Source organism: Xenia sp. Carnegie-2017, unplaced genomic scaffold (assembly GCF_021976095.1).
Source record: "Xenia sp. Carnegie-2017 unplaced genomic scaffold, XeniaSp_v1 HiC_scaffold_23, whole genome shotgun sequence".
Lineage (NCBI taxonomy): Eukaryota > Metazoa > Cnidaria > Anthozoa > Malacalcyonacea > Xeniidae > Xenia > Xenia sp. Carnegie-2017.
Window position 1 is genome coordinate 17934665 of NW_025813486.1, and position 104030 is coordinate 18038694.

A 104030-nucleotide genomic window follows, 5' to 3' on the forward strand; every position below is an offset into this window, starting at 1 on the left:
TATTTATCTTGCTTTTTCATGATTATGCAGCATAATGACGAAATATTATTAAAGCGAGGTTATTAAAAGGTTTATTATAAGGCATTATTTGACCCTAAACGAAGCTTGCTTTCTTTCTTGTCCTTGCTGTTTTTTACTGGTTGGCTTACACTTTTCTAGTTTTCGTCGATAAAAAATAAATGGTTTCAAATTGTATCATCTGGATAGTTAAACTGTTTTCCAAGTGTTTTTCCTTCGAATCACATTAATTTGTAAATTTGACTTTAGAATCACGTCTTTTGGACATAGGTTGATTACGGGAAAATAATGGACAGGCAGGAATTTTTCTAAGCCAATCAAACCGTACCATTTAGCCGGAAGGACGCTTGCCATATAATAATTACTGAATCAACGTCTATTGTTTAAGGTGTATATCGAATTATTCAGTGTTGTGTAAAGGAATGTACTGGAAGATCGAAGGAAACTCCCGCCCTGAATACCCCCTTTGGTGCGGTCCTGTCCTATGTCTTTTGCGAATTCAGATGTATCCGATTCTGGTGTTTATAAAAGCCTCATTAATTTAACAGCAACATGGCGGAAGCTAGCAACATAGCGCATGATACACAGCTGGAAATTTATTGCGACGTGATCGATTTTAAAATCATTTCAATCAATAAATCAACATCATAAGTCCATACATTCAGGAAGGTAAGTACGGTTAGGCTGAGCTTGTTAAATAAGCTTTAACATAGCATTAAATAAACAAGTTGGAGACCAGCTCTATTGCGCCATGACCACTGAATTGTTCACTGCGAAATACGCGTCTTTCAATTTGCAAAATAAGTATCGAGTAACCTAAATTTAATGTTTAAATACTCGGACTACAGAAAGTAAGATGGAGTTTAAAAAGTTCGGATTACTTTATGTGCGAGTGCTGATGCGTCGCATCGCAAGTGTACTGTATGAAAATGAAGTCCTCGCCACAATCATCACCGCGTTCAACTAAATGCTATCGCTCAAAATGACAATTAGGGGTATTTTGTTTCTATTTATTAAAGCCTGTAGTAAACTCATTGAAACCAACTGCTGACAATTGTACAATAAAGTCTAATATTTTTTAGCACTGCGTATAAAATTTGCTGTAGCATCAGCAAATACAAAAATTTAAGCAGTTTATACTTCCCTCACCAATTTGTTCACAAATTTTCAACTATTCTTTAAATTATTTCAAACTTTACTATTGTCTTCTATATATATGCTCTACAATATATCAAATAAGACCAAGGTGGCGCAATTATATGAATTACAAAAAAATGACTTTAAAGACCTGTGACACTAGCTATATGTACATCATACAGGGTGTATAAAAAAACTGAACAGTTTCGAAAACGTCGCTAAAGCCATCAACGCGCAATATTTGCTAAAACCTTTTGCGGGAAATAGGTTGTTAGACTTCCAATGCTTTATGTGACGGTGAAATCGTGGCAAAAAATCCCAATTTTTAGAATGAGAATTGTGTTAGCAAGAAGCACTTTTGAAATAGCTTGCGCATTTAAATGATGCAGGTAAAAAGAAATTTGGAAGACATAGGGTTAAAATATGACACATGCTTTTTAAGGTAACAAAGTTTTAGGAACTTTCACTGATGCGTAAGCGAACGCATGGCTTTAAATGGCGAATTATTTTAAATTTGTCGTTATTAAGGGGCCGATTACATGAGGCGAGTTGTCTCGCTTAAACGGGTCAACTCGCTTAGCCGAGACGAGTTAAAAATTGCAATTACATGAAAGGCTTTGACCCGCACGGGAGAGCAATTTTTGGCATGAATAAATTAGTTGCGTAGTCTTTTTGTTTATGAATTTTAAAGATGCATGGATTCATGTCGGTTTCGTCGACTTTTCTGTACCAAATGTATTATTTTGATACTTGTGAGCTCACAGTCGATATAATGCTTCACAGCAATTGTTTATCCTTAAACTTAGTTATTAAACTCGATAAAAGTTTTATATTTTAATAACGCGCCCAGTAAATCTTTTATTATTTTGCTATCTCAATCAAACTTCTGGGTGACAATTTTGCCTGTGAATATTGGGAGCTTGTGGCTGCTATTTGAATAAACAAACAAGTACACATCGCTCTAACGTCTATTTCAATTTAAACTAACCAATAAACGCACGCGCGAGTCAAATTTCTTGGCCCGCTTTGCCGAGCCAAATCGGCACATTGCGATTACATTGGAATTTTCATCCTTCCTAAGCGAGTATCTCGGCAAGCAGCAACTGGGATCCCGGCAAGGCGGGACAACTCGCTTGCCATGTAATCACACTGTCAAAATAATATATAACAATTATACAAAGCGAATCGACTCGGCCATGTAATCGGCCCCTAAATGCCGTTTTGTTATAATCTTCGATTCTTCATCAAATATGCGTAAAATTGAGCTTAAATTAATCCAAATATGAATGACTGGCGAGGCTTTACGAAAATGCCATTTTGAAAGAAAAAACGCAAATCAATTCGTAATTTGGATGCCTAGCACGGCTTAGCTACATTTTCCAGAAGTTGGTAAGTTTGAACAACATGTGCCATACTTTAACCATGTGTGCTCCAATTGCTTTTTAGCTTTGCCATTTTCGTGCGCAAGTTTTTCAAAAGTGCTTCTCGGTAACACAATTCTCGCTCAGAATATGGCTACTACTTACAAAAATTTTACTTTCTCGTGATCCATTATAAGTCCAACATCCTATTCCATCAAAGGTTTTTGCAGATGTAGTTCGCTGATAACTTTAGCGACGTTTTGCTGTTTGTTCAGTTTTTTTATACCCTCTCTATAAATAAATAGCTCAAGAGGAAACAATAAATGTGGAAAATCTGTCATAACTCTTAAACTATTCTATCGGATTTTTAAATTTCGCTATTTGCAGTCATTTGAAGATGTTGACAATTATTGTTTTCAGTTGGCAAAATGTTTGTACGAGTATAATGTTTTAGTTTTCGGTCAAAATACTGATTTTTTGGCAACATGTTGTGCGCGTTAACGAAATATTATAATTTGAATGAGATTTCCCGACCAGGTAATGAGTAAACAGGTCAGACAAGTCTGGTGAATTTATGAACTATAAATTTAACTGGAAGGCTACGTCTTCGCTCGGAAATTTGAAGCTGAAGTCGGCAGTATTGATTGTTCGCAGTCTTTCCACGCTTGTGATAAACACAGCCAAAACAAAATATTTTAGTGTTTTTTAAGAAACCGTGAAAAAAAGAGAACTAAATCGTAAAAAATAGTTTCAGAAAGATGTAAATTTTTCCAGCTCGTTTATAGCAATATTTTACGCTAAGACGTCATGAAAACAATCGTTTTTATGGAAAAAAACGAACTTAACAAACTACGACAAATGCGGACGTTTTTGACATTTTGCAAAGCTGCACCATTAATAAGTCTTGATGTAAAAACACTATCGAAGAGCACCTGAACGTAAACAAATGTATGTTTTAAAGTATTATTTACGAAAAAAATCGTAGTTTCTTGTCACTCGGGCAAAAACGAATCTGAGCACAAACCTTTGCCATTTGTAAGATTCCTGTGTAAAAAAACATTTTTTCTGCAGGAAACTTAAATCTCCTTTATGAATAACACAAAAAAAAGGCTATGAAACAAAAAAATCTAATGATTTTCCTTTCAGTAGCTTTACGAAATTTCCGTTATGAACATTTTGTTTATTAACTTCATTACTTTGTTAACAATCACACGTCTCGAAGCTAAACTCGTGTATTTTGACTCTGGAAGTGAGATCACGCAAAATTTGGCTTCATTTTGTGTGTTACCGAATTATCAGAAGGTAGCCTTCCAGTTATATTTCGTTCAATGCAGAGTGAATTTGATACGTCATGATTGCATGATATTTTTTGCGTCATCGCCCCAGTCCACTTAGCCGCTCCTGTTATTTTAGAACTCGATGATTGGCACCTAGGCTTCACGCGTCCAATTTAATATGGCGAGTAATTAGTATCATAGAAGTAAAATACATGGAACGCTTTCTATGAAACAAATAATTTAAGCTAAATCTTACACCCAGACAGGCGAGATTTTACCCATCAGTTTTCTCTCCGCGAGAGAATCTCGAAACACTACACACGCGTGTTTGGGGGTAAAATCCCGCGTGTCTGGGTGTAAGATTGCCTCAATTATTTGTTTCAAACATAGCGTTCGATGTATTTTAGTTTAATAATTAGTATACATTGGATGCAAGTCTGGATTTAGCTGCTTCAAAATGCAATTCTAGAGAAGGCTAAAGTAGCCACTAAATACAAAGTTAAGGTACTTAACGGTGAAGAGAAGGCTAAAGTAGCCACTAAATACAAAGTTAAGGTACTTAACGGTGAAGAGAAAGCTAAAGTAGCCACTAAATACAAAGTTAAGGTACTTAACGGTGAAGAGAAGGCTAAAGTAGCCACTAAATACAAAGTTTAGGTACTTAATGGCGAAGAGAAGGCTAAAGTAGCCACTAAATGCAAAGTTAAGGTACTTAACGGTGAAGAGAAGGCTAAAGTAGCCACTAAATACAAAGTTAAGGTACTTAACGGTGAAGAGAAGGCTAAAGTAGCCGCTAAATACAAAGTTAAGGTACTTAACGTTGAAGAGAAGGCTAAAGTAGCCACTAAATACAAAGTTAAGGTACTTAACGGTGAAATAAAAAAAATTCAATTAAAATAACGAAACATGCATTGAGCAAGACTCGTTCGCTCTTTAGAATAAATATATATCAACAACAACAACAAACGCATAAAACAACAAATTAAGAAAAAATCGCCCTCGATTTCTATTCGGGCTTCGCTGTCATCTACTTTCGAGCTCGCAAACTTATTGTTAAATATTATTTGATTGTATATAGAGTGATATTGACGTCTGCCCTCGGCAGACTTCATATGAAAAAATTTTCATCTTGTTTTAGAATTGTATTCATTTCAGTTTCTCGTAGCTGATGCAAAGATAGTTATTGAGTGTCTGTTTTCTTGTATTGTTTGTTCAGTTTGTGATATTATTATGGTGTCGAGGAGGCGTTTACTTCTGTTTCTTCTTTTTGTATCAAGTTTTCTAAAAAGTAAGTCAATAGACAATCTACATAAATTGTTATAAATGAAATTTGATTTCTTACTGATCGTTCTTATATCTCAGTTGAGAGAGAGTCTCGGGGGATTGACGCTCTTTGCGGGGAAAATATACCTGAAAAACGAAAAAATTGACCCAAAATATTGAAATGTGGATTCTCGACAAATTTTTTAGGGGGTCTAGACCCTCGGCTTGTAGCTACGTCTATGTCAATCTCATGATGTCTTTTTTAAACATTTTTCTCCGATTCATAGGTTTTGGCATTAACATTTGTCCAACAAGAGATACAACTCTATCCAGTGGCTACATTACATCACCTAACTTTCCCAGTAAATATGATGATAACACAAATTGTACCTTGACGATACGAGCACCATCTGGTTTTACCATTCACTTCACATTTACCAAACTTGCTCTTGAAGGTGAATATACATTCCATGCACGTCTGTCATGTTAATGTCTTTGTCAAATTAAGGTATTTTTCATTTAAAAATTTTAAAAACATTCACAAATAATGACGCACAAAAATGAAAATAATCTTTTAATTTATAAAGAAAATCAAGCGTGATCATTAGTTGTAGGATTTTCTCGATTGTTCCAGCACTTTTCGTAGCATAATTTGGGAAAACGAACATAATCTTCACAGTTTCCTATAAAAAATTTCTGCGAGTATAATCTGCATGTATCTCTAATTTTTGTAACAAATTATTGAACCACTTTAAATCCTGTTCTACTACTTGTGCTTTAAAACTTAATCCAAACATTGGCTCGGTTTTATAACACTACGTTGTCATGGTGATTCCATGTACATCCCTCACTCCACGAGTTACCTAATGACAATCTTATTCAAAATTCCAAATGGCTGCAGCCTTTCAGGAAATGTAACCTGAAAAGTGGAAAAGTGAAGTATCACGTAGAATGCTGTTGCGAATGTCCTTCTGCTTCAAGACCGACATCGTTGCTGTTGAGAAAGTTTTCCTATACTGAAAACCTCGTTTAATGATCAATAGCATCATACACTTTCAAATTATTTACAATGCAATGTAATGCTTCGATGTAACAAACGTTCGTTTCTTAAACAAACAGGAGAAATTTAGGAACAGACAGACAGAGCCATAAAAATATATGTTACGTTAAATTAGAAGAATTTAGGTGAAAAGACATGTTTGTTCGAATATTAAAAAATTTCTTTTGACCAAAGACGTTGATATTTTACTTTTCAGCGCATTTTCCTCTAGCATTATTTTCAAAAAAAAAATAGCATAAACTCTGAAAACAGACGTAATTCAAGCATAATTTATTCAAAAAGCGAGTGGTAGCTATAAATAGCATACTGTGCTAATTTTATTTAGCGCAATCGAGAAAAGTCTACACACGAAAACCAGTTCTAATTTATCTATGCTTACTTAGAAAACTGCCTTGATTATGTGAATATATCTGGAATTTCATCAAAACGTTTCTGTAATGAAAATACACCTCTCGTATTCAACCCGGGTGGCAATGTTGTTACAGTTCAAATGCATTCGGATTCCAGTATTACACGTGATGGCTTTCGTCTCCAATTTGTGAGGAAGAGAAATCTTGCAGGTACTACACACATAACTACACTCACATATAAAGGTATATGATTGCATTATTCACTTCTAAGAACAAACAAACTTTAAAATTATATTTGATAATATAATTTTAAAGGAAAATGTACAGGGAGAGATTAATTTTGACTTTTTTTACAATATTCTTGCTCACCCGAAGGTTTTATGTTCCGTATGGCTCATGTGCAGTCAGATCACCGTTATAAACTTTCTTATGAAATTAAAATATAAATTAACGAGCATCAAAGTCAATGGACAATGTATATAGATTGTTATGAATGAAGTTTGATTTCTTATTGATCATTTTTATGTTAAAATTTGTGTTGTCTTTTTTAAACATTTTTCTCCAATTCATAGATTTTGGCATTAACATTTGTCCAACAAGAGAAATAACTCTATCCAGTGGTTACATTACTTCACCTAATTATCCCAATGATTATGATAATAACATAAATTGTACCTTAACGATACGAGCACCATCTGGTATTTCCTTTCGTTTCACGTTTACCAAACTTGATCTGGAAAGAGGAATTTATGGAATCGGTAAGGATTGAACGATACAGAAACTTTCATATGTTTTTAAACTTGAGAGATTATGTTGAAAATTACTTGAATTCGAAAACAACCTCAGATATAATTCTATTTTTGTTTTGAAGGATAGATTCTAATTCCTTCATATATTAACTAATGTCTTCGTCAAAGGTATTTTTCGTTTGAAAATTTTGAACATTTTACAAGTGAAAGTTTATCGAAGCTTTATATAGTAAATTATTTAAAACTCGTGATGACAGACAAAAATGAAAATAATCTTTTTTTCAATTTATGAAGTAACTCAAGCGTGATTTTAAGACAAGAAAACCAGATATTATTTATCTATTCTTATTTAGATGAATGCCACGATTATGTAAAAATATCAGGAATTTCATCAAAGCGTTTTTGTTATGAAAATACACCTTCTGTCTTCAACCCTGGGGGCAATGTCGTTACTGTTCAAATGTATTCGAATTCCTTTTTATCACGTAATGGATTTCGTCTCCAATTAATGGGAAATTTTTCAGGTACAACATCCACATCTGTACACTTTAGTAGAACAAACAATGAGTTGTCCAACACTAAATATTGTTTGATAAAATAATTTGATAGAAAAATGTACAGGGAGATTAATTTTGATTTTTTTACGATTTTGAAGCATATGCGTGAAGGATTTAAGTTCCATATAGCTCATGAGCATTCTGATCACCGTAATTTACTTATAAACTTTCACATAAAATTATAATAATAGATTTACGAGCATCAAAACACAACAACAAAACAAGACCATTGTCATTGTATCAGATGTTACAACTTCCACCTGATGTAAGCTTACTGCGTGGACAGTTTTTTTTGTAAACTTTTGGGGAATGTATTTATAAAATAGAAAGTATTTTGTATGTTTCTAACGAGTTATAGAAATACTGGCTTTTTGGACATTCAGCCAATCAAAAGCGGAGTAAAAAGCGGGATTCTGCTCAGAGTTTCTTGATTCATGTAGGATTGTTTTGTTTCAAATTTTAGATGCACAAGGATGCAGCTTTGAAGATGGACTGGGGACAAAAAAGTGTCCTTGGAGGAATATCAATTATGGTGGCCACGCTTATGATGATTTTGACTGGACTGTGGGGTTCGGTTCGACTAATTCTTACCAGGGTTCGTAACTTGACATTTTACAACCAAAATACTCGATTTTCGCGTATACTTTTTTGTTTGGCTTTGAGCATGTGAAAAACTCTAACAACCCAGTTCCTAACTACACAGGACCAGCGTTTTGATAAATATTACTCTGCAATCATCGTTTCCATATAACTCTATTTTACATTATGCCACTTCTGATTTCATCTCTTTCGTCTCACCTTAAGAGATATGAGTACTATTTTAAATGGTTGATTAGTTTAATAATGACTTGGTGTTTTTAATACTTGGGCTTTGCGGTGAATTCTGACAACGTAAAAGACAAAGTTTACCAAATTATAGTTACTATACAGAAAAAACTTAACAGTATAGAAAACTCATTTGACTCTGAAGATGACTACCGCTAAGGTTGTCGAAACGTCAGTCAACAACAACAAAAACAGTCCTTCTCAGGACTATACCAACCCGGACGATCTACATTTACAAACAAGTATAGAAAACGTCGCTTAAGTGATCAGTGCGCAAGATTTGCAAAAACTTTTGATGGACTTCCAATGTGTTATGAGACAGTAAAATTGTCGCAAATGATAAACATTTTCAATGTAGAAATTGTGTTTCAGAGAATCACTTTTGAAATAGCTTGCGCACGTTAATGACACCGCTGAAAAGCAACTGGAATACACAGAGTTAATATATGGCACGCTTAGTTTACGCTAAATATAAAATTGTAGAAAATTTGCATTATGCGTACGAGAACGCTCAGAAATTGCAGTTAAATAGGAAAAACAATACGCGATTTGGATACGTAGTGTTCGTGCACGGTTTTACCAAATTTCCTAAAACTTTGTCAGATGAACCATTGGAAGTCTAACTATCTTACTTTACCACAAAGACGTTTACAGATCTTGCGTACTGATGACATTAGCAACGGTTTCCTAACTGTTCAGTTTTTTTATTACATATTGTATAACAAAACATACCTTTGTTAAACCTCCTTATTAGTTTTAAAATCAAACTGCTAAAACAATATTTTAGTTGTGAAATATTTTTTTCCTTTATTTCTTAATTTTGGATCTTATTTCATTTGTACTCTCTTTCTTTAGGGAAATACGCTTACTTGGAGACATCCTCACTAAGAAGAGGGGAAAGGGCCTGGCTAGTCAGTGATTATTTCAAGAATTCGTTTACTTGTTTTCGATTTTCATACTATGTAGACGACACATCAGGAGGTTTGTTGAAAGTTTATCAGCAGACTTATGGAAGTGAAAAAAGATTAAAATGGACAGCGCTCCCAAAAAGTAGAGTGTTTAAATGGTTTGAAGTTAGTATAACCCTTCCACCTACTGGAGGTAATTCAGGATACAGGGTAAGCTTTGTAACGATTATTGTTGTAGCCATAGGCCAACTAGCCAATTATTTTTGGAGGGAGACATGGACAAATGTACGTCCAAAGGTTACCGGTGGGTGCAAGTCTGCAGTGGGGTTCGGGCTTTTACCATGCTCTCCCGGAAATATTTTGAAATTTAGACTTCTTCCATTTTGTGCACTTCCAACAAATGTTTTTTGTGTAGAGCGAAGGAAAAACAAACAATAATTAGTAGAAATATTCTTTAAGTGACAACACTAATTCAAGGCTTTCATGATAAGTTGAACTTCTTTGATAAAATAATCTGACCTTTCGGCTCATGCCATTCACTATAGTCAATCTATTCCATAATGATTTTTTTTAATAAATCGGAAATTACCTGTAAATCAAAGTCTTCCGAAGGTGACGTCACCGAGCTGTCACGAAAATTTTCAATACTAAACAACAATAACCAGCACTGTTAATTGTAGGAACTTAAATGAATGGATGAGTACATGCAAATCTACTATGTTTTTCGATTAAAATTGATTTTAGTTGGTACCAGTTGTTCTTGGTACCATTAATCAGTTAGCTATACTACTTTCAAAAGTGCGATTATCAGACGTTACTGTGGATAAGTCGATATTAAAAAAAATTAGATGCACTGTGACTTATTGCCCCAAAAATGTGTAAAATAATGTATGTAGTGCGTTTTTAGGTTTTATGTGTTTTTATGTAAATTCTATGTAAAACAGCTTCAGGGGCACAAAGATCAAACTTTTTGGTCGAGTAAAACTCGTCTGCTATTGGGTGCAGGCCTGAAGCTCGCACTCTCTGGGTCCTCCGGTTTCCTCCTCAGGGAGAAAAGCTATCAGTTGTTAAGGTTACCCTGCGCAAACAAAAATAAAGAAAACATAGTTTTATTGTGGTTTTTAGAACAATTTACCCGACTTCACAGAATTCCAAATCTTGTAGTTATTAGCTTACTACCCTTAAATTATACCAAATGACCATAATTTTATTACAGATAATTGTTGAAGGTATCAAAGGATCGGGTTATAATATTGCTGTTGATGAATTTACATTCGTGTGTTCCTCAACAGGTAAATATATTTGGTAATTGTGGCAATGTACATTAAACATGCATTTGTTGTACCGTTGGTGAAAACAAGGAAATTTAGCTAAGCGGAAGTTAGGCTCATGCAGCTAAGTTGGCCGCCATGTTGGCAGTAAGGAAAGAGGAGTGAGATTGCTAAGATTTGTATTACAGAAATGTGGTTTTTACAATTAAATGGAGATATTTTTGCGTTTTTGTCCACCGATTGGCTTTAGCTGAATAAAATAGCTGCTTTGAGGATATATATTGCTTTGTTCTATTCTTAGTTCTTCATTTTTTTCCAAGCATTTATGAAACTACGCATTATAATCCTCAAAGCGGTTCTTGTACAAAGATAAAGCCGATCGATGCGTGAAAATCGAGAAATATTGCCAATTAGTTGGTAAACTTTACGTTTCCGTAATACAATTCTTAATATTCTCACTCCTCTTTCCTTACTGACAACATGGCGGCCAACATGCGCGAGCTCACATGCGCGATGATAAGTTCTTGCGAGAGTGAGCATACTGTATAATACCTATACTGTGCTTTTGACACAGCTTGTGTTTAATGTTTACATTAAAGCGCGATTGGTTTTGTTCCAGTTTGCCGTTCCGGCTCGTTAATGACGTCATGGCCATGCATGCGTAATGAAGAAACGAGAGATGATTTTGACTGGTCAATTGGCAGTGGCATTTCACGAAACTTGAGTAGTGGTCTAAGCACAGACTCAAAAGGATCAATTTACGGTAAATTTTGATTAATTATTAGTCATTATTTTAAGCGAAAATTTGGTTAATTTAAACATCTATAGTAACTTTTGTCAATGAATAAATTAGCCATAAAGCCATTTATTATCTGTTACAATAAGAACAAAGTTCCGAGAGAGTTAATTAAAGTCTGTATATGAGATATAAAAAGCTTCCGTTGACTTATAGTGGGTAATGGGATCATAATTGTGTACTGCCAACCAAGTCGTTTTGATATGAGGTGCCAAATGCGTCAATGTTTCATATCGCACGAAATATCATTATGAAAATGAAAACTTTGTCATAAGAACAAAAGTTACCATAATTGAGGAGATTATTTAAATCTTGATGAAATTTTCACTTGAGAACTTGATGAAGTTTTTTTTTCATCCAATTTGATGAAATTATTACTATTAAACTTAATGAAATTTTTAACAACAAACTTGATGAAATTTTTTGAACTTGATGAAGTTTGTTCCTTTCTCATTATCAACTTTTGTCTTCCCACTTCCCCACTGACAACCGTCGGAATGAGACTTAATTGTTTTTGCCATGGTTTTTTATTTTTGGGCTGGGTTCTTATATATTTCAAAAAATAAGTCGTATCTTGTTTTCGATAAAAAGAATCAGATCTGGTGTCAAATCATCTGGGGCTGGAATGATAGATAGTAGTCAAAGCGTTTGGTTTATAGAATGCTTTACATACAGTGTATATCAGGCACCTATTATTTTGCTATGACTATTATAACTATTGAAAACAACAAAAAAAATTAGCTGAATGCGTTTGTCATGTTTATTTAATGTTAAATTTACAACATTAGTTTATGTAAATTCGACTTTATGTTAAGTATACATGGAGGACAACTTTTACAAAATAGTAAGTTATAAACAATGGGTTGTTAAGCCGTGGGTGTCTGGGTGGCCAAACACCCATAATAATAGTGTGGGAGTATCTTATGGGAAGGACACTCATGAATTTAGCTTCTTTCTTGAATGTTTTTGATAGGTGTAAAAATTTTCAAATTATTTTACGAGCACCGAGAACCTGGAAATTTTAATGATTTGAACATTGACGAAATGTAAATGTCATTTGTATGTAATGAAACACAACATTTTTGTAATTTTTGCTCGAAAGAGAAGAAAAGCCAATTGAAAATAATTAACTCATATGAAACAATTTCCTTATTATTCTTGCGTTATGAGTTAGCGAGTATGTAGCATCCACATTTCTTCAAAGCTTCTAAAGCCTCTGATTATAAAACTACTCAATTAGAAATAATTGCCTAAATCTAAACCTAACCTTATCCCTTACCTTAACCCTAACATAAACCTAAACCTAAACTCTAACCTAAACCTAAACTTAAACCTAACCCTAACCCTAAAACAACAGCGTTAAATTTGTAAATTTAGGGATGTCCAAGTGCAGACAGGTTAGATTTCCATCATTACCTATGGTTGTCCTTTCTATATCAGGAAACTATTTTTTCATTGAAACATCCCCTCTCCGAAAGCAAGGAGACAAAGCATGGTTGGTCAGTCGAAGTTTTTTCAACTCAAGAAAATGTCTCACATTTCATTATTATATGTATGGCAACAATATTGGATCCTTGAATGTGTACAGACAAACTGATGGACTTTTTCGAAAGTCAGTTTGGAGCAAAAGTGGTAATCATGGCAATTCGTGGTTTAAAACACAAGTATATGTGGACGGCTTCTATGATAACACTAGGGTACGTGATTTTATAGCAAAATAAAGATATTTCATTATGAAGTATACTAGATTAACAAACGACTAGTTTTGACAGAACTTTACCGAAGTTTTTAATTATTCAATGTTGATCTTTTTTCATAAAGACACAGGTTAGGATTAACCACTCAGGAGGCTTGGGCCCAGCTCATGTTGGGTTGCCTTTTTTACATAAATTTCTATTGTGATCATTTCACGTATGATAAAATTGGTTATTTGGAAGCGCGCCTAACTGCAAGTGCATCAAACAGTATTAGAAACAAAAGATACCACCTTTGTCATTCAATTAGCAAAACCAGTCCCTAAACACCAAATTTCCACAATGTTTGGATAGAAAAGAGCTGTGGGGCATTTTAGTTGGGCTGTCCTATATGACTCCTGTCATTTCTAGGTAGTTGAGCCAAGTGTTCTGACAACATTTTTTTACCTTATGGTTACACATCCTTTGCTCCTTTCAAAAGCCATTAGTATTATATTTTACTTTGAGTTATGGCTGACTACAGTACAATGCCATTGAGATCTGGAACTGGTTGTTTTTTTACACCATTACTCCATTATTGTTTTTGGCCTTGGTTCTGTAGATGTTGCATGTATCATCAATTTAGCAATTAGACGGATCTGGTGGTGGGTAGAGCGGGGCCCTAGCCTCTTGGGCCCATCCCATAATCTGGCTTTGTGCAGACACCAAACAAGGACTAAAGATCAGAGTCTTGCTTATAAAGAAGGCTATACTTAACATAATATATAGTCAGGATAACGCATCTCCTGATAAGAATACTGGAGGATACATGGAAACATACGTTTATTTGATTGTTATTATGAATCGGAGCACATTCATTTTATATAGATTATTATTGAAGGAGTCGGAGGATCTGGTTTAACAGGAGTTATAGCTGTGGATAATATTGAACTTAATGATGGATTTTGTAATGTCCAGTTGATAACTCGCTTGGACAGTCCTACAACAGTACCAACCCGGCAACGAACAAGTAAGTATCAAACATTTTTATTTTAGTTTTTCTTGATGGCTGACGTTTTTGTTGCAAAAGTCATGTCAACAGAAAATTGTTAAAAACTTACAGTAACTGACAAATAATTACAACCAAAGAATTTCTTTATTTCTGGGTATTGTTTTGTGTCAATTTTAGATGCACGAGGATGTATTTTTCAAATATAGAGTAGGCTCAACAATTGCACATTTGTTTGAATGGATTATTTTTATATAGATAATATATTAGCGTTGCTATTTTTCCGAAGTGGCGATACATCATAATAATCGATCCAAAATCTTATTAAACCTGGTTATTTAGTCTTTAGACATAAAGTTTTATCTTCAATACATCTGCTTACTTTAACTTTAAATAATTAAGACAAAATAGGCCATGAATAAAATCGAGAATTTTTAATTGTTTAATTTTAGTGTGTTTAAATAAAATTTCAATTTTAAAAAAAAATTCCATTTTCATTTAGCTTCAAACAAATCACATTCGACAGGAAACACTGCAATTATATTGGGAGTAGTTGGTGCTGTTGTTTTTCTGCTTGTTATTAGTATGCTTATCATTCATTACACACGACAGAAGAACAGACAAAGAAACTCATCCAATACAACCTCTCAACCCAGGAGAATTCGGAATCCTTTATATTCAACCACTCAACGCGAGAGTGTTCAAATTACGACTTATTCAACCACTCAACCCAGTCGTATTCGGAATCCTACTTATTTAACAACTCAACCCAGCAGTATTCGGAATCCTACTTATTCAACCACTCAACCCGAGAGTGTTCAAATTACGACTTATTCAACCACTCAACCCGAGAGTGTTCAAATTACGACTTATTCAACCACTCAACCCGAGAGTGTACAGAATAAAAATTATTCAACCAATCAACAAAGTACTTTGACAAGTTTACCGCCACCCAGTTATGAAAGCGTGTGCGACTTACCACCATCCTACTCACATGCAGCTGGTGTTGCCAGTGTTGGTGACTATGAAAACATTGTACCAACTACAAATTCAGGACAAAACGGACATACGGTTCCGATGAGCAATAATATCTCCGGTGATAATCCCAATCCAAATTCAAATCCTGAAGAGATTGTAGGAGATATTAACGCAGAAGAAAATGTTTACGAAACCCTACTACAATAAGTGGTCTACTATTGCCCACTACTATCGCAGAAGTTGAAAATGTTAACCCAGGAGAAAACGTTCACGAATCCGATGTAACAATAAGCGGTCATAAATAAAAGTAATTTTGATTTTATTATGAATTGTTATAAAAATATGAAAATGCAACTTATTCTCATTAAATGCCCTCTATGAAATTGAAAACAGCTTCGGTTGATAGATTTGGCGACGATAAATAAACTTTTTCAAATCGCTTCCCCCGTTTATTCTTTATTCAATACAGTGCTCCGACTACAGACACTATGTATATGTATACAAAATATTTGTTGTATACAGAAAAAATTTCATAAATAATGAATAATCACACAACAGTCGACCAGTTGTTTGAAATTTAAAACCGACGGTTACATAAATGTGCATGCATCAATTCAGTCTTTTCGATTTTCACGATGCTTGTTTATAATGGAGGCTTGTTTATATCGCCTTGCTAATTTTTAAAATAGAAATAATTTACATGTGAAATTTTATTTACAATTTCCATTGTTAAAGTGGTTATGAAACGAAATTTCATGGTTTCATATTTTCATCTAATTGCATAGTGTAAACCTTGAAAAGTTTCCAATAAAAATTTTAACGGATAAAAACGGTTCTTTGGAATAGAAAATCTCATTTAAAAATGACACTGGCGAACTAAAATTGTCAGCCATTTTGTGCGCGGCCAAAGGGATTTGTGACGTTCAACAGTTGCTCTATGTTCGACAGTTGTTCTACGTTCAACAGTTTCTACGTTCAACAGTTGCTCTATGTTCAACAGTTGCTCTACGTTCGACAGCTGCTCTATGTTCAACGGTTGCTCTATGTTCAACAGTTGCTCTATGTTCAACAGTTGCTCTACGTTCGACAGGTTCTCTATGTTCAACAGTTGCCCTATGTTCAACGGTTGCTCTATGTTCAACTGTTGCTCTATGTTCAACGGTTGCTCTATGTTCAACAGTCGCTCTATCTTCAACAGTTGCTGTACGTTCAACGGTTGCTCTATGTTTGACAGTTGCTCTACGTTCAACGGTTGCTCTATGTTCGACAACTGCTCTATGCTCAACGGTTGCTCTACGTTCAACTGTTGCTCTACGTTCAATAGTTGCTCTATGTTCAACAGTTGCTCTTTGTTCAACAGTTGCTCTATGTTCAACAGTTGCTCTACGTTCAACTGTTGCTCTATGTTCCACAGTTGCTCTATGTTCAACAATTGCTTTATGTTCAACAGTTGCTCTACGTTCAACAGTTGCTCTATGTTCAACAATTGCTCTTTGTTCAACAGTTGCTCTATGTTCAACAGTTGCTCTATCTTCAGCAGTTGCTCTATGTTCGACAGTTGCTCTATGTTCAACAGTTGCTCTATGTTCAACAGTTGCTCTATGTTCAACAGTTGCTCTATGTTCAACAGTTGCATTTATAAATTTTTATAAATTCGGAATGCTAAAACTTATCCTAAGATTTAGGATGGAATGATCGTGTGATTAGTAAGTTTCTTATAGTTGATTTGTAACACACAAAAAACTGCGTTGCATTTTGCCATTTCATGATAACGCTTGATATTCTTCTGCAAATACGGATGTATCTGGTGTTTATTTAACTATTTACACAAACTTGTTCACCTTTAGTGCGTGCTAAAGTTAAAATAATCATAATTGGTTTACATGGAAGCTCTTGATATTCAGCTGGAAAATTATTGCGACGTGACCAAATTTAAAACAATCATCAACGAACATCATAAATCCATACATTCAGTAAGGTAAGTAAAGTTTGTTAAGCAAGCTTTGAGAGAAAGTCCAATAAGAAAGTAAGTAAGGTTTTTATAATCAAATAAAAACTTGATACTCTCAACTGCACTATGACAACCGAACAGTTGATAGCGAAATAAACGCATCTTTCGTTTTGATAATTTCCATCTTTATCGATAGAATAGACACAAAAATGTTTCTTTGCTTAAACAAAACTATGCTCCATTAATACGCAGGAACATTTATGCAGTTAAAACAAGTCGCGATTAAATGAATACACATGCATACAACTCGTTGCCTACGTGTAATGATTAATTCATTTCCATCTGCACAGAGATCGACACTTGCAATATATGTTAGTTTTAGGTTTCGGACGATAAACTTGATTGTTTACCTTAGCAATGAGTTTAAGGGAAAACTAAATTTGCTACTACGTTAAGATATTTAAGGTTAGAATACAAAAAACTTTAATCAAAATAACTTTCCATACGCCTATATTTAGAAGAGTCATACTACCGTATAAAGTAAATTTTACTAAGAAAACTGTCCTTTCATGACAAATTCAAAGTTTATTGACAACCTTTAAGGTGTGTATTTTATCTCTGTTTTCAATTCATTTGGATATAATTTTCAGCCCCAAAATCACAATGCAATACACTAACATTTCTAAAGTAAATGGTTTGAACCCGGGAGTACCGTTACATGTTTGTAAATGATGATCGTCCAGGTTAATAAAGTCCTGAGAAGGACTGTTTTTGTTGTTGTTGACTGACGTTTCGACAACCTTAGCAGTAGTCATCTTCAGAGTCAAATGAGGAGTAAACGTCAGGTTAGCCGTATTTGTTATCTGGTTCTTACGTCATTGTATTTTGTGGCTTATATTTACGTCAACTTAAAACATTACAGTTCAAACTAATTCACAATGACAATACACAATTGACACCCAAACATTACAACTAAAAACATAACACCTAAATCACACATCACAACTAAAAATAAAATATTTCACTTCACACTAATCCACAATGACAATACACATTTCCTGTACACACAATACAATGACGTAAGAACCAGATAACAAATACGGCTAACCTGACGTTTACTCCTCATTTGACTCTGAAGATGACTACCGCTAAGGTTGTCGAAACGTCAGGCAACAACAACAAAAACAGTCCTTCTCAGGACTTTATTAACCTGGACGATCATCATTTACAATCATGTAACTAACATTTCTATAATTTCTTTTTCAAAAACGAGTTTTGCATTCTGGTCAAAATTAAAAACTAGCCATTCCAAACCAGTCATACATTCATACAGATACTAATAAATCTAGCAAAATAACACTTGCTGTTTATATCGCGTAGTAACGCGCAATATATACAGGGTTTTTCACGAGAATGTCTATTGAACAAAGGTATTGATTATATGTTTGTAAATGTAGATTGTCCAGGTTGGTATAGTCCTGAGAAGGACTGTTTTTGTTGTTGTTGACTGACGTTTCGATAACATTAGCAGTAGTCACCTTCATTTGACTCTGAAGATGACTAGTGTTAAGGTTGTCGAAAAGCCAGTCAACAACAACAAAAAAAGTCCTTCCCATAACTATACCAGCCTGGACGATCTACCATTACAAACATGTAACGATACTCCCGGGTTCAAGCCATTTACGGTATTGATTATCCATGTTTGTTTTGATTTTAGAATATAGAACTTACAAATTTTAAAAACTTTTACCTACTTCAATTGACTGGTTCGATATACCCTTGATCTGCAACAGTTATCATGATGTCAAATTGGTGGAATTTATTTCCGTTTGCTCTTTTTGTAACAAGTTTTTCCTCAAAATGTAAGTCATCTGTTAAGAAACGTAAATTGATATGAATAAAATTTGGTGTTTTATTCATCGTTTTAATGTTTTATGATGTCTTTTTAAACATTTTCTCCGACACACAGGTTTTGGCATTAACATCTGTCCAACAAGAGAAGTAACTCTATCCAGTGGAAACATTACTTCACCGAACTATCCAAGTTATTATTATAATAACATAAATTGTGCTTTCACCATACGAGCACCATCTGGTTTTTCCTTTAACTTTACGTTTACCAAACTTGATCTTGAAGTTAAGTCAAGCGGTAAGAAACGACACAGGAAAATTTTCATATTTCTTAAAACTTTTATGTATTTCCTAAATTATATGTTGTTGCAGTAAAGGAATTAACATGCAGCTTATGTTCAAATTTAGAGACTTTGTCATGGTGACATCTCTAAAAATTGTTTTAAGCTTAGTAATTGCCATGGTGGGTGGCAAAAAAGACCTAATTTTTCTAAAGATAACTGTTTTATAATTTTATAACTGTTTTGACATTATGCATTTTGGCAGACTAGTCATCAGGCCGATATATACTATGACAAAAAAAGTTAACGGCATCTCCAAATTGAGAGATGACGCTTAAAAATGAGATAAATACATAATCCTTTTGTCGGCAGTGCAGGATTAGAAAATTTAATTACTACAGACTCCGTGACGTGCTACTGAAATAACGAGGGACGTTTTTTAATGACTCTAAATTATATTCGGAATATGAATTTATCTTATCCCTAAAACCTTTTACAAGTTGTATCATACATAGCGAGCATCACACTCATATTTAAACTCGTAAACTACATTGTTTGACATTTGTGCAGGCAGAGATTCTTTGGGGATGGGTGGTACAATAGTTCTTTCAAAAATATAAAAACAACAATGCAAGCAAAAAACAAACACTCAGTAAGACTCTTATTTTCTTTCTCGATATCATTTTAAGCCTTCGCCATTGGCGAGAAGTTTAAGAAACATAGAGTACTTGGCAGATCTATATTAAAAAGGTTTTTCCCGTTTATTCTTAGTTGATAATAAAAGTTTGTTTAGCAATTTTTCTCGAGCATCTATTGGAAAAGAATATTTTTCTTAATGAGTTAAGATCACTTTTAATGAACTCCTCCGACAAGAATTTATGCCTTCATTTTATCATGAAACGCCTCACTAAAGAAATCTTCTCTCTATGTGAGGAGAAAGAGTCAAAGCGTATGTACAGTCCAGTAAAGTTGCTTTGTGATGAATGCTTGTTAATAATTGACCATTGCGTTTATGGACGAGAACGAAAAAGCTAATTGGTCATTTGACTATTATTCAGAGTTGTAGTTTAATGCAGAGTGAAGAGAACAAATTTTTTGTAAAAATTTTATCGTTTGCGACGTACAAAACAAAGTAAACGTGTCATCTATGTAACGTTTATGTGCATATTTAATGTGTATATAAAATGATTCCCTCTTTGGAGTCTCCGAATGGGCTTTGGTATATATGAGTTTTTTTTTGTGCAAGTTTCAGTGGATTTTTCAAAGACTTCAAATAGCATTCATCATTAACTAACAATTTCGCTTTTCTTGATGCATGTTTTTCCCAAAATTCAATTAAAACCATATTATTACCTATACAAATTTTGAAAACATTTCACAAATGATAACATGGCAAAAATGAAAATAATCTTCTTTTAATTGACAAACGTTAACTGGAGCATGATTTTAGGACTCGAAAACTAGTTCAAATTCATTTATGCTTATTTACGTGGGTGCTACGATTATGTTAAAATATCAGGAATTTTTTGGAAAGATTTTTGCAATGAAAATACACCTTTCAACTTCTACCCTGGTGGCAATGTCGTTACTGTTTAAATGTATTCAGATTCCAGTTTTACAAAGAATGGATTTCGTCTCCAATTTGTGAGGTATTTTTCAAATACAACACCGACACCGACAGATACAGGTATGACTGCAATATTTACTTTAAACAAAGAGTTGTGCAAACGGAAATATTGTTTAATAAAACAATTTTCAAGAAAAATTTTATTTTCCATGTTTCATGGAAAAATATAATGTTGTGATTTACTTATAAATTTTCCCATATATTTACAACATTTGATATCTGATATTGTAACTTCTACTTGAGTTATAAGCTTACTGAATAAACATATGTTTTTGAATACATTTAAGAAATAGAAAAAGATTTCCGTATAGACTTCTTAATAATTTAAAAAATAAACGCGCATGTTTTAAAAGGTGTTATTTTAAAAGAAAAATAGCCTCTGCTCTTCGTTATTTTGAACTTAACACAGTTTTCTAAATTCTATTTTATTTAAAGCAAAAGTATCAGCCTAGTATAAAAGCAGAATTCTATTCTTTTATTCTTACTTAATGAATAACCCTAAACGTCTGACAAACATAGGCGATAAATAGATGTTTAAGTACTTTCCTAATCTTTTGATACAACTTGTGAGTTGTGTCTGATTTTTACATTAAAGACTGACCTGTTTTAAAGAGCTGTAGCCAGAAAGATATGGGAAGGACGGGGGGGGGAGAAATTTGTGATATGAATTCATATATTTTGTTGTGCAAGACTGATTTCTTTACAAAGCCAAACCATTGTCAAAAGAAATGAGTTGAGCCCATCTGAATGCATTATAAGCATCCCAAATAGCGTTCTAATTACAGCCCTATGGTTTTGTTTCAGTTTGCGATGACGGTTTGGGTCCATGGTATAATGAAAAAACAAGTGATGATTTTGATTGGTCAATTGGCAGGGGCAGTACGTCAAGCTCCAACACTGGTCCAAGCAAAGACTCAAAAGGATCATTTATTATTGGTGAATTTTCATTTATTATTAGTCATTACTGTAAGCGGAAATTTGGCTAATACAGTTATAGTAATTTTTATGAAATATCAATTTGCTATTATGACCATATTATCTGTTGAAAAAAATAAAGTTTCATGACTTAATTTAAGTCTGTGTATAAGAACAATACAAAACTTCAGTTGACCCTAGTGATTAATGTGATCATAACTTTATAGTTTATAATGCCAACCGATATGTTTCGCTATAATCCTTAAAAACAACAGAAAATTGAGTTTAGTATGTAAATTTAAGGATGTCCAAAGGCAGACACGTTATATATCAACCTTTACCATTAGAAAACTGTTTTAAAAAAGAAAATACCATGACGAATTGTCAAAATAAAAAGTTAATAGTTCATAAAAGAACTGTTTAAGACCAGACGACTAACCCAGCAATTCTAAAAGAATTGCTTTTAAATAGCGTCTTTGGGCTTTAAAAACTGTTCTTTTAGAATGTTGGCTAAGTTTTTGGTTTTAAACAGTTCTTTAAGAACTATTACGTTTTTGTTTTGACCTTTCACGATGGTATAATTTCAAAACAATTTTTAAGTTTGTCACTACGAAAAAGTCTTTACATTAAATTTGTTGGCTTTCTATACCAGGAAAGTATTTTTTCATTGAAACATCCTCTCCTCGAAAGCAAGGAGACAAAGCATGGTTGGTCAGTCAAAGTTTTTACTACTCAAGAAAATGTCTCACATTTTACTATCATATGTATGGCAACCATATTGGATCCTTGAATGTGTACAGAAAAATCTACGGAAGTAAATATAAAGTCTGGAGCAAAAGCGGTAATCACGGCAATATGTGGTTTAAAGCACAAGTAAACGTGAATAGCTTAATATATAGCTATAAGGTACGTGATCTTATACTTGAAATACTAAAGATATTTCCCTAAAGTACACTAGATTAACAAAACATTAGTTTTGATAAAATTTACAGAAGTTTTGAAGAATTCAAAGTAGATCTCCACTGATGAACACGCAGTGCAACTGTGACGGTCAAGTGTGCTATAATTGTTCTGTGCATGTATATTTTATACTTATATAGTACGTGATGTTATACGCGAGATAAAAATATTTCACTGACGTATGCCAAATTAACAAACGACCAGTTCTCGTGGACTGCAAAATTTTCTAGTAATCAAAGTAGACCTCTCTTGATAAAGGCACCAAACAAAAACACGATATCAGAGTCTTGCTGAAAAAGAAACTGAACTTTAGAAAATATATAGTCAGGATCAAGCCTTTACTGTTAAAAACTCAGGAGAATACAGGGAAACAAACGCATATTTAATTGTTATTATAATGTTTCAGCTCATTTATTTTTTGCAGATCATTATTGAAGGAGTCAGAGGTTCTGATTTTAAAGGAGATATCGCTGTGGATGATATTGAACTTAAAGATGGATATTGTAATGTTCAGTCGACGACTCCCTTGTACAGTCTTACAACAGTACCAACATGGCAACGAACACGTAATTAACATACATTTTTTATTTTATTTATTGGTTATCACTGACGTTTTTGAGCAAATGTCTTATTCACAGTAAATTTCTAAAACATATAATTAATTGATGGTTTATTAAACCTAGATCAGAGTTTCTTAAATGTTTGAGAATATTATATTCCAAATTTTAGATGCTCGAGGATGTACTTTTCAAAATGGACTGGGAACAACAAATTGTCCATGGAGGAATATTAACTATGACGGATATACTTATGATGATTTTGACTGGACTGTAGGCTCGGGTTCGACTAATTCCTACTACACAGGACCTGCGTTTGATAAATATAACTCTGCATTTGGTAATTTTTTTATTTTATTTATTCGTACTTTATAAAATAGGGCGGTCTGAGAAAAATTGTTGTTTACATAAATAGCTTGTACATTATGCCACTTTCGACTTCATTTTTTCGGTCTCATCTAAAGAGATGCAAGTACGATTATAACTGGCTAGTTAAGTAAACATTGACTTTGCAATAAAGCTAAATTGAGATTTTACAAGGTTTTTCTGGTTATTTCAATAACTCATATATAAAGCTTACCAGATTACTAGTATTTGCTTTGCGTTACATCACGTTCTTATATTTCAATTGATCATTTCAAGGAAGTCCATTTTTTTACCAATTTACTAACTATCCATACATTGTCTTGTAAAACCGATCAACCCTTTTTAACATCAGTATTCTTTTTCCCAAATAAAACTATTTACATATTTAGTTTTATTTTGTCAATGTTTTGGCTTTGCAGTACAATCCTGACAGTGTAAGGGGACAGTTTAACAGATTAGCAACTATTGCCTTTAAAACAAGTCTTTATCAAACAGCTTCATGACTTTAAAATCAAACTCCTAAAGGAATATTTTAGTTGAGAAAGTTTCTTCCATTATTTCTTGAAATCAGGATCTTATTTTCTTTGCACTTCTTCCTTAAGGGAAATACGCGTACATGGATGCTTCCTCACAAAGAAGAGGGGACAAGGCCTGGCTAGTCAGTGATTATTTCAACAGTTCCACCACTTGTTTTCGATTTTCATATTATAATTACGACACATCAGGTGGTTTGTTGAAAGTTTATCAGCAGATTCTGGGAAATACAAAAAGATTGAAATGGACGGCAACCCCAAAAAGTAGAGCGTTTAAATGGTTTGACGTTAATATAACTCTGCCAAATACTGGATTTAACTCAGCATACAGGGTGAGCTCTGCAGCCATTGATTTTTTAGCTATAGACGTTATAAAATTGGGCTTATAAAAAGGAATAACGTTTACCTGATGACAGCCGTTAGGTGCGAGTCTGCTATGGAGGGGGGCTTGCTCCCCGGCAAAATTTTCAAATTTAGTTATAAAACTTTGTTAAGTTTGTTTTCCAAAAATGCGTGATCATGTTTGAATGTTTTCCATTACATTAAAATGTTTAGAAATGCAGTATGTCTTTTAAAATTCGATTGCACAAATTTGTTGCTATCATTGTTTGATTGTATATTTTAGCAAAAATTGCCTGACTTATCACCAATCTTCATCAATTTCACCAATTTCACCAATGTTAATATGGGCTTGCTGTGTCTCCCACCACATACGCCTGTGATTATAGCAAATGTTAGTTAAATTGACCATAACCACCATTAACTCGCAATATTATTCAAATCATACCAAATGATTACCATTTTAAAACAGATAATTGTTGAAGGCATCAAAGGATCGGGTTATTACGTAAACATTGCTGTTGATGAATTTACATTTACAAGTGGAGCATGCACAATCTTAACATGTAAGTATGCTTTGTAATTGTAACAATACATCATTAAACATGCATTTACAACATTACTAAAAATAGAGAAATATATAGAAAGTCTGATATCAGGTTCAAATAAAAATTTTTGACTGAGGAAATTTTATTCTGCAACAAACCTTTCTATCTTAAACAACTTATCAATTTAATATTTTAAAATTCTTTTGTTTTGTAGTTTTGTTTAGAAATATGTAAACAGAAACAGTAAACATACTAGTCTGTTTTATTTAGTAAAAATCATAATTCAATACTAATATTCTTACTCAGCGATTTCAATCTTTATTTCCTTAAGAACAACGGCGATAAATAATTGTATCTTCTTATCTTTTGAACACAGCTTGTGATTTGTGTCTAATCTTTACATTAAATGAATGTTTTTGTTCCAGCTTGCGATGACGGTTTTGGAACATCATCTTGTCCATGGCATAATGAAAAAACAAGTGATGATTTTGATTGGTTAATTGGCAGTGGCAATACGTCAAGCCCCAATACTGGTCCAAGCAAAGACTCAAAAGGATCAAGTTCGGGTGAATATCAATTAAATATATTAGTCTTTATTTAAACAAAAATTCGATTAATTAAAATAAAATACTAATTTCTCTCATTAAATAAATCAGCCAAGAGGGACATATTATCTGTTAAAATAAAATGAAGTTTCCAAAAATTGAATTAAAGTCTGTGTATAAGAACAGTGCAAAGCTTTTATTGACCCTAGTAAATAATTGGGATCATAACTTTTTAATGCCAACCCAGTCGTTTTGCCCCCTAGAGGTGTTTATATGGAAGAGAGCTAGCCCGGGTACCCGGGATCTTAATTCACAATGTAAACAATAAAGTAAATGGTTTGAGCCCGGGAGTATCGGCATCTTTAGTACAGCACTACATGCAGACGAGTTTGATAACTTTCACACCCACATCAACAAACAGAACAACCACATACAATTTACCAAAGATGTCGAATAAAACAGAATTCTTCCTTTTCTCGACTGTTTGGTAAAACATGACAATCAAAAACTACGAACAATAGTTTATCGCAAACCAATACTCACTGACCGAATACAAGACTAATCATCTTACAACCCTAAATCACACAAAGCCACCACAATCAGTACATTAACAAGACGTGCACAAATCATGTGATTCACCAGACGCTCTTCACAACGAAAACAACTATCTCAAACGTGTTTTTGACAAAAACAACTATAACTCTGACTTCATCAAACGCAAAACTTACAAACCCAACGAACCCAGCAAAACGAGCAACTCAGCGACAACAGCAACGATACCTTACATCAAAGGTACGTCTGAGGCTATCTCGCGTATCTTACGGCCATGCAACATACGTGTCGCACATAAACCAAAGGACAAAGAACAACTCAACGAACGACAAGGTGCAGTTTACAAAATAAACTGCTCCGACTGCCACAACTCCTATATCGGAGAAACTGGCAGGAACTTAAACATAAGACTTACTGAACACAAACGAGCTGCTAAGAAACAAGACAAAACTAATCACATTTCCGATTATCACCGACTCACAAAGCACAACCCTGACTGGGACTCGAAAAATGCATTACTTGCAGCACTTACTATAGACAACGTCTTACATTAGAAAGTTGGTATACCAACTTGGAGCAAACCCCCCTGAACAGATCACAGCAATTACCGTTACCTTACAAACATTACACTTCACACTAATCCACAGTGACAATACACCATTGACACCCACACATTTCCTGTACACACAATAGAATGACGTAATAACCAAATAACAAATACGTCTAACCTGACGTTTTCTCCTCATTTGACTCTGAAGATGACTACCGCTAAGGTTGTCGAAACGTCAGACAACAACAACAAAAACAGTCCTTCTCAGGACTATACCAACCTGGACGATCTACATTTACAAACATGTAATGTAAACAATAGTAATATTCATATTGTTTTTACATGTGAACCGGGTGACCCACTAAGGCGGGCCTCACTTTTTGAAGTCGAAATCCCGGCTAGGCGGGTTGTGTATTTTCTCATATAAACGCAATAATCCGTACTGGCTCATTCACCCGCGCTGGAAATTACATAAGGAGAATGCTATGCTATGTTGTTGAACGTGAATGTTGTTTATACACACACGTTGCGTTCAGCCATCTTGACTATATCAAAGGTCATAAATGCTTTGCCAACTACACCTTGTATATGTACACCAGCCATATAATGATTCATGAATTTGCAATTTTAAAATATCCACGTGTTTCTGTAGACTGCAATCCAGGATACATGTACAGTTTCAACCAATCAGATTGTGTTCCCTGTCCAAAAAACACATATCAACCGATGAAAGGACAGGTTAAATGTAGACAATGTCCACATGGTACAATGACGTACACAGATGATCGCCACGTTTATATTAACGACTGTAAAGAAGGTGTTTTTATCTTCAGCATTTCATGGATCTAATGTTGATATCAACAATAGTTAATTTGCTTTGTTTTTAGAATGCCGTCCAGGATATTACTTTAATTTGTCTGAAATGGTTTGTACAAAATGTCCACGAAACTCGACACAAGAGAACAAAGGACAGATCACATGTGACATGTGTCCAATAAATCTACCAATCACAGAGAAGGAGGGAACAGTTTTTCAATCTGATTGTATTCAAAGTAAGTTGACGTTTTTCGAACTCTTCAAAATAATGCGGTCAATTAAACTCTTTTTGATTTAGATTGTAATGCAGGTTCCTATTTAACAAAACAACTTTAAATTGTACCAAATGTGAAAAAAATAGTTATCAACCACAGAGAGGAAAAACAAAATGTTTTACGTGTGGAATGAACAAGATCACCATAGAAACTGGAACTATTGACAAGAGACAATGCATTGAAGGTAGGTTGAATAGTAAAAATGAAGTTGTGAAATTATTTTATTGATGCGAAATATAATTAAACTAGTTTAAACTACTGCACCTGTCATCTGTTATTAAATATTTTGCTAAAAATATCTTTATGTCCAATCTATATTAGTATCATGTGCTCACATGGATTTTCTATTCTCTCCAGGTTCTTCACGCAAATCTATCGGAAAACTTATAAAGACTGTTATTCCCTACGCAATAGCGGCAATTTTGTTTCTGTTTTGTATTCTCTTGTTGTGTTATCACCTTAGATGGCGGATGAAGAAAAACAAAAAAATGGTGAGTAAAAAATAAGTAAAAAACAATCGACATTTGTCGTTGAAGCAGTAAATGCCTTTTTAGCGGTGCTTAAAACTCCACACCGATTATCATTAGGAAGTATTCAATGCGTAGCAATTTTACTGCAACTTTAATTGACTATTTAGACGAGATCTGGCAATGGCCGACCAATATACCAACGAGATCGCATCTTAAATCAAGGAATAGTAACTTCCTTATTCAACGAATTCATGATTATTTTTCAACAAAAGGATTCATCAGTTATTCAAATAGCATGGATATTATAATATATATAATATCAAGTTTTACACATACATTCAATCTTGTGGTTGAACAAAAAAATTGAAATGCTTTTACTTTGTCCTTTTAAATTTTGCGTTGAAAACGTTACTGAAAAATAGAACATAATAACCGTTACTTTTGATGTCACAAAAGCTTTATGAAAATGTTATGTTTATAGAAATCCCAAATTGTACCACATATTAAAATAGTATTCATGTAAATTGAAATGTCATTGAATTGAAACGGCCTTTTTCATCTCTTGTCATAGATCACAGCTCTGAAACCAACTTAAATGATCCAACAAACGTATCTGGCAATGAATTTATGCTCCAGTCTCGATCACAACAAAGTCAGAATCACGTGTATGAAGAACCGAGATGGGAACCCGAAAATCATTCCAGTGTTGTGAAAATCAGCTTTGAACCTCGTCCTCCCGGATATGAGGAACCTATTATTATAACCTTTGACAAGTCTCTGCAGAACCAGAGTGTTGATCAATGCGAAAATTCTTCTGTCCGTGATTCAATGACTAATGAAGATAATAGTGAACGATATACATCTTTGATATTATCCCCAGGCTGTAGAAATGACTTAGAAAATAATGACTATCAACCACTGCTGAAGAATGGTAATGTAACAAATGGCGAAAGTGTTGATCAATACCAAAATTCTTTTGTCAGTGATTTGATGATTGATGAAGACAATGGCGTGGAATATTTGACAATTATTGAATGAGACTGAGCATTTTCACACCGACGTCAATGTTTGTTTTATTGCACAACTATAAATGTAGAAGTCTTCAAACTATTTTTGTATGGAAGCTAAAACGTTTTTTGTGCTTCGACATTAAATAATCCTAATGGTTTGCTTTCGTCTTCCTCGTAAAAACTCGTTGAAAACTCATCTGACTGACAGCGTAAAGCGTAATTTACACGATCAAAGCTTCTCTGGCAAAATTATATATACCGCAGGACTATATCCATGTAAATGAGTAAAATGTTTATTTGCCAAAGTTTTCTTTGACAAAGATTATTTTTTCGTGTGAATGGGATAGTTTGTTCATTGCGTGCAGTAGCGTCGCCAGATAGATAAGCGATATTCATATATTCATGTTTTACTCACTAAGAAACAATTGACTTGAAAAGAACTTAATAAGGAAAAACAAAAATATATGAATAAAATCCCCCTCGCTTATGGGTTGGAGACGCCATTGTTTGCTTGTTTTGCAATTGATGCAATAATAGCAAAAATATGGGAATTAATTTTCAATACGCAAATGTATGCTTTCGCGAAAGCGAACACGCGTGTTTTATCGCAACTTTTTGCTACACAAATGTGAAAAAAGCAAAGAATATAAAGAGGATTTTGGGTACGGCTGTGTTCTACTCAAAATCGTAGGCATTCACAACCTAACGTTATGCGTGAATCGGCGTAACTGATTCTGAAAGCTTCAAAAAATTTGCGATAAGGTGAATTGTTTAAAAACATTCTTAATTAATTTATGTTAAAATTTTCTTACGTGAAAGTCTTGTTACGAGAAGCTGCATTACGCCATGGCAAGTTTACTTTGCTGGTTCATCTACACGGACAGATTCTGTGATCAATTTAATTTTCTATGGCAAAGATGTTTGTTGAAAAACTGGCATGCCAATTTTTGAACAAAGGACTTTGTAATAGAAATTGTTGTCAAATTTCTTGATAAAAACATTTTATAACAAAGATGCTAATAATCAATGAAGAGAAAAGTGCGTCAATAGAATAGAGTCTGATCTGAAAAATTAACTAGGACCCAAGGATAGTGCAAAGTTTCTCAGAAAAAATGTTCCTAAACCTGGAAAATAAAATGTGTTTCAAAAATGCTTAGTATCAAACTTTGGCGTTTGGAAAAATGCTAAACTGAAATTCATTGTGAAAAGTAATTATATTAAAGGCTAAGCGGTTCTGTTTTTGACGTATTTAAAAAATATTTAGACTTATCGATTTATATTTATCAGTTTTTGACACACTTATATTCTAGATAATGCTTGAGTTCTGATTGTCTTTGTTTAGAGATACAATCGTGTAAATAACGCGAATCTGTGGTCCATTGAAAACCGTAGTATTTCTTGTGGCATCTGATGCAGTTGATACACGAAGTAGCTACAACTTGCTCCAAGGTTGCATAAATTAACGTTAACTTCCTATGCGCACATAAGTAGTGGATACATAATATGGACATTCGTCACGCCATTACCGCTATCATACATTCGTCATTAATGTTAGTTTAACGAAATATTCGCAGAGAGAAAATAAGTAAGTTTGTTTATTAAGAAAACAACATGGGTTCGAATCCCGCTGAGTCACCTGATTTTTTCAGGTCCTGAGACGATTGCTTAAATTGTCCAGCAAAGTGCGAAGATCATATCTTGATTTAATTTCAAATACCGCACTTCATAAAACATTCATAAGAAAACAACAAGAACGTATATATATCGTACAACTGAGCCAGCGATTGTATAGAGCTGCGCACGCAATGTCATATTAAAGTAATACTTGATAACAGTAACAAAATATAATAATGCTGAGTGTACATTTAATAAATTCAACACTCCCACTCACTCAGCATCATACTATATTAAAGTAAGTCCTAGCTTAGAGCGAAGTTTCTCAAATTTTCCTTGTGGCAATGGTTTTGTAAAGATGTCAGCGATCATTTCATCTGTTGGACAGTAGTTTACTTGAATAGTTTCATCTTCAACTTTCTCACGAACAAAATGAAATTTAATATCGATATGTTTTGTTCTTTTATGCAAAACAGGGTTTTTTGACATGGCAATGGCTCCTTGGTTGTCTTCGTTTATTGTCGTCGGATTAGGATCATTAATTTTCAGGTCTTTTCGAAGTTGCCGCAACCAAACACACTCTTGCGTTGCCAAGCAAAGAGCGATATACTCAGCTTCGGAGGTTGATAAAGCCACGGTCGGTTGTTTTCTGCTTGTCCAACTAATCGCACCATTGGACATTAAAAACGCATTGCCAAACGTAGATCGTCGGTCTTCTGAATCTGCAGCCCAATCAGCATCCGAGTATCCTTCCATTTCTTCACCATTTGATTGATACCGCAAGTGCAATTTTATTGATCCTTTTAAATACCGAAATACTCGCTTAACGGCAGTTAAATGCCCTTCAGTTGGAGATGAATTGAACTTTGACAGGGTATTTACGGCGTGAGCTATGTCAGGTCGAGTTGCTATAGCTGCATAGATCAGACTTCCTACCATCGATTGATGTTGTGTTGGGTCAACTGATTTGCTACATCCGTCGTTTTTCACTAACTTCACATTGCTGTCCATTGGAGTGGATACGGGTTTACAGTCTTGTAGTTTGTATTTGTACAGGATCTTGTTGATATACTGTTTTTGGCTTAGCATTAGCGAGCCATTCTCTTGTTTGATGTTCACTCCCAAGCAGTAATGGAGCTTTCCCATATCTTTCATCTTGAATCTTGCAGACAGACTTGCTTTCAGATTTATCATCTCATGTTCACTCTCCGTCAATAATATGAGATCATCCACATGCACAGCAACGATTGTAAGATGACGATTGATTTTTCAAACAAACACACACGGATCAGCAGCGCTTTGTTCAAATCCCTGAGAAACCATGAATTCTTTTAGAGACAAATTCCAACATCTTGGGCTCTGTTTCAATCCATACAGAGACTTTTTAAGGTGACAAACAAGGTTTTCTTTTCCACGGACAACAAAGCCTTCTGGTTGTTCCATATATATATGCTCATCTAGTTTCCCATTTAAAAACGCAGTGACAACGTCCATTTGATGAATAAACATGTTTCTTGAAACAGCAAATGCCAAGAGAGCTCGAATAGACGTGAATCTGACAATAGGTGAAAATGTTTCTTCGAAGTCAATTCCATACCTCTGTAGGAAGCCTTTTGTAACCAAACGCCCTTTGAATCTATTAATTTTGCCGTTTTCGTCATGTTTCACTTTGAACACCCATTTACACGAAATCGTTTTTCTACCTGGTGGTAAAGGTACCAGTTCCCAGGTATCGTTTTCCATTAGTGATTCATAGTCTGAGTCAGCAGCTTCCTTCCACTTTTGAGCATGTTCGCTTTCAAGAGCTATTTTCAAGGATGTAGGCTCTTCAACCTGTGTTACATAGAGTGCTGTATGGGTTGTTGTCGACACATTGGCGTATTCATCATGATAATGAATTGGCAGTTTCTTCTCTCTTGCTGAACGTCTCAGCATAGTAGACTTCTGTTTCCTCTTTCTTCAGGTACAACTCGTTTTCTTGGTCCAACTCTAACTGCACTTCATTGGAATGCCCAAAGTCTGTTTCCCTAAAAATTATGTCGCGACGAATGAAGACTTTCCGTTTGTTTTCGTCATACAATCTGTATCCCTTTTGTTTCAAACTGTAGCCAACAAATCGCATTTTCTCAGCTTTTGGCTCCAGTTTCGGACGTAGTGAATCTGTAACATGAGCATATGCAATGCAACCAAAGACGCGAAGGTTAGAGACATCTGGTTTCTCACCATACCATCGCTCATATGGTGTAACTCCTGTTGCAGTTGTGACAATACGATTTCTGATGTATGCTGCAGCTGAAATTGCTTCCCCCCAGAAACTCTTCGCAATTCCTGCATGTAAGATCATCGAAAGAGCAGCTTCCTGGAGCGTCCTGTTCATTCGTTTAGCAACACCATTTTGTTGCGGTGAATGAGGAACGGTTGTTTCGTGTCTGATTCCCTTTTTCTTGAGATAATCTTCAAATTCGTTGGACAAGTATTCACCTCCATTATCAGTTCGTAATGTTTTAATATGGCAGCCTGCTTGATTCGTTACTGCCAATTCCCATTCTTTAAATTTTGTCAGTACTTCTGATTTATATTTGATAGGGTAAACACTTCCACATCTTGAGTAGTCGTCGATAAATGTCACAAAGTATTTTGCACCACCAAAACTTTCTGTATTCATGGGTCCTGCGACATCGCTGTGTACAAGCTCTAGCCTTTTTGTTGACTTAACTTCTCCCACTGCTTTGAAGGGTGCTCGACGTAACTTTCCCTTTACACAGGCTTCACAAAAGTCTAGCTTGTTTGTCCCAGAAATGTCAATACCTGTCACAATAGCTTTTGAAATCATTGTCTTCATCTGAGGTAAATTCATGTGACCCATTCTTTGATGCCATAGATTTATTTTTTGATTTGATGTTTCCTCCACCGATGCTTGCTTTCTTCCTTCCTCAACTTTGCAGTCTAGGCAATACATATTACCAGCAAGACGACCTTTAGCAATAAGTTTTCCTTTAGCATTATTTATCCAGCAAAGTGTGTGTCCAAATTGTACTACATTTCCTTTTGCAGTGACAGCTCGGGAACTAAAGAGATTAGCAGTTAGTTTAGGGACATATAGGACTTTTGCCATTGTTGACTTTCGTTGATACTTTTCTTTTGGTCCAAGGATCATCATGATTTGTATTTCTCCACTTCCACAAGCATCAACAGATCGACCATCTCCAAGAACGACGGGTTCTGGCACTAGGAATTCTTGATAGTTCTGTAGCAGTTGACGGTTTGATGTCATATGTTGCGAGGCTCCTGAGTCGATGATCCAGTTGTCCGCACCTTTTACTGTGTTCAGACCAACGGCAAATAGATTTTCACCAGAATCAGTATCTCTTCCACAATTATCCTGCACAGCCGCTGCATTATGTCTTGAAGACATGCCATTAGTTTTACAATCTTGATTTCTTCGATTCTGACGTCTCTTGTTACGTGGGCAGTTTCGAAGGATATGGTTCTCTTCTCCGCATCCATAGCATTTGATATGCTTTCTAGGAGGCTTGTTGTGCTGTAGTGCAGACTCGCCTTCACCAAATTCTTCACCAGTCAATTTACTGTTGTTTTGTTTACGTTTCTCTTCCTCATTGATCAATGCTTGATGCAATTGAGTCAAATTTAGATCATCTCCTCTTGCAGTCAAAGCAGTCACGACGGTATTATATGAGCGTGGTAGACTAAGCAGCAAAGCGACCATACGTTCATCCTCGGGGATGGGGGCCTGAATAGCTGCCAACTGATCAGTAATTACTTTCATTCGACGGAAGTGCTCATCCAATTTATCAGACTCTTTCATGTTTAAAGAGAAAAATCGTTGTTTTAGAAATAGCTTGCTCGCCATAGTATCACGCTCAAATCGTCCTCTCAGTGTGTCCCATATTTCTTTTGGAGTTTCACACCCAGTTATCAGGTATATAAGATCGGAGTTGATCGATATAACTAACAGAGCTTTCGTCTTTTTCTGTGCTTTGTCAAAGGCTGTTTGCCTCCCAGAGCTACCCTCTGATGTGTCAGGACGTGTCAGAGATCCATCGACATGGCCAAATAATTCCTTAGCTTCCAATATGGCTTTCATATGGTATTTCCATATTTGCCAGTTTTTTGCACCTTCGAGTTTATCAATTGACAGTTTGTCTTCCTGGGCCCATAACATGTTAGTTTAACGAAATATTCGCAGAGAGAAAATAAGTAAAAGTTTGTTTATTAAGAAAACAAACAAGAACGTTTATATATCGTACAACTGAGCCAGCGATTGTATAGAGCTGCGCCCGCATTGTCATATTAAAGTAATACTTGATAACAGTAACAAAATATCATAATGCTGAGTGTACATTTAATAAATTCAACACCCACTCCTTTTCCACCTGTTGAAAATTTTAGCGTGGGAGAAAACGCTTACGAATGCAAAAATAATCAGTCGAGAACTAAAGTAATTTTGATTTTATTATGAATTTTTAAAAAAGTATAAGTAAAAGACTTTTGTCGTTATTTGTAGTACAAGCCTGTGTTAGTAAAAACTCTTAACAAATGCATTTTAAATATTTCATTTTAATTTATATATCTATCACTGTTTGTCTGATAAAATGTCTTCTTTAGAATTGAAAAAGTTGTTGTTTGATATGTTCTGCACGTATAAATATATATTTTTTATTCACGTTTTTGCTACAGAAACTGTATGTGTATGTAAGCAAAGTATTTGAATTACAATCAAACCCGTATTAAGCGGACACTCTCGGGGAATGGACATCGTTCCACTTTGCGATTTCATGATAACTCTTTTATCTTCTGCAAATACGGATGTATATCCGGTGTTTAATTATTTACAAATAAGAACTCTTTCACCTGTAGTGCGTGTTAAGTTAAAAATATCTCAGAGAATCATATACAGTTTTTAATTGAAACAAGAACAAGGAAGTATAGCAACATAAATCTTGAGACTCAGCTGGAAAATTATTGCGACGTAACCAATTTTGAAAACATTACAATCATCAACGAACATCATAAATCCTTAAATTCAGTAAGGTAAGTAAAATTTGTTAAACAAGCTTTGACAGAAAGTTCCAATAAGAAAGTAAGTAAGGTTTTTATAATCAAATAAAAACTTGATACCTCTCAACTGCACCATGACAACGGAAGAGTTGATAGCGAAATATACGCAACTTTCGTTTTGATTATTTCCAGCTTTATCGTTAGTATAGACACAAAAAATTTTCTTTGCTTAAAAACTATACTCCCTCAATGCGCAGGAACAATTTTGCAAATTATATAAGTCCCAAGTTAAGTAAACATACACAAGCAACTCGTTGCTACGTGTATGTTATGTTTAATTCATTTCCATATGCACAGAGATCGACAGTTGCAATATATGTTAGTTTTAGGCTTCGGACGACGATAAACTTGATTGTTTACTTTAGTAAAGAGTTTAAGACAAGACTAAAGTTGCTACGACGTTAAGATATTTAAGGTTAGAATACAAAAAAATTTAATCAAAATAACTTAATATCCATTGAGCAAGAGTCCTTCGCTTTTTAATATAAACAATACATCAACAACAGCAAATTATTAAAAAAAATTATTACAAGTAAAACCTTTTCTTTATGAATACTAGAATGATTCTACGACAAACAATCAGATCACTCGTATTGGGTGGGTGATTATTTTTATATATGAAGTGATATTAAAGTCGGCACTCGGCAGGCTTCCTAGACGGTTTTTTGGAAATTGAAATTCGAGCCAGACAGACTTTGACACTAAAATGCTTTGAAATGATATTGTCGACTGCAATGAAAAAATTGTAATCCTATTTTTTAAATTTCTTCATGTCGTAGCGGATGCAAAGACAATTCTAGTATGTCTGATTTCTTGTATTATTCATTCAGTTTGTGGTATTATCGTGCAGTTGTGGTGCTGGCGGATCTAGCATGTTCGCATACCCCCTTCATAAAGTTTCGAAATTGATATGACTATATTAACACTAACTAAAATTCACTATTTTATCTAAAATGTAAGCAAAGCTTAACACACCTTTTTCTTTAATATCAAGACTCATATGTCGCAAAAGTGTAATTCAACTCAATAAAATCAAAATGTCTTTTGAAGATAAACTTTCCATACGCCTATATTTAGAAGAGTCATATTACTGAAAAAAGTAAATTTTACTAAGAAAACTGTCCTTTCATGACAGATTTAAAGTTTATTTACAACCTTAAAGGTGTGTGTTTTATTTCTGTTTTCAATTCATTTGGATATAATTTTCAACCCCAAAATCACAATGCAATACACTAACATTTCTATAATTTCCTTTTCAACAACGAGTTTTGCATATTGGTCAAAATTAAAAACTAGCCATTCCAAACCAGTCATACATTCATACAGATACTGCTAACTCTAGCAAAATAACACTTGCTGTTTTTATCGCGTAGTAACGCCCAATATGTACAGGGTTTTGCACGAGAATGTCTATTGAACAAAGGTATTGATTATATGTTTGTAAATGTAGATTGTCAGGTTGGTATAGTCCTGAGAAGGACTGTTTTTGTAGTTGTTGACTGACGTTTCGACAACCTTAGCAGTAGTCATCTTCAGAGTCAAATGAAGATAACTACTGCTAATGTAGTCGAAATGTCAGTCAACAACAACAACAACAGTCCTTCTCAGAACTATACCAACCTGGACGATATACCATTACAAACATGTAACGATACTCCCGGGTTCAAACCATTTATGTTATTGATTATCTATGTTTGTTTTGATTATGTAATATAGAACTTACAAATTTTAAAAACTTTTACCTGTTTCACTTGACTGGTTTAATGTACCCTAGATCTGCAACTGTTATCATGATGTCAAAATGGTGGAATTTATTTCCGTTTGTTCTTTTTGTAACAAGTTTTTCCTCAAAAAGTAAGTCATCTGTTAAGAAACGTAAATTGATATGAATGAAATTTGGTGTTTCATTCGTCGTTTTCATGTTTCATGATGTCTTTTTTAACATTTTTTCTGACCCACAGGCTTTTGCATTAACATCTGTCCAACAAGAGAAGTAACTCTATCCAGTGGAAACATTACTTCACCGAACTATCCCAGTTATTATTATAATAACATAAATTGTACTTTAACCATACGAGCACCATCTGGTTTTTCCTTTAACTTTACGTTTACCAAACTTGATCTTGAATTTAATTCAAGCGGTAAGAAATGATACAGGAAAATTTACATATTTCTTAAAACTTTTATGTATTTCCTAAATTATATGTTGTTGCAGTAAAGGAATTAACATGCAGCTTATGTTCAAAATTAGAGACTTTGTAATGGTGACATCTCTAAAAATTGTTTTAGGCTTAGCAATTGCCATGGTGGATGGCAAAAAATAACCTAATTTTTCTAAAGATAACTGTTTTAAAATTTTATAACTGCTTTGACACCATGCATTTTGGCAGACTAGTCATCAGGTTTCAGCATCTGCTAAACGACGATACATACAATGACAAAAAAAGTTAACGTCCTCTCCAAATTGAGAGATGACGCTTAAAACAGAGATAAATACATAATCCTTTTTTCGGCAGAGCAGGATTAGAAAATTTAATTACTACAGACTCTATGACGTGTTACTGAAATAACGAGCGACGTTTTTTAACGACTCTAAAATTATATTCGGAATATGAATTTATCCTATCCCTAAACCTTTTAGAAGTTGTACCATACATAGCGAGCATCACACTCACATTTAAACTCGTAAACTACATTGTTTGACATTTGTGCAGGAAGAGATTCTTTGGGGATGGGTGGTACAATAGTTCTTTCAAAAATATAAAAACAACAATGCAAGCAAAAAACAAACACTCAGTAAGACTCGTATTTTCTTTCTCGATATCATTTGAAGCCTTAGCCATTCGGGGGAAGTTTAAGAAACGTAGAGTACTTGGCAGATCTATATTAAGGGTTTTCCCGTTTATTCTTAGTTGATAAGAAAATTTTATTTAGCAATTATTCTCGAGCATCTATTGGAAAAGAATATTTTCCTTAATGAGTTAAGATCACTTTTAATAAACTCCTCCGACGAGAATTTATGCCTTCATTTTATTATGAAACGCCTCACTACAGAAATCTTCTCTCTATGTGAGGGGAAAGAGTCAAAGCGTATGTACAATCCAGTAAAGTTGCTTTGTGATGAATGCTTGTTAATAATTTACTATTGCGTTTTTGGACGAGAACGAAAAGCTTATTGGTCATTTGACTATTATTCAGAGTTGTAGTTTAATGCAGAGTGAAGAGAACAAATTTTTTGTAAAAATTTTATCGTGTGCGACGTACAAAACAAAGTAAACGTGTCATCTATGTAACGTTTATATGCATATTTATGTGTATATAAAATGATTCCCTCTTTGGAGCCTCCGAATGGGCTTTGGTATATATGAATTTTTCGTGCAAGTTTCAGTGGATTTTTCAAAGACTTCAAATAGTATTCATCGTTAACTAACAATTTCGCTTTTCTTGATGCATGTTTTTCCCAAAACGCAATTAAAACCATATTATTACCTATACAAATTTTGAAAACATTTCACAAATGATAACATGGCAAAAATGAAAATAATCTTCTTTTAATTGATAAACGTTAACTTAAAGGTGATTTTAGGACTCGAAAACTAGTTCAAATTTATTTATGCTGATTTAGGTGGGTGCTACGATTATGTTAAAATATCAGGAATTTTTTGGAAAGATTTTTGCAATGAAAATACACCTTTCAACTTCTACCCTGGTGGCAATGTCGTTACTGTTCAAATGTATTCAGATTCCAGTTTTACAAAGAATGGATTTCGTCTCCAATTTGTGAGGTATTTTTCAAATACAACACTGACACCGACACCGACAAATACAGGTATGACTGCAATATTGACTTTATTAGACTTAAACAAAGAGTTGTGCAAATGGAAATAATGTTTAATAAAATAATTTTCAAGAAAAATTTTATTTTCCATGGTACATGGAAAAATAAAAAGCTGTGATTTACTTATAAATTTTCCCATAAATTTACAATATTTGATATCTGATATTGTAACTTCTACTTGAGTTATAAGCTTACTGAATAAACATATGTCTTTGAATACATTTAAGAAATCGAAAAAGATTTTCGTGTTTCTATTTAATTATAAAAGCATAGACTTCTTAATAATTTAAAAAATGAACGCGCATGTTTTAAAAGTTGTTATTTTAAAAAGAAAAAATAGCCTCTGCTCTTCGTTATTTTGAACTTAACACAGTTTTCTAAGTTCTATTTCATTTAAGGCAAAAGTATCAGCCTAGTATAAAGCAGAATTCTATTCTTTTATTCTTACTTAGTGAATTTAACCCTAAACTTCTGACAAACATAGGCGATAAATAGATGTTCAAGTATTTTCCTAATCTTTTGATACAGCTTGTGAGTTGTGTCTGATTTTTACATTAAAGTGTGACCTGTTTTAAAGGGCTGTAGCCAGAAAGCTATGGGAAGACGGGGGGGGAGGAATTTGTGATATGAATTCATAAATTTTGTTGTGCAAGACTGATTTCTTTACAAAGCCAAACCATTGTCAAAAGAAATCAGTCGAGCACATCTGAATGCATTATAAGCATCTCAAATAGCGTTCTAGTTAGAGCCCTATGGTTTTGTTTCAGTTTGCAATGACGGTTTGGGAACAGCATCTTGTCCATGGCATAATGAAAAAACAAGTGATGATTTTGATTGGTCAATTGGCAGGGGCAGTACGTCAAGCTCCAACACTGGTCCAAGCAAAGACTCAAAAGGATCAATTAACGGTGAATTTTCATTTATTATTAGTCATCACTGTAAGCGGAAATTATAGTAATTTTTCTGGCTACCACAATTATAGTAATTTTTATGAAATATCAATTTGCTATTATGACCATATTATTTGCTGAAATAAAATAAAGTTACATGACTCAATTTAAGTCTGTGTATAAGAACAATACTAAACTTCAGTTGACCCTAGTGCTTAATGTGATCATAACTTTATAGTTTATAATTCCAACCGATTTGTTTCGCTATAATCCTTAAATCTACAGAAAATTGGCTGATTGAGTTTAGTATGTAAATTTAAGGGTGTCCAAATGCAGACACGCTATATATCAACCTTTACCATTAGAAAACTGTTTTAAAAAAAGAAAATACCATGACGAATGGTCAAAATAAATGGTAATAGTTCATAAAAGAACTGCTTAAGATCAGACCACTAACCCAGCAATTCTAAAAGAATTGCTTTTAAATAGCGTCTTTGGGCTTTAAAAACAGTTCTTTTAGAATGTTGGCTTAGATTTTTTGGTTTTAAACAGTTCTTTAAGAACTATTACGTTTTTGTTTTGACCATTCACGATGGTAAAATTTCAAAACAATTTTTAAGTTTGTCACTACGAAAAAGTCTCTACATTAAATTGCTTGTCTTTCTATACCAGGAAAGTATTTTTTCATTGAAACATCCTCTCCTCGAAAGCAAGGAGACAAAGCATGGTTGGTCAGTCAAAGTTTTTTCTACTCAAGAAAATGTCTCATATTTTACTATCATATGTATGGCAACAATATTGGATCCTTGAATGTGTACAGAAAAATCTACGGAAGTAAATATAAAGTCTGGAGCAAAAGTGGTAATCAAGGCAATACGTGGTTTAAAGCACAAGTAAACGTGAATAGCTTAATATATAGCTATAAGGTACGTGATCTTATACTTGAGATACTAAAGATATTTGCCTAAAGTACACTAGATTTACAAAACATTAGTTTTGATAAATTTTACAGAAGTTTTAAAGAGTTCAAAGTAGATCTCCACTGATGAACACGCAATGCAAGTGTTACGGTCTTAGATTGTCACTGTGTTATAATTGTTCTGCGCATGCGTATTTTATACTTATATGGTACGTGATTTTATACTCGAGAAAAAATATTTCACTGGCGTATACCAATTAACAAACGACCAGTTTTCGTGGAATGCAAAATTTTCTAGCAATCAAAGTACACCTCTCTCGATAAAGACACCAAACAAAAACACGATATCAAAGTTTTTTAAAAAAAGAAACTAAACATTAGAAATATATAACAGGCCTTTACTGTTAAAAACACAGGAGAATACAGGGAAACAAACGCACATTTAATTGTTATTATGATGTTTGAGCTCATTCATTTTTGTTTAGATTATTATTGAAGGAGTCAGAGGATCTGGTTTTAAAGGAGATATTGCTGTGGATGATATTGAACTTAAAGATGGATACTGTAATGTCCAGTCGATGACTCCCTTGTACAGTCTTACAGCAGTACCAACAGGGCAACGAACATGTGGGTAACAAAGTTTTCTATTTTATAGTAATTAACGTTTTTTTTTGCAAAATTTCATTTTCTCAGTAAATAGTTATAATTTGATAGTGTAATACAACTATACAGTTTCTTGATTTTTTAGAATTGTTTTATTTTATATTTTAGATGCACAAGGATGCACATTTCAAAATGGACTGGGAACAACAAGTTGTCCATGGAGGAATATTAACTATGATGGTTACTCTTATGATGATTTCGACTGGACTGTAGGCTCGGGTTCGACTAATTCCTACTACACAGGACCTGGATTTGATAAATATAACTCTGCATTTGGTAATTTTTTTATATTTTATTTATTCGTACTTTATAAAATAGGGTGGTCTGAGAAAAATTGTTGTTTACATAAATAGCTTGTACATTATGCCACTTTCGACTTCATTTTTTCTGTCTCATCTAAAGAGATGCAAGTACGACTATAACTGGCTAGTTAAGTAAACAATGACTTTGCAATAAAGCTAAATTGAGATTTACAAGGTTCTTCTGGCTATTTCAATAACTCATATATAGAGCTTACAAGAAAATTTGATTCAGTATTTGCTTTGCGTTACATCACGTTCTTATATTTCATTTGATCATTTCAAGCAAGTCCATTTCTTTACCGTTTTACTAACTACCCATACATTGTCCTGTAAAACTGATCAACCCATTTTAACACCAGTATTCTTTTCCCCAAATAAACTATTTACTAATTTAGTTTTATGATATCAATGTTTTGGCTTTGCAGTACTATTCTGACGGTGTGAGAGGCACAGTTTAACTGACTAGCACCTATTGCCCTGAAACACGTCTTAATCAAACATCTTCATGACTTTAAAATCAAACTCCTAAAAGAATATTTTTATTATATCCATTATTTCTTGATTTCAAGATCTTACTTTCTTTGCACTCTTTTCTTTAGGGAAATACGCCTACATGGATGCTTCGTCACAACGAAGAAGGAACAAGGCCTGGCTATTCAGTGATTATTTCAACAGTTCCACCACTTGTTTTCGATTTTCATATTATAATTACGACACATCAGGTGGTTTGTTGAAAGTTTATCAGCAGATTCTGCGAAGTAGAAAAAGATGGAAATGGACGGCAACCCAAAAAAGTAGAGCGTTTAAATGGTTTGACGTTAATATAACTCTGCCACATACTGGATTTAACTCAGCATACAGGGTGAGCTCTGTAGCCATTGATTTTTTAGCTATAGACGTTATAAAATTTTGTTAAGGAAGGAATAACGTTTACCTGATGACAGCCGTTAGGTGCGAGTCTGCTATGGAGGGGGGCTTGCTCCCCGGCAAAATTTTCAAATTTAGTTATAAAATTTTGTTAACTTTGTTTTCCAAAAATGCGTGATCATGTTTGAATGTTTTCCATTACATTAAAAATGTTTAGAAATGCAGTATGTCTTTAAAAATTCGATTGCAGAAATTCGTTGCTATCATTGTTTGATTGTATATTTTAGCAAAAATTGTCTGACTTACCACCAATCTTCATCAATTTCACTAATTTCACCAATCTTGATAGGGGGCTGCTGTGTCTCCCACCGCAAACGCCTGTGATTATAGCAAATGTTAGTTAAATTGACCATAATCACCATTAACTCGCAATATTACTCAAATCATACCAAATGATTACCATTTTAAAACAGATAATTGTTGAAGGCATCAAAGGATCGGGTTATTACGTAAACATTGCTGTTGATGAATTTACATTTACAAGTGGAGCATGCGCAATCTTAACAGGTAAGTATGTTTCGTAATTGTAACAATACATCATTAAACATGCATTTATAACATTGCTAAAAATAGAGAAATATATAGAAAGTCTGAAGTCAGGTTCAAATAAAATTTTTGACTGAGGAAATTTTAGTCTGCAATGTAGCTTTCTATCTTAAACAACTTATCAATTTAACATGTTAAAATTCTATTGTTTTGTAGTTTTGTTTAGAAATATGTAAACAAAAACAGTAAATATACCAGTCTGTTTTATTTAGTAAAAATCATAATTCAATACTAATATTCTTACTCAGTGATTTTAATCTTTATTTCCTTAAGGACAACAGTGATAAATAATTGTATCTTCTTATCTTTTGGACACAGCTTGTGACTTGTGTCTAATCTTTACATTAAATGAATGGTTTTGTTCCAGCTTGCGATGACGGTTTTGGAACAGCATCTTGTCCATGGCATAATGCAAAAACAAGTGATGATTTTGATTGGTCGATTGGCAGTGGCAGTACGTCAAGCTCCAATACTGGTCCAAGCAAAGACTCAAAAGGATCAAGTTCGGGTGAATATCGATTAAATATTAGTCTTTATTTAAAGAAAAATTCGATTAATTAAAACAACTATACTAATTTCTGTCATTAAATAAATCAGCCAAGAGGGACATATTATGTGTTAAAATAAAATGACATTTCCAAAAATTTGATCAAAGTCTGTGTATAAGAACAGTGCAAAGCTTTTATTGACCCTAGTAAATAATTGGGATCATAACTTTATAATGCCAACCCAGTCGTTTTGCCCCCAAGAGGTATTTAAATGGAAGCGAGCTAGCCCGGGCACCCAGGATCTCAATTCACGATGTAAACAATAAAGTAAATGGTTTGAGCCCGGGAGTATCGGCATCTTTAGTACAGCACTACATGCAGACGAGATTGATGACTTTCACACTCACATCAACAAACAGAACAGCCACATACAATTTACCAAAGATGTCGAAGAAAACAGAATTCTTCCTTTTCTCGACTGTTTGGTAAAACAGGACAATCAAAAACTACGAACAATAGTTTATCGCAAACCAATACACATTGACCGACTACTAGACCAATCATCTTACAACCCTACATCACACAAAGCCACCACAATCAGAACATTAACAAGACGTGCACAAATCATATGGGATTCACCAGACGCTCTACACAACGAAAACAACTATCTCAAACGTGTTTTTGACAAAAACAACTGTAACTCGGACTTCATCAAACGCAACACTTACAAACCCAACGAACCCAAAGAAACGAACAACTCAGTGACAGCAGCAACGATACCTTACATCAAAGGTACGTATGAGACTATCTCGCGTATCTTACGGCCATGCAACATACGTGTCGCACATAAACCAATCACAACGTTACGACAAGTACTAGCGAACATAAAGGATAAAGAACAACCCAACGAACGACAAGGTGCAGTTTACAAAATAAACTGCTCCGACTGCCACGCCTCCTATATCGGGGAAACTGGCAGGAACCTAAACATAAGACTTACTGAACACAAACGAGCTACTAAGAAACAAGACAAAACTAATCACATTGCCGAATATCACCGACTCACAAAGCACAACATTGACTTGGACTCGGCAAAATGCATTACTTACACTACTGACTATAGACAGCGGCTTACATTAGAAAGTTGGTATACCAACTTGGAGCAAACCTCCCTGAACAGATCACAGCAAGTACCGGCACCTTACAAACGACTTATTCACAATACAAACAAACGATCAACTAAAAACATTACACTTCACACTAATCCACAGTGACAATACACAATTGACACTCACATATTTCCTGTAAAAACAATAAACAATACAATGACGTAAGAACCAGATAACAAATACGGCTAACCTGATGTTTACTCCTCATTTGACTCTGAAGATGACTACCGCTAAGGTTGTCGAAACGTCAGTCAACAACAACAAAAACAGTCTTTCTCAGGACTATACCAACCTGGACGATCTACATTTACAAACATGTCATGTAAACAATAGTAATATTCATATTGTGTTTATATGTGAACCGGACTGACCCACCTAGACGGGTCTCGCTTTTTGAAGCCAGGTTCCCGGCTAGGCGGACTGTGTATTTTCTCATATAAACGCAATAATCCGTACTGGCTCACTTACCCGAGCTGGAAAATTACATAAGGCGAATGCTATGCTATGGTGTTGAACGTGAATGTTGTTTATACACACACGTTGCGTTCAGTTAATAAGATGGCAGGATTAGCTTTGAAGAAAAAAACTTAAAAAAGCCAAGTCCAAACAATTTTGATGGGGGACTAGGATGATTGAAAACCTTATTAGTTGTCTGCAGCGCTATATTGACTCCACGCCTCTGTAGCATTATTTCTTTGTTTTTCAAAGATCTTTATTAAAATTACTAGACCGTGCAGTTGCATAATGGTGTTAAAAAAACCGAAAGTTGAATTGTTATCAAAGCAAATATACCCGAAACTACATTCGTACTACCCGCCATTTTGAAATCAAACTTCCCGCTAATTAGCAATCACTGCTAGGCGAGCGGAAAAATTTCCATGTAAACACGGGAGAAAAACATTTCAGCAAAGCGAGCCAGCCCGGGAGCCCGCTTTCACATAAACACCCCCTTAAAAACATAAAAAAATTGGCAGATTAATTTTACTATACAAATTATAGTATGTCCAAGTGCAAATAGGTTAGATTTCAACCATAACTTTTTGGTTGTCCTTTCTATACCAGGAAACTATTTTTTCATTGAAACATCCTCTCCCAGACAGCAAGGAGACAAAGCATGGTTGGTCAGTCAAAGTTTTTTTAACTCAAGAAAATGTCTCACATTTTACTATCATATGTATGGCAACGATATTGGATCCTTGAATGTGTACAGAAAAATCTACGGAAATAAATATTCAGCCTGGAGCAAAAGTGGTAATCAAGGCAATGCGTGGCTTAAAGCACAAGTATATGTGGATGGCATATATTATACCTATAAAGTACGTGATTTTATGTGTGATTTTAAGATATTTTATTGAGGTAGGCTAGATTAACAAACAACAGCTTCTGGTAGACTTTACAGAAGTTTTAAAGTAATCAAAGTAGAAATCAAAGAAGTTTTAAAGTAATCACCTCTCTTTATGAAGATATCAAGATATCAAACAAGGACTCTAGATCACAATCCCGCTGATAAAGAAATTATATTTGAGAAAATATCTAGCCAGGATCATGCCGCTACTGCAAAAAATACTGCAGAATACAGGAAATAAACCTATACTTAAGTATTATGATATTAGAGCTCATTCATTTTTTACAGATTATTATTGAAGGAGTCAGAGGATCTGGTTTTGAAGGAGATATTGCTGTGGATGATATTGAACTTAAAGGTGGATATTGTAATGTCCAGTCGACGACTCCCTTGTACAGTCTTACAACAGTACCAACATGGCAACGAACATGTGAGTAACAAAGTTTTATATTTTATAGTAATTAACGTTTTTTTTTGCAAAATTTCATGTTCACAGTAAATAGTTATAATTTGATGGTGCAATACAATTAGACAGTTTCTTGATTTTTATAGAATTGTTTTATTTTAATTTTTAGATGCACGAGGATGCACATTTCAATACGGTATGGGGACACGTAATTGTCCGTGGAGAAATGTTGCCTATGATGGTTACACTTATGATGATTTTGACTGGACTGTAGGCTCGGGTTCGATTAATCCTTACTACACAGGACCAGGGTTTGATAAAAATAATTCGGCATTTGGTAAATGTGTTTTCATTTTATATATTTGTACTTTATACAGAACAATGGTCTAAGGAAAAATTGTCATATTTATGAACATTTTACATTTTACATTTTCTTATTATCTGCAGTTCTTTACTTCCTTTTTTCATATGCTTTTGTCCATTATACCGACTACACTTACATTGCCTTGTTAAACCTATCAACCACTTTCAACAGCATTTCTTACCTCAACCAAAACCCTAAACATATTTAGCTTGATGATCTTAATATTTTGGCTTTGCGGTGAGTTCCGACGATGTTAGAGACAAAGTTTAACAGACCGGCTCTTATTGTTATTTTTTTATACTACAAAGCAAGCAGTCAACCACGCCTTCATTAAACATCCTCACAAATTTAAAAACCAAACACTTAAAACATAATTTTAGTTGTGAAGAGTTTTTTCCTGATTTCTTGATCTTATTCTATATACTCTCTTTCTTTAGGAAAATATGCGTACATGGAGGCATCCTCACAAAGAAGAGGGGACAAGGCCTGGCTAGTCAGTGATTATTTCAAGAGTTCGACCACTTGTTTTCGATTTTCATATTATAGTTACGACATATCAGGTGGTTTGTTGAAAGTTTATCAACAGATTCTGGGAAATACAAAAACATTGAAATGGACAGCAACCCCAAAAAGTAGAGCGTTTAAATGGTTTGACGTTAATATAACTCTGCCAAATACTGGATTTAACTCAGCGTACAGGGTGAGCTTCAAAACTATTACCATTTTTACTACTGTTTAATTGAACAATGATATTGTTTGAATTGCACTAAATGACCAACATTTTATTACAGATAATTGTTGAAGGTATCAAAGGATCAGGTTATTATGTAAACATTGCTGTTGATGAATTTACATTTACAACTGGAGCATGTGATTATGTATCATTGTACCCCACAACAGGTATGAGTATATTAAGCTACGTGAAAACTTTCTCGACATGTTGACTGAACATGCGCAGTAAAATAATTTTAAAGTAAAATTTACAGGGAGATCAATTTTAACCTGTTTGAGATTTTGTCGTACACCTGAAGGTTTTATGCTTCATGGTTCAGGGGGGGGGACATATCACAGTTTTTACGTATAAATGTCCACATAGATTTCATTATTACACCATTTAGTAAAGAAATGTAAGTATATCTGTAGATTTTACTTCTACTTGGAGTAAGCTTACTGTGAACCTTTTTTATATACATATTTATACTAATGTATTTAAGAAACAGTGTTCCAATCGATTTATAAAAACATGGGCTTTTTAACCATTCAACCAATTCTTTTCATGATTTTGAATTTAACATCTTACTTCTAATTAATGAATGGTAACAAAAGCTGGCTTTAATATATAAAAAGTTCTTATATTCTTCTATGACGGCTCTTATATTCCTACTCGTTGACTCTCATCTTGATTTCCTAACAGACAAAGGCGATAAATAGATGCTTGAACTTTGAAGTATTTTTCTTATTTTATGACACAGCTTGCGTGTCTAATGTTTACATATATTAATCCTAACACGGTTTAATATGCACATGAAAAACATGTGACTTGGACGAGATTTGAACTCGCACCTTCGGGATACCAGTCCGCCGCTCTACCTGTTGAGCTACTAAGCCCACAGGGATTGCAGACGAGTCAAACTTTTTTAAACTGCATATGGACGAGATATTCTCGCCACTAATAGCAGTTTACTGGATGGCACCGTGTTTCGACTTTATTCCAAAGCCATCATCAGAGTATATATATAATATATTAATCCTAACACGGTTTTAATAGGCACATGAAAAACATTTGACTTGGACGAGATTTGAACTCGCACCTTCGGGATACTAGTCCGCCGCTCTACCTGTTGAGCTACCAAGCCCACAGTGATTGGAGACGAGTCAAATCTCTTTTAAAACTGCATACGGACGAGATATTCTCGCCACTATAGCAGTTTACTGGATGGCACCGTGTTTCGACTTTCAACTTTTCCAAAGCGATCATAAGAGAATTTATATAATATATTAATCCTTGGTATCCCGAAGGTGAGGACAGGTATCCCGAAGGTGCGAGCTCAAATCTCGTCCAAGTCACATGTTTTTTATGTGCATATTAAAACCGTGCTAGGATTAATATATTATATAAATTCTCTGATGATGGCTTTGGAATAATGTTTACATTAAAGTGTGATTGTTTTTGTTCCAGTTTGCGATGATGGTATGACGGCATCTTGTCCATGGCATAATGAAAAAACAAGTGATGATTTTGATTGGTCGATTGGCAGAGGCAGTACATCAAGCTCCAATACTGGTCCAAGCACAGACTCAAAAGGATCAATTTATGGTAAATGTTGTTTCATTATTAGTCATTATTTAACACGAAAATTTGCTTAATTTAACCATCTATAGTAATTTTCGTCTATGAACAAATTAGCTTTAATTATGGGACATATATTATCTGTTACAAAAAGAAAGAAGCTTCAATAGAATTAATTGAAGTCTGTGTATATAAGAACAATATAATGCTTCATTTGACCTTAGTGAGTAATTTGATCATTACTGTATATTGCCAACCAAGTCGTTTCGTTATCATCCTTAAAAACAACAAAGGCTCGACTGGGGAGCGCGGGCTCGTTTTTACTTAGGATTATAGGGTAGGGTTTGGGTCAGCGTCCTAGGTGTCCGCTAAACTGCATGCAGTAGTCCCACAACAAAAAACTTGCTTATTGCGTTGAGTAAGTAAATTTAAGGATGTCCAAGGGCAGACACGTTATCCGACCGTTAGATATCAACCATTACCATTTGCTTGTCTTTTCAATTTATGGTCAATGTTAATTAGTTATTAGTCATTATTTTAAGCAAAAATTCGGTTAATTTCAAATCTATATCAGTTAATTTTCGTCAGAGAATAAATTGAACATATAGGACATATATTATCTGTTTATAAAAAGAACAAAGCTCCGAGGGAATTAATTTGAAGTCTGAGTATATGGCCTAGTTTTCACTAGACACAGAAGCGCAAGCAAAAAAAACAAAGCAAAGCATATTCTCCTGTTGTTAGAGGAAAAAAAAAGAAAAGGATTTTCTTTTCAATTTGCTTTTGTTCTACCTTATGCTTATGTCAAATTGCTGTGCTTATTCTTATGTTGATGCTTATGTCAGTGGCTTCATTGCTTTCATTTGTATTTTCTTTTATCTTTGTTTGTCCTTATGCTTATGTCGCTAGTGAAAACCAGGCTTAAGAACAATTCAAAGCTTCATTTGTTCCAAGGGAGTAATGTAACGGTAACTGTATTCTGCTAACCAATTTGCTATAACCTCTAAAAACATCAAAAACATGCCGATGCGTTGAGTATTTATATTTACGAAACTCCTAGCGCACAGAAAGGTTATATTCAGCCATCACTTTTTGCTTGTCTTTTCTACCAGGAAAGTATTTCTTCCTTGAAACGTCCTCTCCCAGACAGCAAGGAGACAAAGCATGGTTGGTCAGTCAAAGTTTTTCTTACTCAAGAAAATGTCTCACCTTTTACTATCATATGTATGGCAACGACATTGGATCCTTGAATGTGTACAGACAAGCTTATGGATATGACTATAAAGTCTGGAGCAAAAGTGGTAATCAGGGCAATACGTGGTTTAAAGCACAAGTAAACGTGGATGGCATATATTATACCTATAAAGTACGTGATTTTATATGCAAGATAAAGATTTTTCACCGACGTAAGCCATAGTATACGTTGATATACAATACAGAAATTTTTAAGTAATCAAAATACACCCCTCTTGATAAAAACGCCAAACAAGGGCTCAAAATCAGAGTCTTGGTCATAAAGACACTAAACTAAAAAAAATGTATAGTCAGGATCACGCATCTCCTGACAAAAACACAGGAAGATATACAGGGGAATAAATTCGTATTTTATTGTTATTATGATACCAAAGTTCATTAATATTTTTTCTTAGATTATTATTGAAGGAGTCAGAGGATCTGGTTTTACTGGAGATATTGCTGTGGATGATATACAACTTAAAAATGGATACTGTAATGTCCAGTCGACGACCCCCTTGTACAGTCTTACAACAGTACCACCATGGCAACGAACATGTGAGTAACAAAGCTTTTTCATTTTGTAGCAATTGCATGGAGATCCTTGACGCTTTTAGCATGCAAATGTCACGTTCACAGTAAATTTGTAAAAACTTACAGTTAATTGATAGTTTATTACAACTAAAAAGTTTCTTAATATTTTGGTACTGTTTTGTTTCAAATTTTAGATGCACGAGGATGTACTTTTCAAAATGGACTGGGAACAACAAATTGTCCATGGAGGAATATTAACTATGACGGATATACTTATGATGATTTTGACTGGACTGTAGGCTCGGGTTCGACTAATTCCTACTACACAGGACCTGCGTTTGATACATATAACTCTGCATTTGGTAAATTTTTTTCCTTAATTTATTACGTACTTTATAAAGTAAAGCGATCTGAAGAAATATTGTCCTTTCCATAAATAGCTTAGAGATTATGCCACTTCCGACTTCATCTCTCATGTCTCATCGTCAAAGATGCGAATACGATTATTTATGGCTAGTTAGTTAAACAATGACTTTGCATAAAATTAAATTGAACTTTCACCATAATCATATCTGGTTATTTCTATAACTCGAACATTGAGTTTCTGAAAAAGATTGTGATTCAGTGTCTGATTGGTATAATATCCATTGCAATCTACTTTTTTTTATCTCTGTTTTCCATTACTGGATACAGTTGTATTTTCTTGTTGAAGCAATCATCTCATTTTAAGACCAACATTCTTTTTCTCGACCAAAATCTTTCACACGTTTAGTTTGATGTTTTCAATGTTTGGGCTTTGCAGTGAGTTCTGACGACGCGAGGGGCAAAGTTTAACAGACAAGCTCTTATTGTCATTTTATAATTTTTATATAGCAAAACACGCCTTTATAGAACATCCTCATGATTTCAAAATGCAGACGCCTAAAATAACATTTTAGTTGTAAAAAGTTTTAATCATCTTTTCTTGATTTCATGATATAATTCATTTCCTCTTTTTTCTATAGGAAAATATGCGTATATGGAGGCATCCTCACAAAGAAGAGGGGATAAGGCTTGGCTAGTTAGTGATTACTTCAAGAGTTCGGCCACTTGTTTTCGATTTTCTTATTATATATACGACACATCAGGTGGTATGTTGAAAGTTTATCAGCAGATACTGGGAAGGACAAAAACATTACAATGGTCAGAAACGAACAGAAGTGGTGTGTTTAGATGGTTCGACGTCAGTATAACCCTTCCATATGCAGGATTCAATTCAGATTACCGGGTAAGCTTCAAAACTATTATCATTTTTGCTAATGTTTATTGAACAATACCCCTCATTGACTCATGATATAGTTTGAACTACACCAAATGATCAACATTTTATTACAGATAATTGTTGAAGGTATCAAAGGATCGGGTTATTACGTAAACATTGCCGTTGATGAATTTACATTTACAAGAGGAGCATGTACAGGTAAATATATTTGGTAATTCTAGCAGTGTGCTAGTAAGCTACATGCAAAGTCTGTCGACATGATGACTGAACATGGGCTTCACATTGTGAAGCGTTTCTTGAGTACTAACCAAGCAATGTGTGAAAACCCTCTCAACATGTTGAGCTTTACAATATTCTACAATGCTTAGTACGCTGCGTATATAAAGCTACATATATGGTTTAGGGGTTGTTTACCAGTTCATTTAAGTGCATTGCAAGGAGTCAAAATTTCAAGCGTAAAATTACAACTGTTTGAAGCACCACAAGTCATTCCTGTGATAATTCTCCAAGTAGGCCAATTAATTAAATGCAGATATGATCTTCGCACTTTTCTGGACAATTTAAGCAATTGTCTCATGAACCTGAAGAATTCAGGTGACTCAACGGGATTCTAACCCATGATCTCTGCGGTGCCGGTGCAGTGCTCTGACCAACTGAGCTATGAAGTCACACAGTGGTGAGCACGTCAATTTTGTTGGGCTCATGTTATCTCGTGAAAGGAATGTCATATGAAATAATGTTTTATGCAGTGCGGTGTTTGAAATTAAATGTAGATATGATCTTCGCACTAATGAACTCATCGTTTTATTATACTGCCAATTTCGGATTTTTTGTGAAGAAAGGTTCAACAAGCGTTGCGTTTCTTGTTTTCAAGTGTTGAAAAAGAAGTCATTGTAATAATTATAGAAGTGCGAAGATCATATCTACATTTAATTTCAAACACTGCACTGCATAAAACATTCTTTTACATGACATTCCTTTCACAAGATAACATCAGCCCAAAAAAATTGACCTGTTCACCACTGTGTGACTTCATAGCTCAGTTGGTCAGAGCACTGCACCGGCACCGCAGAGGTCATGGGTTCAAATCCTGTTGTGTAACCTGAATTTTTCAGGTTTATGAGACAATTGCTTAAATTGTCCAGCAAAATGCGACGATCATATCTTCATTTAATTTCAAACACCGCACTGCATAAAACATTTTTTCATAGGCCAATTAAATTGGTGTTTTTTATTTTAAATGTTTTGCTTATTTATAAAGTCAGAATATTGTGAAATTCCTCGAGAAGATTTATCAGATGATAAGTATTGAATCATTTCCATTTGCCAAAATCATTTAAAAAAACGAATAATATTTATATCGATAAATCATTGCAATAAACTACACACTTGCTTAAATGAAATTCATAAATGTAAGAAAACGAAATTTTTTGAAAAAAGAGCTAGACCATAATATCTATCCAAAATCAAAAAGGCCTTCTTATCACATCTGCATAGATTAATATAGTTAGCTTCGGTAAATGTTTTTACTTAAACAAAGACGAACAAAGCGATTACAGAAACAGTTTATTTTAATTGCTTTTATTGTGTTTGCAGTAAAATTTAAATTTTTATATAGCCTCTAGCAAATCACATTCCTCACGAAACATTGCAATCATATCGGGAGCAATTGGTGGTCTTGTTCTTCTACTTATTATTGGTATGGTTATCATTTATTACGTACGTCAGAAGAACAGAAAAAGAAACTCAACCAGCTCCACCACTCAACCTGGAAGTGCTCAGAATCCGACTTATCAAACCAATCAACATGGCAGTCCGCAGAATCCGACTTATTCAAGCAATCAACAAAATACTATGACAGGCATACCGCCACCAAGTTACGAAAGCGTTTGTAACACATTGCCTTTTTACATCCACGCTACTCCTGGTTTTACTAATCATGGTGCTATTCCCCACTTGGTACCAGCTGCAAATTCAGGGCAAAACGTATATACTGTACCGATGAGCACAATTGTCCCTGGTGACAATCGCAATCCAAATCCAAATCCTGGAGAGATTGTGGGAAATGTGCCCACCTCTAATGCACCTGTAGAAAATGTTGTCACAGGAGGGAACGTTTACTAGTCCAATGCAACAATAGTCTGTCGAGGACAAAAGGGACTTTGATTTTATTTTGAAATCTGATGAAAGTATAAATAAAAGACTTTTATCATTGTTTGTAGTACAAGCCTTGTGTTTTTAAAAACACTTAACTAGTGCATGTTAAATAACTCAATTTTATTTATATATCAAACATTGTTATTCTGATAAAATATCCTCCATAGAATGGAGAAAATATCGTTTGATAAGTTCTGCACAGATAAATATAATTTTCTTGATTCGTTTTTGCTACAGAAACTGCAGTTGTATGTAAGCAATGTATATGCATTATCAAGAAATAATGTTGTAACTAATGACTTATCACACACAAGTTGTTGAAACTATAAAATCTACACTTAAATAAATGCATGTGTATGCGGCAATTAGTCATTTTGTCGTGATGAAATAATTAGTGTCTACAATGCTTGTTAACTTTTAAAATAGAAATAACTTTCATTTGCAATTCAATTTGTAATTTTGGTTGGTAAATATACTTCAGTAAGCTAAAATTAACACGCTTTCCAATTGAGTTAAAAATAGCAGTGAGCAATAACTCTCGCTATTTATATCCATTGTTCTTTATTGTACTTTAAACCAATCATATACTACTCTGAACATTTAGAATAACAATAACTTTTTTGCTCACTATCTGATGGATATTTGTCGAATGAGGATGTCTAGCAGTAGAAGTCAAGAATTTGCTGTGCTGATGAAAACGTTTGAGTGAGTTCTTTGTGGCGAGGTTAACCCAAATTATAAGGACTCAGCGTACATCATTGATACCAATTTGCTAGGAGAAGTCTTTATACTTCTTCTGATTGGTGGAAGGGAAGTTGTGTCGAGACTAGAAAAGGTAGCTTAATACATAGTGATGATTGATGAAACATTAGAAAAATCCTTGCGTAGAATCGTGTATATTTGCCAGTAATACCTAGATGACAATTCTGAAGAAATGTGGTGGTACGTTGTCGTTAAGGTAAATGAAACAGACTCAGCGTAAAAGACAGACTGCCTAGAAAAGTTTATTCCACGGACTTTTATTGATTAAATAGAAGCCGTATCAAGCTTAAAGGAGGGTAGGTAATACAGTAATAAATAATGAATCATTTGGAAAATTCTTACGTGAAATCGTGGATATTAGACGGTAACACCTTAATCACAATGGTGTGTTAGATATTCTTGAATATTATCGAAGTCAGTTAAGAAACTGCTCAAAATGGACACCTCAATGAAATTTTAATGTTGTAAAAGCTTTAAAAAAATTTTTTAATAGATTTTCATTTGCCTACTGTTAAGAGTCAGTACAAGGAGTCGCGACTCATTTTGTGATATGAATTGCACCTTTTTAAGTCCTGATAATGCAGTTTTTAGGTGGAGTAAGAGTTTTAAAAACATTCTGTACAAGTCACATCATCTGGGAGACCAGGACTATTTAAGACAAACTAGATCATGAGCAAATTGATTTTTTTATTTGTTTTTATTGTTTTTACAATAAAATTTTAATAAGTTTGCAACAAATCACGATCGACAAGAAACATTGAAATTATATTGGGAGGAATTGGTGCTGTTGTTCTTCTACTAATTTTTGGTATGGTTATCATTTTTTATATACGTCAGAAAAGCAGACAGAGAAACTCAACCAGCTCCACCTCTCAACCTGGAAGTGTTCAGAATACAACTTATTTAACCAATCAAACTGCTGGCAGTCTTGAGAATCTGAATTATTCAACCAATAAACAAAATACTATGACAGATACACTTCCTTCTAGTCCCGTAACCTTGTGTAACGTACCACCATTTTACTCACCAGCTACTCGTGGTTTTGCGAGAGGTAATGTTCTTCCAAACATTGTGCCAGCTACAAATCCCGAGCAAAACAATGAGCTGACGAGCACAATTTTTTCTGCTGACAATCCTAATTCGAATTCAAATCCTGAAGAGATTGTGCGTGATGTGCCCGCTACTATTGAAACTGTAGAAAATTTTGGCGAAAGATAAAACGTTTCCGAATCCGATGCAACAATAATTGGTGAAGGGCAATTGGTGATTTTGAGTTTAGTGTGATTTGAGTATGAATTTGATAAAAATACAAACATAAAACTATCATTGTTTGCAGTCCAAGCATTTGTAAAAACTTTTTTATCGATTCATGCTAATATTTCATAATTATGTATCATATAACTGTTTTTTTTATAAAATGCCCTCTGTGGAAAAGAGTTAGATAGCATTATTAAATATGCAGGCTGGTTACGCCACTGGTCTTATTTGTCATCTGGACGAATTATCTGCTGAAGTAAGGATTGCTAAATACCACTTGTATAGGCGGTTGCTATATACACATCTTGCAACAGTGTTGTACGTTTTACTGACTCGACTACAAAAACTTTGACATGAAATAGACACTTTGTCGTCTTGGCAAATACAATGGTGAATGGTCAAAATAATAACAAAATAATTCTTATAAAAACTGTTCAAAACCCGAACACTAACCCAATACTTCAAAAAGAACTGTTGTAAAGCTGAAAGACATGATGCATTTCGAAGACTACTTATCAGGTGTCAATTTGTGTTAAATGGGTACTTAAAAATCATACGATATTTATAAATTATAATGGTAAGAAAAAGTTAACACAATCTTTAATTGGGAGATATTGCAACTGAAAATGTTGAATTTTCAGTTTGATTTGCAATTTCCATTGGAAAAAAAACGAAGAACTTAATTATTGATAATATGAATGTGCTTTACGACTGGGTTAAAATAACAACATTACTGTAATTTGAACCAATCATATACTCTAATCATGTAGGTGTTAGTGATGAAGTATTTTTGAACAAGTCGCTTTGTATTATTTGATTCATATTTGTCGAGTGAGAATGTCTAGCTCTAGAAAGCAAGGATTTGGCTACGTCACAGTATTATGAACACACAGTAGATTGTAATGTCTCATTAACAATTAAATCAAACTCAGACTCGTATGGATTCAAAATTGGAATTATATTTCAAAGACCAGCCTTAGCCTTCTTTATCAGAGAGACCCTAAGGCTTTGTAGAGGCTCTCTATTTATATTAATTTTTACTAATTTACATCGTCCAGGATGTCTTTGATTGTATACATTACATAGAGCAGTTCCATTGAATTTTTTTTGCCACGCCTATCTTATTACGCATGATTACAGCAGTAGCAGCCAGTCCATTTCTTTTTTTGACCAATAGGAATGATGAAATGGCTAACGGCAGCCATTAATCTAAATAAATGTACCAGCAGCCAGTGATAGCACAATATAGTGATATGCAGTAGAGCAGCTCCATTAAATTTTTCGTGCCACGCCTATCTTATTACGCATGTGATTACCATAGTTGCAGCCAGTCATTTGCTTTTTTCGACCAATAGGACTGATAAAAGGGCTAATGGCAGCCAATAATATAATTAAATAAATCGCAGCCAATTGCACACGAAGTGGATCTACTGTATATATACCCTATACTGTGGTGATAGCCAGTCACACACGAAGTCAACTTTCTGCATTTGCATTCTCTATACTGTGGCTGTATTGATGAAAAGTTTAAGTAAGTTCTTGGTATTGACGTTAAGGCAAATTATTTATTGACTCAGCTTATATTATTGATGCCAATAGGCTGGAAGATATTGTTCAATGGCTATTGTTGGGTGGACGAGAAGTTGCGTGTCAACAAAATCAACCCTATATTAATGATTGGTGCATCATTTTGAAAATCCTGGTGTAAAATCGTCAATATTCGGCCGTAATGCTATATTTACGATTGTGAAGATGTCATGGTGAGTTGTAGTTGAATTGGAGAAATAAAATTAGTTTAATAAAAGCAGGTATTTCTAGTGTAATTATCTTATGGTTTTTAGCTAAATACTTGGGACGTCTTTTTCAATAATATCTTCTTGTAACATGATAAATGATTCACGGTTGTCTGTGAACCGTATACTAACAATTAGCCAAAACAATGAGCTTATAGACATTAAGCTTTCTGTGTGAAAACTCATGCACTCTTTAATCTGACGAACATATTTTATAAATTAATGCCTGGTTTACACCAGTGAACAAAACATGTATGAGCGAGAAACCTAGCTTAAAGCCTGGTTTTCTGTAGTGACATATAGTCACAACCAAGAATATCGGCAAAGCACATTCTCATGGGGTTAGAAGGCACGAAAACAAAAGGAATTTTCTTTTCAATTTACTTTTGTTTTATTTTATACGTTGTGTCAAGTCGTTGTGCATGTGTTTATGGCCCGTTTCAAACGTCGCATGTACATGAGCCGAATGCAATTAAAACAAACGATAATGAGGAATTTTATCTCATTTTCTTTTGTCTTTAAGGCATTACCCTCATGTAAAATTCAACGTTTGAAACAGGCCTATGTTGATTTTGATGATTGTGACACTTCATTGCATTTTTTATTTTTTTTATTGCTCATCTATTTAAAATACGTTTACGTTGTCTATACTCGTGAGACTTAAAAAGACAAAAGAAAACAGATTTTTTTGTTCATTTTCTTATGCTTGTATTTAACTGCCTATATCGATGCTAATGCTTAATGCTTTGCTTATTATTTTGCTTTAAGTTTATCAATACTTGTGTTCGCACCATTGAACTAAAATACATGGAACGCTAACTGAAGCAAAATTCTGAAGCCAAATCTTACACCTAGACACGCAAGATTACACCTAGACACGCGAGATTACACCCAGACTCGCGTGTGTTGTGTTTTGCGATTCTCTCGCGGAGGAAAAATTGATTGACTACACACGCGTGTCCTGGTGTAAATCTCGCGTGTCTGGGTGTAAGATTTGGCTTCAAAAAATTACTAGGGTTTTCTATTACAGGTAGCGTTCCATGTATTTTAGTTCAATGGTTCGCGCTTATTCAACTTGTGTCATAGAGTGTTTTCAGAAAACTGCATTACATAAACAAATGTTAATTTAATGCTCGTTTGAGCATCGGCACTTTGATGATACTACCCCAAACATGGCCCCCCATGACGTCACATGCAAACACTCTACTACCAATCCATTAGTGTTTGCAAGACGTATCTGATAAAGGAGAATCAGTAGCGGATCCAGAGTAAGTCAAAATAAATTACTGCAGCACATTTTGGCGTATATCAATACTTCTAAAAACCTTAGAGGAAAATTCATTGGTAGAATTATATGCTTCAGAAATTCAAAACCAATATTGTTTTTCTAAATGTAATTTGAATTTAAAATTGAGGAGCTACAATTTATTTTGACGTACACTGGATCCGTCACTGAGGAAAATACTTTCTCTTTGTGTAACTTTGGCATTTGAAGCTGCTCTACAGCGTGTCCCAAAAAGTACGGAACCCACGTAAATAATTATGTATTCGCTAAAGTTATGAAGCACAATAATATAACTGGCATTCAAAACTGTTCAATGAACTTCACAGTTCTGCACGTCTGGAATTTATTAAAGTTTGTACAGCATTAGCCAGTTAATGCAAAACAAGTTAAATCTTAATATTACTGTCGTCACACACTGATTCTCACCTAAAATTACTACGCTGTAGCTCTGTCAAGGCAAAGCTACATTACTTGAGTTATAGGAGCCACAAAAACATAATAATATTTTCCATAAATTGCAACAAACATGGACAAGCGTATGACTAAATCTAACCAGACGAAACAAATAGCGATAGCCGATTAATTACCGTATACAAATTTCATTTATTGCATACGTAATAATTTGTGCAGGTTCCATTTTTTCTGGAACACCTTCTTATAGGTGGAGTGCAACTATTCCACTGGAAGTGAGAGAGCAATGGATATTCGCCATATTGGATGATATTGACATTGTATATATGGAAAGCCCTCTATTAAAATCATCCAACATGGCGGCCATGATGTGGCTTGCACACCAAGAATAAATATATCATGTTTCTATTTACCACAATGTACTGAGAAGTTAAGTTTTAAGACAAATAATGCAGACGGTGAATGCCATAAAGAAAGTTATGAATCGCAGAAGATAAAGAGAAAAGATGCCAGTGAAGTGAGTGATGTCACGACGCGGGTAATGCATTTATAAAAGTAATATTTAGTCGATAGTATACGAAAACATATTATACTAAAAAATGAACTTTCTGGCTTCCGTATTACATATCTCTAGACAACAAAGTCGTCTTCAAGATGCTACAAGTTGAAGAAATGTATAGATTAAGCTTCTTCACTCTTCATATCAATCATTCGACTACCATGCCTTTTAAAATATTACTTTCATTTTATATTTCCAATTCTGTATTCCTTGCTATCCTATATATTTACTGTTTCTAAGGCAGTCGTTTGAAAAAATTATGACCCTTAGGATTAAGCATATATCCTGTTATTCAATGGCGTCAGAATTCCACATCTGGGGCAGCTGGTAAAAATTTTTATATTTCTATTTTATGCAGAAGACTACTTTGCAAAATTTTCTTCATTAAAAGCACATTCTAGGAAGGAGAGCCTCGGGCCAAGGGGCCCTGGCTTTACATAAGTTTACACTGTTTACACAATGCTTACACCAGTTTACACAGTTCACACAGTGTTTACACAAGACTTACACACTCTGTGCCATTATTAATTACGCCCCTGTTCTAATTTGTATTTACATGTTAACTGAGTGGTACGTCTATTACATTCAGTAATGCTGTAGAGGTCAACAAAAAACAGTTAACGTGCTTTTTAACATATATCAATATGGAGGTGCTTTTTGCGTTTGGATCCTGCATGCAGCATTGAATTAAGAATGTATTTACAGCAGAAATATTATAGTTAAAAAAGAATTTGCATTACCCTGGCAGAGTATTGCAAAATCTTTAAATTCAACGACTGTTTCAAGAGATTACTTTAACAGTCAAACAAGCCGTCGACGTTAAATATTCAATCGCTTTATTCATACAGTGTACCTATAATAGGCATTGTAAATAGTTATAACATTGAGGGATGTTGTAACTATGTCTACACATAGTAGTTACAACAATCAACTGAATGAAATGTTTCAATGCCCATGCAGTAAATAATTTAGATACCTAACATGGGTAGCCTTGTTGCGAAGCTAGTAAACTTACGGTATCATAAACAGAATGCATCAGGAGAGAGGAAAATGTTTCGGAATCTTCAAATCAAACTTGAGTGCTAATTGCGAGTGCTTATTTGTCCATCTCGTAAATATGATTATACGGCCAGTAATTTGGGATTATTCTAGACTATTAAATGCTGCGGCGCTATAAACTACTATAGTGACATTAAAGAGCGCGGAGGCACTTTTTATATAAATTGCAAATATCTTCATATCAACTTCTTTGAATGATCAGACATTTTCATATTACATCAAATAAGCCTTCCTGCAAATTTTGCAGTTAGCAACTGTAGACAAAATCATTGCAAAGTACGAGTTTCGACTGTAAATTTTAAAGTAACAGATCTTCTGCAAACACTGTTTCACAAAATTTATCAGTTCCTACAGTTTGTCATGATTTTGATGAATATTCTTACAGATATACATGGAAATAAATGCAAAATTATGACTGCGGTATGTGTTTGTTTGCTTGTTTGACTGCTTGTTTGTTTTAACTTACTACTAACTTGTTGTTTAGTAGTTTTCAGATACAGAGGACGAGAAGAACAAGAACAAGACATAGGTATATGTTTGGTTTTTTTTTGACATACTACTAACTTGTTGTTTAGTAGTTTTCAGATGCAGAGGACGAGAACTACGAGAACAAGACATAGGTGTATGTTTGTTTGTTTTTGACAAGCCACTAACATGTTTTTTAGACATTTCTTTCAGATGCGGTAGGCGTGAAGATCAAGAAGAGGAAGTCAGTGGCTGTAAGTGTGTTTGAATTTCTATCATTCATCAAATCTATCAATTTTTCGTTTGTGTTTCTTTTAGAACAACCGACAGCCTATCATGGTCAATTAACGTTTCTTAAATTAAGCTTAACAAATTATTTTTAGTTGTTTTAGTACTAAGTATTATCATTAGAAGAAAGTACTTTTTTAAAAGACAAAATCTATGACTTTCATTCTTCGGTGTTTGCAGATGATCAATTAAAGATTTTAATCATGAAAAGTGTGAATTCCAAAATACATCTAACACACGAACACAAAAACATTTACACATGCATAAATATTTCTAATATTCTATCTAAATTAGAGAGTTCCCTCGCTATCTAATTTAGAAAGAAGTTTTGCAAAAAGTTGATGTATTCCAAAATAGACTTCTGCCATCTTCTTCGGAGTAGCTTTTTGCAAATAAATTCCTGCAACCTACATTTCATGATAATCTTCCCAATTTTTGTTAACAAAATGGATTCCATCACATGTAATACAAAATCTGATTGCATAATGACACCAAGTGTTTTACAAAAACAAAAAAATTCTATAATAAGTGTCTCAAATCAATTAAAAAAGTTATTACTGTTTTACTCTTGCGGTAGTTTAAGTAATTCTTAATGGTATTCGGTTCTACGAGAACGGCTGTCTGACATGGTCCAAACCAAACAAGATCACATTATGCATGTCGTGTATAGAATGTTCAATCAATAAAAGTCTTCCCAACGAGGTCTTTAAGACTAATGGGGCGTTTTCATCAGTCGCCATGTTGGTAGAAAATCTCATACAATGATCGGAAAGAGTTCATGTTAATTTCATGCTCTGTTGAGCATCGGCACTATAATTTAACCTACCAACATGGTCGCCATGATGTTACATACAAACACTTTACTTAGTAATTTGGTATTTTAACGTATTAAAGACTACTTGAAATATTTGCCAAGATATATAAAAACTTGGCTGCAGAGGTGCAACTAGAATGTTAATTGGTTGGGGGGTGTATATACATATATTCAGTTGTGCCCTATTAATTTCTTTTGAAATTCGAATCACTTTCACAAGAAAATCATTTGTGAAGTGATTTATTTCCACGCTCTTTTGACGAGCAAATTGTTCATAGATGAATTACTGCTGAGTCATGGGAATTCAAAATGCGTTGATTTCAAAGAGAAGTAAGCCCCGTTTACACCATACCGAATTACTTTCGTAACAGATAAAATTTTTGTAGTAAAAGGCAGTGAAAGTGTTCAACTTCAGAAATACAAATAAATAGACTAAATCTATCAACTTAATTAAGCTTTTACTCCGAAAAGTTACTTCTTTAAAGCAATTTAGATGTCCAGATGTGCAATTCCGGTATAGTGTAAACGCAGCCTTAGTTTAATACAGTCTGTACAGGTTTTTCTGAAAAAATGGCACTATACTGAGTATATTAAAACAAGAAAACTTTAGAAATTTATGAATTGCAATAATTTCAATCCCTAATGACTATGCTACTCCCACGCGTGCATTACGTACTTCCGTCAAAGTTCTGGGAGCAGAAAAGCCTCTGTGCTTGTAAAAAAGATATCTAATAAACATCATGGTGGCCAAAATAAATAAAAATTATACATCTTCTGTTAAACACGCGTAATCATAGCTCTGGGAAGTGGAAATATTTTTTAAACCGACTTTTTGCTTGCTTCCATCATCGCAATTCATTTCATTTATACAACCGTGGACACAGTGTAGGGATTAAAACTATAAATTCTGCTCTTTGTGACACATCTTGTAGAATAATAGAAGCTTTTTCACACATTTATTGTGTTGAGCTTGACGAGCAACTAAATATTATGTATTTATTTTTGTAGAATTATAATGCATTTATGTAGAGATTGGAAATTTTGTTGTATCTAAGAAACTTTTCCTTTGAGTGTTAAGGAAAATCTGTTTCACTGAACGCGAAAACTCCGTAATGTACAGCATACGTACACCAACTTTTTCAACCATACTTTATTTATGTAAAAACGGCTTGAAGCTCTCAAGAGTTTTTACCATTGGTTTTTACATTCCTTCGTTTAAATTAATTTGGTTGCTGTGCTCACGCTAAACATTAAAATTTGTTAAACCTTGTGAAAACATTGTATTGTGGGAAGGCCGGGATGGAGAAAGAGTAACTGTGTGAAACCGTGTGCTAAAAACTAGAGACCTGGAAACTAGTTCTTGGTGGCAGGCAACGTTATAAACGAATTTTTATAGCGTATTTTATAGCGTCAGACAGACGAAGGAATTCAGAAAATATCTCAGATAGAAAATACTTAAGAAATACTATGTAATAACCTGGTGTAGATACAATAGTATAAATAGATTATAGAATAATCGTCCTCTGGTGCTTTGACTTTTATTAATTGTTTACAAGCGTTTGGCTACCAAAATATAGCCTTTTATGGGTGCTCGGTAAATGATAATTATGAATTGTGAATGAAGTGATGTATGTGATTGTCCCATGATTTTTGCAGCAAACTGGTGCTCGACAATTACCATACAAATGGCAACATGATCTTTTGATGGCAATGGTGGAGAGAGTAAGCGTCAGTCAGTAGCTGGTGGCTTATCTACAGGAACCAAACATCACATCTCAAACTTTGATTTTGCCGTTTCAGAGACAGACATTCAAGTATGTCCTATGATTTATTTATTCATGATTGGTTTAGTTTGTAGTTTTTAATCTCCAGTGCATTTTTAGGAACTTTTCGGCGAGTTTGGTAACATGAAGCGATCGTGTGTTCGTTATGATGCATCGGGGCGATCACATGGAACTGCGGAAGTTGTGTATCAGAATCGGAATGATGCTTTGAGTGCTATCAAACAGTATAATGGTGTACCTCTTGATGGTATGTTAAATTAAATGTGTAATGGTGATGGCACCAAAATTTATGGTGTCAGACAGTGTTTGTCTTTTTTTGTCATTTCAGTGGATTTAAAGATCTGTTTTTCCGAAGAAAAATGATACTTGAATATCCAGTTTCATAAAAAATATTGAGTCTATAACTCGCATTTTATTTTTTACAGAGCGATTGTATTTTTCATCGATTTCGATAGTGCTTGAAATACTAAATGTCTGTCATCTCGATATCAATAATTGAATATCCCTAAAGACTTTGATATGTTTTAAAGGAAAACCGCAGCTTAAGAGCATATCTACTAAGTTTAGCTCACCTTGCTTCTCGATTTATCACTTTGATTTACTTTCCGTGAACCTTTTCATTACAAAAATTTCGTTATTTTTGCGCCCTGATCAAGATCCGAACTCTAACATTACCAAAGGACAAATGATTTAAAAAAATTTAAATTAACACGCGAGAGACTAGAGACTGACGTGTGATGACAAATGATGACGACGAATATTTTTTTGGCTTCCATTTTTGGCTTCGGTTATCATTCCAGTTATTCAAATGTCGAGTTCACTGAGTCTTTGTCTGAGTCTTTGTTCACATGTCTTTGCTAAAGCTCCCTACATTTCGCAAGGCTTGTTAACTGTTGAATTAGAAATAATTCACATTCCAAATTTGATAAGCAATTTTGAATGGAAAAACATTTCAGGAAGTATCTGTTTGGCTAATGCAAATATGTGCTTTCGAATTGTGTTAGAAAGTCAATAGCAATGAAGTGAATGAACAACAACTTGATCTCGTTCTTCAGATTTGTTATTCTGAAGCGTATTCTTTTTCATTGTACATTGAACCAGCCATAAACGTTGATCATTTAGGATAGCTTAAACTTCTTTGCTCGCCATCGCCATCTGATCGATATATTTTGAGTGTCGAAATATCTAGCTGTAAAAAGCAATAACTTCGTTATATTGATGAAACTATGAGTAAGGTCTTGGTAATAAGTTATAGCAAATTATACAGGCTCTACGTACATATTGATACAGATTGATAAATCATTCCATAGCTTTTCGTTGGAGAAAAGAAGTCGTGTGAAGCCTAAAAGAAGGTATAGAGGATTTAGATTGTTTATTCGTTTTTTTTGGCAGACTTTTTTCAGGCAGATATTTGTCTTTAATATTCTGATTTAATAACTACGCAAAACATTTAGAATTAAAATAGCCAATTTACCCAAATTTGAGCATTACAACCTGGATGACGTGTAGCGCTTGGCAAACAGTTGGAATTTTTAACCTGGAAGTTTTGGCTCCTTTAATCCATTGAAATCATCGGGCTAGCTCGCCTCCATATAATCAGGCCCTAATTAAAAAATATTTCAGATAATCATGCTGATTAGGTTTTTTAATTAAAACAGGAACAACAAAACTCGTGATATTCAACTGGAAAATTAGTAAGGTACGTAGAGTTTGTTAAATAAGTTTTGACCGTGAAAGTTCCAATAAGAAAGTGAATAAGATGTTTATAATCAAAATAAAAATTTGACACCTCTCAACTGCACTATGACAACCGAACAGTTCACAGCGAAATATACGCATCTTTCGTTTTGATAATTTCCACCTTTATCGTTAGTATAGAAACAAAAAATTTTCTTCGCATAAACAAAACTATACTCCCTCAATGCGCAGGAACATTTTGCAGATAAAATAAGTCGCAAGTTAAATAAATATACACAAGCAACTCGTTGCCTACGTGTAATTATGTTTAATTCATTTCCGTATGCACAATGATCGGCAGTTGCAATATATGTTAGTTTTAGGTTTTGGACGACGATAAACTTGATTGTTTACTTTTGTAAAGAGTTTGAGAGAAGACTAAAGTTGCTACTGACTATTACGTTAAGATATTTAGAAGTAGAATAGAAAAAATTTTTAATCAAAATAACTTAATATCCATTGAGCAAGATCGAGTCCTTCGCTTTTTAATATAAACAATACATCAACAACAGCAAATTATTAGAAAAATTATTACAAGTACAACCTTTTCTTTATAAATACTAGTATGATCTACGACAAACAATCAGATCACTCGTATTGGCTGGGTGATTATTTTTATATATGAAGTGATATTAAAGTCGGCACTTGGCAGGCTTCCTAGACGGTTTTTGGAAATTGAAATTCGAGCCAGACAGACTTTGACACTAAAATGCTTTGAAATGATATTGTCGACTGCAATGAAAAATTGTAATACTATTTTTTAAATTTCTTCATGTCGTAGCCGATGCAAAGACAGTTCTAGTGCGCCTGATTTCTTGTATTATCCATTCAGTTTGTGGTATTATCGTGCAGTGGTGGTGCTGGTGGATCTAGCATGTTCACTTAACCCTTTCATAAAGTTTTGAACTTGATATGACTATATTAACACCAATTAAAATTCGCAATTTTATCTAAAATGGAAGCAAAGCTTAATATACACCTTTTTGCTTTTAATATCAAGACACATAGTCGTAAAATTGTAATTTAACTCAACAAATTCAAAATGTCTTTTGAAGATGAACATTCCAAGCCCACTTGGAATAATATGTAAAAGACCTGTATGTAGGAGAGTCATATTACAGAATAAAGTAAATTTTACCAAGAAAACAGCGCTTTCATGACCAATTTAAAATCTAACGACTACCTTGAAGCTGTGTAATTGATCCTTGTTTTCAATTCAGTGAGATATAAACTTTCAGCCCTGAAATCACAATGCAATACAATATCATTTCTATAATTTCCTATTCAACAAAGAGTTTGGCAGACCGGTCAAAATTGAGAACTAGCCAATCCAAAATATTTTTTGAGCTTTGAATACTGCCAACATGTCATACATTCATACAGATACTGCTGACTAGAATAAAATAACACTTGCTTTTTTAATCGCGTAGTAACGCGAATATGTACCGGCCTACCGGGTTTTTCAAGAGAATGTTTATTTCAACAACTTTTTGTTGAACCAATGTAGTGTGAATCTATGTTTGCTTTGATTTTTAAATATGGAATATAAGAATTTTATAAACTTTACTTACTTCACTTGACAGGTTTGGATCCGTTTGATGCACCGTAAATCCACCAGTGCTATTATGGTGTCAAAATGGTGGCGCTTATTTCTGTTGGTTCTTTTTGTTACAAGTTTTTCGTCTAAAAGTAAGTCATCAGTTAAGAAATATAAAATGTTATAAAAGAAATTTGATTTCTTATTTGTTGTTGTTTTATATCTTTTTCAAGCATTTTTCTCTGATTCATAGATTTTGGCATTAACATCTGTCCAACAAGAGAAATAACTCTATCCAGTGGTTACATTACATCACCTAACTATCCCAGTGATTATGATAATAACATAAATTGTGCCTTAACGCTACGAGCACCATCTGGTTTTTCCTTTCGTTTCACGTTTACCAAACTTCATCTGGAAAGAGGACTTGGAATCTGTAAGGATTGAACAATACAGAAACTTTCATATGTTTTAAAACTTGAGAGGTTATGTTGAAAATTACTTGAATTCAATAACAACCCTGGATATAACTCTACTTTTGTTTTGAAGGATAAATTCTATTTCTTTCATATATTAACTAATGTCTTCATCAAAGGTATTTTTCATTCAAAAATTTTGAAAACATTTCACTAATTATGGTAGATAAAAATGAAAGCAATTTTCTTTTACTTTATAAAGTAACATCAAACGTGATTTTTGGGCACAAAAACCAGTTATAATTTATCTATGTTTATTTAGGTCGGTGCTACCACGATTATGTAAAAATTTCAGGAATTTTTTCGAAACTTTTTTGTAACAAAAACACTCCTTTCAACTTCAACCCTGGTGGCAATGTCGTTACTGTTCAAATGTATTCGGATGTCAGTGTTACAAAAGATGGCTTTCGTCTCCAATTTATACGGTACCTTTCAGGTACTACACCCACAGTAGTTAAGACAGCATTATTTTCTTTATTAGAAAAAACACAGATTGCCTTTTATAAATATTACCGTAATATAGTAATTTTAAAGTAAATGTACAGGGAGATCAATTTTAACCTGTTTAAAATTTTGTCGTACACCTGAAGGTTTTATGCTCCGTGGTTCAGGGGGGGACAAATCACAGTTTTTACGTATAAATTTTCACATGGATTTCAACATTATACCATTTAGTAAAGAAATGTAAGTATATCTGTAGATTTTACTTCTACTTGATTTAAACTTACTATGAACCATTTGTATATACATATTTATACTAACGTATTTCAGAAACAGTGTTTCAATCGATTTATAAAAACATGGGCTTTTTGAGCATTCAACCAATTCTTTTCATGATTTTGAATTTAACATCTTACTTCTAATTAATTAATGGTAACAAAAGCTGGCTTTAATATATAAAAAGCAGAATTTCGTTCTTATATTCCTACTCGTTGACTCTCATCTTGATTTCCTGACAGACAAAGGCGATAAATAGATGCTTGAACTTTGAAGTATTTTTCTTATTCTATAACACAGCTTGCGTGTCTAATGTTTAAATTAAAGTTTGACTGTTTGTGTTCCAGTATGCGATTACCGTTTGGGAGCGACATCTTGTCCATGGCATAATGAGAAAACAAGCGATGATTTTGATTGGTCGATTGGCAGGGGCAGTACATCAAACTTTAATACTGGTCGAAGCACAGACTCAAAAGAGTCAATTTATGGTAAATTAGTCATTATTTAACACAAAAATTTGCTTGATTTAAACATCTATAGTAATTTTCGTCTATGAATAAATTAGCTTTAATTATGGGACATATATTATCTGTTACAAAAATAACTAAACTTCAAGAGAGTTAATTGAAGTCTGTGTATATAAGAACAATATAATGCTCCATTAGACCTTAGTGAGTAATTTGATCATTACTGTGTACTACCAACCAAGTCGTTTCGTTATTATCCTTAAAAACAACAAGGGCTTGACTGGGGAGCGCGTGCTCGTTTTTGCTTAGGATTATAGGGTAGGGTTTGGGTCAGCATCCTAGGTGTCCGCTAAACTGCATGCAGTAGTCCCGTAAAAAAAAAACTTACTGATTGCGTTGAGTAAGTAAATTTAAGGATGTCCAAGGGCAGACACGTTATCCGACCGTTAGATATCAACCATTACCATTTGCTTGTCTTTTCAATTTATGGTCAATGTTAATTAGTTATTAGTCATTATTTTAAGCAAAAATTCGGTTAATTTCAAATCTATATCAGTTAATTTTCGTCAGAGAATAAATTGAACATATAGGACATATATTATCTGTTTATAAAAAGAACAAAGCTCCGAGGGAATTAATTTGAAGTCTGAGTATATGGCCTAGTTTTCACTAGACACAGAAGCGCAAGCAAAAAAAACAAAGCGAAGCATATTCTCCTGTTGTTAGAGGAAAAAAAAGAAATGAGATTTTCTTTTCAATTTGCTTTTGTTCTACCTTATGCTTATATCAAGTTGCTGTGCGTATGCTTATGTTGATGCTTGTGTCAGTGGCTTCATTGCTTTTATTTGTATTTTCTTTTGTCTTTGTTTGTTCTTATGCTTATGTCGCTAGTGAAAACCAGGCTTAAGAACAATTCAAAGCTTCATTTGTTCCAAGGGAGTAATGTAACGGTAACCAATTCTGCTAACCAATTTGCTATAACCTCGAACAACAACAAAAACATGCCGATGCGTTGAGTATTTAAATTTAGGGAACTCCTAGTGCAAAGAAAGGTTATATTCAGCTATAACTTCTTGCTTGTCTTTTCTACCAGGAAAGTATTTCTTCCTTGAAACGTCTTCTCCCAGACAGCAAGGAGACAAAGCATGGTTGGTCAGCCAAAGTTTTTCTTACTCAAGAAAATGTCTCACCTTTTACTATCATATGTATGGCAACCATATTGGATCTTTGAATGTGTACCGACAAATTTACGGAAATGAATATAAAGTCTGGAGCAAAAGTGGTAATCAGGGAAATTCGTGGTCTAAAGCACAAGTTGATGTGAATGGCGTATTTTATAACTATAAAGTAGGCGATTTTATATGCGAGATAAAAATGTTTCACCGAAATATACCATAGTATACGTTGATATACATTACAGAAGTTTTTAAGTAATCAAAATACACCTTTCTTGATAAAGACACCAAACAAGGACTCAAAATCAGAGTCTTGGTCATAAAGAAACTAAACTAGAAAAAATGTATAGTCAGGAACACGCATCTCCTGGCAAAAACACAGGAGGATATACAGGGGAATAAATTCGTATTTTATTGTTATTATGATACCAGAGCTCATTCGTTTTTTATAGATTATTATTGAAGGAGTCAGAGGATCTGGTTTTAAAGGAGATATATCTGTGGATGATATTGAACTTAAAGATGGATACTGTAATGTCCAGTCGACGACTCCCTTGTACAGTCTTACAACAGTACCAACATGGCAACGAACATGTGAGTAACAAAGTTTTCTATTTTATAGTAATTAACGTTTTTTTTTGCAAAATTTCATGTTCACAGTAAATAGTTATAACTTGATAGTGTAATACAACTAGACAGTTTCTTGATTTTTTAGAATTGTTTTATTTTAATTTTAGATGCACGAGGATGCACATTTCAATACGGTATGGGGACACGTAATTGTCCATGGAGAAATGTTGCCTATGATGGTTACACTTATGATGATTTTGACTGGACTGTAGGCTCGGGTTCGACTAATCCTTACTACACAGGACCTGGGTTTGATAAATATAATTCGTCATTTGGTAAATGTGTTTTCATTTTATATATTTGTACTTTATATAGTAAAATTGTTCAAGGAAAAATTGTCATATCTACGAACATCTTACATTTTACATGTTCTTATTACCGGCAGTTCTTTACTTCTTTTTTTTATATGTTTTTGTCCATTATACCGAGTACACTTACATTGCCTTGTTAAACCCATCAACTAATTTCAACGGCATTTCTTACCTCAACTAAAACACTAAACATATTTAGCTTGATGATCTTAATATTTTGGCTTTGCAGTGAGTTCTGACGATGTTAGAGTCAAAGTTTAACAGACCGACTCTTATTGTTATTTTTTTATACTACATAAGAAGCAGTCAACCACGCCTTCATTAAACATCCTCACAAGTTTAAAAACCCTTACACTTAAAACATAATTTTAGTTGTGAAGAGTTTTTTCCTGATTTCTTGATCTTATTCTATATACTCTCTTTCTTTAGGGAAATACGCCTACATGGAGGCATCCTCACAAAGAAGAGGGGACAAGGCCTGGCTAGTCAGTGATTATTTCAAGAGTTCGACCACTTGTTTTCGATTTTCATATTATAGTTACAACACATCAGTTGGTTTGTTGAAAGTTTATCAGCAGATTCTGGGAAATACAAAAACATTGAAATGGACAGCGACCCCAAAAAGTAGAGCGTTTAAATGGTTTGACGTTAATATAACTCTGCCACGTACTGGATTTAACTCAGCGTACAGGGTGAGCTTCAAAATTATTACCATTTTTACTACTTTTTAATTGAACAATGATATTGTTTGAATTACACTAAATGACCAACATTTTATTACAGTTAATTGTTGAAGGCATCAAAGGATCAGGTTATTACGTAAACATTGCTGTTGATGATTTTACATTTACAACTGGAGCATGTGATTATGTACCATTGTACCCCACAACAGGTATGAGTATATTTCGTAATTCTAGCAATGCGCTATTAAGCTGCGTGAAAACTCTCTCGATATGTTGAATGAACATGGGCTAACGATTATTTGCCGTTTGTTTAGTGATGTTTAATGATTTGTGCAAACGCTCTGAAGATGTCGAACTTTAACCTTATTACGATAAAGCATAGTGGAATTTCATTCTATGATCATGTGACCAGCTAAAATTCAACGTCTATCTCTTCCCACCATACTTCCGACGCAATTTTTACAATAGTATAGCCTGCAGCAGTCGCTTTATCTCAACTGTGCTGAGTTTGCTGCTCAAACGCCCTAAACTAAGTTGAGACACGCTTTTCTGGCGATTGAAAAAAGAAAATGTTGAATGCCGTTGAGCAGAAAGTTTGAACCATTGAACTAAATAGATGGAAGGCTACGTCCGTCGATATTTTAGAATTGTTTTATTTTAATTTTTAGATGCGCGAGGATGCACATTTCAATACGGTATGGGGACACGTAATTGTCCATGGAGAAATGTTGCCTATGATGGTTACACTTATGATGATTTTGACTGGACTGTAGGCTCGGGCTCGACTAATCCCAACTACACAGGACCTGGGTTTGATAAATATAATTCGTCATTTGGTAAATTTGTTTTCATTTTATATATTTGTACTTTATACAGTAAAATTGTTCAAGGAAAAATCGTTATTTCTATGAACATCTTACATTTTACATGTTCTTATTACCGGCAGTTCTTTACTTTCTTTTTTTATATGTTTTCGTCCATTATACCGAGTACACTTACATTGCCTTGTTAAACCCGTCAACTAATTTCAACAAAATTTCTTACCTCAACTAAAACCCTAAACATATTTAGCTTGATGATCTTAATATTTTGGCTTTGCAGTGAGTTCTGACGATGTTAGAGACAAAGTTTAACAGACAGGCTCTTATTGTTATTTTTTTATACTACAAAACAAGCAGTCAACCACGCCTTCATTAAACATCCTCACAAGTTTAAAAACCAAACACTTAAAACATAATTTTAGTTGTGAAGAGTTTTTTCTTAATTTCTTGATCTTATTCTATATACTCTCTTTCTTTAGGGAAATACGCCTACATGGAGGCATCCTCACAAAGAAGAGGGGACAAGGCCTGGCTAGTCAGTGATTATTTCAAAAGTTCGACCACTTGTTTTCGATTTTCATATTATAATTATGACATATCAGGTGGTTTGTTGAACGTTTATCAGCAGATTTTAGGAAGTAGGAGAAAATTACAATGGTCAAAAACGGACAGAAATAGTGAGTTTAGATGGTTCGACGTCAGTATAACCCTTCCATATACAGGATTCAATTCAGATTACCGAGTAAGCTTCAAAACTATTATCATTTTTGCTAATGTTTATTAAACAATACCCCTCATTGACTCATGATATAGTTTGATTTACACCAAATGACCATCATTTTATTACAGATAATTGTTGAAGGCATCGAAGGATCGGGTTATTACGTAAACATTGCTGTTGATGAATTTACATTTACAACTGGAGCATGTACCACTTCAACAGGTAAATATATTTAGTAATTCTAGAAAATACGCTAGTAAGCTACGTGCAAACTCTGTCAACATGTTGACTGAGCATGCGGTTACGATTATATGCAGTTTGATTAGTGATGTTTGATGATTTGTGCAAACGCTCTGAAGATGTCGAACTTTAACCTTATTACGATAAAGCATAGTGGAAATTTCATTCTATGATCATGTGACCAGCTAAAAATTCAACGTCTGTCTCTTCCCACCAAGCTTCTGACGCAATTTTTACAATAGTATAGCCTGCAGCACATGCTTTATCTCAACTGTGCTGAGTTTGCTCCTCAAAAATATTAAATGCTGTTGAGTAGAAAGTTTGAACCACTGAACTAAATAGATGGAAGGCTACGTAAGTCGATATTTTGAAGCCAGTAGAGCCCAGTCTTTCCACGCATTTGTAAACACACAGCCGATAGACAGAAGCGTAATATTACTTGTATAAACTACGAAGCTTCAAAAACAAAACACAAATTCTTTTTTGTCTTAATTTGGCAAACAAAACTTTCACAAATGAGACTTAACACCAACTGTACATAACTTTTTGACAATTAAATTTTTGTAAAGGAAGCCATAGCCAACCATAACTAGAAGGCATTTTGCTTTTGTTGTTTGTTTTGGTATGTCTGTGATTGTGCCAAAAACTAAAGCGTTTTTGTTTCAAAGTAGCATAGATAAGCACATAAAATTCTAAACAAACATCAGTTTTGTAAATGTATTTTACCCAAAACAATTATTATTAATGTTTTTCCATGGACGTACAAATTTATAGAAAAACACCATTTTTAGTTCAAACTTACATGAGATTTCATTTTAAAAGATAAATTAGATAATATATAATAATACTCGTCACATCCTCCCAAACTAAGGGCTTCCGTAAATAGGTGTACGTACAAATATTTCATAGAGTAGCATGTATATTATTGAACACATCCAGTTGAATCTTTTCAAAATAAACAAGTACTTGCTGCAATGCTTCCGATTTGCATAAATTGAACGACCAACGATGTCACTGTTTTTCACAGTTTCCACACTTCGATACTTTCCATTTTAAAATAGGTATTCAATAGGAAGCATCATAATTGACTGAATAAAGATTAAGCTCCATCACCTTTAATGCCACAATACTTTTCTGCGTTTAATCTTTGAATAAAATCAGAAAAGGGCTTGGATAAAAACATGTTTCTTTAACGAAGCTCGCGTAACGTGTAGCTTCGCGCGTATGATACACGTAAATGGACCTCTAGACACGCGTGTCTGAACTTATTAGTTCAAAAACTTATTAAGCTTTTTTATTACAGGTAGCCTTCAATCTATTATAATTCAATGGTTTGAACAAGTTCAAACTTCTCTTAACAACGCTCAACACCCTTCAATGCCATGCACTCAACACTCCTCAACACCGCTCAATGCCATGCACTCAACAGTCCTCAACACTGCTCAATGCAATCAACACTCCTCAAAATGGTGTGCAAATGCTCTCAAATCTCAACATATTGAGAGCGTTTACATATTATTTCTAACATGCATTTAAACCATTGCTAAAAATACAGAAATTTATTGATTGATGTGGATAAATTCATTGACTGATGTGGTTTTGATCAATGACAGTGGCGTAGCCAGCCCACAAGTTTTGGTCTTTCAATGTAAATTTTAGATCATGAACATTATTCATTTCTTTAGAAATCTGTTGTTTTTACATTGAGTGAAAAAAGAAAAAGTAACATAGGAGGACCAAATTTTTAAGCTGGCTACGCCACTGGTCAACGACATACCTTTCTATCTTAAATAACATATCAAATAAACAGATGGAAATCCATTTGTCCTATTATATCTGCTTTTGCTTGGAGGTCTTCGCCGTTAAAAACCATAGCAGCCAGAAAGGTGCCAGGAAACAGTCTCATCCCAACATATAAAGATTAGAGCGCAACCTATCTTTTTCTAAAAAGCTATAAGCAGCATGGTTTTATAATATTTATTAAGCAAGTGACTGACCACATTAAGTCAATACATCCAACCATGTAAAAATCTAAATATATTATTGCATAAACTTCTGTATTGAGTTCACACTTCTGTATTCATACACAAATATGATAAATATTGTCAAACCAATTTGCTTTTGGCATTTTTGAAAACGGTCTGTTCGCTTTTAATCTTTATGTTGATAAATCATTGCAATAAACTGCACACTTGCTTAAATGGAATTCATAGATAACATGATAGTGACATTTTTTGACAAAGTAGCTAGAGAATAATAATCCATCCAAAATCATAAAAGATCTTGTTATTAAGTTTGCATAGATTAATAGTTTGCTTCGCTGCATGTTTTTGCTTGAATATTAAATATTTAGGACAAACCAAGCCATTACAAAAACAGATTTTTTTATATTGTTATTAGCGTCTTTACAGTTAAAATTTAAATTTCATTTAGCTTCAAACGAAAACGAATCATATTCAACAAGAAACATTGCAATTATATCGGGAGCAAGTGGTGGTCTTCTTCTTCTACTTGTTATTGGTATGGTTATCATTTATTACGTACGTCAGAAGAACAGACAAAGAAGTTCAACCAGTTCCACCACTCAGCCTGGGAGTGCTCAGAATCCGACTCATCAAACCAATCAACAGAATACTATGACAGGCATAACACCACCTAGTTACGAAAACGTTTGTAACACATCGCCATTCTACATCAACGCTACTCCTGGTTTTACCAATCATGGTGTTATTCCCCACTTGACACCAGCAGAAAATTTAGGGCAAAACGTATATACGGTACCGATGACTGCAATCATCTCTGGTAACAATTCCAATGCAAATCCAAAAACTTGAGAGATTGTGCGTAATGTTACTACTATTGAATAGTTGAAAATGTTGGCGCAAGAGGAAACGTTTACGAGTCCAATGCAACAATAGTCGGTCAAGGGCAAAAGTGACTTTGATTTTATTTTGAAATCTGATGAAAGTATAAATAGAAGACTTTTATCATTGTTTGTAGTACAAGCCTTGTGTTTGTAAAGCACTTAACTAATGCATGTTAAATAACTCAATTTTATTTATATATCAAACACTGTTATTCTGATAAAATGTCCTCTATAGAATGGAGAAAAATATCGTTTGACAGGCTCTGCACAGATAAATACAATTTTATCTATTAATTTTTGCTGAAGAAACTGCATGTGAAAGTAGGCAAAGCGTTTGTATTATCAAGTAATAATTTAATAACTAATGAATAACCACAAACCAGTTGTTGAAACTTTAAAAACCACACTTACATAAATACATGTGTGTGAAGCAATTATTCATTTTTGTTGTGATAAAATAATGTCCTCAATGCTTGTTAACTTTTAAAATAGAAACAATTTGCCTTTCCAATGTACTTTGTAATTTTAATTGGAAAAAATATTTCAGAAAGTATTTACCTAGCTAATATAAATGAGCTTTCCAATTAAGCAATAACAGTGAATGAGCAATAGTTTTGCAATTTAGATGTATTTATGTCTCGTATATTTTTCTTTATTGTACTTAGAACCAATCATAAACTCTAACCATTTAGGATGAAAATAACTTGTTAGCTCACTATCTGATAGATATTTGTCGAATGATGATCTCAAGCTGTAGAAGTCAAGAATTCTCTGTGTCGATCAGAAAATTGAGTAAGTTGTTGGTGGCAAGGTTAAGGCAGATCATAAAGACTCAACGTATATTATTGATACAGATTGGCTACAAGAATTTATTCCATGGCTTATAATTGATGGAAGAGAAAATGTGTCGACGCTAAAAGAAGGTATAAATTGTATAGAGCTAAGAGCACTTGTTTTGTCTAGGCTCCCAAGCTTGTTCTGGTTGCCCTCACTAAGCAGGCGGATTGATCCCAAGTGATGGTAACGAGAAGAAGCTTGGGAAGCCATAAAGGTTTGGATTTCTGGTGTCTTTTTCATAAGAAAGATCTTTCAATCTGAAATGATCGCGTTAAAAGAAGAAAACCGATTGAAACTTAGTAATATCAAACAGTTGTATTACTGTATCAGCTATTGTACGTGATCAAGTATTAAGCTTCTAACACCCACCTAAACAAAGCAAGGGGGTTTTTTATTTAGTATGGTGATGATTGATGAACCGTTTTTAATATCTTGGCATGAAATCTTTGATATTTGGCAGTAATACTTAAATTACAATTGTGAAGATTTCATGGTAAGTTGTAGTTGAATGGGAGTGATAAAATGATTTGATAAAAGCAGGTATTTCTGAAGTAATTACCTTATGGTTTTAAGTTAAATACATAGGTCTACACTTTGAATAAAATATTCTTGTTGGATGATAAAGAATCTACGTAGTCTGCATGCTGCATGTATATTAGAAATAATTACTTAACAAAAACAACGAGCTTAGACATTAAGTTTTTATTTAAAAAAACTGCGATTGATTATAAGTAAACGCATGCTTTCAGGAATATTAGTGATTAAATGTCCCGCAAACCGAGGGAGGCTTAGTGAAACTCTCGAGACTTAAGAGAACATTTAATCACTAATAACCACGCGTTTACTTTGAAATAACCTGGCTCCGAAGGGAATAATCAATGCATTGACAAAAATTGTATCTCATTTTGAGGTCACTTGTTTGAATATTGACAATCATCGATGGTGTTTGAAGCGTACATTGTTCATGGTCAGGGATGGATAAACAAATTCATTTAGCTGTTTAATTGTGAATTCTGTTTTTGAATTGGTTTAGTGAACCCATTGCTTTGCAAAAACATATGCTGTTATTTATTTATTGTTTAAGTTATTGGTGGTTAATCACTGGTTTTCCAAAGTTAGCTACTAACAAGAAACTTTCAGACGTGAGGAAAGACGATTTGTCTTAGTCTTACCACTCAACGAACAAACTGCGAAGCACTTAGACCCGTTTCAAACGTTGCATTTTACATGCGCCGAATGCATTAAAGACAAAAGAAAATGAGATAAAAATTCTCATTATCTTTTGTTTTAAATTCATTTGACTCATATAAAATGCGACGTTTGAAACGGGTCTAAGGCTTGTAATAACACAAGTTTAGCGACTTTGAGCGAAAGGACAGAATTACTCGTGTTTGACTCCGAAGAAGTAACGATGTAACAACAGTCGAGCATGAGGACTTTTGACTCGGTTTACTTGCCCACGAAGTATTGTGGTTTCAAAGGCCTTGCTGAAGACATCATGTTATTATTCTTTTTCATTTAGCGGAATTGAAAATGATTTATCCGCTGAAAAGTGCAGATGCAAGCTGAAACAATTTCTACATGAAATTTGAAGGCGTATTTTTTCATTATTGATGAGGAATATTTAGTCTAAATGTCCCTAATTAGGGCCTTTTTTAACTATATAACTGGAGGGCGAATTGCACCTTTAAATTTCAAACCTGGTGGTAATGTCGTTAAAGTTCAAATATATTCGGATGTCTTTCGGTGGGATGTTACAAAAGTTGGCTTTCGTCTCCAATTTGTGAGGCAACTTTCAGGTAATACATTCACGCTAACTTCCACACACACACTTTCACCTACAAGAAAAGGTATGACTCCATTAAAATTTAACATGTTTGATATTTTTTTGTACGCACAAAGGTTTTATAAAGAGACAAATTATAGCAGTTGCTCAATGTTCAACAGTTGCTCTATGTTCGATAGTTGCTCTACGTTCAACGGTTGCTCTATGTTCGACAGTTCCTCTACGTTCAACACTTGCTCTATGTTCAAAAGTTGCTCTACGTTGGACAGTTGCTCTATGTTCAACGGTTGCTCTATGTTCAACAGTTGCTCTAGGTTCAACAGTTGCTCTATAATCAACAGTTGCTCTAGGTTCAACAGTTGCTCTACGTTCAAAAGTTGCTCTATGTTTGACAGTTGCTCTACGTTCAACAGTTGCTCTATGTTCAACGGTTGCTCTATGTTCAACAGTTGCTCTTTGTTCAACAATTGCACTACGTTCAACAGTTGCTCTATGTTCGACAGTTGCTCTACATTCAAAAGTTGCTCTACGTTCAACAGTAGCTCTATGTTCAACAGTTGCACTACGTTCAACAGTTGCTCTATGTTTGACAGTTGCTCTACATTCAACAGTTGCTTTACGTTCAACAGTTGGTCTATGTTCAACAGTTGCTCTACGTTCAAAAGTTGCTCTATGCTCAACGGGTTCTCTATGTTCAGCAGTTGCTCTACGTTCAACAGTTGCTCTATAATCAACAGTTGCTCTAGGTTCAACAGTTGCTCTACGTTCAACAGTTGCTCTATGTTTGACAGTTGCTCTACGTTCAAAAGTTGCTCTTTGTTTAACAGTTGCTCTATGTTTAACAGTTGCTCTATGCTCGACAGTTGCTCTACGTTCAACGGTTGCTCTACGTTCAACAGTTGCTCTATGTTCAACAGTTGCTCTGCGTTGGACAGTTGCTCTATGTTCAACGGTTGCTCTACGCTCAACAGTTGCTCTATGTTCAACAGTTGCTCTATGTTTAACAGATGCTCTATGTTCAACAGTTGCTCTATGCTCAACAGTTGCTCTATGTTCAACAGTTGCTCTATGTTCAACAGCTTCTCTATGTTCAACAGTTGCTTTTATAAATTTCTATATATTCGGGATTCTAAAATTATCCTAAGATTTAGGATGAGATGATCGTGTGATTAGTAAGTTTCTTATAGTTGATTTGTAACAAACAAAAAACTGCGTTACATTTTGCCATTTCATGATAACGCATGATACTCTTCTGCAAATACGGATGTATCCGTTGTTTATTTAACTATTTACACAAACCTGTTCTCCTTTAGTGAGTGTTAAAGTTAATATAATCATAATAGGTTTACAAGGAAGCTCTTGATACTCAGCTGGAAAATTATTGCAACGTGACCAATTTTAAAACAATCATCAACGTACATCATAAATCCATACATTCAGTAAGGTAAGTAAAGTTTGTTAAATAAACTTTGACAGAAAGTTCCAATAAGAAAGTAAGTAAGGTTTTAATAATCAAATAAATACTTGATACCTCTGAACTGCACTATGACAACCGAACAGTTCACAGCGAAATATACGCATCTTTCGTTTGATAATTTCCAGTTTTATCGATAGAATAGACACAAAAATGTTTCTTTGCTTAAATAAAACTATACTTCATCAATACGCAGGAACATTTATGCAGTTAAAATAAGTCGCGATTAAATGAATACACATGCAAACAACTCGTTGCCTACGTGTAATGATTAATTCCTTTTCAATTAAGCTAGATGCATAGAGATAGACAGTTTCAATTATGCTCGTATTCTATTGCAAATTCTTTAATTTGATTTGCTATTCTACTCGCTATTTATTTTTCAATAGATAGCGAGTAGCGAAGAAATAGATAGCGAGCACCGAAAAAAACCATGGGTGCCCGAACCTGCCGCCTCTCTTTTTTATTTAGGTTTTAAGTTTCGGACGATAAACTTGATTGTTTACTTTACTAAACAGTTTAAGAGAAGACTAAAGTTGCCAATAAATACAAAATCCAGATATTTAGAGGTAAAATGGAAAAAAAGTATTAAACTAACTTAACATCCATTGAGCAATAGTCTTTCGCTTTTTAATATAAACAATATGTCAACAATGAGAAATTATTAGGAAAATTATGAATACTTTTTCTTTATGAATATTAATATGATTCTACTAAACCAATGAGATCACTCGTATTGGGTGATTAAATATTGACTCGAGCCAGACGAACTATGACACTAAAATGTTTTGAAATGATACTGCTGACTGCATTGAAAGAATTTCCGTCTTACTTTTGAAATGTCTTCATATCAGTTTCTCGTAGCTGTTGCAAAGATAGTTCTTGTGTGTCCTTTCTTAAATTATTCATTAAGTTTGTGGTATTATTATGCAGTGGCAGATCCTGCATGTTAAAATATACCCCCTTTGTGAATTTTCGAAATTGATAGGAATATATTGATTAAAATTCAAAATTTTATTTAAAATGTAACCAAAGCTTAACACACCTTTTGCTTTTAATATCAAGACTCATATTTTGTAAAATTTTATATCAACTCAATAAAATCAAAATGTGTTTTGAAGATAAACTTTCGGTACGCGCTTGAAATAATATATATGGTGATGCTATTTATCCACCAGAATCAGGGAACATACCACAATATTACAATAAAATAAATATTACAATAAAATATTGGTTGGAATTAGTAATGAGTGTGTTTACAGACTGAATATAGTGTTAAAACGAAAAACTTGAGCGTTGAGATTAGGGGTAGTTTTGTTAATGTGATGTGCTTCTTTGATTTTAAGTAAGAATGTAGTATCTGCAATGCCAATAATTTTTAAGCAAGAGGGTAAATAGTTAATTTGCATGAGTGTGTTTTAAAAGGTGTCAATAGATATGTGAGTTTTTTTCAGATGTAGTGTGTTCCCTGATTCTGGTGGACAAGTGGCTATGGACACCTTTTAAAATCACCTTAAATGTGTGTATTTGATATCTGTATTCAATTTATTTGGATATAACTTGCAGCCCAGAACACACTAACATTCACTAATGCAATACACTAGCATTCCTGTAATTTTCCTATTCAGCAACGAGTTTCGCAAACCTATCAAAATTTAAAGCTAAAACATTTTTTGAGCTTTGAAGACTGTCGACCACTTATACATCCATACATATACTGCTGACTATAACAAAATAGCACTTGCTATTTTACTTGCGTATAGTAACGCGTAATATGTTAAGGATTTTGCACGAGAATGTCTTTTTGAACAAAAGTATTGATTATCTATGTTTGCTTTGATTTTGGAATATAGAACTTAAGCATTTTAAAAACATTGCCTACTTCACTTTGCTGGTTTGAGGTACCCTAAATCTGCCACTGTATCATGGTGTCAAAATGGTGGAATTTAATTCTGTTTGTTCTTTTAGTCACAAGTTTTTCATCAAAAAGTAAGTCGTCTGTCAATTAAAAAACATTCATATTTATATGAATGAAATTTGGTTTCTTATTGATCGCTTTCATATCTCATGATGTGTTCTTAAAACGATTTTCTCAGACTCATAGGTTTTGGCATTAACATTTGTCCAACGAGAGAAATGACTCTATTCAGGGGAAACATTACTTCACCTAATTATCCCACTAAATATGACAATAACATAAATTGTATCTAAACTTTACGAGCACAATCTGGTTTTTCCTTTCGCCTAACGTTTACCAAACCTAATCTTGAAAATAGATTTTATTCAGGTGGTAAGGAACAATACGGAAACTTAAACTTTTTTTAAATTTTCGATGAATTTTATAAAGCATGTTATTAAATAGCAAAATAATTAAGAGATCATGTTGAAAATTACTTGAATGCAAAAACCAACCCTAGAATTTCAGATGAATTTTATTTCTTTCGTGTAATAACTAATGTCTTCGTCGAAGGTATTTTTCATTTAAAAATTTTGAAAACATTTCACTGATAATGATGAATAAAAATGAAAATTTTTTTTTTAATTTATAAAGTAACTCTAAGTGTGATTTTTAGGAACGAAAATTTCTATGTTTATTTAGATGAATGCTTCGATTATGTAAAAATATCAAGAATTTGGTCGAAACGTTTTTGCAAGAAAATCACACCTTTCAGCTTCAACTCTGGTAGCTAAATGTATTTCACATGGATTTCAATATTACACCACCTAGTGAAGAAATGTAAGTATATCTGTAGTTTCTACTTGTACTTGATGTAAACTTACTGTGAACCTTTTGTATATACGTATTTATATACTAACATATTTAAGAAACAGTGTTCCAATCGATTTATAAAAACATAGGCTTTTGAGCATTCAACCAATCTACACCCATGTTTTTAAAAAGCTACTTTTCATGATTTTGAATTAAACATCTTACTTCTAATTAATTGATGGTTGTAAACGTCGCCCTTTTTTATATGAACAACAGAATCATGTTCTTACATTCTTACTCATCGACTTTAATCTTGATTTCTTGACAGACAAAGGCGATAAATAGATGTTTGAAATATTTTTCTTTTTTTATGAGATAGATTCTGAGTTGTGTTTAATGTTTACATTCACTAAAGCGTGACTGCTTTTTTTAAAATCGTGGCCAGAGATTTGCCAGGCGGAAAGCGAATTTTCAATATGAACATAATAGCCAAACATAAGACTTAATAACACAAATTGTTACAAGAAGAAATAAACGCAAAGCACGCTCGGATACGAGTACTGTCATCACAAGCTACGACCGCACATTCAAGACTGGCATCTTTGGTTTCAAACCTTGACTTCAGCACCTAAAACATGTTTCTGATCGTGAAAACTCAAAAAAACTATTTAAAACCTCGTGTATATAAATTAACTCAATTAATCTGAAGATGTCTTAAGTTAAAGACGAAACGTTATTAATAAATCCTTCTCTATTTTATTATTGTGACTGCTTTTAATCTAGTTTGCGATCTCGGTTTGGGAACAGCGTCATGTCCATGGCATAATGATAAACAAGCGATGATTTTGATTGGTCAATTGGCAGTGGCAATACATCAAACTCCAATACTGGTCCAAGCGAAGACTCAAAGGATCAATTTATGGTAAGTGTTGATTAATTATTAGTCATCATTTTAAAAGAATTGGTTAATTTAAACATCTATAGCAATTTTCGTCAATGAATAAATTAGCCATAAAGGACATATATTATCTGTTACAGAAAGAACAAAGTTTTGAGACAGTTAATTAAAGTCTGTATGAAAAAGCAATGCAAAGCTTGTATTGACCTCAGTGAGTAATGGGATCATCATGGCAAACCAATACGCTAAAACCCATAAAAACAATAAGAACTTGCTGATGCGGAAATCCTTGTGTGCACAGAAAGGTTAGATTTCAGCCATCACTTATTTGCTTTTCTTTTCTATACCAGGAAAGTATTTTTTCATTGAAACATCCTCTCCCCGAAAGCAAAGAAGCAAAGCATGGTTGATCAGTATGCTTATAAAATGTCTCACATTTTACTATCATATGTATGGCAACAATATTGGATCCTTGAATGTGTACAGAAAAATCTACGGAAGTAAATATTCAGTCTGGAGCAAAAGCAGTAATCATAGTAATGCGTGGCTTAAAGCACAAGTATATGTGGATGGCATATATTATACCTATAAAGTACATGATTTTATGTGCGATTTTAAAATATTTCATTGAGGTAGGCTAGATTAACAAATAATAAGTTCTGGTAGACTTTACAAAAGTTTTAAAGTAATCAAAGTAGACCGCTCTTTATGAAGATATCAAACAAAGACTCTAGATCACAATACTGCTGATAAAGAAACTAGACTTGAGAAAATATCTAGCCAGGATCATGCCTCTACTGTAAAAAATACTGCAGAATACATAAAATAAACGTATATTTAAGTGTTATTATGATAGTAGAGCTCATTCATTTTTGTTTAGATTATTATTGAAGGAGTCAGAGGATCTGGTTATAAAGGAGATATTGCTGTGGAAGATATTGAAATTAAGGATGGATATTGTAATGTCCAGTCGACGACTCCCTTGTACAGTCTTACAACAGTACCACCATGGCAACGAACATGTGAGTAACAAAGTCTTTTATTTTATAGTAATTAACGTTTTTTTGACAAACTTCATGTTCACAGCAAATAGTTATAATTCGATGGTGTAATACAGCTAGACAGTTTCTTGATTTTTTGGGATTGTTTTATTTCAAATTTTAGATGCACGAAGATGTACGTTTCTTGTCTTGCTACGCCACTGGTAAAATCTACAAATAAAGGGCAAAACGTACAAACGGTGCCAATGCCTGCAATTATCTTCGGTGACAATCCAAATCCAAATCCAAATCCTAAAGATATTGTGCGTGATGTGCCCACTTCTTTTCCACCTGTTGAAAATGTTAGCGGGGGAGAAAACGCTGACGAATCCAATGCAACAATAATTAGTCAAGGGCAAAAGTGATTTTGATTTTATTAGGAAATTTATAAAAGTATAAGTAAAGGACTTTTGTCGTTATTTGTAGTACAAGCCTGTGTTAGTAAAAACTCTTAACAAATGCATCTTAAATATTTCATTTTAATTTATATATCTATCACTGTTTATCTGATAAAATGTCTTCTTTAGAATTGAAAAAGTTTTTGTTTGATATGTTCTGCACGTATAAATATATATTATTTTATTCACGTTTTTGCTACAGAAACTGTGTGTGTATATGTAAGCAAAGTATTTGAATAACACACAAACCTGATCAAGCGGACACCCTCGGGGAATGGACACCGTTTCACCTTGCGATTTCATGATAACTCTTTTATCTTCGGCAAATACGGCTGTATATGCGGTGTTTAATTATTTAAAAATAAGAACTCTTTCACCAGTAGTGCGTGTTAAGTTAAAATTATCTCAGATAATCATATACAGTTTTTTAATTGAAACAGGAAAAAAGAAGTATAGACCCATTGCATGTGTCGTCACAACCCGGTGACGTTACATCTGGAGGACAAGCAAACGCCAAATGTAAATAACAAAGCAATATTATTGTTAGGGGGATGGTTAACTTTTGCGCAATTTATGGCTGTTCGAAGCGATCGGGATAAGGAATTAAGTTTTTATCGCATACCAGCTCTGAAAAGCAATGCGAGCAAAATATTGCAAGATTTACACAAGGAACGTCGTTCTTTGTGGCTTCGAAGAATTCGTCGGGCAGACATTGACGATTCTAAATGCACGTATTTACGAGTGTGCAGCCTTCATTTTGCTACTGGTAAGCCAATGAGTTAAAAAAAGCTTTGTTGTGTTCGTTTGTGTCATTTTATACCATTTGTTGTTTTGTTTACAATGACAGGGAAACCATCGGCTTTAACGGACCAAACTAATCCAGACTGGGCTCCATCTCAAAACCTTGGACATACATATGTGGAAAAAGTTGATGTCGATCGCTATGCTCGTATTTCGGAGAGAAATGAAAAACGAAAAAGAAGTGAATCCATTGAAACAGTACTGTCAGCAGTGACTCAATCGACCTTGACAAACCATCTTGTAGACGAAGAACACGGAGCCACATCTGCTTCATTGTCAGAATCAGAATCGAACAACAAATATTCACAAACAGAACTGAGTTTGGATAAAATAACTGCAATGAAGAGCGAGATCAATCGCTTGACCCAAGAAAATCTTGAGTTAAAAAATAAGATAAGTGACGTGACGCTTGACGAGAAATCCTTCTTAAATGATGACGAAAAAGTCCTCTTTTACACTGGTCTGCCAAATTGGAAGATCTTGTCAGCAACACTGGAACTGGTAAGCCCCTACCTTATGCATTCTCCCAAATGCTCTTTGCCACCATTTAGGCAGTTGCTTTTAACAGTTATGAACCTGCGACTTAATTTAACTGGTGTAGATTTGGCTTATCGATTTGGAAACATCAACAAGGGAACTGTATCAAGAATTTTCTTACAAGTAATTGATGTTCTTTATAATCGAATAAGCCCTCTTATTTTATGGCCTGACAGGAAAGCCTTAAGAAAGACGTTGCCCATGGATTTTAGAAAACACTGCCCTAAATGTGTTGCCATCATTGACTGCTTTGAAATTTTTTTTGGATTGTGCATTAAATCCTCTTGCGAGGGCACAAACTTACTCATGCTACAAACACCACAACACGATTAAGTACTAAATTGCTGTCACTCCCCAGGGTACAGTAAGCTTTTCCAGTGGCTGGGGAAGAAGAGTCAGTGACAAAACTTTGACTGAGAACAGTGGTCTCCTTGATAAGCTCTTACATGGAGATGTAATCCTAGCTGATAGAGGCTTTGATATCCAGGAGTCAGTTGGTTTGTACTGTGCAACTATCAAGATGCCAGCTTTTACTAAGGGTAAAAAACAGCTGAGTGGCATTGAAGTTGAACAAACCAGATAAATTGCTAATGTGAGGATTCATGTGGAAAGAGTGATTGGAAACATTAGAAAGAAATATGCACTTCTGAGTTCAACTCAGCCAATTGATTTTGTCAATTCTAAAGAAAATGAGCCCACTACGATTGACAAAATAGTTACTGTTAGCTGTGCACTAATTAACATTTGTGATTCTGTCGTACCTTATGACTAAATCATATTTTTTGAAAGATTTTGCATGCATACACTTAAAATTGTACTAATACTATTTATAAGACATTTGATTTTATTATTTTTCATTTATTCAATTTTTTGGGGTCTTGAGTACCATTTTCCTGTTAACTCTGGAAGGAGTCCCCTTAACACAAATTTCTTTTCTGCATCCATGTTCCTTTCTACAAATTCGTTATTTTGCAAGATTCGTTCAACAAACAAGTCTTTCTCTGTCCACACAACAAAATCACAGTAGCTCAAACCTGTGCATGAGAACTGAGCCATAACCTAAAAAAGTGAATTTCTATGCATTAAGCTTGTTAAACGGATTTATGAAAACAAGTCTTTTTCTGTCCACACTACAAAATCACATTAGCTCTAACCAGTGCATGACAACTGAGCAATAACTTAAGAAAGTGAATTGCTATACATTAAGCTTGTTAAATGAAATTAGAATAATTTACAAATGTACTTGATAGTAATATGCATGAGTTCTTTTAAGTTGTTTTGTTCCATCACTTTTTACTTCAATGCAAAACAACCTGTCATCTGTTGAAGTTTCAATCGTCTCATCTTTATGGCAAAACGGACACTATCAAAACAAAATCAATAGGTGATGTAATTATTATGTTGACCTTTTTCCCATAAAACATAGACACAATGAATAACAAACCTTTATTTCACAAATCCCAGTGCCACAACATTGGCAAGAGACAAGTCCATCTGGAGAAGCACCAAGAAATCCATGGGTCAAATGAATCCAGAATCCACTGTTTGTTACTGAAACATTTTCATGGTTTGTGTTTAGCCATTTTCGATATTCGTCTTTTGCCACCTCTTCATGCTGGCAACCCCATCTTGTTTCTGCAGTTGAAAATTTCTTCAGCTTTGGATAGCAAATGCTTGTGATCAAACTCTTGGAAGGTGAATCTCTGTTGGTGCGACAAGCCGCTTTGAACCTTGAAGCAGTCACTCTTCCAGCACGAAATCAAAACCAAAGACGAGAATTCGCTTGATCTCTAGTTTTTTCTTCTACAGCTTTTTGCTGCTCAACTGTAACATTAAAGCAGTCCATTTTCGACTCTGATAATTCCAGCAAAGTTTCAAGTGATTTGTCTAATAGTGTGGGATCATAAAGATCACTCATGACTGGTGGCAACTCAGAGTGCAAGGCTTTATGTACATAACAATCAGAATATGGATGTATTAAAGAAAGTATTGCTGGTTTTGATGAGGAAGAACTAATAGTTTTAAAATATTCATCCAATTCTGACGATGATGGGGCAGGAACTGGATTTGTTTGCACTTTGCCTTCGCATTACTTATTAAATTTACTAAAATTGATATTCTGTACTTTAGCGTATGGCACAGCCTTGACAGCACTTGGAAGGACCCAGTATGCCTTCTTATCAGTCACAGTTAAAGAATCTCGTTTTCGTGCACCAGCTTCAACAGCCAACAGAAGTGAAGCGACGTGAGAGCAGCTTTCACCTATTCCTGCCATACAATCGCAGTGCGCTGTTAATACTTTGCCGTTCTTTTCGCAAACAACCCAAGGAGTAAGTGGCTTTTCCGACATTCTTTGAGAGTGATTAACCTGGCGTAGTGAAAAAAGAAACAAGGCGTTCAGTCTTATTATAGCACGAGTGCAGCCAATGTGCAATGTTTTTAGTGACAACTGAGAGGCATTTACCTTAGCAATAAGCAAGCAATGATCGTCATATTTTTTTACCAACACTTCACGCACCCATCTATTCACAAAATATTGATAACTATCAAGACTCTTATAGTTTGTAACTGCTCTTTCCTGTACGCACTGACCGAAAATAATAAATACATGCCAACATCAATGTAGCTGACAGCAGGCCACAGATCGATATCGTCGAGCCAATGATTTTTTGGTATTTAGTACGGATCATCGCCATTGCAATGTCCTAATTTCATTTTGTAACGCGCTTTACTATCCTTACACTGAATATTTTCTATATATCCAGGCAAAAAACCTTTTTTTGACCTAGAAAGCGCTGACTTTATGTTACTAGCCATATTGTCATATAAAGCGTGCACATGTGCTTGTCCTCCAGATGCTCCCCCAGCAACAGTTGCTAAAGAGTGCGTGACGTTACTGCAAAGGGTCTATTGTGGTTTTAAAGGACATGCTGAAGATATCAAGCTTTTAAACTTTTTATTGAGCAGAATTGAAAGTGATCAACCTGTTGAAAATGAAGATGCAATCTGAAGCAAATTCTACATGACGAAAATGGAATTTGAAAATAATATAGGTGGATTGCGTGTTACGTCACGCCACCATATTTCTGCTCAAATACAAAAGAATATCTTATCAAAGCCATGGTTGACAACAGCCGACATGGGTGAGACACATTGTTTCATAATTTCTTGAAGATTGGATGCAATCCAAGAATTGGCGTTTTGTTTTATTATTCATGCATTCAGGATATTTAGTCTAAACATCCCTAATGAATATTATGATGAGGAAATACGTCTGTAAACGTCTATGTGATAACAAAAGATCTCGTGGCAACCATGTTATTACATATGCTGTTAATGACTTAATGTGGACAATGACCATATATAGTCTCTGATTAATAACAATTCATGTCGGCGGCCATTACATGTAATTTTACAAATGTAAACAAATTTCGAAAAGCAAATAGCAAAAATTTTGAAAACAAAAATGAAACAGGTATGAATGTTAACTTTTACAAAACAGCGAGGACAAAAAAGTAAAGAAAGCTTCGTTTCAGTTAAAATAATCCTTTATAATAAACCTATTATATTACCTATTTCGTTTATTCGTTCTTCGAGCCTGCGATCTGCTCATAAATAATTAAATGATCCGATATTTCTCTTTAAGACCTCACAATTAGTAAAGGCCTTATAATACAGCTAATTTTAATGTGATATTTCGAAATTTATCTGTTTCTACATGTTTTCGGTGCACCTCTTCACATCAGAACGCAGACTTAAGGACAACACTTAAGAACTAATTACAAAAGCTATACTACGAAAAAAATTGTAAAAATTGCCTAAAATAAAATCATCATATCTAGTTTTAATTTAGTTGGATATAATATCTCACAAAGTGGCCGTCCAATGCATAAACTAAAAGTTTCTCATATACCAAGTTGAAATTGATATCGAAATGATGTTGTTTTTGATTCTTTATGCTAAACCCAATCGCTTGAACATTATTTAATAAAGAAGTCATTATTTCAGATGTCATGAGTCAGATGGTATGAGTGTTTGTATATACTCAATATGGCACTGTACATTTGAGGAAGCCGACAGCCTTGGCCAGCAGTTGCAAGTAAAAGCTTGCGAAAGCCACAACTCCTTTGTTCGTCTGACTTAAACGTATCTTAATTTTTCTCTGCTTGTGTAAGGTGTATTTCTGCAGTCGCCTTATTGTGACCGTTTTTCAATTAATAAAAGAACAAAGGTAAGTTGTGATGTAGTTGATAATAAAACAGATGTTTTTTATCTTCGATGCTATGTTAACATTTACTACTGCAAATTTTTTCTTCCACTGAGTTTCATTTACTACAATACCTCCATGCTTGATGTAGGATTCGTGACAGGTTATTACATTCATATTTTGAGTCATATATATTATTATATTTTCGCTAAAATCTCTCAACTAAATCAAAAACAAACCCTATTTCACTGTTCTGTAAATAATTTTGTTCTTCAGCGGCACTTGCAAAAAATAGAAAAGAAATCCGCTTGAGATTTTCAATTGTTATGGAGTATTCATTGTCAGTTAGTACTCCAAGAATAACTGCAAACAAAGGAGTAACAACAACATTGCAAAAATGTAAAAAGTTGCAAAATATTTCCACGATTTTCTGTGATATTTCTGTAAATTTTTATAAAAGAATTTGAGCAATCTCAAGATAACGCTGAAACCCAAAACTACTTAGCGGCCCTTAATATCGACGTTCATTTATATCGCGAGCACTTCCTCCACAATAGAAATATACTCCGCTGTGCATGTAATGTACATATGTAACACTAGTTTCAACATTATTTTGGTCATTATTGTTTGAAATTTTTAATATATTTAGTCAATTTTTCAACTGTAACTTTATGAATTTGTCAACTGAGTAATTTAGCTGTTTTATAGGTCCTAATGTGTTTAATTCGATGAATTATAAAATTTGAATGAAAATGCAATACGGGTATAACTATAGAGACAATACGGGTATAGCTATACAGCTATAGAGGCTGCCTTACAAGAAATTGTAAAGTACTTTATGATTTCATAGGTTTTTTACATGTATCATGACGTAACGGGAAATTGAAATGAAATTACTAATGGGAAGCTCTGCATGGACAATTGTTATTTTCATATTAAGAGAAAGAATTTTAACATCGTCCGGTGTTCTTAATCTATTGTATCTAAAATAAATGATCTGCATTGACTTTAGTTTGATCTCCCTTTCTTCGTTTCCTTATCGCTATCCACTAAAAAGCATTTTTTTCATTGTTCAAAAAATCCCTTGAAACAAAAGAAGTAAATTTAGATTCAATCGAGTAAAAAGAATAAAGCATAAACTGAAAGATAAGCAACATAACTCTTGATACTCAGCTGGAAAATTATTGCGACGTGACCAATTTTAAGAACATTACAATCATCAACGAACGTCATAAATCCATAACTTCAGTAAAGTAAGTAAAGTTTGTTAAAAAAGCTTTGACAGAAAGTTCCCATAAAAAAGTAAGTAAGGTTTTTATAATCAAATAAAAACTTGATACTCTCAACTGCACTATGATAACCGAACCGTTGACAGCGAAATATACGCATCTTTCATTTAGATTATTTCCAGCTTTATCGTTAGTATAGACACAAAAATTTTTCTTTGCTTAAAAAACTATACTCCATCAATACGCAGGAACATTTTGCAAATAAAATAAGTCGCAAGTTAAATAAAAATACACAAGCAACTCGTTGCCTACGTGTAATTATGTTTAATTCATTTCCATCTGCACAGAGATCGACAGTTGCAATATATGTTAGTTTTAGGTTTCGGACGATAAACTTGATTGTTTACTTTAGTAAAGAGTTTAAGAGAAGACTAAAGTTGCTACTACGTTAAAATATTTAAGGTTAGAATACAAAAAATTTTAATAAAAATAACTTTCCATACGCCTATATTTAGAAGAGTCATATTACCGAATAAAGTAAATTTTACTAATAAAACTGTCCTTTCATGACAAATTCAAAGTTTATTGACTACCTTAAAGGTGTGTATTTGATCTCTGTTTTCATTTCATTTGGATATAATTTTCAGCCCCAAAATCACAATGCAATACACTAACATTTCTAAAGTAAATGGTTTGAACCCGGGAGTACCTTTACATGTTTGTAAATGATGATCTTCCAGGTTAATAAAATCCTGAGAAGGACTGTTTTTGTTGTTGTTGACTGACGTTTCGACAACCTTAGCGGTAGTCATCTTCAGAGTTAAATGAGGAGTAAACGTCAGGTTAGCCGTATTTGTTATCTGGCTCTTACGTCATTGTATTGTGTGTACAGAAAATGTGTATTGTCATTGTGGATTAGTGTGACGTGAAATATTTTATTTTTAGTTGTGATGTGTTATTTAGGTGTGATGTTTTTAGTTGTAATGTGTGGGTGTCAATTGTGTATTGTCATTGTGAATTAGTGTGAAGTGTAATGTTTTTAGTTAATCGTTTGTTTGTATTGTGAATAAGTCGTTTGTAAGGTAACGATCTCAAACGTGTTTTTGACAAAAACAACTATAACTCTGACTTTATCAAACGCAACACTTACAAACCCAACGAACCTAACGAAACGAACAACTCAGTGACAACAGCAACGATACCTTACATCAAAGGTACGTCCGAGTTTATTTCGCGTATCTTACGACCATACAACATACGTGTCGCATATAGACCAATCACAACGTTACGACAAGTACTAACGAACATAAAGGACAATGAACGACCCAACGAACGACAAGGTGCAGTTTACAAAATAAACTGCTCCGACTGCCACGACTCCTATATCAGGGAAACTGGCGGGAACTTAAACATAAGACTTACTGAGCACAAACGAGGTACTAAGAAACAAGACAAAACTAATCACATTGCAGAACATCAACGAATCAAAAAACACAACATTGACTGGGACTCGGCAAAATTCATCGTTTACAGTACTAACTATAGGTAACGGCTTACATAAGAAAGTTGGTATACCAACTTGGAACAAACCCCCCTAAACAGATCACAGCAATTACCGGCACCTTACAAACGACTTATTCACAATACAAACAAACGATCAACTAAAAACATTACACTTCACACTAATTCACAATGACAATACACAATCGACACCCTCACATTATAACTAAAAATATCACACCTAAATCACACATCACAACTAAAAATAAAATATTTCACTTCACACTAATCCACAATGACAATACACATTTTCTGTACACACAATACAATGACGAACAGAGGCCGCGGAAACGGGGGGGCATTGGGGGCAAGTGCCCCCCCACTTTTTGCAACAGGGAAAAATGTGCCCTTTTTCTGGAATGAAAGTGCCCTTTTTCATGGTGTAGAAATGCCCTTGTTTTAGGTAAAATTGGACTGAAGAAGTTTTTCTTAGATACATGTAGCCTCGAGAGTAGAACAAAGTCTGTCGGCATCTTACGAAATCAGTTATAGCTTAGTTTTTGATCTTGATTACCCAGATGGATCAAAAATCGCGTTTGTCGATTGGGGTTGTCTTTGCAGACGTCCGCCCAGTAACTTAATTAACCAATGACAAGTCGCAATTTATGATCCACATGAGACTATAAATTCTACGGCAACGCATTGCTCCCATCGTATTGTCTTTCAGGCCATTGGTCCTACAAAACTGTTGACAATTCATAATCATAATAATTGAAAATTTTTCGGTTTAAATCACTTCTAATCAAAATCATCATGCCTAGAGCTGCTAGGCGAAAACGAGAAAAGGAAAAAGAGCTTGTAGAAACAGCTAAAAGGATGCGAAAACTGACGAGTTTTTTTAGTAGGGCTCCAGCAGAGAACGTTGTTGACCAAAACATCGACTCTAGGTCTAATTTGACACTGCCGTCAGCTACAGAAACTCCATCAACGTGTTTATCTCCTCATTCTCACTCCAAACCAAAATTCGGCGAATCTGACTCTAAATCGTCTTCAGAGATACTAGTCGCGCCGCCGACCGAACCAGTTCACACACCTTCTCAAAACCTAACGTATGCGTCTTTGCCAAGTTCCACGACTACCGCACTATTGGTAGGACTTATGCAAATTGAGTCAACGGAATGTTTGCTAGGACTCGATTGTAAGCGTTTGTGCTGTACAGGCCGACAGCCTTACCATCCTACCCTAGAAGAAATAAAGCACACGTCTAGAAAGCAAACCAGTACAGGAGGATCGTCGAATGTACAAACTTGTCCGTCTTCTATATTTTTGAAATATACATGGGTCACATACTGCATGACAAAAGGCACCATTGCCTGTTACTTTTGTAAAAGAGCGATGCGTCAAGACCTTATTACTTTCAGTCATAATGGTGAAAAGGCTTTTCTCCTAGGACAATTCAGCGACCGGAAGAAGTGCCGAGAAAAACTTAAAAAACACTCTCAGTCTAAATTTCACGCAGAGGCGCCTGAGAAAGTTTTATTATCTGATGATTCGAGAAGAGATATTGGAGCGATATTGGTCAGTGAATTGAAGAATACCCAGGAAACTCGAAGAAGAATGTTGCTAAAACAACTAAGTAGTATAAGGTATTTGGCACGCCAAGGCCAAAGTTTGCAAGGTAAAACTGAACTTGAGAGTAACTTGCAACAGTTGCTAAAATTAAGAGCAGAAGATGTACCTGATTTGTTGGAGTGGATTGACAACGGAAGATATCTCAGTCGCGACATCATAAACGAGTTGATTAATATGATGGGCAATGCAGTGTTGAGATCTATAGTGGCAGACATCCGTAAGGAATCACAATTATTTAGCCTAATTGCAGACGAGTCTAGAGACATAAGCAACAAGGAACAACTAACATGTATTTTGCGCTGGATATCTAGAACCGACTTGTCCGTCCACGAAGATTTCCTCGGAATGTACGAGCTAGAGAAAAACGATGCTGAAACAATCACCACTTCGCTGAAGGACATTTTGTTGCGATGCAGTTTGACGATAGACGACTGTCGGTGGCAAACATATGATGAAGCAGCAAATATGGCTGGAGGCTGAAGTGGGGTTGCTGCCCGAATATCTTCTGAGAATCCTTACGCCCTGTACATTCATTGCGGTAACCACAGTCTTGACTTGGCTTTGCGTGATTGTGTAAAGGAGAGCTGGATTATCAGCGATACGTTGAAGGAGGTGCAAGAGTTGCCTGTGTTTATTCGATCTTCTCCAACACGAATGGCGCAATACCAGCATATTGCCAAAGAGATTGAAGACAGCGGCACGCAAGTTGAGAATTTCCGCATTTGCTGTGTCCAACTCGATGGACAGTAAGAACCAAAGCCACCTCGGCTGTCTTGCACAATTACGAGGCCCTCTACTCTGCATTATTGACCAGCTGAATGCGGAGTTAAAGCTTCTTGAAGGAATTATCTCGCAGCGACTTCCAGAAGTAAAGAAGGTGACATCAATTGACACCATAACATCAATATTCTCAACCGAAGAAAATAACTCATCGCAGATTGTCATGGCAATGTCTAATGTTGTCCGACTCTTGCAGATTTACCTTCTTGCTCCAATGAGCGCAGCCTCTGGAGAACGATCTTTTTCATGCCAGCGGCTTGTCAAGACACATCTCAGGAGCACAATGACGGCAGCACGCTACAATAATCTTATTGTTATGCATGTAAACAAGGCCAGAACTGACGAACTGGACTTACGTTTAATAGCTAAGGACTTTGTTCTCAAAAACGAACGTAGGGTTAGACTTTTTGGGGAATTTTAATGAGATCGCATTACTCAATAAAATTGTTCATGTAGTCATCTTAGTTCAATTTGTTAGCACGCACGCCGAGCAGTAGAGAATACGCATAGCATTCTAAGAATGTCTACCAATATTTTGCAGACTTTGAAACTTAATCATGATTCATGAAACAATGCATATCTGTAATATACTAAAACAGTAAGCTGCAAACTCACATGCCCTTTTCGGTCAGTGCCCCCCCACTTTTGAGATACTTCCGCGGCCCCTGATGACGAAAGAACCAGATAACAAATACGGCTAACCTGACGTTTACTCCTCATTTTACTCTGAAGATGACTACCGCAAAGGTTGTCGTAACGTCAGTCAACAACAACAAACACAGTCCTTCTCAGGACTTTATTAACATGGACGATCATCATTTACAAACAGGTAACTAATATTTCTATAATTTCTTTCTCAAAAACGAGTTTTGCATACTGGTCAAAATTAAAAACTAGCCATTCCAAACCAGTCATACATTCATACAGATACTAATAACTCTAGCAAAATAACACTTGCTGTTTATATCGCAAAGTAACGCGCAATATATACAGGGTTTTGCACGAGAATGTCTATTGAACAAAGGTATTGATTATATGTTTGTAAATGTAGATCGTCCAGGTTAATATAGTCCTGAGAAGGACTGTTTTTGTTGTTGTTGACTGACGTTTCGATAATTTTAGCGGTAGTCATCTTCATTTGACTCTGAAGATGACTACTGCTAAGGTTGTCGAAACGCCAGTCAACAACAACAAAAACAGTTGTTCCCATAACTATACCAACCTGGACGATCTACTATTACAAACATGTAACGATACTCCTCGGTTCAAACCATTTACGGTATTATTATCTATATTTGTTTTGATTTTGGAATATAGAACTTACAAATTTTAAAAACTTTTACCTACTTAACTTGTCTGGCTCGATGTACCCTAGATCTTCAACTGTTATCATGATGTCAAATTGGTGGAATTTATTTCCGTTTGCTCTTTTTGTAACAAGTTTTTCCTCAAAAAGTAAGTCATCTGATAAGAAACGTAAATTGATATGAATAAAATTTGGTGTTTTATTCATCGTTTTAATGTTTTATGATGTCTTTTTAAGCATTTTCTCCGACACACAGGTTTTGACATTAACATCTGTCCAACAAGAGAAGTAACTCTATCCAGTGGAAACATTACTTCACCGAACTATCCAAGTTATTATTATAATAACATAAATTGTGCTTTCACCATACGAGCACCATCTGGTTTTTCCTTTAACTTTACGTTTACCAAACTTGATCTTGAAGTTAAGTCAAGCGGTAAGAAACGACACAGGAAAATTTTCATATTTCTTAAAACTTTTATGTATTTCCTAAATTATATGTTGTTGCAGTAAAGGAATTAACATGCAGCTTATGTTCAAATTTAGAGACTTTGCCATGGTGACATCTCTAAAAATTGTTTTAAGCTTAGCAATTGCCATGGTGGGTGGCAAAAAATAACCTAATTTTTCTAAAGATAACTGTTTTATAATTTTATAAGTGTTTTGACACTATACATTTTTGCAGACTAGTCATCAGGACGATATATACAATGACAAAAAAAGTTAACGGCATCTCCAAATTGAGAGATGACGCTTAAAAAAGAGATAAATATATAATCCTTTTGTCGGCAGAGCAGGATTAGAAAATTTAATTACTACAGACTCCGTGACGTGCTACTGAAATAACGAGAGACGTTTTTTAATGATTCTAAAATTATATTCGGAATATGAATTTATCTTATCCCTAAAACCTTTTACAAGTTGTATCATACATAGCGAGCATCACACTCACATTTAAACTCGCAAACTACATTGTTTGACATTTGTGCAGGAAGAGATTCTTTGGAGATGGGTGGTACAATAGTTCTTTCAAAAATATAAAAACAATAATGCAAGCAAAAAACAAACACTCAGTAAGACTCTTATTTTCTTTCTCGATATCATTTTAAGCCTTCGCCATTCGGGGAAGTTTAAGAAACATAGAGTACTTGGCAGATTTTCGTGCAATTTTGAGTGGGTTTTTCAAAGACTCGTTAACTGACAATTTCGCTTTCCTTGGTGCATGTTTTTCCCAAATTGCACTCAAAACCATATTATTACCTATACAAATTTTGAAAACATTTCACAAATGACACCATGGCAAAAATGCAAATAATCTCGAAAACTAGTTATAATCGATCCATGCTTATTTAGGTGGGTGCTACGATTATGTTAATATATCAGGAAATTTTTGGAAAGATTTTTGTAACGAAAATACACCTTTCAACTTCTCCCCTGGTGGCAATGTCGTTACTGTTCAAATGTATTCAGATTCCAGTGTTAGAATGAATGGATTTCGTCTCAAATTTGTGAGGTATTTTTCAGGTACAACACCAACACCTGCGCCAACAAATACAGGTATGACTGCAATATTAACATTATTAAATCAAAACAAAGAGCTGTAATACGCGAAATATATTTTAATAAAATGTCAAATTGGTGGAATTTATTTCCGTTTGCTCTTTTGGTAACAAGTTTTTCCTCAAAATGTAAGTCATCTGTTAAGAAACGTAAATTTATATGAATAAAATTTGGTGTTTTATTCATCGATTTAATGTTTTATGATGTCTTTTTAAACATTTTCTCCGACTCACAGGTTTTGGCATTAACATCTGTCCAACAAGAGAAGTAACTCTATCCAGTGGAAACATTACTTCACAGAACTATCCCAATTATTATTATAATAACATAAATTGTACTTTCACCATACGAGCACCATCTGGTTTTTCCTTTAACTTTACGTTTACCAAACTTGATCTTGAAGTTAAATCGAGCGGTAAGAAACGATACAGGAAAATTTTCATATTTCTTAAAACTTTTATGTATTTCTTAAATTATATGTTGTTGCAGTAAAGGAATTAACATGCAGCTTATGTTGAAATTTAGGGACTTTGCCATGGTGACATCTCTAAAAATTGTTTTAAGCTTAGCAACTGCCATGGTGGATGGCAAAAAATAACCTAATTTTTTTAAAGATGACTGTTTTTAAATTTTATAACTGTTTTGACACTATACATTTTGGCATACTAGCCATCAGGACGATATATGCAATGACAAAAAAAGTTAACGGCATCTCCAAATTGAGAGATGACGCTTAAAAAAGAGATAAATACATAATCCTTTTGTCGGTAGAGCAGGATTAGAAAATTTAATTACTACAGACTCCGTGACGTGCTACTGAAATAACGAGAGACGTTTTTAATGACTCTAAAATTATATTCGGAATATGAATTTATCTTATCCCTAAAACCTTTTACAAGTTGTATCATACATAGCGAGCATCACACTCACATTTAAACTCGTAAACTACATTGTTTGACATTTGTGCAGGAAGAGATTCTTTGGGGATGCGTGGTACAATAGTTCTTTCAAAAATATAAAAACAATAATGCAAGCAAAAAACAAACACTCAGTAAGACTCTTATTTTCTTTCTCGATATCATTTTAAGCCTTCGCCATTCGGGGAAGTTTTAGAAACATAGAGTACTTGGAAGATTTTCGTGCAATTTTGAGTGGGTTTTTCAAAGACTCGTTAACTGACAATTTCGCTTTCCTTGGAGCATGTTTTTCCCAAAATGCACTCAAAACCATATTATTACCTATACAAATTTTGAAAACATTTCACAAATGATACCATGGCAAAAATGCAAATAATCTTCTTTTAATTGATAAACGTTAACTTAAAGGTGATTTTAGGACTCGAAAACTAGTTATAATCTATCCATGCTTATTTAGGTGGGTGCTACGATTATGTTAAAATATCAGGAATTTTTTGGAAAGATTTTTGTAACGAAAGCACACCTTTCAACTTCTCCCCTGGTGGCAATGTCGTTACTGTTCAAATGTATTCAGATTCCATTGTTAGAAAGAGTGGATTTCGTCTCCAATTTGTGAGGTATTTTTCAGGTACAACACCAACACCTGCGCCAATAAATACAGGTATGACTGCAATATTAACATTATTAGATCAAAACAAAGAGTTGTGCAACGCGAAATATTGTTTAATAAAATAATTTTCAGGAAAAATTTTATTTTCCAGTGACTGACCACATTAAGTCAATACATCCAACCATGTAAAAATCTAAATATATTATTGCATAAAATTCTTTATTATGTATTGAGTCCAGACTTATATGATAAATATGGTCAAACCAATTTGCTTTTGGCTTTTTTGAAAACTATCTGTTGGCTTTTAATCTTTATGTTGATAAATCATTGCAATAAACTGCACACTTGCTTTAATGGAAATCATAGATAACATGATAGTGATATTTTTTGGCAAAGTAGCTAGAGCATAATAATCCATCCAAAATCGTAAAAGATCTTGTTATTAAGTTTGCATAGATTAATAGTTAGCTTTGCTGCATGTTTTTGCTTGAATATTAAATATTTAGGACGAACCAAGCCATTACAAAAACAGATTTTTTTAAATTGTTATTAGCGTCTTCACAGTTAAAATTTAAATTTCATTTAGCTTCAAACGAAAACGAATCATATTCAACAAGAAACATTGCAATTATATCGGGAGCAAGTGGTGCTCTTGTTCTTCTACTTATTATTGGTTTGGTTATCATTTATTACGTACGTCAGAAGAACGGACAAAGAAGCTCAACCAGTTCCATCAATCAAGAAAATACTATGACAGGCATAACGCCAACTAGTTACGAAAGCGTTTGTAACACATCGCCATTCTACATCAACGCTACTCCTGGTTTTACCAATAATCATGGTGTTATTCCTCACTTGGAACCAGCAGCAAACTTAGGGCAAAACGTATATACGGTACCGATGACAGCAATCACCTCTTGTGACAATTCCAATGCAAATCCAAATCCTGGAGAGATTGCGCGTAATGCGCCTACTATTGCACAAGTTGAAATTGTTGGCGCAAGAGGAAACGAGTCCAATGCAACAATAGTCGGTCAAGGGCAAAAGTGATGTTGATTTTATTATGAATTTTGATGAAAGTATAAATAAAAGACTTTTATCATTGTTTGTAGTACAAGCCTTGTGTTTGTAAAAACACTTATGTAATGTATGTTAAATAACTGAATTTTACTTATATATCAAACACTGTTATTCTGATAAAATGTCCTCTATAGAATGGAGAAAAATATCGTTTGACAGGCTCTGCACAGATAAATACAATTTTATTTATTAGTTTTTGCTACAGAAACTGCATGTGAATGTAGGCAAAGCTTTTGTATTATCAAGAAATAATTTAATAACTATTGAATAAGCACAAACCAGCTGTTGAAACTTTAAAAACCACAATTACATAAATGCATACGTGTGAAGCAACTAGTCATTTTTGTTGTGATGAAATAATTAATGTCCTCAATGCTTGTTAACTTTTAAAATTGAAACAATTTGCATTTCCAATATACTTTGTAATTTTAATTGGAAAAAATATTTCAGAAAGTATTTACCTAGCT

General features: G+C 34.1%; 6 protein-coding genes and 2 long non-coding RNA genes across 20 annotated transcripts; 6 read left to right on the top strand and 2 right to left on the bottom strand.

The window, feature by feature from the left end:
- The first annotated feature begins 420 nt into the window (after nt 1-420).
- LOC124449410 lies at nt 421-15673 on the top strand. Of its 7 annotated transcripts, none has more exons than XR_006949388.1 (14): nt 421-687; nt 5010-5081; nt 5344-5511; nt 6500-6676; nt 7039-7224; nt 7569-7739; nt 8236-8367; nt 9453-9715; nt 10722-10797; nt 11396-11539; nt 13161-13269; nt 14134-14275; nt 14757-14899; nt 15017-15064. XR_006949388.1 is itself a non-coding variant. In XM_047000330.1 (14 exons), the coding sequence occupies exons 2-14, from the start codon at nt 5024-5026 to the stop codon at nt 15157-15159; spliced, it is 2136 nt and encodes a 711-aa protein (XP_046856286.1). In that variant the 5' UTR covers nt 424-687; nt 5010-5023; the 3' UTR covers nt 15160-15344. The 7 variants fall into 7 exon arrangements, 5 of the variants coding, with proteins under 5 accessions (XP_046856286.1, XP_046856285.1, XP_046856284.1 ...); XM_047000330.1 differs by having other exon boundaries at nt 424-687; nt 13013-13269; nt 14757-14923; nt 14965-15344; XM_047000329.1 differs by having other exon boundaries at nt 427-687; nt 13013-13269; nt 15017-15673.
- Nucleotides 15674-20911: 5238 nt separating this feature from the next.
- LOC124449279 (MAM and LDL-receptor class A domain-containing protein 1-like) lies at nt 20912-25851 on the top strand. Its single transcript, XM_047000214.1, has 9 exons — nt 20912-21002; nt 21747-21878; nt 22510-22763; nt 23242-23383; nt 23547-23714; nt 24343-24605; nt 25085-25178; nt 25586-25726; nt 25817-25851. Exons 1-9 carry the CDS (start codon nt 20912-20914, stop codon nt 25849-25851), a joined length of 1320 nt encoding a protein of 439 aa, XP_046856170.1.
- Nucleotides 25852-27465: 1614 nt separating this feature from the next.
- LOC124449417 (signal peptide, CUB and EGF-like domain-containing protein 2) lies at nt 27466-29421 on the top strand. Of its 2 annotated transcripts, XM_047000340.1 has the most exons (4): nt 27637-27859; nt 27922-28082; nt 28256-28389; nt 28940-29421. In XM_047000340.1, the coding sequence occupies exons 3-4, from the start codon at nt 28362-28364 to the stop codon at nt 29404-29406; spliced, it is 495 nt and encodes a 164-aa protein (XP_046856296.1). In that variant the 5' UTR covers nt 27637-27859; nt 27922-28082; nt 28256-28361; the 3' UTR covers nt 29407-29421. The 2 variants fall into 2 exon arrangements, with proteins under 2 accessions (XP_046856297.1, XP_046856296.1); XM_047000341.1 differs by lacking the exons at nt 28256-28389; nt 28940-29421 and adding an exon at nt 27466-27624 and having other exon boundaries at nt 27695-27859; nt 27922-27993.
- A 6221-nt stretch (nt 29422-35642) lies between these two features.
- Nucleotides 35643-36316, bottom strand: LOC124449421. Its single transcript, XR_006949393.1, has 2 exons — nt 36132-36316; nt 35643-36029 (listed from the first exon to the last, which is right to left on the bottom strand). It is a non-coding gene; the product is annotated as an uncharacterized LOC124449421 (long non-coding RNA).
- LOC124449408 (MAM and LDL-receptor class A domain-containing protein 1-like) lies at nt 35914-78772 on the top strand. Of its 6 annotated transcripts, XM_047000323.1 has the most exons (27): nt 35917-36044; nt 37846-37925; nt 38033-38212; nt 39697-39900; nt 40677-40817; nt 41472-41725; nt 42204-42345; nt 42490-42657; nt 43283-43545; nt 44024-44117; nt 44524-44664; nt 46876-47129; nt 47447-47588; nt 47734-47760; nt 47839-47901; nt 48366-48628; nt 48720-48828; nt 50108-50245; nt 51331-51584; nt 51868-52009; nt 52180-52347; nt 52990-53252; nt 73714-73822; nt 74282-74449; nt 74914-75176; nt 75284-75377; nt 77829-78772. In XM_047000323.1, exons 2-27 carry the CDS (start codon nt 37862-37864, stop codon nt 78227-78229), a joined length of 4509 nt encoding a protein of 1502 aa, XP_046856279.1. In that variant the 5' UTR covers nt 35917-36044; nt 37846-37861; the 3' UTR covers nt 78230-78772. The 6 variants fall into 6 exon arrangements, with proteins under 6 accessions (XP_046856282.1, XP_046856279.1, XP_046856277.1 ...); XM_047000321.1 differs by having other exon boundaries at nt 35918-36044; nt 47734-47901; XM_047000322.1 differs by lacking the exons at nt 51331-51584; nt 51868-52009; nt 52180-52347; nt 52990-53252 and adding exons at nt 71908-72161; nt 72442-72583; nt 72727-72894; nt 73360-73622 and having other exon boundaries at nt 35933-36044; nt 47734-47901.
- Nucleotides 69181-69731, top strand: LOC124449419. Its single transcript, XR_006949391.1, has 2 exons — nt 69181-69306; nt 69408-69731. It is a non-coding gene; the product is annotated as an uncharacterized LOC124449419 (long non-coding RNA).
- Nucleotides 78773-87977: 9205 nt separating the features above from the next.
- On the top strand, nt 87978-88879 carry LOC124449281. Its single transcript, XM_047000215.1, has 3 exons — nt 87978-88170; nt 88252-88706; nt 88807-88879. Exons 1-3 carry the CDS (start codon nt 87978-87980, stop codon nt 88867-88869), a joined length of 711 nt encoding a protein of 236 aa, XP_046856171.1. The 3' UTR covers nt 88870-88879.
- Nucleotides 88880-89406: 527 nt separating this feature from the next.
- Nucleotides 89407-91092, bottom strand: LOC124449282. The gene is made up of 3 exons (XM_047000217.1): nt 90868-91092; nt 90187-90501; nt 89407-90105 (listed from the first exon to the last, which is right to left on the bottom strand). The coding sequence occupies exons 1-3, from the start codon at nt 91090-91092 to the stop codon at nt 89974-89976; spliced, it is 672 nt and encodes a 223-aa protein (XP_046856173.1). The 3' UTR covers nt 89407-89973.
- Nucleotides 91093-104030: the final 12938 nt, after the last annotated feature.

Bases quoted from the DNA above. Each gene is read 5' to 3' on its own strand.
- LOC124449410 (XM_047000327.1), top strand. From the start codon at position 5,024: ATGGTGTCGAGGAGGCGTTTACTTCTGTTTCTTCTTTTTGTATCAAGT. The intron at 10,798-11,395 runs GTAAATATATTT...GTTTTGTTCCAG, and splicing joins ATTCGTGTGTTCCTCAACAG to TTTGCCGTTCCGGCTCGTTA. The intron at 14,276-14,756 runs GTAAGTATCAAA...ATTTTCATTTAG, and splicing joins ACCAACCCGGCAACGAACAA to CTTCAAACAAATCACATTCG.
- LOC124449279 (XM_047000214.1), top strand. From the start codon at position 20,912: ATGTATTCAGATTCCAGTTTTACAAAGAATGGATTTCGTCTCCAATTT. The intron at 23,384-23,546 runs GTAATTAACATA...TCCAAATTTTAG, and splicing joins ACCAACATGGCAACGAACAC to ATGCTCGAGGATGTACTTTT. The intron at 25,179-25,585 runs GTAAGTATGCTT...TTTTTGTTCCAG, and splicing joins AGCATGCACAATCTTAACAT to CTTGCGATGACGGTTTTGGA.
- LOC124449417 (XM_047000340.1), top strand. From the start codon at position 28,362: ATGGCGGATGAAGAAAAACAAAAAAATG. The intron at 28,390-28,939 runs GTGAGTAAAAAA...CTCTTGTCATAG, and splicing joins TGAAGAAAAACAAAAAAATG to ATCACAGCTCTGAAACCAAC.
- LOC124449408 (XM_047000321.1), top strand. From the start codon at position 37,862: ATGATGTCAAAATGGTGGAATTTATTTCCGTTTGTTCTTTTTGTAACA. The intron at 41,726-42,203 runs GTACGTGATCTT...ATTTTTGTTTAG, and splicing joins GCTTAATATATAGCTATAAG to ATTATTATTGAAGGAGTCAG. The intron at 42,658-43,282 runs GTAATTTTTTTA...TCTTTTCTTTAG, and splicing joins TAAATATAACTCTGCATTTG to GGAAATACGCCTACATGGAT.
- LOC124449281 (XM_047000215.1), top strand. From the start codon at position 87,978: ATGGCTGTTCGAAGCGATCGGGATAAGGAATTAAGTTTTTATCGCATA. The intron at 88,171-88,251 runs GTAAGCCAATGA...TTACAATGACAG, and splicing joins CAGCCTTCATTTTGCTACTG to GGAAACCATCGGCTTTAACG. The intron at 88,707-88,806 runs GTAAGCCCCTAC...TAACTGGTGTAG, and splicing joins TGTCAGCAACACTGGAACTG to ATTTGGCTTATCGATTTGGA.
- LOC124449282 (XM_047000217.1), bottom strand. From the start codon at position 91,092: ATGTCGGAAAAGCCACTTACTCCTTGGGTTGTTTGCGAAAAGAACGGC. The intron at 90,502-90,867 runs GTACAGAATATC...CTTTGGTTTTGA, and splicing joins AGGCTGTGCCATACGCTAAA to TTTCGTGCTGGAAGAGTGAC. The intron at 90,106-90,186 runs GTTTGTTATTCA...TTGTTTTGATAG, and splicing joins CTGGGATTTGTGAAATAAAG to TGTCCGTTTTGCCATAAAGA.